This window comes from Oryx dammah, unplaced genomic scaffold (assembly GCF_014754425.2).
Source record: "Oryx dammah isolate SB20612 unplaced genomic scaffold, SCBI_Odam_1.1 HiC_scaffold_14, whole genome shotgun sequence".
NCBI classification, from domain to species: domain Eukaryota; kingdom Metazoa; phylum Chordata; class Mammalia; order Artiodactyla; family Bovidae; genus Oryx; species Oryx dammah.
In genome coordinates, this window is record NW_024070198.1 from 32,881,652 (window position 1) to 32,998,457 (window position 116,806).

Genomic DNA, 116,806 nt, shown 5'->3' on the forward strand with positions numbered 1-116,806 from the left:
CAGCAGATTCAGGAGACATGGTTCAATCCGTGGGTCAGGAAGATCACCTGGAGTAGGAAATGGCAGCCCACTCCAGTTTTCTTGCCTGGAAATCTCATGGGCAAAGGAGCCTAGTGGACTTTGGCCCAATAGGATCAGGGTCGGACACAAGTGAGTGAGCAAGCAAGAAAGATTGGGGATGAATAGGGGAAGATTAGAGATCTTTCCCAGGAAACTGTGCTTGTCTTATAGGGATTCGATGAATGTTGACCAGGAATGAATTGCTGTCTGCCTAAAACAGAGTGGAGAAATAATAAGTGAGCAGAAGACAAATTATGGTTTGTCTTTTTTTTTGTAATTTGCTCGTTTTTGATGGTTTGCTCTTTTTCGATGGTTTGTTCTTCAAGGACCATCTTTCTCATGATTGGGGCACTGACTTTGGTCTTCTTCTGGGATACTACCTGTGGGGCCCTGTATGACCAGCAACCTGGCTTCTGAAGGTAGAAGCAGCCACACAGGAGTCTAAGTGCATGCCCAAGTAGGGATGGCAGATGGGTGAACAGGTGAGCCAGGTGAGCCAGATGAGCACCTGCCTTGGTCATCAGCAGGATTTTAGACCCTGGATTTAGGACTCAGATGAGAGGATTCCTGGAGCCCTTGCATAGATTATTGTGGGCAGCTAGGTGTTTACAGAAGCTCACAATGATGCCTATTAAAGAGATCAATTGTATCCAAGAGCACCCATGCTTCATAGGCAACTGTTGCTTTATGGTGCTACCTGCAATCAGTGTAGGTGAAAAAGGAGTGTAAGAAACAATTGGCCCCAGATATGAGCACCATGGGTACTTTTTCCCCTCTCTTGATCAAAGAAAAGACTCTAATGAAATGGAAAAAAAAATAATTAAAAAGTTAAAGCCTTATGTAATGAAATTTAAAAGAAAACTTTGAAGCCAACAAGCAATCGTGGGCAATGCTTCAAAGGGCCTAGAATCAATGTTTGTCAATAGCAGTTTTGCATCCTTTAATTTATCTTTCATGAATATAAAGCGTGATGTTATTAAGAGCCTATCCATGCCTTAATTCTGTTTGCGATTTGATGAATCAGATCTCTATTAACATTCTGCTCGAGTCAGCAGTGTCAGAGGCCTGTGGCAGGAGCCTCATTCTGGCCAGGCTTTTATCCTGCACCCGAGATGCTAGTGAACTGTGGGGCCTTCTGAACCCTTGGCAATCCCGCCCCCACCCCCAGGAGCCAGGGGCACTTTATCTCTGCTGCTTTCTTTGGAGACTTTCTCTCCAGAAAAGAAACCAACCCCATGACTCAGCCCAGCCCCAAAGTTACCATTTGTTTAATCAAGATAGTTGGTTTGCAAAACATTAAACATTAAACAGTATTTGATGCCTAGTTAATAATTTGCATCCTCTTCATTTGTTCCTGAATCCTGGGAGACTGACATTCCCCCCTCCCCCCCAAAGGCAGAGACAACAAAAGAAATTGTATTTAGAGCAAAACAAGAGTCCTTAAACTACAAAGATGTTTGCCAGAATGTCTGATCTCCGTGTTCTGCTGTTAATGGTTCTGGCGGGAAAGACAGCCTTCGGGGTAAGTGTTCTTTTCAAATATCTGGTGTTGAGAGGCTCTGAGGTTATTAGGAAGACCAAACCAGCTGGGCCAGGAGCAATGAGAAACTTCAGCTGTGAAAGACTGCTGTTCCCAGGTCGAATATGTCCTGATTTCAAGCGCTAATGCAGGTCTTCTGTGTTGGTTGCTATTAAGTGGCCAGTTCCATGAAGCCATGCAATTGACTTGAGCCATCTTGGAGCAGTCTCCATGAACACCTTCCGACTAAGGGAATCGGAGCCAAAAAACCCACTAAGGTAGCATGTTTTGTCTGATATGAACCCAGAGATCCCTTTGGGAAGCCACTGAAAGCTACCAACTCTCTGTACATGCTGACACGCATACGCAGTTCTCCAGCTTCTTTGGGGGACATTAGGGTAAGAATCCCTCTACTTTGACCCTAGAGGAGAATCCTGCTGGCAACAGCTTTACTTAGATGGATCGAATTTGGAGAGAAGCTTTGCAAACAGGACTTTTTCTCGCATCAACCTGTGACCGTGTCTGTAGTTAACAGGGCATAGAGGTGAGCAGGGGCCCAGGAGGTCGTGATGAGTGGAGAAGGAAAGTGACATCAGGGGGTCTCACATGGGGGACTTAAGACGTTGGGGAGCATGTGAGGTGTGGTGGTGTCTGCTCCTGTTTCGTGCCCTTGTAGTGCAAGAGTGTCAGCTGGGTCTCTGTGGGCATATGAGAGGGGTCCTCACCAGACCTCACACCTCTCAAGTTCCATGCTGGAGGCGGTCTGAGGTGGGAGTGTGGGCTTGGAAGCCAGGGTTTGAATCTCAGCTTTGCCACATTCTGGGTGTGGAACCTTGTGCAAATAACATCATCTCTGTGAACCTCAGTTTTCTCTACTGCAAACCAACTGATAATCTCCCCCAGATTTGGGGAGGGTCGTGACTGATTAAGCTGGGCAATGCATGTGGCTTTCAATAAATGTGAGCTCTTTTCCCTTGAAATTTCCAAAGTGAACACGAGTTCTTTATAAAAATCAAAGAAGGCTCACCTTTGTTAGGGTGGAGGGGGGTGGTGAGTAACGTATAAGAAAGGGATGAGAACTGAAATAACAGTCATCATATTAAATACCTTTGCATTTTATTTCCAGTTTCACTCCATAGAGCTTTTCCTGCAGGAAGCAGATTAGATTCTAGGCTTTCTGATTAGCATGCCTTAAAAACAGCAGCTTCCCCTCCCCTTTTCATAAATTGTACACGGACACCTACCTTGGTACCATATAAGCTGCCAATGACTCATCTCGGAAAGAATTTTCTTTTCCACTGATAACTTGTGTATGTGTGTGTGTGTGTGTGTGTGTGGTGTGGCTGGAGTGATCAGTCGTTATCAAACCCTCTACATCACTGATTGTTATTGAATGTCTGAGGCTCAGACCCTATAGAAATAGCACAGGTCTAGAGAAAAGCGATGGAAATTATCAGAGACTCACAAAGGGTCCAGGGAAAGTACTACTCAGAAGAAATTAAATCCAAAAATTTGCACGCAAGGAAGAGAGTGGATGTAGTCTGTTTGAAGTTCAGCAAAAGATAACAGTTTCCCCAAATTCTTATTTTGCAAGCCCTAGTAAATTTTTAGATTTAGCAATGAAATTGTAAGTCAATAATGGATAAAAGAGAAAATATGAGAACTAGCCCTTTAGGCAACGAGCTTAGTCAATTCCAAAGAGAGGATTCAGAGCTTTGGAATGTTTTCTTACTCCAGATGCCTGCCAGACAGGTGACTGGGAGAGTGGCTTGCATTCCATAGGCCAATACAGAGATACTGGGGAAAGTGGCCAACTCACTCAGATGTTGAGAGAGTCTGAGACATCACCAGGAAGAAAGGAACCACATAGCCAGATGGACGGGGTGGCTTCTCCTGCCCCAGTGTAGGTAAAGTAATAATAAACTGCCATTTAATGAGAAATCCTGTGTGCCGAGCACTGTACTTTTGAGGGATTGGTCCTTGAGTTCTCCAGAAGAAAGAACGAAATAATGCCATTTGCAGCAACATGGATAGACCTAGAGATTGTTATACTGCATGAAATAAGTCAAACAGAGAAGGATAAATAGCATATTGCATCTTTTATACATGGAATCTAAAAAGAAATGATACAAATAAATTTTTTACAAAATAGCAATAGGCTCACAGACTTAGAGGATGAACTTATGGTTGCCAGGGGGAAGAATGGGGAGAAGGGATAGTTAGGGAGTTTGGGATGGACATGTACACACTGCTATATTTTAAATGGATAACCAAGTCCCTACTGTATAGCACCGGGAACTCTGCTCAGTGGTATGTGGCAGACTGGATGGCAAGGGAATTTGGGGGGGAATGGGTGAGTGTACATGTTTGGCTGAGTCTCTTGGCTGCCCACCTGGAACTATCACAGCATTGTTAATCAGCTATACTCCAACACAAAATAAAAAGTTTAAAAAGAAAAGAAAGAAGTACTGTTATTGCTCCCACTTTGCAGATCAGGAAACTGAGGAACGTGTTCTCAAACTAGGAGGTGGCAGAGCTGAGTCTTAGACTATGGCTCGTTTCCATCTGTCTGGATAAGGTCTCTTGCCTGGGGCCCTGGCTAAGGATGAGATTTCTTTGGTCCATACAGCCTCCAGTATTCTTGCCTGGAGAATTCCTTGGACAGAGGAGACTGGTGGGCTATAGTCCATGAGGTCACAAAGAGTCAGACACAACTGAGTAACTAATTTTAGGGGGGTTTCCGTGGTGATTCAGATGGTAAAGAATCTGCCTGCAATGCAGGAGACCCGAGTTTGTTCCCTGGGTCAGGAAGATCCCCTGGAGAAAGGAATAGCAATCCACTCCGGAATTCTTGCATGGGAAATCCCAAAGACAGAGGAACACGATGAGGCTACAGTCCGTGAGGTCGTAAAAGAGTCAGACACGACTTGGTGACTAAACAACCACATATAGCCTTAGGGATATGATCCTTCCTATAGGGATGGGGGGCTTTTAGACCAGGGGCCCGTTGCTGGGTAAAGCTTCAGGCACAGATTCTATGTGCCTCTGAAAGTTTAAACAAAAGCAGTTACAGGTCTCTCATCGCTGCCCACTGGAGAGATGCCCCGAAACCCGCCTATGCATTCAGATCATACCACAAATATTATGATGACTTCTCTGTGGGCTCATCTGTAACGTAGGTTTATATTCAGGTATCATGATCCAGAAAAAGTGTGGTCAAATATTGCCATAGATTCCAGGGAATCCTTCATAGTGCCTTCCTGGTCTGGTCTAGATTTGTTTTCCCTTGCCTGTCAGTGTTGAACACCTGTCCCAGCAAAGGGGCTGCGCTGGTGGCTCTGTGGTACAGAATGCCTGCCAATGCAAGAGAATCAGGTTCAATCCCTGGGTTGGGAAGATTCCCTGGAGTAGGAAATGGCAACCCACTCCAGTATTCTTGCCTGGGAAATTCCACAGACAGAGAAGCCTGTTGGGCTATAGTCCATGGGGGTGCAAAAGAATTGGACACAACTTAGCGACTAAACGACAACAACAAAATCCCCAGGACATCTCGCATTGTTATTCCCATTTTCTGAAGGAGAAACAAGCCCAGAGAAGGTGACCTAACTTCCCAGCCAGAACTGAAACGCAGCTCTCTCCGACTCCTCGCCCATCACAGGAGGTTTGCTCGACTATGTGCATTGTCCCTAGGCTTTGACTTCTTTTCCTGCTGCGGTTTTCAGGGTGACTTGGGGTGCTCCTGGGCTCAGCTGTAATGCAGTTTGACTTCTTCCAGGGTCAGAAGCTAGAGGATAAGGCTTATCAGGCTTGCCCTGTTTATCTCAGCTCATCCTCAACAGGGGGCTTTGCAATTAAAATGCATGTTTGCTCCCATTTATTAGCTTTTTAAACCCCAGAATTTAAGCTCAAGAACTCTAGGGCTCCAGAATCCTCTTAGGTGGAGAGTCACAAAAATATCTGCACAGACAAGAGGTTGCAAATTTGTGGCTTGGGATACATGTTGCTCACAGCCCATGTTTTATTTGGCAGGTAAAAGTTCAACCTGAAGAGTGTTTTCATTTCCTTTCGATTGCTGGTGACATTTGAGAATCAGGACACTTCATATAATAATACAGACCCCAGCTCTTCCTGAAAATCAGACATTCTAGTAACACAGGCTTCCATTCTTATATGATACCAAGGGGACAAGGAAATACTGCTTTTGGTATTAGAAACTGAAGACCCCAGGTCCCCCAGGTTCCAGCATGCTCTACTTTTGACACTGTCTCTGTTCGATGGTTGTACATTTCCTGTCCAATTCTACCTTGGAAAGAGAGAGACAAACAAGGAAAGAAACACAGAGAACAGGCTTGTCTGATTATTGTTCAGAAACACTGTGGATGCTGAAATATTAGAGTCAGTTTGGGGTGGTCAAGTAACAAGGCTCCTTGTCTGATTAATTCAAGAATCCATAACCGCATGGCCCCCAGGACCAAGCAAAGGCTTTGACAAGAAGACACAAACCGCCCTTTTCAAAGCCTCAATGCTCCAGAATGTCAGTCTCTTTCAGGCATAGGAGACATCCCTCCTTCATGCTGTAACCCATTCAAAGTCTTATGGAAAAGATAAGTACTGTTTTGCCCTGCATGTACTTATAGATATATATTTTAAAAAAAAACCTGATCTTAAGCACAAGTCCAACTCATTAGCTTTGGTAGTGTATGCTGTTATTTAGGGAAATCAGGTCGCAGGAAATTGTATGTGTGTGTAGACACAGATATATTTATATTTTCAATTCATTAGAGTTTCCTAAATGCAAAAGCAATTCTGCTGTCACAGAGAAACAGCATGGCAGAGTATTTGGCAGCCGGGATTTTAAATAAAACATGCTTTTTCTTCATAATTAATATAACAAGGTTTCCTGGCTTAGGACTTGGCAAAGATCCCAGGAAAAATGGGGGGAGGGGGCTGGTGTGACGTGCTTGTGACCCAACGAACAAATTCCAGGAAGAGTTTGTGCTGAGCAAGCTCTCCTCAATCACTTCATAATTTGAAAAAAAAAAAAACTTTAACATATTGATAACAATGGCTAATAATCACTGTAGCAAGTATTTATTAAGCTTCTTAAGTCTTTGCTCTATGTCAGACATTGTGTGATTTATATTTATTACCTTATGTATAGCTTCCCCACAGCCCCATGGGGTAAGCACTGCTGTCATCCTCATTTTACAGATAACAAACTAAGCTTTAAAGAAATTAAATAGTCTGCACAGATGGCTGCCCTGAGAGGTTACAGAGCTGGGATTCAAACCCAGGACGGCTTGATGCTGGTCCCAAATTCATAACCTCTGTGTTAGAGGTTGCTGCGACAGGCACTACCCTGAAACAGCTGAGACTTTCAATGTGGAATGAGACGTGTCCAGAGGGACAGTGGCCTCAGATTGCAGCTTCAGGCAGGAGGAAAAGTCACTCCCATCTGGAAGCTTCTCCAATAATCTCTGAAGCCTTTCTTTCCAACATGAGAGGGATCAAGTCTTCCTAGATGGTTAGCCCGTTAGCTCAGGGCTTTCAAAACTTTAGTCATGAATGAATCCATCTTCAGAAATTTTGCCAAAGCCCAGACTAGTTTCTTAATACTTTCTGTCAACCTGAATAGATTTATTTTGAAAGGAAACTGTCACTACTATAAATTGGAAAATCAAAGAAAAGGAAACAATGATATTGAATTCCAACTGCCTGCAGCTGTCATTCTAAAACTCCGGGCGGAACTCTGCTTTCTTCTTGGTAGGAGGGAAGATTAGGAAGAGTGGCTCAGATGGTAAAGAATCTGCTCACAATGAGATAGACCTGGGTTCGATCCCTGGGTTGGGAAGATCCCCTGGAGAAGGGAATGGCAACCCACTCCAGTATTATTGCCTGGAGAATCCCATGGACAGAGGAGCCTGGTGGGCTACAGTCCATGATCTCACAAAGAGGCAGACATGACTGAGCAACTAACACTCACTTCAGAGGAGAAGGACTTACAGCACCACCCCAGTCTGTCTTTGTTATGGGATTGGGAGAGTTTACGGTAAAACTGAGAAGGAAATGGCTTTCTCACGCTATGTTTTGACGTGATGTCTCTCCCTGGCCAGGCACCACCCGAATCAACTTGGATACTAGCAGCCGTTCACATGCCACACCAGAGAAAACACAGACGTAAAGACAGCTTCGGGGATGGAATTGGTTCCGATTTGTGGGAAGTTAGTTTCCTGGGAAAGTGAAAAAAGTGAAAGAGATAGTTGCCCAGTTGCAGCTGACTCTTTATGACCCTGTGGACTATAGCCTGCCTGCCAGGTTCCTCTGTCCTTGGAATTCTCCAGGCAAGATTACTGGAGAGGGTGGCCATTCCCTTCTCCAGGGGATCTTCCCAACCCAGGGATCAAACCCAGTTCTCCTGCATTGCAGGTGGATTCTTTACCATCTGAGTCACCAGGGAAGTCCACCTCCCTGGGAAGCCCTAGGCTTTTCCTGAGAACTGAATGGCAGAGGAGGGGAATATCGGGGCTCGTGCCCATGTGGTGCCTCAGACACAAGGCCAACCCACTCTTTTGTTCATTCATTTGCCATTTCAATGGGCTCCCAAGAGCACGATCGCATCCAGAAATGAGTGTTTTTCTCCAACCTCCTTATACTGGATGGTCTCATGCCCAATCCTTCGGCCCCCTCCCTGCAAGCTCCTGCGATAACCCATTTGCACCAGTATCTCTCACCAAGTGCTTAGCAGTTGTGTCCGACTCTTTGCGACCCCATGGACTGTAGCCTATCAGGTTGCTCCGTCCATGGGATTTTCCAGGCAAGAGTGCTGAAGTGGGTTGCCATTTCCTTCTCCAGGGGATCTTCCAGACCCAGGAATTGAACCCAGGTCTCCCGCATTGCAGGCAGACACTTTACCATCTGAGCCACCAGGGAATCCCATGTGAAGAGCAACCGACTGCAAATGCGGTGCAGTCCAGTCCACAGCTAACTGAGCAGAGGTGCTGTAGGTGGCTCTGGGTCGGGCACAGGTGACTGCCTCACAGTGAAGGGATCCAGCCTTGACTTCCTCCCTGGCTCAACCCACTCGTGTCCTTTCAGGAGTGCATCATCCCACTGGGCCTGAGCTTCCTCCTTTGCATGTAAAGGGTCTGGGCCAGCTCCTCTTCACCTCCTGGCTCATCACTGCGGTCCTATAAACAGCTTTGCCCAGTCTCCCACGAAGGAGACCACCCAGAGGGACCACTGGCTGCTGCTTCTCCTTTGGCCCCAAATTTTCCCATTAGAACCTCCCCTCCTTACCTCCAGCTCCAGATGAGAGCAAAGCCACAGTGAAGCCACTGCTAGGACAGCGTTGCGCATGTGCAATGGATAGATAGTTCATGTGCTAAAGCAAGGATGAGATTTCCTTTGACCACAAAGGACGGAGTGGCACCACTTCACACCTATCAGGATGCCTGGGACCCTTTAAAAAATAGTATGGAGTATATATTTTACAATTTTTAAAAATGAAAAATAGCAAATATTGGTGAGGATGTGAAAAAATCAGAGCTCTCATTTATTGCTGGTGGAAATGTTAAATGGTGCAGCCACTGTGGAAGAGCATGGTGGTTTCTTAAAAAGTTAAACATAGAATTACAACGTGATCTAGCAATTCTACTTCTAATATCAACCCCAAAGAATGGAAATTAGGGACTCAAAAGGTATGTGTACACCAATGTCCATAGCAGCCTTATTCATATAGGCAAAGGATATCACAACCCAAGCATCCATCAGCAGATGAGTGGATAAACAAACTGTGATATGCCGTGGAATACTATTTAGCTATAAAAAGGAACAAAATTTTGATGTATGCTACAATATGGATGAACCTTGAAAACATGAATAGTGGTGACATAAAGCCAGTCATAGAAGGACACATATTGTATGGTTCTACTTACATGAGGTACCTAGAACAGGTAAATTCATAGTGATGAAGTACAATAAAGGTTACTGAGAGCTTGGAGGAGGAAGGAAGAGAGTTATTTTTTCATTTTTAATTAATTTCTTTCTTCTTGGCTGTGCTGGGTCTTCGTGGCTGTGCACGGAGCTTCTCTAGTTGTGGGGACTGGGGTCTTCTCTGGCTGCAGTGCTTGGGTTTCTCATTGCGGTAGCTTCTCCTGTTGCAGAACAGAGACTATAGCTGCAAAGGCTTCAGCAGTGGTGGCTCCTGGGCTCATTTACGCCAAAGCATGTGGAATCTTTCCAGACCAGGGCTGGAACTGGTGTTCCCTGTATTGCAAGGTGGATTCTTCACCACTGGACCACCAGGGAAGCTCAAGAGTTATTATTTAATGGATACAGAGTTTATATGTTGGGAATGATGAAATAAGTTTTGGCTATAGATAGTGGTGATGGTTACATAATACTGTGAATATAATTAATGCCACTTAATGGTATACTTAAAAATGGTTAAAATGAAAAAATAGCATGGTGTATATATTTTACAATTTTTTAAAAAGGGCCGAGGCTTTGCATAATTGTTCATCTCAGGACATAGCTTATGTTTGCGGCAGGGGCCAGAGCAGTTGGAATGGTGACTGGAATACTGGCAACCCCTGTCCTCTGTCACCTCCACCTTGTACCCCAACACTGAGCCCTTGCTCCAGCAGTGGGGACAGGCCCTGCTGAGCTGTGCACTCCTGCCCCTGGCTCGCTTTCCAGCCCTACAGCCTCACATGGCCACAATGCAGTTCTCTCCAGCTGCCTTTAGGAGCAATGCAAATCCTTCCCTGGTGTGTAGTGACATCTGGTCTACCACCAGGGCTTGGAAGAACATTCAAGGAGAAAGAGATGGCTGGCTCATCTTACCTACCAGGTGAAAGGTTGTTCTGCTATTGGCTCATTCTAAGCCAAGGTTCTAGCCCCAAAGGTCAGGTCTAGCCCCAGCTCTTTGCTCTACTGCTTCCCAGTCCTTTGAGAACATATTGCTGTTGTTCTTGCTCCTCAGTCGCCCAGTTGAGTCTGACTTTGTGACACCCCAGAGCAGCACACCAGGCTTCCTGTCCCTCACCATCTCCCAGAGTTTGCCCAAGTTCGTGTTCACTGCATGCTGTCCAGCCATCTCATCCTCTGACCCCCTCTTCTCCTTCTGCCCTTGATCTTTCCCTGCATCAGGGTCTTCTCAGTGAGTCGGCTCTTTGCATCAGATGACCAAAATATTGGAGCTTCAGCTTCAGCATCAGTCCTTCCAGTGAATATTCAGGGTTGATCTCCCTTAAGACTGACTGGTTTGATCTTCTTGCTATCTAAGGAACTCTCAGGAATCTTCTCCAGCAGCATAGTTCAAAAACATCAATTCTTTGGCATTCTGCCTTCTGAGAAAATGTCCTAATAGTTAATTCCTGGAGACCATCAACACAGACTTTTAGTGTCTGCTTTTTGTTTTGTTTTCTAGAAGGTTTAGAATTGTAAAAGGTAGAGGAAGAGCCTGTGTTGAAATAATCACTAGATTAAAGATAGCACAGAAGAGATTAGACCACAATGCCCTCCACCCTCAAGAAGATTATGCTGTAAGTCATAGGATCCCTCTCTCTGCGGCCCCTTCCCCCTGCCACCTTCCGCCCACAACCATCCTTAACCTAGAAGACACCATATTATGCTCACTGGTGACTGGGTTAGAGGGTAAGATGTTAACATTGCTAGGAATTTGCTTCTAACTCAGTTTAGTTCAGTTCAGTTCAGTCGCTCAGTCGTGTCTCTTTGTGGCCCAGTGGACTGCAGCACGCCAGGTTTCCCTGTCCATCACCAACTCCTGGAGCTTGCTCAAATTCATGTCCATTGAGTCAGTGATGCCATTCAAACATCTCATCCTCTGTCATCCCCTTCTCCTCCTGCCTTCAATCTTTCCCAGCATCTGGGTCTTTCCCAGTGACTCAGTTCTTCACATTAGGTGGCCAAAATATTGGAGTTTCAGCTTCAGGATCAGTCCTTCCAACTGGGGAAGGCCAAAGTCCTGAGGGATGGATCCATTGTGAAAGCCTGATTAGAGATGGACCAGTAGTTGGATTTCAAGGGGTCTCACTGAATCTACTGCAAAACGTCTACCTTTCCATGTGCCAGAAGTAGCCATTCCTAGCCCTCCCAGAGAAGCTGGGGCAGTTGTGACCACTCAGCCATGGTGAGACTGGGAATACACATGATGGAAGAAGCAGGCAGTAGCTTGTGTGCCTTTCGATCTGGGTGGAGATGTTTGCTGAGATGTGTTTGTCACAGTGAACTGGCTGAGGCTCCAGCTGACTTTTGTCCTGGATGTCCCTGGAGCCTAGCGGCCCTTTCTGTGTCTGCTGGGCCTGAGCTAGTCTGGGTAGGACCTGCAAAAACTTTCCAAAGACGGGCCCAATCTCTTCACCAGACTGAGTGCCCTGCCTCTCTTAGGATTAGGTGGCTCTTCTACTTTCTTCATTATCATGTTTGCATGCGGTGGGTCCCTCATCCCTCACACAATGGCTCTGGCATAAGACTGGCTCCATTCTACTCTGGCTCCAGCATTTACTAGCTGAGTTACTATCGGTAACTTAACGTCTACAACGGACATAATTATAGTACCCCAATTATCAAAGAGTATGTGCAATAAAAGAGACAAAATGCACATAAAACATTTAGCACAGTCCTTGGCAACTGTCAGGTCTTAATAAATGTGAACTGAGATCATAGTTGTCCCCTCCTTCTCCCCATTCTCCTTGTTTTGCACCAGTGATCTTCCTCTTTGGATTTACAAGTCCCGGGAATAAGAATTCTTATCCTTTCCCTGTCCCTCTGTAGAAACAGAATGGATTATTGGGATGAAAGTAGGTAGATGCTGTCTATTCACAATCCCCATGCCCTGCCATCACCCAGGTGAGTTACAGGATCCAGGTGTATGGCACAAACAACTGGCGATTCTTGTGGCCTTTCTGGTTTGGTCCAGCCTGGTGTTGTGACTGCCAGTATCCACATTTCCACCACAGCCTCTTTTCTGCGGGTGGATCCAGTGATTTACGAAATAAGTGGGCCTGCTTCGGACCCCTGGGACCCCTTGACATCAGTCCAGGGTGCACAGCTGGGAGGCAGCTGCTTCAGACTTAGAGCCTGTGGGATCTGAAGGGCCCCCAGCTTGGGAAGGTCCTCCTTTCTTTTTGTTTAGTTTCCATTTGAGCTCCAGTTCCGGTTCCAACTCCTGGGAAGGGCAAGTCTGCCACCTGCTGGCCATGAGCAGTGCAGCACCCAGCTGTCCCTCGGGCTCCAGTTTCCAGTTAAAATGTGGGACTCTGGCCTGGCATAAGTCCTGCAGGTCTGGATGAAGGCAGGTAGAGAGGGACAGGCTTTGGCCTCCAGACAGCTTCATGGAGGGATGAAGAGACAGACAAAGGACTGGATCAAGGCTGAGCTGACTGGCTGTGACGAGGATAAGATTGAAGGAGGGGGTAACATTTGTTCCAGGGTCCCCTCATTCCTCTTCTCTGGCACCTACCTGGCACCAAGCCTGGAGGTATCAACGTCAGGCACTCCCCAGGGCCAGAAACACCCTGAGCCCTGAACCTGTCATTCCTCTGCCGACCTGCCCTCCCCTCTCCAAAACAGGCACACTCCAGGCAGCAAATGACCTCTGTCTCTGCATCCTTTCTCCTCCCCAACTTTTTATTTTATCGTTTGTCAAACCTCCAGAAAAATGGAAAGAATAATACAGTAAATATTGTTCACCCAGACAGATGCAACACTGAGCACTTGTCATAGCTGCTTTCTGCCCTGATTTTATGTACATACATTTGCTTTGGCTGGTTGGTTGTCTAGTTGGTTGGTTTGCTGAATCCTTCACAACTAAATTGTAGCCATCCCACTCCCTGCTTCAGGACCTTCTTAGAACAAAGACATTTTCCTATAAAACCACACTTCCATTATCACACTCAAGAAATTCAACATTGACACAATAATACTGTCTACCCTAGGTCTATATTCAAATTTCCCGATAGTTCCAATGATATCCTTCAGGGCTTTTTTAAAAAGAAATTTAGGATCTAATCAAGGATCCTTCACTGCATTTAGTTGTCAGGTCTCTCTAGTCTCATTTAATAAGGAACAATCTTCCCATCTTTTTCATCTTTTATGACATCGACAGGCTCGCAGAGTTGAGGCTAGCTGTTTTGCAGAAAGCCCATGGTTTGTGTCTGTCATGTTCTTCATGGGATTCAGGATAAGCATCTTTGTCTAGACTATTGTGCCCTTCATACACCATGTCAGAATGCATTCTTTCTTCTTATCATTTTACCCCAAAATGACTAAAGGGGCTACAGTGAAACAGAAAACTAAAGCTTCTGCTGGAGGTGGAGGTAACAAATATACAAAACTGCCTAGACTGGGTACCAGGAAAATGCCTCATACTGACAGCAGTTTCCTGGCCACTGAGAACCAAAGGGAAGCCTGTCAGAAGACGGAACTCCTGTTTTCTAAGTCAGAGGTCAGCAAACCTTGCCTGTAAAGTTCCAGACAGGAAATATTTGGGACTATACTGTCTCTGTCACAACTGTCTTATCATTATAGCATGGAAAGAGTTAAAGTCAGTATATAAGCAGGTGGGAGGGGCCATGTTCCAATAAAACTTTATTGGCAAAAACACAATCTGGCTTCAGCCTCAGGGCTTTTTTTTTTTTTGCTGATCTCTGATTTAACTGAAAGAAAATTTTCCACCTATTAATAAATAAAACTTTCTCTTTTTTTCTGGTGTACTGCATTTTAAAAACAATGGGGACAGCAGAGGATGAGATGGTTGGATGGCATCACTGACTCAACGGACATGAGTCTGAGCAAGCTCTGGGAGCTGGTGATGGACAGGGAGGCCTAGCATACTGCAGTCCATGGGGTCGCAAGGAGACACGACTGACCAACTGAACTGACTGACTGCATTTTAAAAACAAAGCAAACACTATTCCTACCATTATCTATTTTTTCAGCAAAACTATGTTGAGGCATGCCATATGCCAAACACTGCTGGGTAATGGCTAAATACATCAGTGGTGAAACAGAAAGAGCCTTGATTTTCTAGAGAATCAGAGTTTGGTGTGAGCAACAGATAACATGCAAATAAACACATATAAAATTATAAGCTTTAATGGGGACCATGGAGGAAATGAATGGGTGCAGAGACAAAACTATTGGGGTGTGCCATACTGATAGGGGAGGTGGGGAAGATGCAGGGAAGACGCAGAGAAATGACATTAAAGCTGACATGGCGGCAAGGAAGGAATGGTGGGGCAAGCTGTCTAGGCGGAAGGAACAAGTGCAAAAGCCCCAAGGAGGGAAGAGCTCGGCTGGTGCCATTTTGAAGCCAGGTCTGGTTGGAGCATCAGGAGAGAAACAACATTTGGAGAAAAGGGTCTGGGATGAGGTTCATAGCTCATGGCAGGTGTTTCTATTTTGTTCCAAGAACAATGAGGAACAACTGGAGAGTTTAAGCGTCTGTCCATCTCCAACATTAAAGAGCTGTTGCGTGTGAGTCGCTCAGCTGTGTCCAGCTCTTTACAACCCCGTGGACTGTAGCCCACCAGGCTCCTCTGTCCTTGGGATTTCCCAGGCAGGAATACTGGAATGGGTTGCCATTCCCTTCTCCAGGGGATCTTCCCAACCCAGGGACTGAACCTAGGTCTGCTGCGTTGCAGGCAGATTCTTTAGCCTCTGAGCCACCAGGGAAGTCTAAGGCAGTCACCTAGCCATGGGCATGAATGTGGATCCTCTCACAGCTGTGTGAGCTCTGAAACTCAATTTCCTCATCTGTGAACAGGCTAATAAAAGCCTCTTCATGGGGTTGTTGTAAGAGCAAAATGCAGCAATGTGTAGTCAGGCAGAGGAGACACATAATACCTGGTGGTCGGTGTAACTAAGATGGTCAGTACCTGGGCAGCCAGGTTTCACCATGGGAACAGGTAAGTGCAAGCACTCTGCATCCATCCTGGGGAGAAGAGTGATGTTTCGGATGCTCAACCAGCACAGGAAGGGTGGGGAACATGGTCAAATAGGCCCTACCACTCTCTCCAATCCACACCCCCAACCCCTCAGCCATCGGAAAGTAACTAGTGCTGCTATGCCCTGGCTATGACCCCAAAACAGCCCCTTTCGGCTCACAGGAGCTCAGGAAAGAGCCCAACCAGCTGAGAACTCAACCTTGCTCCTCTCTGTGTCATTTTCTCTTTCAGTTCTCCCTGCTGTCTTTTCTCACAGACCCGGACCCAGGTGAGTGTGCAGACTGCCCTGGGGCTGCCCACCCCACAGGCTGGTTCTGGGATGAAGAAAAGGGGTGTGAGTGTGGGTGTGCCCCCAGGGTTCCAATGTTTCGGAAGTGGCTTGGACCCCTTTGAGGATTTCCCCAAAGAAACATACTCCTGGGTGTATATATCCACACAGTGCTTCACACAGTTTTGAGTTGACTGATGTTCAGTCCCAGGACTCCAAGAGAAAAACTGCAGAAGTAGTTAAACCCCTTCATTTTACAGAGAAGGAAACAGGCTCAGAGAGGGGAAGCAACCTGCCCCAGGTCACACAGCCTACTAACGGCTGAGATGAGACACTTTGCCTTGGCAAAGGGAGGGTGTCTTGAGCAATGGCTCCAGGCAGGCCAGCCCTGTGCTACCTTACTCTCTCCGCTCCATCAGTGGGAGGCCGGCATCTCTCTGTGGAGACGGTGGTATCATGTAGGCAGGCTCCAGGCTGGCCCATCCCTGCTGATGGCCTCCCACCAGCAGCCCCCCTGGGATGCTCCTCCACCAGCTTTGTTTCCTCAGTGTTCTTTCACACAAGCTCTTCTCTCACAGATGCACCTGCCACCTCTCACCTTCTCCGCATCCTGTCTCCTCTGTCTGGTACCCTGGGCTGAGCAGAGCTGCTCCTTCCTGCCATCTGGTCTTCTCTGGGTCTCTGTCTCCGGGTCTGAGTCTCTTTTTGCTGCTCTGAGACCCAAGGGAGTTAACTCCACTCACTACTTCACTGGGGGGGAGAACGCATCCCCCAATATGTGTAGTGCCCATATTGGTCACCCACAGAGGATACGAGCCAGGCACAAGGAGACCACAGTCACGTCTCAGCTTTGGATCAAGGGTCTCTTTAGAGCAAAGATGGCACCGGGTCAAATTCAGCTTGACAGTCAATATTCTCTGGCAGCAAATCCCCACATGGGCGGACAGACTTGTGTCGGCTCAAGGCAAGCGACCTTATCCCACCCCATGTGCTTAGGGAATGTTTGTGAAATTGGTAAGAAATATACATGAGTGTGGCATGCGGGGGGTTTGAAAGGATCGGGGTCTTTGCTCAAAGTACAAGAGAGAGTTGAATTCAACAACATGTAATTCCTTGGAAGGATCATATTTCAGGGAGGGCTCCCTCGGATGGCCAGACCAGCAGCGTCCACATGTGGAATCCAGGAAAGGTCCAAAGTCCAGAGACGGGACGAGCTGCCCTCACCCCAGCCTTCTGCACAAAACTGCTCAGGCACCACTGAAGGGGGGCGCTGTAGTCTGGGTGCCCAAGAGACAGAGCTGCAGAACTGTGTGGTCACACAGAGGAAGAAACGGGACATTGAAGACTCAAGGGACCTCACTCGCCATGTATTTGAAAAGCAGCCCCACTCTTAGTCCATGAGGTAGCCTTTGTGGGAATTAAGAGGGGTATTTACCTCAACACACTTTACTGCCACCTGCCAGAAAGTTGCAAAAGACATCTACAATGACCAAGTTTATGACGCCCTGGATCGTGCAGTGAACAGCGTAAAGAACACAGACTGTGTGCAGTGGTTCTGCTGAACAGACGTCACAGAAAAGGGACTGGATACATTCTACGTGTCCACAAAGCTCTCAGTTTTAATTAAACAGATTGGAAACTATAGTGTCAGATTTGATCTGTGAATAGTAGATCATCAGCGTCCTCAAAAAAAAAATCTCAATGGGCTTTGGGGCTCTTGGAAAATAGTGCGTTCTCCATCCCTGATGGTATTCAAGCACAGGCTGAAAAACCACTTAATGGACATGAATTTGAGCAAACTCCAGGACACAGGGACGGACAGGGAAGCCTGGCGTGCTGCAGTCCACGGGGTCTCAAAGAGTCGGCCACGACTTAGTGACTAAACAACAACAATAGGAAGTGGAAAGAGTCGAATTTAACACGCTGAGTTTCTGGGCTTTATAAGAACTCTGCCGATGGCTTCTGAGAGTTCAGTGAGTAGAAGAAGGGACCTTGGAGCAGGCCACCCACAGGTTCCCGAGTCCCTCTCAAGGTGTTCGGTCAGCCTGTGGCTGTGGAATGGGGTGAGATGTCGTGACTGGGTCTTTCTGCAAAGAACAGGTTAGGTTCTAAAGACTCCTCTGTTTGCGTCTGATTTAATTTCATCTGAGGGTTATACTTTGATGGAATTTTGTCAGATTCCCTGCTGTCTTTAGACAATGGTGGGGCCAGAGATACACTGTGCTCATGTCCACGGGCAAGCTGCTGCTGTGGTTGATCCTGCTGGAGTCAGTGCGTGGTGAGGGCCTGGCTGGCACAGACAGGGCCAGGACACAGTCCTCAACGGGTGGCAGAGGAGGTGGCCATCAAACAACACCGACTCTGCCCATCTCCCCAAAGCAGGTGACACGACAGCCCACAAGCCTATGGAAATGCCTCTTCAAAGGCGGCTAGACTGGGCCCAGCAACACAGGCTGAGCGCATCCATCAGCTGTCCTGCCGCCTGCCAGCACGGGTCTCTGCTGGGCTTGCCCTGTCAGCCGGATTGGAAGCGTCAAATGCAGGCCGACAGGGCTGGGGTTTGGGGGCGGCTCTCGGAGGAACGGTTTGTGCCACAGTGATGGATGGTGCCAACAGGGACGGCATTCCAGGGATTTCTACTCCGTTCCACACATCTGGCGAGCTCTTTAACCCAAACAGCTGCAGAGCCCCATCCCAGGAACTCTGGAGTTTTTCTGTGGGGACCACGATAATCCCAGTCCAGGGACCTGGAGCCTGTGCCAAAGGAGATTCCCAACGCATGTTACTTCCTAGAAGCTAAAACCCATAGACTTTCAGGAAAAACAAACCCACAAGAGGCTCCCAGGCTCATAAAAAAGCAAACTAGACTTGCAGTCAGGTAGACTGGGGTTCTGATATCATCTCCTTCTTCCCTAACTTTTCCTTTTCTGTAAAATAGAAATAAGAAGACCTATGGCATAGGGTTTTGTTTTGTTTTGTTAAGGTTAAACAGATTGTGTGAAATCACATTTATTTAGTATAGTCAGCAATACATAGAAAATAGTGACTGTATAATAACCTCTTATTTGGATTATTGGAGTTAAGATACTCTTAACATTCTTCCTGATAAATTCTAAAAGCAGACTCTGATAATTAGACAAATCCACAAGAGTTTCTTTTTATACCTGATGTGAAATGCTTCTGACAGCTGCCCCATTCTTCCTCCAAAGCTTTCTCCTTTTCTGTAGACTAGAGAAAGTTTCTGATAATCTGTATTTGAACCTGGAGTGATTTTTCAAAATCTACCAATGGAACCAAATTTCATGTCGGGCTGCATGCAATCCCTCTCTCCCCAGGTAAGCCCTTGGACAATTTTCTCTACTCCTGTCAAGCTCATCAGGCACTGTCTTCACCAAATATCTATGACCCAAATCTTACAGTTTGTCTCCTGAATTCTGTTTACTCTAAACCAGACAGACACCATCTTTGCTGGCAGAGCCGTGTGCCCACTGTGTGTTGGCTGATCAGAAGGAAGGGAGGCTTGGCCACCAAGGGAAAGCTTGATCTATGAAGTACACATGTCAGGGGCTAATAGGGCTCTGTGTTGGGCACTGTGTTGTGAAAAAGAGGAACGGACATGGCTCTTACTCTTAAGAAGACAACTATGTAGTTGGAGGAAACAAATCAGATAGACCATGTTAAATACGAAATACAAGAGCTATGCCCTCTGAGACTGAGCCATGCAACCTAAAATTCTGCAACCAGCTGAGCCATTGAGGAGTTCTAGTATCTAAAAGTTGTATCCCACCAGCAATTGAATATTAATCAAGCTATGTGGGTCTGTTTGTTATTACTACATGATATAGTCGGCCTTTGAACAATTTGAGGGTCAGGGATGCTGACCCCAATGTAGTAAAAAATCTACTTTGTGCACCCCCCGCCCCCAGCTTAACTTCCCTGGTGGCTCAGCAGTAAAGAATCTGCCTGCAATACTGGAGATGTGGGCTTGATCCCTGGGTCATAAAGACCCCCTGGAGAAGGAAATGGCAACCCACTCCAGTATTCTTGCTTGAGAAATCCCGTGGACAGAGGAGCCTGGCTGCTACAGTCCCTGGGGTCGCAAAGAATCGGATACGAGTGAGCACACACACACACACACACACACACTGCCTTGCTTAGCAGAACTATAATTCAACATCTACATGTTTCATTCCCTCCTTAGCTTCACTGAGGGGTGAGCAGGCCTTGTAAATAGAGCTGGATTCAAGTCAAAACCCTCCAACAGACATTTCATCCATCCCTCGTCATCTGGAAAAATCACACCATTCCATCTATCTATAAAAACCTCCCCTCATTTCCAAATATCTGCAACGGTCTAACCAAGATCAGCCAGTCTGCCCCTCAACTTGTGGGAGTGATGGGAGAAATTACAGGAGCAATTCGAAGGCGCTTATCTATAAACACCTGTTGGAAAAACAAAAATCAATTCTCCAAAGAAGAAAGAAAGAAAGAAATGGGGCCATCATCTCATTACCAAACCCACTGTCTCTGCAAAATGTCAGTTTGAAATCCTTCATGTCAAATTCAGAAAAACATTTTTTTCCCTTCACTCTCTCCCTCTCTTTACTTTATCAAGCTAGCTGGAAAGAAACTTGATTTGCTCCAGGAAGACAATGGCCTTATCTTCAACCTAGATCCTCATGCCTGGGAAGGTGGCCTCCTCTGGGAGCATTTTCATAGTGGGGAAAAGCGGCTCGAGCGAAATAATGAGGAAGCAAAGGGAGTCTTGACTTGACACTGTGATAAATGAGGTGAAACTTTGGCAAGGAACCAGAGTTGGCGTATTCAAAAAGGAAATAAAAAGATAGTTCTATTTTAATGGGAAATATAAAACAGCCATTGTGCAAAAGTCGATTTTTCAAAGGCCAGAGAGATAAAGACTATCAGGGAATGGCCAGTAAGATAATGTGATTGATAATCAGCCTTGGGTAAAGTGGCATCCTCCGAGCCATCAGCTGGCTCTGTGGGAGTGCCTTTTCAAGTCGGCTATCTGCATTTGCCCCTACGTCATTATCATATGCATCTCTGGAGGGCTTTCTTGCAGTTTCAGCTTGCCGACTTGCCACACTCCTGCCAGCTGGCGAGAGCAAAGTCAACCCTACTTCTCTTAAATCCCAAACTTCTCTCTGTCAGCCGCAGAGCTACCAACATCTTCCAAGCCCGAGACAACAAAGAGCTTGGGTCCAGCCTTACACACACCTGCTTTCCCCAGTGGACTGGTCTAGTGTGAGATTTACCACCACGGCCAAGCCCATACATTGTCCTTTCTCTCAGTGGGCAAGGTCTGTGAACCTTCTCAAGGTTGTTCTTGCGTGATTCCTAATTAACAGGCTGGATGTGCAGTGGGAATGACTGGACCCCTTTGACAAGGGCAAGTGTGAATTCTCTGAGGCAGTGTGAGAGGCCTGCTGAAGATGTTGAGAGTGTGCACTTTAGGGGTTATGCAGAGATAAGCTGCCTTAGTTCATAAGCTACCATCTATTAGCGTGTGACCTTGGGACAAGTTACTGAACCTCTTTTTGACTCGGATTTCTGAGTTTAAAGTAGAGATAATAATACACTTCCTAGATTTTCAGGAAAATGAAACGGGGTGGTTCATGTAAAATGCTTAGCGCAGAGCCTTGCACATAGTAAAGACTCAGTAAATATTAACAGTTATGATGACTATAGAAATAACTTGGGAGAAGTTTGATGCTGTGTCCGAAAGGGAGGTGGCAAATTTCTTTTACTTGATTGAGCTGAAGTGACTGCTGAAGTCCCACTGAGAAATTTCATTTATAGAACCACCCAACAAGGCACCCCAGTGCCCCTGGATCTGACCCTGGGCAGATCTTGTATAGCAATTTGGAGGATTCCTGGACCCCAGTCATCTTCCTGTTACAGGTGAGGAAACTGAGGCCCCGAGAACACAGTTGGCTTGTGTCCCAGGTCATGGTTAGCAAAGAGCCAGGGACTGACATCTGCCCATTTCCAGTTACGTGCTCTTGACCTTGCCAAATGCTAGTACCGGATCACTGGGTCATAACAACCCCCTCAAGTGAAAACTCACAATGCTTGACCCCTTCTATACACCCTATCAGTGTCAGGAGCTGCAAAGACACCGGAAGCCTCTTTCAGGATCTAGAAATCTTCGGAAAAATGGGGGTTTCAGTGAAATAAAATGGTGGCTTCTTTAAGTCTAACAATTAGGGTTTCTTCTGTCTTGTTCCCACGTCTGTAGATTGGACTCCTGACCAGTATGAGTATAGCCAAGAGTATTATAACCAGGAAGAGAATGCCAGCAGTACCCCTGCCTATTCTGACAACCCTGACTGGTACTACGAAGAGGATGGTGGGTACCAAAGCTGTTTGGGGGCCCTCCCGAAAGGAGAGCAGCCCACCTAGGGGGGAGTTTACATATGACCACATGCGAGGGCTCGCCCCCTCCTCTCTGAATGGCATCATAAAATAAGTTTTGAATAAAGTTATTTAGAGAGGCTTTTTTTTTTTTTTTCAGTTAGAATCATATACTGTGGAAACTGGGGAGGTTGTTAGAGACCATCTCTTCCACCCTCAAATGACAGGGGAAGCAAGTGAGGCCAAGAGAGGAGCTGACTTGGCCAAGATTACACAGCAAGTTAGTGCATCGTCATTCAGGTCTCCCGACCCTGTGGGTTAGAGTCATGTTCAAAGTCATCCCAGAGCTTTCATGACACGCAGGTCCTAATTATGCAGAATTTCACTCAGCATCAGGCATCAGACTGTAGCTAACGCGCAGCTGGTTCTGGGACTGCCCTTTCAGCTGCGCTGTTTTCCTTTCTCTTTTCACTCTTTGGAAGCCTTGCACAGTTGTTAGGTTGTGTGTGTGTGCATGTGTGTATTCACACATGTGCTTTGGCCACCTTTGTTTTTGTTTCTGTGGCTTCTTAACCCACGCAAAGGGACAGAAAGGAAAATGAGAAGCTGGGCCTGAGCACAGGCACGTGACTAAAACCAGGAGAAGGAATGGAAAGCACTTAGCAGCTGGAATAAAAGCTGTGTAACTGCGAAGTGGCCTGGAAGGCAGGGCCAAGATCCGGGGCATCAGGGGAACATCAGAAGGGACCATCAAAACAAGAGCCAGGCCCAGGGATCCTAGTTCCTGAACCAAAGAACAATGTGTGTGAACAGAAGGATAAAGAATTCCCCAAGGGAAGATCCATTCAGACAACCATGAAAAGCCAAAGGCACAGATGAAATATGACAAAATCTAACTGAACAAGTAGTTGAAGAAAGATGAAGGCCACTGGGTCATTTCCTCCTCGCCGTCAATTCTTCTGTCCCCCTCTTGCCTTTGGTCTTCTTTCCTGATGTTCAGAAGGCTGGTGTTTCATTAGGGGTGGGTTTTCGTTCCCCACTCCTGACCTCCACCCCTGGGCACTGGGAGTAGGGGAGGTCTTCAGGCTTGTGAAATGCCTTCAGCATCAGAGACAGACCCCGTGGCACTCCCAGCGAGACTGGGAGGAGAGAGACAGTGATGACGGGAAAGGGGAGTTACTCCAGGAGAAAGGCCCCATCCAAAGCCAGGCCGAGGGAGACAGGCATGATTCCTTCTCGCCTCTTCTCTTACTAACCCGAAACCCTCCCTCTGCCCTTGTGATGGCTGTGTTCCTGGCTCTTTAAGGGCAAAGCGTGTTTCCCCCTTTCCCTGATCACTGGCTCTGTAGTTCCTCTCTTATTTGGGGGCAGGAGGCAGAAATCCCATGAGCAAAGGGGGGTGTCTCGCCTGCCTTTCATTGCAAACCTTGACTTCTGCCCGTGTGCTTTAGACCCATGCCTGTCCAACCCCTGTACACATGGTGGGGACTGCCTCATCAGTGGGGCCACCTTCACGTGCCGCTGTCGGGACCCTTTCTCTGGAAACAGATGTCAGAATGGTGAGTGTACCTTCACCAGACCCACTCTTTCCTCCAAGTTGAATAACAGGCACTTTTCCCTGCAATTCTAAGGGGGTAATGAAGGCTCTTAGAAATTCCATGGAATGGCTGAAAACCACACATATTATATTATGCATAAAGGATTCCTCAGCCTGGTCAAGGCGACATCTCCCTGAGTCCTCATCGCCACGTGTTAGATTGGACTAACACGTCCATTCCACAGATGAGAACGCTGAGGAGATAAGAACTGGATCCTGACCAGGGCTTATTAGTACTGTTGTTTAGAGTGTTCAGACCAATGTCAACAGAAAAGTGTTCTCAAATAGGGGAGCAGGAAGGTGCTCAGGGCACACAAGGCCCAATCCTGTTAGAGAAAGTGGGGCCAGAGTACGCAGGGGACTTGCACGTGGCCACACATCTAGCTGGGAGAAGAGCAGGAATTAGAGATCCAGGGCCTGATTCCAGCTGGAGGCTCTCTCTTCCTGCCATCCTCACTCATGAAGACTCTGATAAAAGCTGTGTCTGCCTTTAGTGACCTCTTGTGGGCATAGCATGAGGTGATAAAGTATTGGGAATAGAATTCTTATGGGCCAATTATACCCTTAGAGAGAAGCTGGATTCTGTCCTATCTAGTGACCATATAACTGAGGAGGGCGGGGGGAGACAGTGAGGGTTTTGAGGTTGACTTCTTTTCTCTGTGCCCTTTTCAATCATTCCTACCATTAAAAAAAAATTCATTCATTTATTTGGCTGTGCTGGGTCTTAGTTGGGGCATGTGAGATCTTCAGTCGTGGCATTCGAACTCTTAGTTGTAGCACGTGGGATCTAGTTCCCCACCCAGGAATCGAACCCAGGCCCCCTGTACTGGAAGCATGGAATCTTAGCCTCTAGGCCACCAGGGAAGTCTGTCCTATCATTTTCCACCCTACAAAGTCTAAATAAATCCTTCAGGATGGTTTGGGATATCAGGCACAAGCACAGCATCTGAGTTTATCCCTCCACTTCTTGGAAGAGTGACCAAATTGTACATGGAACATAAAATCAGCTCTAAAGTGGAGAAACTCAAATTGCAGATCCATTTGGAATTTTTGAAGTTTTAAAATGATCAAAGTGCTTATAAAGATAGTATAATAAAGGCTATGAGCACTAGGAACTCATAAAGGAACTGGGAAACAATCATCCATGACCCAAGGATAAGGGAAATTTTCTGGGGGGGTGGGGGGGGTGTGAGGGATGGGGGGCGGGGGTAGCATAGTGTTTCAGAACCATGGACAAGGGCACATGCTCTACCAGTCACCATCACTACCACCCCCAGGACCACCTCCTAAATATTGTACTGTGCAGGTACCTCTCAATGTAAAATGTGCCCCAAATAACATCCTGTACTTTGACGAAACTTCTCTATTGATCTCCCACAGTGCAAAACAAGTGCAAAAACAACCCATGTGGCCGGGGAGACTGTCTCATTACTCAGAGTCCTCCTTACCACCGCTGTGCCTGCAAACACCCTTACAGGGGTTCAGACTGCTCCAGAGGTAAGTACTGGAAGCTTCTTCTATGCTAAGCTCTCTCTCCCCTGACTTATGCCTGGGATGTCAGTATCCTACTGTGTGAAGTCCAGATACCAACCCAAAGTTTTGGTGGCATTCAAGATGGCCCTTTTAACTAAGACTTTTTAATATTCATTATCCCTGGAGAGTCCAGTGGGAATTGACCAGTCTGTGTGCCTTCCCATAAAAAAAATCATCTCGAAACTCACTTCTAGGAAGTAAGCCCCAGTCTATTCCTAGAATGGATCATGTATATCTTTTCACTGCTGTGAGTCGGGCATTGTCCCAGGAGATTTACATTCTCTCTCACATTCTCCCAAAAACACTACAAGAAAGTTTTACAGATGAAGAAATTGAAGTTCAGAGAGGTTAGCTCACTTGCTCATGGTTACACAGCTATCAAGGGGCAGAGCTAAGTTTCAATCTAGCTCAGACTGGCCCCAAATTCCTGCTCAGTCCATGCATCTTGCTGTTCCTTACTGAACCCATCTACTTATATACTCATTTTTGCTGGCCTCCGTCATACTGTTTCACCCATGTCTGTTTAAATTCTTAAGGTGTGTGTGTATGTTTACTAGCAAGTCAGTGGGTCTCTCTTTCCCCTTTGGTGACCCATCTTCTGTGAAAGGCTGGACACCAGAAAAGTGCCTCCAACATCTCCTCATCAGCTCAGATGTAGCTGCAAGTCCTCCTAAAGAGCCTTCCTGGACCCACTCCCTGTGTTTACAGTGGTTCCTGTGTGCAGGCCAAATCCCTGCCAAAATGGTGGCACCTGCTCCCGGCAGAGGCGGAGGTCCAAGTTCACCTGCGCCTGTCCTGACCAGTTCAAGGGGAAGCTCTGTGAAATAGGTACGGGTCTCTACCACCACCTCTCCAGAATCTCAGAGCCACACAGGAGGCCTCTGGAATCCTTTGTCTGTTGGGGACTTGGCAGAACAGGATTCAAGTCAAGATTCCCAAGTGTTGCTATTGCCTCAGCTTTCCAACCAAAGGGCATAGCATGTGTCTTGCTCCGTGTAAAGGATGTAATAAACGGGGATATATGTAGGCAAGTCAAATACATCTGGGCATCCTTGGTCCTCAATGCACCTCAGTGTACCAGTTCTTGTTTGAGCCAAAATTAAAGAATTCGGTTGCCAACACCCACCCCCATGAGATTTTGTGTTTTTAAGCTGGGTTGAAGGTGGAACATTCTCAAGCCACCTTCTTTCTGGGACCTGTGGTGAAATCTCAGGGTTATCAGTATTTAGGCCAGTCCTCTCATGCCTGACAAGTCCTCTCTGGGCGCGGCACGCCAGTTCGTCTCAGTGCTCTCATTCTTGCCTGCTCTCTCCGAGGTCCTGATGACTGCTACATTGATGACGGCTACTCTTACCGAGGGAAAGTGAGTAAGACAGTCAACCAGCACTCGTGCCTTTACTGGAACTCCCACCTCCTCTTGCAGGAGAAGTACAACGTGTTTATGGAGGACTCTGAGGCCTATGGGATTGGGGAGCACAATTTCTGCAGGTAAAGCTCACCTTCCTCTCTGCTCAGCCTCGGCTACTTGTCAGGGTGAGGATTTGTTTGTCCCTTCCCCTCGCTCCTTCCCTGGTGGCTCAGACAGTAAAACGTCTGCCTACAATGTGGGAGACCCAGGTTCAATCCCTGGGTTGGGAAGATCTCCTGCAGAAGGAAATGGCAACCCACTCCAGTATTCTTGCCTGGAAAACCCCAAGGATGGAAGAGCCTGGCAGGCTACAGTCCATGGGGTCACAAAGAGTCAGATACAACTGAGCGACTTCACTCACTCACTCCCCTTGCTCCTAGTTTTCCTGAGTCAGCTTAGAGATTTTGAAATGGAACACTGAAACTCATCAGCTTACTATCAATAGGAAGATTTTCCAACTCAGTATAGGTTAGGTTATGCTTCTGTTAACAAACGACCCCAAACCCCAGTGGCTTGAAAACATCAGTATTTATTTCTCGCTCACACTGCACGTGTCATGTCGGTTGGGTAACTCCACAAAGTTACTCAAATATCCAGGGAGGGCAAGGAGAGCCTGGAACATGGAGGATGAGATTCTTACTACCTCAGCCTAGAAGTGACATGTCATTTCACCACACACACTTCATTGGCCAGAAATAGTCACATGGTCCCACATAAACTTCAAGGGAGAAATGGAACATCAAAGGAGAAAATTTGGTGAGCCTTACAGTCTCTGCCACAAGGATGTGCAGGCTTTCTCAGATAAGAATAATGTTATTTCCATCCCTGGTGATGACTAGTTACCTTCTTCCCCATCTGCTGCCTCCAGACCATTCTGTTGCCTTCCTCCCTCTGCTCATTGTCTGACCAAGGCCAAGGACATTCTATATGGTCTCCATATAGAAACAGGGATTTTGTGTATGGCTTTCAACTGGTTCCATTAAGCAGAAGGGTTTCCCTTGCACAACACACAAGTTCCCTTCCACTTTCATTGACCTTGAGCTGTTCCTTCCATGGGATTGTCTGCAGGGTAGCCTCTCTCAGAGAATTCTCAAGCTCAATATTTGAAACTTTGGGCAAAGGAGCCCTTCTCTCACCCTGTTTCTGTAGTTATTTCATGTTCTTAACAAAGAAGGATCTTCAATAGGGATCTCATTTATTTTCCTGCAAAACAATTTGTGTCTTGTGCATCTGGCATAAAGTTTGTGAACTACTTTCTGGTTATTGAGATTCCCCTCCAGAAGTTAAGACTTGGTCCCAGAGCTATAACCACGCTTATATGCCAAGCTTTGCTAACCTGTTGGAGGAATGGAATGGAAGTTAGCTCTGGGTACGGGGAGGCAGAGGGTGCAAGAACTTGATATTCTTTTACCCAAAGGTCCTTTAATGAAGTCCAGTGGGTTCACTAAGCCTCAACCCCAGCTTACTTTGTTGTTTGTTTTTTTCAGAAACCCAGATGGAGACAAAAAGCCCTGGTGTTTCTTTAAAGTAAACAATGAGAAGGTGAAGTGGGAGTACTGTGATGTCCCCGCCTGCTCTGCCCCAGGTAAGACCATGGCTATCTGGAGGTCTGGTAGTGGGGAGGTGGTAGATCCACAAATATTCCTGGAACTCTCTCTCTCTCCCACCCTTACCCTCCCTCCACAGCTGCTTCACCATTTGCCATCCTAGTGGCAACCCACCTCCTGACCCTCTGCTCCCAGGCCGAGCAGACCTGGGCAGCTTTGCAGACTCAGGCCTCCTGGCTCCCAGTCAGTGCATTCAGCAAATACTGGTCGCTTGCGTGCCATATGCCAGGCACTGTGCCAGGCCTTCAGTGCACAGTGGGGATCAAACATTGGCTGGGCCTCCACAGCCTCTCAGGATGCAACACGGACTGAGTTCCAGCTTCAAGGTTTTTCTAAAAGTCTGCCTTAGTCCACTTCTCTGCCCACATCTGAAGCTATGCACCCTCCTGCCCTGATCAGTGGGATTGCTTCCCTGAACAGTTACATTTTTGTGCCTTTGCTCTGTCCCATGTTTGCTCTTGTCCATATCTAACCATTCTTTGAGAATCACCCCAAGTAATCACTCCTCCTGGCTCAAATGGTAAAGAATCCACCTGCAGTGCAGGAGATCTGGGTTCAGTCCCTTGGTCAGGAAGATCCCCTGGAGAAGGGAGTGGGTATCCACTCTAGAATTCTTGCCTGGAGAATTCCAGGGACCGAGGATCTTGGTTGGCTATAGTCTGCGGGGTCACAAAGAGTCAGACATGGCTGAGGAACTGTCACTTTCAATCACTCCTCCAGAAAGTCCTACCAAGTGATCTAGTGAAGCGTTACCTTTCACTCCTTACAAACCTCATGAAATAGATCGGGCACCACCCATATATCTCTTGTTGCTCTTTCCTTTGATTGACAATTATCTGTGCAAATGTCTCACCTACCCACCTCTGTCATCTGGGTATCTTCCCCTAGGCACCAAAAAAGCCTTCAAAAACCTATGTGTACATTAACATAGCTAAATACATACCTCGAGGTCAGTGAAGAATCCGCCTGCAATGCATGAGACCTGTGTTTGATCCCTGGGTCTAGAAGATCCCCTGGAGGAGGAACTGGCAACCCACTCCAGTATTCTTACCTGGAAAATCCCATGGACAGAGGAACTTGGTGGGCTACAGTCCATAGAGTTGGACACAGCAACTAAACTACCAGAGATGGATTTCTATATTGATACTCATTTGCACATGTTTTATTGAAATACTCTTGCTATACAGTGTTAATGTAAGTTACAGGTATATACTAGAAGGATTCACAATTTTCAAATGTTGAACTATATTTATAGTTATTATAAAATATGGACTATATTCTCCCTGTTGTACAACAAAATAAACCCCCTGTAGTTTATTTTGTACCTAATAGTTTGTACCTTTTAATCCCTTACCCCTGTCTTGCCTCTCCTCCCTCTGTCTCCCCACTGCTAAGCACTAGTTCATACTCTATATCCGAGTCTGCTTCTTCTTGTTTTAGTCTCTAATTCGTTGTATTTTTTAGATTCCATATATAAATCATACACACTGTTATGTGTTTGTATGCACATCAAAATAAGAAGGAAAAAGCAATATCTTCATCATTAATTCTATAGGCTTGCTTTGTATTAATCAATGTGCTCAACAATTTTTTAAGGGTTTGTATAAGCATGTAGGTTTTTTGTTTTATTTTTTTTTCACTATACCGAGTCAACTTGTGGGATCTTCCATCCTCGACCAGGGATTGAATCTGGGCCTTTAGCAGTGAGAGCACGAAGTCTTAACCACTGGACCATCAGGGAATTCTGCCAACAAATGTTAATTGCACCTGTGCCCATCCTGTATGCACCAGTACAGTCTCTTAGCCCTGGACACTAGCTCAGCTTCTAAGGCAGAGTCATACCTCTGATAAGGTCCTTCTGAGAACCTAGAGGGAGGGTGGAAGTGTGATTTATTTCTCTTGTGTTTCACAGACGTTGCCAACCCAGAGGGAAGACCCGTGGAACCCTTGACCAAGTTTCCTGAGTCTGGGTCCTGCGGGAAGACTGAGATAGCAGAGAAGAAGGTCAAGAGGATCTTTGGAGGCTTTAAGAGCACGGCGGGCAAGCACCCGTGGCAGGCGTCCCTGCAGACCTCACTACAACTGACCGTCTCCATGCCCCAGGGCCATTACTGTGGGGGGGCGCTGATCCACCCGTGCTGGGTGCTGACTGCTGCCCACTGCACTGAGTAAGTGCCTGCTGGGAGCAGAGGCCAGGGAGGCCAGAATCCCCAGGGGGTGCTGGCCTCTTCCCATCTGATCAGCATCTTGACAGCTCTGGCAGGACTAGGGGGTCTGATCTAGCTCCAAGGGCAAAAGCATGTCTCCTTAAAACCAGACAACAGAAGAAAGCTCCTGTGTGCAGAATGCTTACCACATGCATTACATGTGTTATGACAATCAAGCCTCAAAACTGCTGAATGACCAGCAGGAGAGCTCTGTGAGCAAGACCATGATTACATGGTCTTGAGGATGCCACCAAGTGAGAAGTCAGGTCATCTGTCAAAGGTCACACAACTCACGGGTGTGGCTCCAGCCTCTCAAATTCCAGGACTAGTTCCTGATCATCACACTTTCCCCTTACAGGATAAAAACCAAATATCTAAAAGTGGTACTTGGAGACCAGGACCTGACGAAGACAGAATTCCATGAGCAGAGCTTTGGGGTGCAGAAGATTTTCAAGTACAGCCACTATGTTGAAATAGACGACATTCCCTACAACGATATTGGCAAGTCTCTTCTCTTCTATCGTGGCTTTCCCATTTCTCTTGTCCTGGGTGGATTTCTCTACTGACAGAAAGTTGAGGCTTGGTTCTGGAAGGTGCTCTAAGCAGGTCTTTCATAGGCCCTGTTAGGTAGAGCATTTCTTCCAGGGCGTTTTAGTTCTGAAAAGTCTGTGTTAATGTTGCAGATAAATGTGCACAAACTTTTCAACTGAGGGGAAGGAACATCCGACACGAAGAACGGTGTGCTGTGCAGAGCTGTCTTGAATCCCTACTCCCCGACTCCCTAACCAGTTTCACCCTTCTAAGTCTCAATTCCCTCTTCTGTGAAACAGGGACACTGACGTCTAGCTGTTCACTGCCTGTGTGCCAAGTGACATGATGTACGTGGGTCCCATGTACATCTGGCACCCGGTAGGCAAGGATGTACTTAAGCTTCTTGCTCCTTGGTTCTGTATCTTATTTCTTCATTCACACACTTCTCACTCTCCCTCCTCAACACTGTGCACGCGTGCTAAGATGCTTCATTCATGTCCAGCTCTTTGCGATCCTTTGGACGGCAGGCGACTAGGCTCTTCTGTCCTCAACATCTTCCCCCCCCCCGCCCTTAAAGCCTGTTTTCCCAAAATGGTATTCGAAATGATTTCAAACTCAGTTATTATTTCTTAGTATTACTCTCAGCCTGAAGTATTATGACTCCCCCCCAGGTGAAGGTTAAAAGCATGAAATGATAACAGAAGAATTTGGGGTATTGGGAGTGGGGTTTTCCTACAACCACCTTCCAATCAAGCTGAAGCTGATGCTTCTTTGACAGAGAGGGTTTTGTCACCCATTTCCCCTCTCTCTACCTAGCCTTGCTCAAGCTAAAGCCAGTGGATGGTCATTGTGCCCTGGAATCCAAATACGTGAAAACTGTCTGTTTGCCCGATGGTCCCTTTCCCTCTGGGACTGAGTGCCATATCTCCGGCTGGGGTGTCACAGAAACAGGTGAGTCTGGCCATGCATTCTCCTGACATTCAGGTTACTTACATCCACCAGACAAGAAGGCTGCCCTCCTGGACTAGAAATCAGAGTTATATTCAAAATGACTTATCAAAAGAAAGAGACTGCCCCAGCTTTCTGTGTGTGGGGGTCAGTCATGTCCAACTCTTTGCAACCCCATGGACGGTAGCCTGCCAGGCTTCTCTGTCTGTGGGACTTTCCAGCCAAGAACACTGTAGTGAGTTGCCATTTCCTACTCCAGGGTATCTTCCTGACCATCTCTCTAGCTCTAGTTAAATCTCATCACCTTCGCAGTCTCCTCTGATCTCCATATCTGTCCTTGGCCCTAGCCCCTAGCTCCTTGACTTTCACCAAGCATTGATCTTGCACCCATGGAGAATTTCCTCCTTTCCTAGGTAGATATAGTACTGACAAGATTATGTTGTTATTGCTTAGTCCCTAAGTCGTGTCCAGCTCTTTGCAACCCCATGGACTGCAGCATGCCAGGCTTCCCAGTCCTTCACTATCTCCCAGAGTTTGTTCAAATTCATGTCGGTTGAGTCGGTGATGCATCCAGCTATCTCATTCTCTGCTGCCCTCTTCTCCTTTTGCCTTCCTTCTTTCCCAGCATCAGAGTCTTTTCCAATGAGTTGGCTGTTCCCATCAGGTGGCCAAAGTATTGGAACTTCAGCTTCAGCATCAGTCCTTCCAATGCATGTACTCTGTAATACGGAAATTCAGAAGTAGTATCTTAAGTGTCTCTCAAATACTCAAAATAGATTTCTCTCCCTTCCAATCTTGTTCTTAATGATGGAAAGCAAGGATCATCTCAAGTAGGCTTCTCTCCCTGTCTCCTAGAAAATCCCCTACTGCCTGAACTTGGGGCAGGTGGCTGACTTCTGGTGGGGCAGGTTCCACCCTGGTCTCTACAGGGGCAACGTCTTTTCTCTGGCCCTCAGGAGAAGGGTCCCGCCAGCTCCTGGACGCTAAGGTCAAGCTGATCAGCAACAGGATGTGCAACTCCCGCCAACTCTATGACCACTCGATTGATGACAGCATGATTTGTGCAGGAAACCTCCAGAAGCCTGGACAAGACTCCTGCCAGGTCGGAGACTTCACATGGAATTTGGAGAAAGCAGGGCCTTACACAGGGGCAGGCTTCCCTGGTGGCTCAGAGGTTAAAGCGTCTGCCTGGAATGCAGGAGACCCGGGTTTGATCCCTGGGTTGGGAAGATCCCCTGGAGAAGGAAATGGCAACCCACTCCAGTACTCTTGCCTGGAGAATTCCATGGACAGAGGAGCCTGGTAGGCTACAGTCCATGGGGTCGCAAAGAGTCGGACACGACTGAGCAACTTCACTACACAGGGGCACAGAAGGCCCTTAGAGCCCCGGGCAGGGAGGAGGGGCAGAGACCCACTTGCCATTCGGTCAAGGTGGGCACATCTGTCCTCTGGCAAACCTGAATCCACACCAGATCAGGAGGACTCAGCATCAATACTGTAGCAGTCACTTTGCTCGCTGTTGTTGGATTTGATTCTGACCAGTCTGGTGAAGGATATCACTGTTACCATTGTACTGATGCTTAGAGAAATTATTTTGGTCCACAGCCCCTGGGTCGAAAGTGCAGAGCAAGAACTTGCTCCTCTCTGTTAAAATGTGAAGAGGGTGTTTCTGCCCTCAGCGCTGGGCAGCTTGTCTGCAAATCCCAATAAGCAGGGGACATTTGCAAAGACCAGTGGTTAGAAAGAGAAAGATGAGGGGCCAGAGAATTCATAATATTGAGTCATCATTAGGATTTAAATGTGTGTGTGTGAAGGGGGAAGGAGATTTAGCCCAAATACACTAATTGGCTGAGTGGCTCCTCTGTGGCCAGAGCTCATTTAGATCCTGCCGGACACTCACCCCTAGACAGGACTTTGGGGGACAAGCATGGGCACACTCAAACCTGAGCTCCTCCCTACAAAGAAACTCAACTGTGATCTGCAGCTTCGAGCCTGCTTTGGGATGGGAAATCATGGTCTCTCTCAGGGTCTGTGGCTCTCCTGTGACCCTCTGTCCTTTCCCAAGGAGCCACGGGTATCTACCTACTTAAAGGAAGGGTGTGAGCAGATGGGAGTGATTTTCCCTGAGTCCCTACAAGATGGATAAGGAAACAGATTGCAGGATTTTAAAAAGACAGTCAAAGGTTTGAAACCTGCTTCTGTCCTTTACTTTGTGACCTTTATCAGTCACTGAATGGCTTAGTCAGCTTGGGCTTCTATATAAGTGACCGTAGACTGGGTAGCTAAACAACAGACATTCATTTCTCACAGTCCTGGAGGCTGGGAGACTGAGGTCAGGGTGCCAGCATGGTTCCAGTGGGACCCTCTCTGACTGCCAACTTCTCATCGTGTCCTCGTGTAGCAGAAAGAGAGAGAGCTCTCTAGGTCCCTTCTGCTTGTGTGCTGAGTCACTCAGTTGTGTCTGACTCTTTGCAACCCCAAGGACTGTAGCCCACCAGGCTCTTCTGTCCATGGGATGTCTCAAGCAAGAATACTGGAGTCGGTTGCCATTTCCTTCTCCAGGGGATCTTCCTGACCCAGGGATCAAATCTGGGTTTCCTGCATTGCAAGTGAACTCTACACCAACTGAGCCACAAGGTTTCAACAAGGGCACTAATCCCGTGCATGGTCCCCACCCTCCCAACCTAATTACCTCCCCAAAGCCCCACCTTCTAATAAAACATTAGGCTTTCACACAGGAATTTGAGCAGGGCAGGGAGGACACAAACATTCAATCTGCCGCCCTTAAGTAATTAGCCAACCTCAGGTGTCTAATCTATAAAATGGAACTAGGGTATCCATAAAATTGGGAGATTGTGGCTAAGATTGAAAGAAATAATTCATTAAATATCCTACCAGGTGTGTAAGCAGGAGCAGATATGTGTGTGTGTGTATGTGAGCTGTCTTTCTCATTCTGCCTTCCCCACCATCCTCCTCCTTTCCACTCTAACTGGGGGTTTAATGTAAACCACGCACTGTCCCATAAGCCTTACAAGCCTTAGTCCTCACAAGAACCCTCGGGTGGGTTCTGTTGCCACCTATGGTTTATAGTGTGAGAAATGGAGGCCCCATAGGCCAGCAGATGGACAGCCTGGTTTGGAGCCCAGTAAATCTAACCCCATAGACCATGCTGAGCATCATGGCCATGCTGCCTCTGAACCCCATCCTTCCTGACCAGTGTGTGCCCTGCAGGCCCTGGAAGGTGCTCTATCCAAACAGGGCATCCCTCCATCCCCTGCTACATCCCAGGATGGAATGAGAAGTCGAGAGCCCCTCAGTAATACCTGCATCACTGAGTCACGGTGGGTTAGGAAGTCAGGGTGTGACCTGGGCCTGGCCCCATGGCTTCTCTGCCAAGCCCTCTCTGACTTAGGACACAGGTTGTTATCTGCTTCTCTCCCTTCAGAGCACTGCATTGTATGAGGCATAGGAAGAACCTTGTTTGTTACCACTTTCCCCAGGGCTGGCCAACAATCCCACCCCTCACCCCCCAGCAACCCTTCATGAAGGCGGGGGTGTCTCAGTGTATGCTGAACCACAGAGTGGACTCTTGCATCTTTTCCCATAGGGCGACTCTGGAGGCCCTCTGACCTGTGAGAAGGACGGCACCTCCTACATCTATGGGATCGTGAGCTGGGGCCTGGAGTGTGGGAAGAAGCCAGGGGTCTACACTCAAGTAACCAAATTCCTAACGTGGATAAAAGCCACCATGGCGAAGGAGGCTAGCTTCTGAGATGTCTTGTGAGGCTCACAGCCCGTTCTGTGAACACCCAGACAAGGCGAGGCCCTCTGGGCAGCAATGGACACCCCCTGGAGCCTCTGAGTACACAGGCTCTAAGCAGAGACCACTGCTGCCCAGCCCAGGGCACCTGGGACCAGCATGGCCCCCGCTTTCTCAGGCTCCCTCGTGGGAAACCCACAAATGAGAGAATCAAGCTGAAGTGCATGATGTTTGCTTCCCTTCCAACAATCGTAGCTTCTAGAAAATCAGTGTTCATAGCCTGCCTTCACCTGGGACATTGGCAAGTGTAAGCTTTCAGACGGCTCAGCATTGGTGGGGGTCACCTTTACGTCTTTATTCCTCAGACACTCAGGGTGCACAACAGGGCCAGCCCCCCACCGCTGGGTGTTAAACAGAGGACCAAACACAACATTCTCCACCTATTTCCAGGGAGCGGTTGCTTTAATAAAGGAGGACTAGGGCAGGGGCGCCATTTTCAGTTGGCTCTGACTGAAGCCATGTCTCTGGCGTGCAAATTTCCTCTCCAGCTTCTCTCCCAAGGACCAAGGGTGGACGCCGCCCACTCAGAACAGTGGGGCCTTCCTCCTTTTGACGTGCAGAATCTCGGTGGCATCTGGGTTTACAAACCCCCTCTGATCATCTCTGGGCTCCACAGCCTCTGGCACCCCCTGCAGAAACCAAACACACCTCCCTGAGTGAAGCGGAAGCTCCCACAAGACAAGCTGTCTAAAAAGCTCACCCTCTCCTTCCTTTCCCCCTTCTCTATCCTCCCCAAGAAAAAGGAACCTCACAGCAAGAAAGAAAGAAGCAGAGCCCATCTCTCATTTAGATGGGGCGCCTTTCTTCTGAACAAAGTAGGGTTCAAAACCCGGACTGTGGTAGACAGCGCGGCTCTGACCCCATCCGCGCATGTAATGAGCAAGCAGTCGGCGCAGCCTGGCCTGCGTGGCCAGGATTGATGTAGCCCCGGCACGCTCGCCTCCGAAGAACTAATGGCTGTGACTTCAGAGAAAACCCCGCAGGAAGTTTAACCCAGGTGTCATCCGCCTGGTCATCTCAGACCCATGAAATTAGGCGCCTTGCCTGAGCCGCATTGCATGCGTCTTTAGAGCCAGCTAACCTTTGGCCAAAAATAAAGTTTGAAAAGAAACAATTGAGTTCGCCTTTCCCCCCGTGGCCTTGCCTGCCAGCTCACTACTTACGTAAGCCCCTTGGAGACCCAGGCCCCTCGCGTTGGCCAGTTCTGCAGCCCGCCGAGCCATTTCCACTTTGTAGGAGCCAGGAGGTGTCCAGCCAATACCTCTGGTCAGGTTCAAGTCTGATTTGTACTTGACCTTGGGGGAACGAGGGAGGCAAGAGGAATAGGTCAGGAGGGCATAGAGTGAAGAGGCTTAAAAAGGCTGCCCTGGGGACTATGTTGTTAGTGAAACCAGGACATGGGAGCCAAGCAGTCTTACGCAGGAGCTCCCTGGCACTGAGGATGCACTGTGCTGGGAGTCAGGCCAACACGGCGGTGTCCCCTGCATCTCCTACTCAAGGGGGCTGCAGTGAGGGTGGAGGGTCAGAGATCTGGTTCAAGGCCAAGCTACTATCTAGACCTGCTCTGTAACCTTAAGGAAGTCATCTCCCATTTAGGGGCTTCAGAGATAAAGGGCTCAGGCTGCTGATTACAAAGATCCCTTGGAAACAGTGTGTACATGCTAAGCCGCTTCAGTTGTGTCTGACTCTGCCGGACTGTAGCCCATCAGGCTTCTCTGTCCACGGGATTTCCCAGGCAAGAATACTAGAGTGGGTTGCCATGCCCTTCTCCAGGGAATCTTCCTGACCCAAGGATCGAACCCGTGTCTCTCACATCTCCTGTACAGGCAAGCAGGTTCTTTACCACTAGCGCCACCTGGAAAGCCCCGGAAAGACTAAGGCACAGCAGTCAAGACCTTGGGCTCTCACATTAAGCCATATGGGGCTCAGATTCCAGACCTGCTACTGATTGCCATGGGATTCTGAGTAAGTGACTTCACCGCTCTAAGCCTCCAGTTCCCCATCTGTAAACCGGCTGGCTGTGAGAGCCACAGGGCACAGCATGGAGAGCACTTGGCATGGAGCCTGGCCCACAGGAAGGACTCGATACACTGGGATTCTTGTCATTTCTTCTGTGCTATCATGTTAGGTCTCCTAGGTTCTATCTCAGCCCGGCTCCTCCCTGAGGGTAACACGGGACGTGGGATTATGGACACCTCCGGTGAAGAGAACCAGAGGCAGGGCCTAGGCCCGAGGGGAGGGCAGCTCACATCACTCTGCAGCCGGTGGGCCTTCTGCGCGTGTTTCAGGCCCAGCTGCTCCGGGTCGGAGGTGGGCTGGGGCAGGGGCTGCCTGTAGTGCACGTCGCTGGCCAGCTGCTGGCTCCTCTTGGCCTGGAGGAAGCCGGGCTGGTCTGGGCGGCTGTGGAACTGGGACCGACTCTTGGCAAAGTCCTTCTTGTACTCGTTGTCACTCTGGAGTCTGCCGACGCTGAGGAAGTGCTTCATCCTCGGGTCATCGTGGATGCTGCGGTACCCAATCTGCAGGCCCCGGTCCCGTAGGAAGGCCTCTTTGTACCGGAACTGCAGGGCAGAGGAGCAGAGAGGTGGTCACGGGTGCCCCCCTTCCCTCCAGGGCCGGCCCTCGGGATTCTCAGCAGGAAGCTCAGCAGTGGGTCAAGGGCACTGCTTTGGATTCAACTAGGCCTGGGATCTGGGTTTCCCTGTTTCCTTTAGCTGTGTGGCCTCGGGTCAGTTACTGAGTCTCTCTGAGCTTTGGTTTCCCCACTTGGTAAACGGGTGTGTGAACCTCCACCCCACAGGATCTTGAGAGGATTCAGCGAGATGGGGCTGAGCTTCAAGTCCGGCACAGGCTCACGTCCACCCAGTGGTAGGTGACGGTACTGCTACGGTAACAGTTAATCCAGCAGCTAAGGAGCGCACCCATTCTATGAGCACCCACTCATCCTCTGATTCTTTCCAGCTTTCAGGGACCCAACTCAGTGCTCCTCAAACCATGTATAGTGAAAACCGGGATTGATTCACTTTGTTTTGCTTTTTAAAATTTCCAATCCATCGAAGTCCAGTATGTGGTCCTTCTGCCTGTGATTGCATGTGTGTGAAATCACTTCGGTCGTGTCTGACTCTGTGTGACCCCATGGACTGTAGCTGCCAGGCTCCTCTGTCCATGGGATTCCCCAGGCAAAAATACTGGAGTGGGTTGCCGTGCCCTCCTCCAGGGGACCTTCCCCACCCAGGGATCGAACCGCATCTCATATCTCCTGCATCAGCACTCGGGTTCTTTACCACTAGCACCACCTGGGAAGCCTGTGATTGGTTAAAAAGTACCAGGTGCATTTGATAAACCCAAACTGGCCTCTATTCTGCTCAGCCAGAGGAGTCCACCCATCTCAGGCTTGGAGGTCAGAATATCTCATTGCTAAAAGTGTGGCTAAATGCTTGGTTTCTATACTTGTTTCACTTTGAACCAGTGACAAGTTGTTCATGAATGACCATGTATCTAGTTAGTAATGTCTTCCTATCTAGTTAGTGATGTCTTCCCCTTCAATAATAACAGCTGCCATGTTTTGTCCCCCTGCTCTGTACGTGACACTGTGAACCATTTTGGTTACATTCCTACATCAATCCCAGGCTTCCCAGTGGCTCAGCTGGTAGAGAATCTGCCTGCAATGCATGAGACCACGGTTCTATCCCTGGGTTGGAAGATCCCCTGGAAAAGGGAAAGGCTACCCACTCCAGTATTCTGGCCTGGAGAATTTCACGGACTGTATAGTTCATGGGGTGGCAAAGAGTTGGATACGACTGAGCAACTGTCACTCTCTCCACATCAATCCTGTCACCAATAGAGACAAGTATTAGATCTCTATTTCATAGGAGAAATTTTAGTCCAGAGGATTTAAGCAACTTGCTCAAGACCACAGAGCCAACTCCTAAGCAACTGAGACAGGATCTGAACTCAAGTCAATCTAGGCGGGGAAACCCAATCTATTTCTATCCCACAGTGCACTTCAGCTTTGAGAAACAAGGTCCCTTTATTGAAGGTCAACAAATCAGTCCTCTGCTAACTGATTTCTAGCTTCTGTCCATATGCATCAACGTTTAAGAATGCCTCTCTTGAAGGAGAGGAAGTAGGAATAAAACCTTCCTTAATTCCAAATTTCTGGCTGAGATGCTAGAAAATAAGGCCAACTTTTATTCGTTTCACTTGAAATACTTTTTCAGCTTTGGTTCCCAGTGGTCTGCCTTTCAACAGAACTGGGGAAACCAGAGTGACACCTATCAGCGACAGAGGCAGGGAGAGAACGTGAGGTCTTACATCACTGGCGATCTCCCTTGACGCCCGTGCCGTCTGGAATGGGATGGCATCCAGCCTGAAGTCGTAGCCGCCAGCCCGGGTCTGCTCCCAGGAGCGTCTGTAGACTTTCTAGTTGGGGAAACAAAGAAATGAGTGACAGGCGAATGGGCAGCTCCATGCCTCCATGTCCGCTAGTTCTCAGAGGGAGTCATTCCCATACAGGTACCCTTTGTCTTGCTGGCGCCCAGATGGCAGAGCCCATGGCCCCACGGCCACCCTGAGGACCTCCCCAGCTCTGGCCATGAAGGGCTTTGGCTCTAATCGCCCAGCCTGAGCATCAGGCCCTGCTCTTGTGGGTCTCAGGGTCTGGCTGATTTGCTACATCCTGTGGGCACCAGATGCCCCTGGCCCCCTTCCTCCTGTCTTTGCTTTCATTCCAGCACCTCAAGTTTGCAGCTTCTAGCTGCCAGAATGCAAAGTTAAAGAACCCTGTTTCTCCCCACACGCTGCCGGTTCTATTCCTTGGGTCCTGGCACCCTTATGTTCACGGGCTCCACTCACTTCCTGGGGGCCCCTGGGCCACCTTGACACCACGTCACAGCATCCCTGTGAAGCGTGCTGCAGCCCCCTTGCCCTCCTGGTGTCTGCACCGAGAGGAGAGCCTTCACCTGAATTAAATTGATCGTCAGGAACCTGACCGAGTTCCTGACCCCTGCATTTCACATCGTCCTCTTTTATTTCTCCGCCTTTCAAGTTGTTCTTGCACACCCTCCGGGAGTCTGTAATCACATCCTCTTAGTCCTCAGGTAGACCCACATCACCTACGGAGGCATCAAAACCGCCCGCGCCTTCATGTAGCTCACATATTTTTTTTTCAAGATAAGGGAATGGCTCCATGAAAGGAGTCATCTGGAGATCCCAGCAGAAGGCTGTCCTTTATTCTGTCACAGAGAAGGGAGACAGCAGGCGAGGCGCATCGCCAGCAGATGACAAAGTGACAGCCCCAGACCGTTTCGGTCACTCACGCATCTCAGAGCCACGGCAGGTCAGGGGGCCCTTAAGAACCTTACTTTTGTCACTTGGAAATAGAGGTCAAGTCTGAGACTCTGTTTTACAGGGGATTGGGGCGATTAAGCGGAGGAAGAGTGGCAGAGAAAAAGGCAGAGTGCCCTCATGCCACCCCACAACCGAGCCTGGAACTAGAGGGGACCATGGAAAGCTTGAGCCAAGCGTGGTGGAGCTCACTGTTTGTTAAGTCCTGCTGCTCATCATCTCCTTTACCTTCATCACTTCTTCCAGTCCCAACATTACAAACCAGAAGCCAAATGCCTACTCTGTTGATGCACCTAGAAATACAGAACTAATCATCACTAAGGTCATCACCTCACTGGCAGATCACAAAGGGGCCCAAAAGATTCGATTTCCTGGGTCGTCGTTGAGTTTAGCGGGCAGGACTGAGAGGTATGTAGAAGGCGAGGCGGAATTCAGATCATGACAGACAACCAGCCCCTCTAGCATTGCGTTTCCTTGTTTCGATGGTCCTACAAATATTAGACTAGGAAGGAGAGTCAAAACCCAGATCGTTCCCTGGAAAGGGTTCTGTCAGTGCCTTCCTAATAAGATTCTCCACCAGATCTGGGCTAGGAAACGACACCAATCTCTTCACAGCATCAAACTCCAAGGTCACCCTGCTTTGGTGTCAAGGCACCCCGGCCTCCGAGTCTCTGTAACTGGGGGTCAACTCAAGTGTAAGTATGGTGCTCAGTCCTGGCTGCCTCTTTGCCACCCAGTGGACTGCAGCCCCCCAGGCTCCTCTGTCCATGGGATTCTCCAGGCAAGAATACTGGAGCGGGTTGCCATTTCCTCCTCCAGGGGATCGCCCCAACCCACGGATTGAACCCACCCGCGTCTCTTATGCCTCCTGCATTGGCAGGCGGATTCTTTACCACTGCGCCACATGGGAGTCAACTCAAGGGCAGGCCCAAATTGGGGTTCTGCCCGAGGCCCTGGCTCCCCGTCTTCCCACCCCACCTCCCCCTGTATACTATTTGCTTGATTGTCATCGCTTCCTCCCTGAGGTTTTTTTTTTTTTTTTTTTTTAATTCTGTTGAGGTTTTTGCCTTGCCACTGGGAGTCTTTAGATTCCGCAGGCTCTTTGATTTGGAACCCTGGGCGTTCCTCTTCTTTATCACAGTGGGCACAGCTTTGCCCTCATCCTCACACATTAGAGCCATTTGATTTTTAGTTATTTCGGCTGCCTTGCACATCTCAATGGCTTTCTTTGCCCAGGAAGGTCACTTTCCCTCCACATCTTCCTCACAGAGCACTTGATCCAATTGTACGTATCCTCCACGCCCCCGAAGAAGTGCTCTTTCAAAAGAGGTTCGTGAGTCCTCCATACCCGCATGCCCTGGTGGCTAATTTCGGCTCCGGGACTCTGCAGACTGGCACCCCTTGTGGAAGGAAGGATGCCTCTGTTGCCAGCCCGGGGTGGCTGTCCTCCTTAAGTCAGGCCCCCGAAGGACTGGCACTTCTATCCCAGTGTCCAGGGCAATGGGCCTCCAGGAGTTCCTCACATGGAGGCCTAGCCTTCCCCCATCCTTGAAGCATTAATGAGATGGATGTTTTGTCCAAGCTCCGCTGAGGGGGAGGTCCCGCTTCCCCAGATGGAGGTCAACCCACCAGAGCTGCTGTTCTAAAATTATCGCCTGCGCATCCCTCAAAAGCATCAAATGGTCATAATAACTCATATTTACAAAGCACCAGCACATTCACCGCGTGGGATCCCACAGGGCTTTACAAACGCAACAAACTAATACACACGCTAACTAGAAGGCGCCTCTTGCCGACCCCTGCGAGGCGGCTACCTCTGGGGTGAGCAGCAGCAGCTGTTGATCTGCACGGAGCCCCAGGACACAATGGCCAGGCCAGGGTGGGAAGAATGGCTGGACTCTGGGAGGCCCCGCGCGGCCCCAGGCCAACACACTCAGCCTGTGTTATTCTGATCTGACAGCGTCTTTTGATTCTGCCGCCTCGGTACCTGTTATCCCAGGATCACAGCTTTGCCGGCAGAGCGGCCGCCTATTCTATTACGACCAGGGGCCTCCGACCCCTGCCAACAACAAGCCCGGGCTGAGGAAACAGCATCTTGGAGATGCATGCAAAGGGCACACATCCAAGGGAACAGACGTGTCGGGGGCCACAGCCTCAGGCACAAAGGAGCAGATTGTGTTTGGATCCCATGGACTACAATTGCAGCGTCTTTCTAACCTGCAGAAAGCAGAGAAAGCGCCACTCGGTCTCCAAACTTACGAGGCTCTGAATGGCTAAGGAGAGGAGTCCTGGGAACAAACAGAGCAGGTGTCTACACCCGCGGGGCCAGGGCACCGCTCCTCTGACTGGAGCCCAGCACCCGACTGAGGTCTTTGGAGTCATGCCCAGCACTGGGATGCTAGAGCTGGCAGGACCACAGGAGTGGGCTAGCACAGCTCCATCCCCATTTTGCAGCTGGGGAGACTGAGGCCCAGTGAGAAAAGTGGCTCAAAGTTATACATGCCATTTATCCTACTCTCAGTCTAGAGTGCTTTCTGTTCCCAGCTCCCTTCCTAGGAATTCTTTCTAAAAAAAAAAAAAAAATCCCATCTGGGCACAGATCATATTACAGAAATGGGCAACACCACATGAATGGCCGGTTCACTTACATCGCTCAGATGCAGGGCGTTGAGGCGGGCTCTGGTGAAATCGGGGTGGTCGGGCACCAGGGTGTACCTGTGTCGGGATTCAGCATCCCCTGACCTGTACAGGCGCTGCAGGGAAGAAGGCTCACAGTAAATGGGAAGCCACACTTGCTGTAGTCAAAGGTGAAGAGGGGGCTGCTGCCCTTTCCTGCCCCCCCCACCCCAGGGTGCAGAAGCTATCCTGGACTTGGAGAGCATCCCTCCAGACGCCACCCAGGAAGGGAGGTGCCCGAGTGGCCAGGGTCAGGTGATGAGCTGGTTTTAAGTATTTAAAATATTCATCAAGTTTTGTTCCAAAAGGGTCACAAACCATCATCCTGGGTCACTGTACCTGTGTTTCACAAACAGTAAAAGATGGGTGGATATTTCAGAGGATCTTTGCAATCAGGCATTTGCTCAAGCTTTTTACTAGTAACAAGATGCCTCAATGCCTTTGTTACTAAACATTAATAAAAATAATTAAAAGACATAACAGCTAAAAAACCTTAAGTGCCTTAATATCTCTTAAATTTAAAGTCTTCATAGTCCACACTGTGTCCCAAGAAGACACAATTTTAGAACTCAAGCTTTCTCTTAATGGCTATTTTTAGGGCAGTGATCTAAGGACTGCAAATAATTTTAGGAGGTGGTTGAGTCTCATCCAGTTTTAAAGAGGAAATATAATATTTAACATTCCAACCCTTTCCCAAATTCAGTTTGTGTTTTGCAAACATGAACTGGTCAGTATCGCACTTGGACTCTGTGAGCATGGGGCAGCTTTGTCAGTGTGCAAAAATCCAATCCCTGGAGGATTTCAGAGAAGAAAATATGTAACTTCCTATTCTTCAAAATTAATACAGGAGAGAGGAAATAGGGCTAAATTATACAGTAGAAAGAAGTTCTTTATATAGCTGCTTTTTTTTTTCCTAATTGGCTTATGTTAAGATTTAATTCCATTATCATCTATGGACAATTAGGATATATATGATCTACATTTGGTAAGGGTCCATCAATAATACTTGTATTAATTACTATTGTGATGGTTATGAGTCAAACTAGGGACATTTACTGAGGACTTACTATGTTCTAAATACTTGCTAAAAGCTTCATGAAGTTTTATTTACTTCATCCTCATTTAATTCACTCCATCTTATGAAATGGTTGCTATCATTATCTTTCTTTCAAATAAGGGAACCATGGCCAGAAGACATTAGAAAACTGACCCAAGGTAAGGGACAGAAGGTTTGCACTTACATCTTAAGCACTGACCACTGTGCAGCCCTACCCACCGTTAAGCCTGGGATGAGTGAGCAGAAAACACCCACCTCGTTGCAATGCATGTAGCTGTTCTTGGCATGAACTAGGTCCGGGGAGTCAACCACTGTGGTAAACTTGATGGTGTCCGGTTTTTTACGGTATTTGGTCTGTAAGAGAAAGACCAAGATTCTCAAGAAACAATCAAACACCATGCATTTTTCTGGGTGCAGCTTCACCCTGCCTACTCAGTGCCAGATGTACCAATGACATGCTTGGGAAAGAAATCTCTCTTCTTTGTGGCCACCTCACCAGTATACAGAAGAGATTCAAGCTGCCTCTGTGATAAGGACCATTTTACAGGTATTTCCATTCTTGAAAAGAGAGGCTGCAAAATGCCAAAGCTCATCACAAGAAAAGGAATTCAAGAGATGGAAGGATTCAGCCTTAAGTCGGCCCTGCCCAGACCCTATTCAAGTAGGTTCTGTTATTAAGGAACTAAAGAAGGCAGTGCCGTGTTCTCAAGGAGTTCCCAGGGCAAGAATCTCTGGGTCATCAACATGGTGGGAGTTCAGTTAATGTAACCATCTCTGGGCAACTTTTAACACCCTCTGAAGTCAGGTAACCCTAGGACACTGAACTGAGTAAACTCAGGAGACGGGTGGCAAACCCTCTCCTTACCTCTGTGAAAATAATGGGTCAGGTTAGATCATAATTGTGCATAAAACATTTGTTGGTCATCATCTAATGCATCACCCCTCTTTCACTGCCTGATTGGAACAAGCCTTTAACTCCCCAGCAAGTGAATTCACTGGGAGCCAAATCTTGTTCTGTCTTGGGATTTGGTTGCAAATCGCCCCAGAAAGAAATCGGGAGTCCAGTGCCATGGGGCCCTCCCAGGCTCTCCAGTCCCTCTGCAAGTTTCCTCATCAAGAGGAGATAAACGCCAGGTTGCGTTTGTGGTAGAGTCAGGTTAATGATACCTCACTGATGAGTTCTCCGGCTTTCTTTGCACTTTCTATCTGTGGGGAACTCAGCGCCAGCCATCCTGTCCCCTTCATGCCCATCAGGTCTGACTTGTAGCGCAACTGAGGGAAGAAAAAAACACTGGCTTTTATCAGGAAAGGGTTGCAAACCATTGGGGCATCCATAAAAATGCTTCATCACAACGTTCAATATCTTCATTTGGGTGAGTTCTGCATGTCACCAAGGCAAATTATTTGAGTTTGTGCATTCCGCCCAGAATTAAGTAATGGATCATGTGTAAAATACAAGCAGGTCCTACATGTAAACTGGCTGGATTCCAAGCAGAAGGTTGTGACCTATGGGAATGATCCCTTAAGAAAGATCTGAGATATACACCCCAGCCCACACATCAGCCTTGATTATCTGGTTTCATTCTGGCAGTGAGGCGACTGACTGCCTGCCTAAACAGAAACGTTTTACACACTTTCAGTGGATCAAAGGGCTTTGAGCTCTGGATCAAACCTGCTGTGACGCAGGGCAAATCACTGTACCAAAATGTGACTCAGTTTCTCTCTGTGATACCCGAAGGTCATGACAATCCCTCTGTTCTCATGAAAACGCCTGAGAGTCCTGAGGGGTAAAAGACACTCTGCGTGTTAGATTTGTTTTTTTTCTTTGCGGTGGTAGGGGAGGGGCAGTTCTTTGCAGGATTCTCAAAACTGCAACAAACCTGGCTACAACTGGGGAATGGTGTGTAAACCGCCTTAATATTTCCCTGCCTCAGTTTACCCCTCCTCCTATGGTTACTCAGGATTTGCCTACATTGCACAATAGGCTTAAACTTTACCCATTTTTCTCCTCTTAACGACTCGGAAGATCAGAACTATAGCATCAATTCCAGGAAGAAAATAGTAAGTGGGGTTTTAAGACAATGGGCCTGATGAGGAATCTCCTGAAATGTTTAATCTTATTACCATTCCTTGATCTGCCCACCATTACCTACATCGAGACAGTCTCTGAAAAAGCTTTTCTTCTCTCCATATGGAAATTTTAGGCATTTTTAAAGGAAGAAAAAGGACTCTCTAAGCAAATGTGAAATTTGGAACTAAACGAAGTTGCTGGCATTTCTCTAATTTAGATACAAGCTCTGTGGTAACGCAAAATACCCACTCCTGAAATCAGCCTTTCGGCCTTTTTAGTTTTCTTTCATTTCAGGAATCACAGTGCTCCTCACAGCTGGCCTCAAAGAGGGTCCGTTTCTGATCTACTGTCTGCTGGTTAAGGCCCCTGTGCAAATTCCACTCTGCTTTCCAACTGGTGAAGGGGGACATCACTCGGGTTTGGGAGCACGTTTCAAAACCCCATGTCAGTGAAATTGCTTTTTATACCGCGATCTTTCAGTCTACACCAGCAAAGCTTTTGCTTTCCACTCTGATAAAGAACAGAGAAAATTGGATAAATTTCTAAGTTAGAGAGAATAATCCTACAGGGCCTCTTCACAGCCGGGCCTTGCTCCTTTCATAAGTGAGATGAAGTGGGGGCGCATGCTTTCAACTTGCCTTTTGTTGAGCTGAACAGTGTGAGCGCAGGTGAGTCAGAAGGCAAGACGCAGGTTCCCCAAAGATCTGACTGCGCCTCCGACTCGCTTATAAATGGATTGTCTATTGATATTTCTGCTCCCAGCCCCGCTTTGACTATTCACGCAGACCCTAAAAACAACATGCCTACCCCAGACCTCACCATAAAAGAGGGGGGGAGGAGCAAGGAGGGTAGTTGAGGAGAATTGGCCCAAAGAAGGTTTCCATGAAGGATTCTAAGATAATAAGAGATCTTCTCAGGCTGCCCAGCTGTATCTCGCTTCTCCAGGTGGCAGCCTCACTACTTGCCCTTGTATATATGAAGGCCTGGATGCCACTTTCAGAGTCACACGTGAGATTCCTGGCGCCCCCCCATTCTGGAGACGCACAAGCTGTAGCTTTCAACCCTTGAACTCTAACAGGAATTACATAACCAGGAGGTGTGACCAGGAGGTGGCCTGGGGAAGAGGTATATTTGTCATATTAATAATGAGAATCACTATAACAACTATCTTGCAAAGGGTGTGGTTTGCTTCAGACTCATTTGGGGCTTCCCTGGTAGCTCAGATAGTAAAACGTCTGCCTGCAATGTGGGAGACCTGGGTTCGATCCCTGGGTTGGGAAGATCCCCTGGAGAAGGAAATGGCAACCCACTCCAGTACTGTTGCCTGGAAAACTCCATGGATGGAGGAGCCTGGTAGGTTACAGTCCATGGGTCGGACACCACTGAGCAACTTCGCTTTCACTTTCATTAGCTCATTCAGTCCTTGTGCCATTCTCAAAAGACGAGCTCTCATTCCCAACTATAGAACAATCTGGGGGGTTAAATGCTTGCTCAGATTCTCAGACGAGTCACCAGCTGCTGTCCTCTGGGATCCTGCGCAGGTGGTCCTTAAGAGAACCCTCAAGAGCCAGAGCGCCTGGGTTCCTAATCTAGCCACCGGGGGGAGCAAGAGAGCGCTAACCCCAGAGTCAGGAGCCCAGAGCTGGGCTTTGCCTCTTAACTAGCCATACGGTCTTAAGCAAGTCATTTCCCTGGCAGCTTATGACCCTGAGCAAGTTCCTGAAGATTTATAGGTGCGTTAGTTACCGCAACTGTAAAGATGGAAGTACTTACAGTACCTACCTAGATACTACATGAGATCGTTCGTGCAAAATCTTTAAATAAATGCCTAGCCCAGGATAAGCATTCCGTACTTCTTAGGTATTGTTACTGTCATTGCTGTTATTTCTGATGGGGAAACGGAAGCCGGGGAAGCTTAAGGAGTCTCCTGAGGCCTGGCAGCCATAAATGCTGGGGCCAAGACTGTCCTCTTGACTGTCCATGTGCTTTGCAGGATGCCTGCAGCCCTTATGTGAGATCACGGAGAGGAGCGTGGAGTGGCAGATTTGGAAAGGACCAAGAGATGACTGAACTAGCACCCCCTGGTGGTGGAGCACAGCCTGGGTGGAGCATGTGTCTCAGATGCATCCCTGAGGTAAGCACGACTTTCCCAAGACTTCAGCAGTCACAGCCTTGAGGACCCTCCTGCCAAGGGTGAGCATGGAGACCCACAGCTTGCTTTCCAGCCTGGATGGGAGAGGTCAGGAGAATGACTGATGGCTACAGGAGCTACTGTTCCTGCCCAGAACTCTGCTGAACTGCATTAGCTCACAACAAGCCTTTGTTTCCTTTTCGCTAGAACATAATGGCAACCCACTCCAGTACTCTTGCCTGGAAAGTCCCATGGACGGAGGAGCCTGGTGGACTGCAGTCCATGGGGTCGCTGAGGGTCGGACATGACCGAGCGACTTCACTTTCACTTTTCACTTTCATGCACTGGAGAAGGAAATGGCAACCCACTCCAGTGTTCTTGCCTGGAGAATCCCAGGGATGGGGGAGCCTGGTGGGCTGCCATCTATGGGGTTGCATAGAGTCGGACACGACTGAAGCGACTTAGCAGCAGCAACAGAACATAACCACATGGAATTGGGTTTTCAGTGATGACTGCAAGAAAACAAGCCTCCAGACCAGATAGGCATTCTGGGGGTCTGCTGTTCACAGGATCTTGGGGCCCAAGACCACCCAGTTTAACAACCTGAAGTTTCAAAACAACGCATGAAGCCCAACATGGTCATTCTCAAATCAGGCAATAAATTCTCAGCACAAAACATATCGCATTTGGTAAAGTGTAAGTCTATGATTGCCAACAAGTGTTTCTTGGGAAGGACCCTCTTTTTTTCTTGTTGTTCTTATTTGTGTGTGTGTGTGTGTGTTAAAATATCCTTTCTTTTCAGAAGTAACGGTAATATAAATGGTAGCTTGAGGTAAGAGTTGGTTTTTGGTCTTTTTCCTTACTTAGTAAAATAGCCTGATACTATGATGATGTCAGCATTAAAAAAAACATTTATCTATGAATCCTGAAATCTGAGATCACCAATAAATCAAACATCTTTGCTTTTCTAGTAGAAACATGAAGGCCTAGAAAGCCAAGTGGCTGCTGAAGGACGAAGCTGGGCTTCTAGCCGGGCCCCCAATCTCCCCACAGTGGCCTGTCCTGTCCCAGGAGGTTTATTTTCTCCCTGGAAGAGGCCACCGATAGAAGGGTCCTGGGCTGCACTCTGAGTCAAACTAAGAGCCTCTTCTTAGGGACCTCAGGGTGGCCTGCTAGTAAGTAGAAGGCTTTCTAAGTGGGTCCTGGGCTGTGTTTCAGCAAATGCATGCCCTGCTCCACTCTCCCCTGGCTGGTGCCCACTCAGTACTACAGTCCCAGCAAATCTTGATTCATAATTAGACGATCGTGGCATTCATTAAATCATTGCATCATTGTTATCATAATTAATCATCAACTGGGTGTTTTCAACACTCTGCCTGTGCCATATAACTAAACTTGGAGCAGTCACTGCCCTGAAGGCCCCCAGAATCAGAAGGCTTGTGTGGAAAAACCATAATCCTAACAGCTCACACCCTCTGGCATATTCCTATGGCCCATGCACTGTCTGTGCTCAGCACAGTGCGTCGTATAGACAGTCCTCAACTGAGAACAGAGTTCTCAGTCGGGTACAGTTTTGTCCCCCCAGGTGCATTTGGCAATATATGGAGACGTTTCTGATTGTCACATTGAGGGGGGTGCTAATGGCATCTCGAGGGTAGAGGCCAGGGATGCGGCAATGCACAGAACAGGCCCACACAACAAAGCATCCAGCCCCAAGTGTCAAAGGTGCCCAAGTTTGGAAACCCCGATATGGATGACAAGGCTTCATGTGACTACGGTCTCATGAGACCTGCTCTAAAATCTCACGAGAGCACCTTCCTCCCAGGGGAGCTGTGGGGCTGGGGGAGATGATACACATAGGCAAACATGGTGCAGAACCTGCCATGGGCATGGGGCCCGGAAGTGCTGACCTCGACCACATTTTCATCACTACCCTGGCCCTCCTGAGGGAGCCAAGACTTGGAGTGGCCTGGAACTGACTTCAGAGGCACTGAGTCTGGAGATGTCCACTAAGGGTGGGACTCAATGCCCCTGCATGGGCCAGGACGTCCCCTCTCTGGGCCTAAGCATCCACACCTGCATCAGAGGAAGCATGACTCCCCTGATCCAGGAGGGTGGCATAGTTGGGAGTGTGGGTTCTGGAGCCAGGCCTGCCTCAGCCCCTCCCATGTGACCTCATCTGTGCAACAGGAGGAGCAAGGCCCTCACCCCGAAGTGCTGGAGCAAGGGTGCCATACTGGTGAGCAGTCAGGGAACGGCAGCTCTGGGCACAACTCTCCACCTCGCCTCAGGGACACCCCCAGTGCACACAGTCGGGCCCTGGGTCTCTTTCTCGGACCCCCATCCCATCGCCTGGGACATACTGACTCACGCACTCAGGCACTCGCTTCAGTCCAGTCCCAGATATGCTGAGGCTGCTGCCGCCCAGGTTCTTTGCTCAAAAGTCACCTCTGCAGCGAGAGTGATCCTGTTTTTGCTGTTGTTCAGGTGCTAAGTCGAGTCCGACTCTTTGCGATCCCACGGACTGCAGCACGCCCATGCTGTCCTTGATCCTGTCCCTGTACGTCACTATCCCCCAGAGTTTGCTCAGAAATCACATCCATTGAATCGGCGATGCTACTAACCATCTCATCCTCCTTGGACTGCAAGGAGATCAAGTCAGTCAATCCTAAAGGAAAACAGCCCTGAATATTCATTAGAAGGACTGATGCTGAAGGTGAAGCTCCAATACTTAGGCCACCTGATGGGAAGAGCTGACTCATTGGAAAAGACCCTGATGCTGGGAAAGACTGAAGGCAGGAGGAGAAGCGGGTGACAGAGGATAAGAATGACCCTGTCCCTCATTTTTTTACGTTGCACACATACGCTTACCTGGCCTTCCCTGCTGGCTCAGATGGTAAAAGATCTGCCTGCAACAGGGGAGACCCAGGTTTGATCCCTGGGTCGAGAAGATGCCCTGGAGAAGGGCATGGCAACCCACTCCAGTATTCTCGCCTGGAGACTTCCCATGGACAGAGGAGCCTGGTGGGCCACAGTCCATGGGATCGCAAAGAGTCAGACGTGACCGAGCTAACACTTTCACACTTTGACACACACACCCCGCTTCCCTGCTCTGTCTCCATCTGATGCACCACACAGCTCACTCCTGATGCATCTCCTCCCCACAGACTGGAAGCTCCCTGACACCAGGAACTTTGGGCTCTTTTGCTGACTGCTATATTCTCAGGGCCTTGAGGGATGCCTGTGGCATGGCAGGTGCTCTGTAAATATCTGTTGACTGAATAATCCCAACCTAGATGATACCGATCAAGCAAGTCACTGATGAGGGGCGGGGGCTGATGAAGGGATCTGAAGAGCTAAGGAAGAGGCAGAGATGTGCACCCAGGCCTGGTGGGAGGAAGAAGGTCGGGGACTGGCGTGTGATCCACAGACCCCCTACCTCACTCTGCAGGGCATGAGCCTTCTTGGCCCAGGCCATCTTCAGGTCCTCGGGCAGCACCGTGAACGCGTGGCACCGTGTCCTGTAGTCAAGGTCGCTGGCCAGGGCCTGGGCCTTCCTGGCGTGGACCAGCGGCATCATGTCCATGGGCAGGTGGCACTGCGCTCTGCTGCCCGCCGCCTGCCTCCTGTACTGAAGCTCGCTCTGCAGCTGGCCCATCCGCTGACAGTGCCGGAGCCGGGGGTCGTCACTCACGCTCTGGGCCCCGATCAGCCGTCCTCGCTCCTTCACAAAGTCATGTCTGTAGAGAAACTGGAAGGGGAACCAGGCAGTCAGGGGCCGGCATTTGGCCCACTGATGTTCTGTCTGTGCCTTTTCCTCGCGGTCACTAAGAAAATCACCTGTTCTTACACGAGACGGGGATGATTATAAGAAATGGCACGGTGAGGCTGGCCGGAGAGCCTGCTTCCCCCGCCCTGGGGGAGGAACAATTAAAACAGTGCTCCCTTTCTCCCATCTAATTAAAACCAGATCCTTAGAACCAAAGCGAGGGCCCGCTCCCCTTACGAGTTCTATGGCCAAAAGGAATTGATCAAAAAGGGTGAAAGAGAAACTTGTGCTTTATCCTCTCACACTTGGCAAAACATCAAACCCAAAAGACAGGATCCATTTATTTGAAGTCTACATTTTCTGCGATTTGTTTGTGGGAAAGAGAAAGTCACCTTCATGTCCCAAAGCTACGGACGCTATGAGTCGAGTGGCTGAAACACAGCTGCAAACCCTACCTCCGATGCGGGAAGCTACAGAGCCAAGAGGGGACTGTGCTACAGCCACATTACAATTTCTACTGCAAATTCTCTTTCTAATTCTGGGTGGAGTTAGAAAACAGTTCACACATTACAGGGGGATGGTTGCCTAGATGCTACAATTAGAAATAAATTGTAATCTCCTTTCTGCTGGAGATCTTTGCCTGCATTTAGCCTCTGATTACCAGGGCCTTTCTTTCCCTCTCTCCATCAAAGAATCTCATTCATAACTAATATATTCCGCGGATGACATCCTGTTTCACATGGCAAAAGATCTGCTTTAATTCAGGGAAATCAGCCGTAGACATTGTTTTACATGAAGTTAACAGAAATTAGGCAGAATGGAAGGTCGTATCATTCAACTCACATCACTGGCTATGTCTCCAGAGACTCGAGCCGCCTGGAAGGGCAGAGCATCTATTGTCAGCTTGTAGCCTTGAGCATGGAGATTCCTCCAAGACTCCTTGTACTTTGCCTACGGTAGGAACACATGTAGATTTTCTTAAGAAAACAAAACAAAACAAATTACATGACTCCATGAACAAAGTCCACCCACTTCATTTGTAGTGTGTGTTGCAGAACGGATTTCTGATAAGCAAAAGCTTTCGATTTGGCAAAGAAAATCTCATTAGCACCCTCCCAGGAGTGGGCTCTGCCACATACGTATCAACACATCTGGGAAAAGGTATGTTTAACATGCTTGTCGACCAGATACATGGTTGAAAGTTTCTGCGAATGCCGGCAGGGTCACGGTTATGTCCCATCACAGACAGAGACTTGGCCTTGGAGATCATCTCAACCTCAGCGGTGGGAAAGGCTTACGTCACTCAGATTGGCCGCGTTTGCTTTCGCTCGGACAAACTCGGGCAGGCCCAGGGTCATTGTGTACTGATGTCTCGCATCTTCTCCTGCTGCTTTATAGAGGCGCTGGGCAGAAGGGGGAAAAAAAAAAAAAACAAGAAGGTAAATGCTGTGCATTTCTGCAGGACTGGAGGTCCCTCCTTTGCCACTGGGAAATATGTTTGTAAAAGGCTGTTCGCTGTGTCATGGACACACCCTCAGCTTAGGGAAGATATTTCTTTCAATAAAGGTAATCTTTCATGGGATTTCCCTGGAGGTCCAGTGTTTAAGACTTCGCCTTCCAATGCAGAGGGTGTGGGTTCAATCCTTGGTTGGGGAGCTAGGATCCCACATGCCTCACAGCCAAAAAACCAAAAACATAATTAAAAAAAAAAAAAGCAAGCAATATTGTAAGAAATTCAATAAAGATTTTAAATGGTCCACATCAAAATTTTTTAAAAACTTGAAGGAAAGATAGTCCTTCATCAGTCAAATTGAGTGCTATGAAAGGAATGTGTAAAAAAATTGCAAGTTGCTTGTGACGAGGTTCAGGACATGTTACCCCCAAATAGGGTACCTTAGCGTAGTGCATATTTTAAGCAGAAAGAGTCTGGAAGTAGCAGGAGATGGAAGCCCTCTCTCTGACCTTCCCCCCTGAAGCAGGTCACAGGCCTCCTGGGAGAGCTGCCCGCCCTCTGGTGGAGGGAGAAAGGAGCATCTGATACCTGAACCCCGAGGAACCCGAGAGTCATCTGAACAAACAGACCTCGCTCAGTGTCCCCCAGCTTCCCACCCTCAGCTCACCCCCTTTTGTTCTGTTACACCTGCCCACGATCTTACATTCCTCATCAAACCTGGGGTAAAAACGCTCAGGTTTAACGGTTCCTCCTGATCTCCATTTCCTTACGAAGACTCCTACGGCCCCTAAAGCTCATCCTAAATAAATGTGTATGCTTTTATCTTGCTCATCTGTCTTTTGTTACAGAGCCCCAGCCGAGAACCCAAGCCGAGAACCCAAGGTGAGTCAAAGAAAAGATATTTTTCCCCTGCCCTCTACTTTGCTTAATAATAGTGGGTTGGGGGGTGGGGGGCAGAAACACCATTAGGAATACTGTTATGGTTCTTTCCATTGTATATATATATTTTTTTGCTGAGGACACAGTGTAAAGACAATATTAATATCTGGGAAATTTAGGAGCCGTTCTGCTGGTTGGAAAGGAGGTTCCCAAACCCTGGTCTGCGTCCTTCACTAAAGTCCCAGGATCCTCCCACGGGCAAACACACCAGTGCTCCCATGCAGGGCCTCAGCCGGCATGAAAACACATGCTCTTGTAATTAGAAATGGCCTGCGGTTGCTGAGTTCTCTGAGGCCAGAGGCCACTGAAGGAGGCATTACTATCCCACAGTACCCTGATCACAAAGCAGGCAAGATAGGTTCAGTGGGAATCTTAAATCGATAACGTTGCTACACAGCCCTTTGGGTCTTCTTAACCCAATCTTGGGGTAAGCGTGGAAACTAATATATAAATACCCAAATCTCAACTGACTTTCAAAAGCTAGGGTCAGAAGGGAGAATCTGAAAAACTCATTTCATTCTCTGCCAAGCTCACTTGCTATTTCAAACATGTCAGAGAGCCACTCCAAAGAGGTAGAGCTGGAACGATGATTTGACGGAGTTAGTCTCTCCCCTGGGCCCCCTCTGCTCGAATATTACAGTGAGAATTGGGTAAGTGGTGAGCGAGAAGATGGGAAGGCAGAGAACCAAGAAGCCTGGCAGACTTCACACTGTATCAATCACCGTCCCAGGACAACCACAAATCCTCCCCAACACCATCGTCGGAATGATGATGGAAGAAGGGTGAGCCAATATCTGCCCAGCCAAGACAGAAAAATGACAGACCAGCATCTTCCCAAACTTTCATGTGCAAAGCAAACCCGTGAGGGTCTTAAATGACCTTGTGGATTCGATGGCTCTCGGGTGGGGCCTGAGGTTCGGCATTTCTAACAAGCTCCCAGGGGATACTGATGCTGTCAATCAGTAAATGCATTTGGGGTTGGGGTGGGGCAGGGGGCAAGACCATAGACTTTCTACTGGGCCTTTTTTCCTTCTGGAAACCATTTAGGTTTCATCTAATGATATTCCTTTCTTTCCATGCAAACATGCATGCTTTCCCCCGCTCCCCACCTCCCCCGTCCCACAAATATTCATACTTTTTTAAAAAAAAAATCTAGTTTTAAAAGCCCATCCCGAAGTCATCTGAAGGTTTTACCTCGTTTGTAATCTGGTTGCTGAGTTTTGCATGAGTGAGGCTGGGTGTGTCTGTCACGGCTGTGTACTCGAGCGACTGGGGATGCTGACGATATTTACTCTGAAGTCACACACAGGAGGGAATAAGAGGACAAGGTGAGATGCAAAACCAGAGGGAGAATCGGCTCTTTAAGCACTAGTGATAAACCCTCGTTTTGCGAAGGTTGCCAGTCTGTGACCCAGAATCCAGTCCATCACCCGCTCTTGTGACCTCAGAACTCAGTGAGATGAACAGACAGAGAGGAGGAGGACAGACGGAATCAGAGGCTTATTAACAAGAAAGGGAGAGCTAGTCCTTTGCCACGAATACGAACATGACTACTGAAATTCATGTTTTGCTCCCCAATTTCCTTTGCTCACTGAAGACCCTGGATTCCTCAGCTTTGGGGGTACATGGGAAACCATCATTCAGCTTACAATAACCCACATGCCTGCACACCACCCCAGGAAATGGGATTCAATAAATCGGCAGTAGCCTCAGACCTCTGTAATTTTTTTTAAGTTTCCAAAAGGGGATTCTGACGCACCGTGAAGTTTAAAAACCACTTGCTTTAGAGATTTCATTGGAAAAGCAAAGCACAAAGTTAAATCTCGACTCCCACATTGAGGCCCATTCTGCTTGCTCAGAGCTTCTAATCAATCAATGCATAAGCCATTCTGAGGCACCCAGGCTGGACGCTGACCGTCTTTCACTTCCAGTGCCTTCCATTATGCCAGTCTACTGGGAACGGAAGTACCAGAGCCCTCCCAGGGGGAGGCAAGATTCCTCAGGAGTTCAAAAAGCTTAGAATTCCAGACTTCTATCTTTTTACCAAGAAATTACCACCAAGCTCACAGCAACGATTTCATATACAGCCAACAAAGAAGCACAGTGCTTAGATGACTGTTGATCCTCTCAAAAACTAAATGAGACAGGTCTCAGTATTCCCATGTGACTGATTAAGCTATTGAGGCTCAGAGAGGGCAGGTGACTGGCTTGAGGTCACACAGCAAATGAATCACCATCTGTGTCTCCAAAGCCTGCTCTCTTTTCACAAGGCACTCTTCAAAGGGATTCTGGGAAAGTACATCTTGCGAACCAGTGAATAATTCTTGTATGGTATTAATACAGGACCTGACCCGGAATCTGCAAAGTTGTCTTATGTGGCACCCTGTCTAAACGGAGAACGGAGTAAGGGGAGAGGCCAGGTGAGTCACCACAGCTAACACTGTAGCATCTAATCGGCTATAGTAAGACAACTGATGGTTGTTTAATCTCTACTGTGGAATATAGTTGACACCCCCACCCCACCCTGGGCCCCCAGTTACCTCACTGATGAGTTCAGATGCTCTCTTCCTCCCTTCAATCTCTAACGTGCCTGGAATGACACAGGCAACACCTCGCATAAAGTTCAGGTCCGACCGGTACAAATTCTACAAGGAATCAGAAAAAGCAAGCTTGTGGAGCAAGGAAGGACCCACAACGGACAGCATCGCAATTAGAACTCAAGGCCAAACCAGCCTCTCCAGACACATAATACTCAGCGAACGCACACTCAGCGAATGCACACAGGCTTCTGAGTAAATGCTCATTAGGGAAACAAAAATGTAGGTCAGAAGAAAATAATTCTTCTGTCACTCGTCTCTGTAGCTGTTAGAGGGGTGCTCAGCGGATTTTTATTTTCATGTGGGCTATCAAAAAATAATCGCTGGAGCGGATTGTGGTTAGAAAGTCAGCTGTCTTGGGGCAAATGTGGAAATGATTTAATAGGTCTTCAAAACAAACCCTAGCAGCAGAGGGTGGCATGAATTAATCATGGGTTAAGAAAGAACTAATAAGTGAATCCAAATAATCTGACAAAGCCCCGAGTCTGTTGGGGTCGGGGCAGGGGTGGGGGTGTGAACCTGAAGGGTCTGGGCTGACAGTTTAAAGAGGGCCTCAAATTCACTCCCCTTCAGCCACCAAGGCACCCCCCTGGGCATGCCTCCTTCCAATTGCTAAGGCAATGAGAGGCAGGGACAGTCAGGGCTCTGCTCAAGTGACAAACGGGCCCCTTAGCTGAGCGCGGCGGCTCGCTAGCTCCTCCAGCTGCTCCTGGGTTCCTGACAGTTTATGTCACTCAGTAAATGCCGCACACGGGCAGAAAATTCCAACAGACGACAGCAACCCAGATTGGGCGCCACTCAGCTCTCAGGCTCTGCCAAACCAGAAAGCAGGGTTTTTTTTTTGCGGGGGTGGGGGTGGTGGGGGAGAGCTTGTTTTATTTCCAACTCAGGCCCATTACTTGCAAATCTCCCAGCAATGGAAATGTAGCAAGCTTGGGGATAAGATGAGCACCAAAAAGGATGCTGCTGCCTGCTGGGAAGATACATCCGGTAAGTGAGGAAATTCTTCAACACTTCTCAATGTTCCCAGGCCTGTCTGCTTAAGAAAGTGGGCAGCATGAGCTAGAAACGCACTTGGGGGGAGTGTGAAGGCCTCGGGAGATTCTTTGGGAGGGCCCAGGGATGGTCTCTGGGGCCCTGATTTCCCTGCCCTCTGTCTCACTGGCTCAATGGACATGAGTTGGAGCAAACTCTGGGAGACGGTGAAGGACAGGGAAGCCTGGCGTGCTGCAGTCCATGGGGTCGCGAAGAGTCGGACACGGCTGAGCGACTAAACGACGACCACCTGATACTCTCCTCTGCCTGAGTTGGGTTAGTTCCCAAGGGGCTCTGAGCACCTCTCCTGGCAGACCTCAGGCCTCTTCAGAAGACGGGTGACCCAGGAACATATGAGGCCCCTAGAGGAACCCCCAGCCCAAACTGGGCCAGAGGCAACACCACTGACAAGTCCTGAACATGCTAAACCGTGAGCCTCGAATCTCAGCACCCCCTTTCTCATTTATAGTTCTGTGATCTCGCATGAGCTATTTAACTTCTTTGAGACTCACTATAGTTTCTCTGTAAAATGGCGATAAAAACTATCGGGTTATTTTGAGTATTAAAAGAGACAGTGCTTGTAAATGCAATGCCTAGAATTCAGCAGAAATACTCAGTAAATTGGAGAAGGAAATGACAACCCACTCCAGTATTCCTGCCTGGAGAATTCCATGGATAGAGGAGCCTGGCGGACTCCATAGTGGAAAGTTAAGTCCATGGGGTGGCAAAAGTCAGACACGACTGAGCGACTAAACACACACTTAACACACTCAATAAATTGTTACTATTATTAATAGATTTATGTCACTGTGCTTATGAAGAGCAAGGCAGGAACAACAGGGGAAGTGCTTCAAAATAAACCCGAGGTATAGGATTCTTCATCTCTAGAGCCCCCACCCAGCCAACAGGAGCTTGTGGGTCACTGCCTCATGGTCAAATTTAAGAGGAAGAGAGCTCGAAGAGAGAGGCAGGTCCCCTTACCTCACTCTGCAACTTGTGAGCTCTCTTGGCGCAGCTGAGCCTCAGGTCCTCAGCCAAGGACGTGTACTGGGGGAGGGGGTGTCTGTAGTCCTGGTCGCTGGCCAGGGTCTGAGCCTTCTTGGCATGCACCAGGGTTACCATGTCCAACGGCAGATGGAACTGCGCCTTTGAGTGTTCAAAGTCTTTCTTGTAATTCACCTAGATGGGCAGACAGATCGACAGTTATTTCAAAGCCGCCGTTTGCATCAGGGCCATGAGGGAGAACGATGTGCAGCAACTGTCCCAGGTGAGCCCCGAGGGGTGTTCTTGGCAGGGCCGGTTCTCCGTTCTTATGGGGACTGGCTTAATAAGCAGGACTCATCTCTAGGTCCTGCCACTCACCACTCTCAGCTCTTGGCGGTCATTGATTGGAATCACCCAGGCTCAGGGTTCCCCGACTTGGGGAAAATACAGAAGTTCAGGGGGCAGATAAAACATCAGTGGTTCCCTAGTTCACGTCGAGACTGTCTTGCTTTCGAAAAGCAAGAGGAGGCATGGCTGAGCTGCCTCCTGCTCCCCAGCAATTCTTATCACCCTCTCAAGTTCAGACTGAGACACCGGGGTTTCTCCTCGTGTGCTAGCTGATGGAGAGCGTCTTCAAACATTAAACAATGACATCCTAGTAAATCTGGGAACCGGGAGCAGTGGGTGGATGCTTGAAAACCCAGTTCTGAGGGATGAGTTCCCAGAAGCCCAACATGCATCCTGCAGCAGGAAGGGGGAGGCCTGGTTGTAGACCTCAAGCTCCACCCCAGTCCTCAGAGGAGCTGTTTGAAGATCCTCGCAGCTCATTCTGGGCTTTCTGGGGAGTCAGATGCATAATCGCCATCTCTTCTCCCTCCAGCCTTCTCACTGCCCTCCAAGCTCCCCCCACTCCTCCCTAACCACCCACCCCCACTTCTGCTCATCCTCCCCCAACCCCTAGAATACAGCCATGGACAATTCATGTCCAATCTCACTCTAGTATGGAAAGTGGAAAGAAATATTAAAAACAGGGAAACTGAGGCAGAGAACATGTAAAGCTGTGGAGAGAGCATGTGATGGAGAGCTGGCTCCATGTGCTGCTCTGCCCCTTTCCAGCCAACCTTGGGCAAGGGACTGAGACACTCAGGGTCTAGCTTTCCTTATCAGTAACCAGGATGAACAAATGATGTTCCTAGAAATAGGTTGATGATTAAATGAGACACTGCGTGTTACAGTGTTTGTCCTCTACTACATGTCGGACACGTATTAGATTTCATCCTGGCCATTAGCCAACACACATATGTGCAAGGAGATACCATACACACGTGTGCCAGCACCCAGAGGATCAAAGTCAAGGGGTGCAAACTCAGATGTCACCAGGAGTCAGTCAGGTAGCATAACTGAGTGAAGGAGGAAGTGGGTGAGCAGGGCTTGGCTGCATGACCAGGAGGGCACAGATCCCTTCTAAACAGTGCTCTCAGTAATCAACTTCAATGGTAGCCTTGAAGAATCCAGGCCTGGCTTCTGCACAGAACTTTAAAACTTTCATGCCAAGTTTCCCATTTTGAAAAGTCTGCAATTAATCTTCTCTGTAGACCCAACAAAATACCTCTGCAGTCTAAAATCCAACCCACAGGCCCTCCATTTGTGGCTGCTGGTCAAAATCATAGAATGAGAGAATCAAAGAATGCTCAATCTCTCACTTGACCGAGGAAAAAGCTGAAGCCCAGAGGGGCCAAGGGTCCTGACCATGCCACCCAGCTAGCCGGGACAGAGCCAACCTCCATAACCAGAAGGACACAGGACATCTGTGGGCTGTGCGTCATCATTAGCTTTGGGGGTCCAGGCTGCACTGAGTTCTCTCCCACTTACTTGGCTCTGCAGAGAGCTCGCGTACACTGAATGCGCAAGGCTGATATCATCTTCCAAGCTCCGGGAGCCGAGCATCTGCCCTTTCATTTTCTCAAATGCCTCTTTGTATTTGTACTAAAGGGAAAGAGAGCGGGAGAGAGTAACAGCTCAGGGACAAGGGACACAGAATGGAAGAGGTGGGTATTGGGCAAAAAAATGTTTTGTTCTTTTGACAGTAACTGGGTGAGTTAAAAGAAAAGGCGCGGGAGTCGTCAAAAGGCCTCTTCTTTCATATGCAAGCCTCCCAATGACTAAAGGGCTGGGATATGAAATGGCAGGACATGAGAGCGCTTGGGCGGCCCAGGCTGGGAGGAAGGTGGGTGCATTGTTAACAGTCTCTTCACATGGACTGGCTTTAGGAAAGCGCTTGGCGGAGGGTGCGTTTCATCTGCCCGGGGTCCATATTTACAGTCCAGCATCAGCTTTGTACCCTGGCTAGGGGATTTTTTTTGTTGTTGTAAGGCATGTTCTTTCTCACCGGTCGTTATCTGATTGCCCTGACACAGTCAGTTGGGGATAGGAGAGGATATTAGCCACAGGCAAAAGAAGGCAGGGGTTAGGGGCAAAAGGAATACAAATGGGTGAGTATTACACGTTGTCACAGGACTGTGGGTGGAAGCTCACATCACTTATGATTTCGCCAGAAGCCTTTGCTGCCTGGAATGGAATGGCATCCAGTCTCAGTTTATAGCCACCGTCTCGAAGTTTGCTCCAGGATTCCTTATAACGTGTCTGTTGAGAAGATGGGCACCAATAAAGACCTTTTCTAAATTCCCATGATCAAAACAAGAATCTGGTTTCTTGCGGAGTGCTGCCCCCAACTAAGAAATCACTGTGGTCCAGCAAAAATCAACCGAGAGCTGGAACCTGTCTCATGTCCAGTCTTGGAGGGGAGTGCCGTGGGGCTGGGGGTGAGATTTAAAAGGCAAGAGCTCTGGAGTCAGAATTAGACTGTTCGAGCAGCAAGTTGATTGGAAGAAGGAGGCATGAGGCTGTAGGTGCACAGCTCCTGACAGAATCAAGAGGATTCGACCGTCTCCGCTGAAGAAGAGGGAACGGGGGTGCTGACAGGGACGAGGGAAGGAAAGAGCTCAGTCTCCCAAGTCTCTCTTTGGCTGGATGTCTTCACCTATATTCTGAGGCTATAGAATATAGCTTCTATATAGAAAACAGGGCTTCACCTAATATTCCAGCCCCTCAGTGCAAATGCCCTTTGTATGAAGGAAGTTTTCCTAGTCTCATCCTTATCAATGTGCTTGGCTCTTCTGCACGACCGGCCACATAGTGTGCAGGGTCCAGTGGAAAGGAAAACATGGGGCCCCTTGTTCAGGAAACTTGCATATTTCGGTGGCAGCAGAGCATTAAACCAAGAGCGGGAGCGCAGGATGCTTCCAAGCACAGGCGCGGTGCCACTGTGCAGGTCCGCGATCTCCCACAATTGAAACCAACGCCCCCCTCCATCAGGGCTTCCCTGTTTGCTCACATGGTAAAGAATCTGCCTGTAATGCAGGAGACCCAAGTTCGATCCTTGGGTTGGAAAGATTTCTTGGAGAAAGGAATGGTTACCCACTCCAGTATTCTTGCCTAGAGAATTCCATGCACAGAGAAGCCTCGTGGGCTACACAATCCGTGGGGTCGCAAAGGGTCGGACACAACTGAAAGACTAACACTCTCCCTTTCCCCTCCATCAGCCTCACCTCGCTGATATTCATGGCGTTCAGCTTGGCCAGCAGGACTTCAGGGAGGTCAGCAGTCTGCGTGTAGCGATGCTTTAGGTTTTCTCCTTGTTCTCGGTACAACCTCTGTGGATGCAGAGAGATTTTGTGTTAAACCCAGAAGCCTCCCCCCACGCAGCCATCAGCCAGGTTACCCTCCAGGAGACAAAGGCGCTGCCACTGTTCCCCCCACCCCACCCGGGGAGACAGGATCTTGGGTGTCCTGCCTCCTCCCGGACAGCACAGTGATCCTCCACCCGGTGACATGCACGTCACTCCCTCTCGAGTTCTTCCCAGCCCAGAACATGACAGGTTGAAACCTGCCCTCTCAGTGAACACTCCCCTTGGAGCACACTGCTGAGATTGGTGTCAAATGAGAGAATGAGGTCTGGTTAATCTCTAGGAATTTCATTATTCACTATAAGCTAGGAGAGGACATGCAGCTGAGGATGAGATGGTTGGATGACATCACAGACTCAATGGACATGAATCTGAGCAAACCCCAGAAGACAGGGCAAGACAGGGAAGCCTGGTGTGCAGCAGTCCATGGGGTGGCAAAGAGCTGACACGACCGAGTGACTGAACAATAACAAGGGGAGGACCTCAAAATACAGCAGGCACAAGAGAGAATGGTTCTTCCAGAGCTGAGATTTTCCCTGGACCTACCTCCATCCTCCCCCCATCCCTGCCACCGCAAGGATTCTTATGCTAATTAATGAGCCTCTTCCCGGTGGGCTGGGTGGGTCTGGGGCTCTGTCCATCCAGATCTTATGATAATTCTAGCAGTGAGCAGTGACACACAGAGTTGGCATCCACCACTGGAGAAAGTTTCTAAACCGGGCTTTTCCATCCCAAATCTTATTAGCCGTGTCCAAGTTTCTACGTATCACAGCAGTGCCCCCTAGAGTTGGTTAGGATAAGGAAAATGCAAGTATTTTTTTTTCTCTTCTGACACAAGTTCTTGTTTGACCATCTATGTTTCTCAGAATTAAATTTGCTTCTGACAGGCTGATTGTCAAGAAATAATAAATTTCTAAACCCATAAGTCTGTAAACCATCCTGTAACATATTCAGATAGGCACTTGAGCCATCTCAGAATGTCTACTGAATATGGCACAACAGGAGTAATTTCTTCAATTGAGAAGCAAGGGAGACATTTGGCAACTCCTCCCCACCAAGGTTTGTCAATTTCCCTCGTGGCAAGTTAAAAGGTTTGAAGATATTTTAAAGGCCTGTCTGTCCTGTGCAATGACCCAGGGGCCCCCTCTCAGAAGAATCAGCCAACCAGGGCTAATCCTGCCTTAACGTGAATTTTTAGAGGACCTCGTCATTCTTCCCAGTCTCCAAGGAACCCTGCGCTGAGAGGGCAAAAGGCCAGATCTTGGTTTCACTTTATAAAGGGAAGATGGGAAATGGCTTGAAAGTTAGTCTAATGTACATAAATCAGATCCAAATCACTTTCGAAGTCTTTAGGGGAATTCAGAAAGCCAGAATTCCTGCCCTGGGTCCCAAGAAACCCTACGCATTCCAATTCTTAAGTATTCCAATCATCAAGAATTTCGCCCCAAAGTCCAATTTCTGAAAACAATGTTTCAAAACAAAAGGAAGGGGAAAAGGCCTTGACCACAGACAAATCCTGGAGACATGCAAATGGGAAGGAATGAAAGCCGAGGGCACTGGGGTGGCGGAGCCCCACTTGGCAGCTAAGAGCAGCGGTAACGCCCCATTTGCATCCTGATGAAGAAGCATCCCCGCTAAGGTGAGTCTCAGCAAAGGATAAGAAGCTCCTTCATCCTTAGAACAACAGAAGGAGCAAGCCAAGAACCCCTGAGCTTCAATCGCAGGGTTGAAAGAAGAGCCCACTCTTAGAGTCATAATGTATATACATTATCACTTACATCCACTGCTTGGGTATAACTAATTCTGGCCTGGACCATCTCCGGAGTGTCTTTAATACTGGTAAACTTCAAAGCATCTGGATGCTGCCGGTACTTCTTCTGTTGAGCAGAAAAAGATCAAAGCTGTGAATTTTGTGCTGCTCTTTCATGCCATTTGAAAGAGAAAATCATAGGTTGCTTGAGATTAGAGTGAATTTGTGAACATAATTATTATTCGGCTTCCTCCATCTTTATATCCTAGGTGCCTTCAGGTTAATATTTGTTTCAATTTAAGAATAACCTCATGTCAATTAACATTAAAGTATTTCTACCTGGTGCAAATAAAACATCTCAAAATTAGGTTATACGGGTAAAATACTGTAGGACACACACTTAGGAAAGGATTCTTTATGTAGCCTTCAGATACTGTCTTGCGGTTGTTTACATACCTCAGTTTGGGTCTCCCAAGCAAGAAAGAACATTCATAGTTACATTTATTGTTGAAGCTTTCTAAGTTCCTTCCACAAAAGAACTTGGAAGAGATTACCACAGTCAAAACCGTTACTTTAACAGTCAGTGACCGTATAAACCGATTCAGTTAACATATGCAGTAATTCTATAAATGTTATAATAACAAGAAAAAGAGTGCTATTATTGAAAGGAATCATCAGACAGTTTGAAAGAGACTGAAACAAACAATAAGGGTTACAAGAAATACAAATGCTAACAAAGCCTGAGATACCCAATTTTGAAATATTCTGACAATCATGCTTAAATTAATTCCTGTTTTTTTTTTTTATCAAAGTACAGTTCCAGGAGAGTAAAACAGTTGCTTTCTTAATGGAATTATGAAGTATATCCTTTATCCAATCAAACAATTATTTTAGAAACACTTCCTTTAGGTTGGATATTTGTATACTGGGTTATCTTAAGAAGACAGTTAAATGTCCAGCTGAATTTGGGCCATCATTTGTTTTGTAAATAAAGTTTTATTAGAACACACTTGTGCTCATTCATTTACATGTTTATCTATGGCTGTATCTGGCTATAATGGTAGAGGTGAGTAGTTAGAACAGAAGCGGGGTGGCCCACAAAACCAAAAATATCTACCATCAGGTCCTTTACAAAAAAGTTTGCTAACTCCTGGTTTACACAACACGTGTGTGTGTATTTGTAGCTCTTTCACAGAGCCTGGCATTCCGTCTGAAAACTGAGAAATCAATTCAGTTTGACACTAAACTGGAAACATGCCTAACTGGAATGAGACGGTTGGAAAAAGTTGCTGAAAGATGTCCTTCCTGAAGTCTGAAGACCTGCATAAGGCATGGAGAGTCCCCTGGAATAGGAAACGGCAACATGCTCCATCTCCTACGCCATGGACAGAGGAGCCTGGTGGGTTACAGTCCATGGGGTCGCAAAGAGTCGGACACAACTGAGTGACTGAGAACACACAAAGCACGGAAGACAGGCAAGTTTGTTAAATAAGTTTGCAAAACGGGGTGGAAAATTAAGACCACTATAGGAAGGATGGTTCCAAAAAGGATCCCTTGTCTTCCAGGCTTAAATACATGAAGCAATCATCTGAAAGTCTAAATGATGTATACAACGGCCTTTATTTTTTATGAGTGGGTCCTCTATGGAGAGTTTGGGAGCATGAATCTTCAACTATAAATGTGTTAATTTCTCATGTTCACTCTCCTAAGGGAGCTTCTCCTTAATAAGACTGAACTATTTAATACTTAGAGCAGTACAATCTCTACAGAACTCCCAGGGTCTTCTGAGCCTTGAATGTCCACTAACATTTCTAAAAATTAGGTCAATCAGAGCAAGGCCATTTTTGAAATCAGCTCTGTGACACATTGGGCTTCCCAGATGGTGCTGGTAGTAAAGAACTCGGCTGCCAATGCAGGAGACATAAGAGACGCTGGTTTGATCCCTGGGTGGGAAAGATCCCGTGCAGGAGGGCACAGCTACCCACTCTGGTCTTCTTGCCTGGAGAATCCCATGGACAGAGGAATCTGGCCAGCTACGACCCATAGGGTCGCAAAGAGTTGGACACAACTGAAGCGACTTATCATGCATGCACTGTGACATGTCAGGCAACGAATGCTCGCCCATGGGGGAAATATCAATGCTTGGCAGGTGTGCGTACACTACAGGTGTCTTTCTGCTTTAACTTTACATTTAGGAGGACCTGGGCCCAAACACTGTCCCAGGCTGCTCACTGTCAAGGTTGAAGTCTCCTGGGGCTATAGTCATTATGTCTCCTCCTCCCCCAGGAACATCCAGAAAGACCAGGCTGCTGAGCAAGTGCCTCCCGAAGCAGACATTACAGAATGGATTTGGCTCATCGAGGGTGTGCAGCCTCTCTGTGAATGTGAGACAAAGATGACTCTGATGTGTCCAGCCCAGGGGCAATCATTTCACCTTGCAACAGTGTCCGGAGGCATATTTGGTTGTCACGACTGGGAAAGACTGCCGTGAGCGTCTAATGCTTAGAAGCCAGCAATGCTGCCAAACACCCTGCAAGGCCCAGGAGAGCCCCACAACAAAGAATCATCAAATGTCCACAGGGCCAAGGTCAAGAAACGCTGACCTAGTCTTTAAAAGATCTGCTCAAGGATACTGTCCTAAAAAGGGAGGAAAGGGGCTCCTTTCAGAAGCCTGTGAGTCCAGCCAGGGTGGCTACAAGTAGTCAGCAGTGAGATTCAAACAGAAATGAGACCCTCCAACAAAAAAAGAACCGTGTCACATGTTTGACACCACGTGAATATTCAAAAACTGTTTACACTGCCTGCCTCGGAAAGAAAGAAGAAGAAAATGTGCGTGAAGTCACCAAAGGGCTTTCTGGGTGCGATAAATGTGTCTTTTTATCATCTCTCCCGTGTTGCTTCATTAAAAAGGTAAGTTGGTGGGTAGCAATTGAGCTCTGTTTGATTGTCATTATTATTCATAATATCATTTGTCACCCACTTTGTTTTTGCCAGGGCTCTCTGGGCCCCTACTGGGGTGTGTTTGGTATGTGGTTTTCCTCTAATTACCGGCCCTAGTCTGGGTTTGGAGGCCTTTCATGTAGCTTTTCCTTTTTCTTTGCCTTTTGAGTGGAAATTATTTTAATTTTATACAGAAATGCCGCACGCCTAATGCAGCCAGGCCCGCCGCACGCTGTCAGGGAATCTCACCTCGCTAATGAGTTCTCCTGCCTTCTTCGCCTGCTCCACATTTAATGACCCGGTGGCGACCCAGCCCGTCCCTTTCATCCACTTCACATCTGCCCTGTATTGGTTCTGACAAAGGAGAAAGGGGGGGAAAAAAAGGCAGGCCATTGTTGGTGTGCAGACATTTAAAGGGCTATTAATGGCTCCCCGATGCCACCTTGGTGCCAGCTGAGTCAAATTAGATGCCACTTTTGTCTTATCCATTTCTGCACAGTCACAGGTAGGGCTCCAAAATGTAAATTAATTTCTCCTTTAATTGGAGCCGACCCGCGGATGGCGGCTTTGGCCCCAGCCGACACTGCTGGGGGTGAAGCTGGATGGAGGGGGGCCCCCATCAGTCGCATCCCTCATTACAGGTCCACGGCAACCTCGGGGAGAAGCATGGTCTCATTGTCTGCCTTCCCCGGTTTCTTGTTTAAAATGACACGCAGGGGAGAAGAAAATGAGAATCCACAGCGGAACCGGGTGGGGAGCTATCTGAGGGAATTTCACAAGACATGCGAGACTTCCCACGGTGCCAGCTCCTTCTTAAGAACCTCAGCGCAGGGCAGCAGGGGAGGGGTTTCTTGTTTCTTTCTTTGCCATGGAAGGAGCGGTAGTTTTAATGGAAAATCATTTATATGGACATGTCTCTGAAACTAGCAGATCACCTCTCCATCCTAAACGAGCTCTACCTGGAAGGGTGTGTCTGCACTCCCCCCATCCCACCTCCAGGGGTGACAGTCTGTCTGTCGCTGACCTGTCCTTTCAGTTCGCCAGTCAACCGAAGATGAAAGAACATAACCGGGAAGGGAGAGAAGGCTTGTGGAGGACTAGCAAGCTGCGCTTTCTAAACATGGGACGACTGACCTTGGCCTGAGTACCAAGAATGCTCTCTCCACGGGCAGGTCACAGCTAAGAAAGTCACATATACATCCCCCCGCTAACCCAGCAATAAGGAGAAACATAGATAACCTATGTCCATCAGAATGCCAAGAAGAAAAAGGAAGCTTTATGTAATTTTCTGTTCGGTAGTACCGAATCTAAAATGGGCATAGTTCTGAGTAAAATTAAAGCACTAGGAAGCTTAAACGTTTCCACTGAGGGATCCAGAAACAGGTATCTCAAAGTACAGACTATGTCCTGAAGGGTTTGGGGAACACTAGTGTGCACACACACACGCGCACACACACACACACACACACACAAGGAGCTTACATCACTCTGTAAACTGTAAGCCTTCTTGGCCCACTCCACCTTCATGTCTGTGGGCAAAGCTGTAAAGTGATGGGATGCCGTCTTGTAGCCTATGTCTGTGGCTAAGTGCTGAGCCTTGCGGGCGTGCACGAGGTGGATCATGTCCAGGGGGACGTGGCACTGAGCCTTGGTGTCCTCGAAGCCCTTCTTGTATTCCAGTTCACTCTGGAGCTTGGACATTTGCAGCGAGTGGCTCATTTGCGAATCCCCCTGGGCACCCTGAGCTCCAATGAGCTTCCCTCTGGATTTTTCATAATCCTCTTTGTACTTCACCTAAATGAGAGAAAGAGAGCAGGGGTCCCTTAGCAGATATCTCCTAAAGGAATTAAGCGTCAAGTCACACAAGAAAGTTAAAGTCATACAACAGGACCTATCAGAATTAGTGTTATAAAAACTGTGCCTCCTTTGAACAACTGATATATATCCTTTCATCAAATATTGAAAAAAAAAATTACAACTCATTATTTCCCTTTACACCTATACTACCAGAACCTCAGAACTAAACTGAAAGCTCAGCTATCGAACAGTCTTCTCCCCATTTCCTGGTGAAATTCCACCTTGTCTCTGTATTATTTGAGATTACTCTTTCTGGGTTTATTTTTAAGTGGCCTGTTGCTTTCATGAAAGCCGTTTTGTAATTTTTTTTTGATAACAGCAAGAATAGTATGGAAAGTCATCATGAAATGAAAAAGACACAGAATACCTAAAATACAACTGCTATTTCAGAAAGAAGTTCAAACGAAAGACAACTGAGGTACATGTAAATATTTAGGAGTTACGGGGAGCAAAAGGGAACACACTGGCCTGAAAAAGAAACACTAGACCTAGATTTATAAGGATCCCAAGAAAGAATAAATATGGAAGTGTGCTTTGAAAACTGTAGCAGGATGCTGGTGTGTGGCATCATTTCAGCATCATCATTACTGAGGTCATCAGGAGACGCGGGCTCTACTCTCAAATCTGGCAACAAGAACAACAGGATCACTATCCGCCACAATTTATTGAACACTTGCAATGAGCCAGGGATGGTATAAATCTGTGCCACTCAAAAGTGCATCTATAGACAAGTGCTGGTTTGTGATGAGACAAAGGGCTTGTGTCATAATGTAAATCAACCACATTGCCAGGCCATTGTTTGTTCAGCTGATATCTATACACATTTATGGGTATATTTGTGTGTATATATATATAATTACATATACATACACAATAGATACAGAATGTGTACACACACATACACAAACACACACACATATATATCTGGGGGTTTTTTTGGAAGCAAGACTTTCTTGATGAAGGAAACAGTGAAAGCAAAAGCTGCTCCCCAGGTCTCCTGCATTGCAAGCAGATTCTTTATCGTCTGAGCCACCAATGTCAGACCTAAGCTCCTTATCTCATGTCGGACTCGTAATAGACAGCACTGGACTATAGAACACTTAACCCACATCAATGCATCTCATTTCCTCATAACCACTTTGCAATTACCAATTTACCCATGAGTTCATTGGGATTTTGAAAGGTGAGACAGCCTACCCCAAGTCACAAGCTATTTGGTGATGGAGCGGGGATTTTACCCCGAGTCATTCCAACACCCGAGCCTGTACTCTAACCTCAGCAGGCCTCCACATCCCTAAAAAGTCAAGGAATGTCTCTGGACATCAGTTTACCTGTAAAATGAGTGGTTTGGATTACTACTCATGCTACTACTAGTGAAAATACCAGTTACCACTTACCAAAAACAAGTGTGTGGCAGGCAGTGTTCTAGATACTTACACGATTATCTCACTTCAAGATGGTCATACTTATCTCCATTTTACAGATTAGAATCCTGAGGCTCAGAGAGACTAAAAACCTGCCAGGACACCTTCGGACTCTCCTAGACATAGATGTCAGAATTCATGATGCCGAGTACAAACTGGGGACTGACTTACCTCACTGGCCAGGTCCCTCTTGGCTTTGGCTGCCAGGAAGGCCAAGGAGTCAAGACGCAGATCAAACGCTTTCGCCTTCTGGTTTTCCCAGGTGCTCTTATACAGTTTCTAAGGGTAGGAGAAAAGAGATCATCCTGAAGTGAGAGGACTTCCCTTAGACTCTGAAACAACCTCTCCAGGAGGCAAATACCCATTACATCCTTCCATAGAAACCCTGAGAGCCAGAGAAACCTATAGCCTGAATATAACCAGGCCTTCTTGTTCCTACCTTAAGGCCTCTTGCCTTACAGGGCTTTGGCTGAAAGAAGCAGACACTGAACTCCAGAAGCCCTGGAAAATACTAAGAGTCTTCACGGAAGTCTGGTGACAGGTCATAGGTGGAATGACACCGCACAGTACATGGCGGCGCTTCTGAAGAGTCTGCTCCCCACCTCTGCACACCCCACCAGCCCAGCAGCTGCTCCTGGTGCGCCCCTTTCTCTTTCTGAGCCCAGCCTCTAGCGCATGTGGGTCTTTCCTTTGCTCCTCCCACTTCCTGTCCTGCCCCCACCTCCAGATTTCAAGTTCTTTCTTCTACAAAGTGAAAGTCGCTCAGTGGTGTCCGACTCTTTGCGACCCCATGGACTGTAGCCCACTAGGCTCCTCTGTCCATGAGGTTCTTCAGGCAAGAATACTGGAGTGGGTAGACATTTCCTTCTCCAAGACATCTTCCCAAACCAGAGGTTGAACCCAGGTCTCCTGCATTGCAGGTGGATTCTTTACCATCCAAGGCTCCCTCCATTTCTGTGTGTCAATCAATTTAGCTTCTGTTTCTCCATCCAGTTTTACCCCCTCTCCCAAATACTTGCATCAGGACCCCAAAGACCTGGGAGACCAGCAGAAGAGCCAAGAAAGACTCTTCCTTAGACGAAAGAGAAGAAAAGTTGGAACCCCACAAGCTTTCATGCCTAAGGAATAACTGCTCTGAGCATGCTCCTCCCTGTGCTTGCCTTATATCTGCTCACTGAGACTTCAGGGCAACCCAATGTAGAGGGAAATAAGAGTGCCCTCATTTGGCAGTGGGACTGCTGAGAGCAAAGAAATTGCCCACGGTTGCATACCTAGTAAGTGCTAAAAACCCAGACAGTTTGGAGCCAATTTTTGAACTCTTTTTCACTCCCTTCTCTATCACTATTCTTAGGTTGTTTCAACTCCAACCCCGGAATAACCACTGCCTCCTACTCCAGCATATAGCCGATGCTCACTCCTACCAAAGGTTGTCTGCATGCATGCCTGCGTGCGTGTGTGCATGCTCCATTGCTCAATGGCGTCTGACTCTTTTGTAACCTCAAAGACTGTAACCCACCAGGCTTCTCTGTCCCTGGGATTTTCCAGGCAAGAATACTAGAGTGGGTTGCCATTTCTTCCTCCAGGGAATCTTCCTGACCCAGGGACTGAACTGGCATCTCCTGTTTGGCAGGCAAATTCTTTACCACTGAGCCACCAAGGAAGCCCCTCCTGCCCACTAATAGTCGTGAGGAGTTTACAATGACCAGATGTACACAGGCAGCCTCACTGACACAGACACACTGATACAGCTGGTGGGCTTTACCGATCAGGTGCCTACATACAGGGAAGTAGAGCCCTCGGCCACCCCCTGCCCCCGACTGTACCTCGCTGAGATTGGCAGCGTTGGCTCGGGCCTGTAGGAAGAGAGGTTCGTCTTTGCTAATGGTGTACTGATGGACGGACTGCTCGTGCTCTGCCTTGTAGGCCACCTGTTGGGAGAGAACACTGGGTCAGGAGCAGAAGGCAAAGGAGGAGGTGGCTGGCTGCTCGGTTCTTCTGTGTCTTACATGGAAAATCCATTACAAGATCAATCAGGCCAGATGCTGGCTGGCAGCATGCAGGAAATGAGGCTTAAGGCAGAATAGATGGCTAGGGAATGAGCAGCAGCAGTGAGCCGCTGGGAGGAAAACGTGGTCAGGGGACCAATCTGAGAACCCCCTCTAAGGTTCTCATTTTCCCTTAAAGAAAGTGAAAATGTTAGTCGCTCAGTCGTGTCTGACTCTTTGTGACCCCACGGACTATAGCCTGCCAGACTCCTCCATCCATGGGATTCTCCAGGCAAGCATACTGGATTGGGTTGCCATTCCCTTCTCCAGGGGATCTTTCTGACCCTCGAACCTGGGTTTCCTGTATTGCAGGCAGATTCTTCACCATCTGAGCCATCAGGGGAGCCCCATTTTCCCAGGAGGCATCAACTTCCCCAAGCTGGTCCCATCCACAGTGTCCATGGCCACACAAATGACCCACTAGAGGGCTAAGATGAACATGGACTCCTCAAGTGGGAAAAATAAGAAGTATTTCCTGCCTCCTGCACCCCATGATCAAACCTAGCACATCCATAGGGAGCGACACCTGGAAAGCGAACAGTGACCAAAAAGGCAGCATGAGTGAACATCTTCTCCATGGAAACCGAATCACTCCTGCTGTTTTTCTCTTCCCTTCTCTCCCACTTCCCAGCCCGAGTTTCCATGCGGTGGATTTCTGCTGACTCTGAATTACGTTTATTGCGTCCTTTCTGGCAGATGTATCTGGAGCTTTAGAAAGGAAAGCTAGGAACGTCCTGGCCAGATGGCAGCAACTACACCTGCTCAGCTGTTGATCCCTAATGTGTAAATAACAAATGTGGTGTCTCATTGTTCTACCTTCTGCATTGGAATGCAAGTGGGCGTGAAGTGCACCATCTCACAAGCAAATGCTATCCTCCTCTAAGATAACGCTCTACAGGCTCCAGAATTCTGGAGTCCTTGATGAGGGAGAAAAGAAGGAGAAAGAAAGAAGAAGGAACTAGACAAGATTGAAAACTGAAAAGGAACAGTGTCAGTTGACATCTGTCTTTAACAACCAGAGGAGAAATATGGTGAGTGAGGTGGGGAGGCCTGGAAGCCCACGGAAAGCAGGGCCCAGCCTATTTAAAGGGAAGGCTCTTTGGCTCCTGGCTCGTGCCTGGGCAGCACCTGCTGTGGTCCCGGAGGTTCCCAGGCCCATGACACAGCAGCTCGGAGGAGAAAGGGCAGCCCAGGACTCACCCCGCTCTGCAGTTCCTGGCTCTTCTTGGCATGCTCCATCTGGGAGCTGTCGGCCACACTGGTGAACTTCAGTTCATCAACCCTCTGCCTGTAGTTTTTCTGTTTCCAAAGAAAAGAGACTCGGTAGCATTAGATAGGGCTGTCCCCACCATCACATACATGCAAACACCCACATACTTTCTGTGACCCAAGAATTTTCCCAAGGGGGATGGTCCAGCTATTCCTTAGCTTAAAGAGGACCACTCAGACCTGAGACTTTCAGCCTGGCGAGCTTGTTTTAGTCGCTTCTGCTGAATGGGGACTTGAATCTTCCCTTCAGTGAACCCTGTGTGTCACCGTGAGCCCTGGGATGGATCCATTTTGTAAACTTAGATCTGACATAGGAGAGCTCTGTGGAGGGAACTTGGACTTGATAGCCAGGAATCCTGAGGTCCAAATCTCCTCCAACCTCTTTCTGGTTTCACGGCCTTGGACAGATCATTGGATCCCCTGAGCTGCTCAGGCTTGGACTGTACAATGTGGGAAACAATAGAAGCTGCTTTACTGCGGGTGGTGCAGAGGCTTCAAAGCCTCCCTTCCCACGAGGGGAGTCCTTGGGCAGAGTAAGTGATCACTGTGCTCGCAGTCACTGTTATTCACAGTGCTGTCAGGACGTTCCAGGAAGTACTGTGACAGGAAAGGCCAGGAGCCACATCCAGAAGGCAGGTGGCCAGGTGGGTTCTGCCCTCACAGCTCTCCGTGTTCCAGATTACTGAGGGCTTGTCTTCCTCATGTCCCCATCTCACAGCCGCAAAGCCACTGGCAAAAATTACACGTGCTAATTCTGTTCCCCAACGGGGACTTCTTGTCCTTCCCAGAGGTTTAGTTCCTCTGGCTTTTCCATTGGAGTTGCCAAAGCTGATGGGAAGGGAAGCCGCTGAGAATGGCTTATTGAACAAAAACTTGTGGGGAGATCACAGGTGAGCAGGGCCCCCAGTGCCGTCAGCAAGAGGATTGCTGATACCAAATGAAGCACAAATAAGGATTGGAATAGTGAAAGCTTCGAGCTTCCTCCCACGAGGAAGAAAAGAAATTCTCCAAAAATATTCCAAAGAGACTGTACTTTCCCTTTCTCATTAGAGCATGCTCAATGGGAAGACTCCTTCACCACATAATCAAAAGAAATCACATTGCCTTTCCACAGTTGGAAATCCCTGGGTGTCCCAACCTCTGCATTGGTCAAATCAGAAGTGCTGAGTGAGGAGCGAAGAACCCACCCTGCCCAGGGCAGAGCAGGGCTATGAAAAAGGTAAAGGAAAGGGTATCTTCCTGGCCCTGGAGGAGCTTAACAATGACTCAGCACAGGAGTGAGATGGGATCAGGCATGCCTAAGGCAGAAGGTCCCCTTACCACACCCCTGTCCAAGACAAATGGGGCTCGGCTTGTTCCACTTGGATTTCAATTGGTCTCAAAGAAGTTAAGTGATGGGAACCCTCAAGGGTATTCTCTTCTCTCTACCTTCCTTATTCAAACACCCTAACCTTGAATGTGTCTGTGTCTGAGAGAAGGATGAGTGCAGTGGATAAATAAGAATAAATTAGAAAAGGTGCTTTGGGAATCCAATATTGCTTAACTATCCAGAGCTGGTGCATTGGACCAAAACATTACATACAGACCCAGCTCTGCCACTTCTGGAAATGTAACTCTGTCTTACCTTCCACCTATGTAAACGGGGATGTGAATATAATAATACTAGTGTCTACTCACAGAGGAGTAATAAATGAGTGATAAATGAACCATGGGTGTGTAATACACTCACAGTCATCAATGAACGACAGCACTGGTTGCATAATTATTATCAGCCTATAAATGGCAGCTGTTATCAGCACTATGATTACCATATGCAAGAAAAATGCCGACTCAGCCTTCCTGGCACCAAAATAAGAACCCCCTTTGAAGATCTCAAACGGGGTTCCTGAAATAGTCACATTTGCAAATGAAATGTCCTTCAAAAGTCCTCCTCTGCCTGCTGCCAACACCAGCTGTACACGGAGTAAAGAGAAGCACAGGCTTGGAGCCACAGGGATTTGGGGAGGATCCTAGCCAACCTTCTCATTGTTATAAGAGAGAAGGAGGATTGGAAAGGTTGAACGACTTGCTAAAGTCTATGGTGAGTTTACGGCACACAGATGGTGAGAACCGTTGTCCAGTCGCTTATTCCGACTCTGCGACCCCATTGGTTGGCTTCTTACAAATACCTCCCAGGAAGCGTAAGGGTGTAGAAAGCTAGTTCAGGGTGAGCTACACGTGCAAAATGAAGAAGTACTCCCCTGTCTCACTCAAAAGCTAAGCCTGGGGGTTGAGGAGAATTCAGAGGAAAAGATGGCTCTCTGGGGTCACTGAGAAGGACGAGAAGCCAGGGGCTTGGGCTCAGGTTACCTCGCTGACCAGCTGTCCGGCCTTCTTGGCGTGTTCCAAATTGAGACTGCCCTCGGTCAGCCACCCGACCCCTTTCATCCATGCCAGGTCAGCCTTGTACTGCAGCTGCAAGAGGAAGACCAAGCTTAATCAAGACACATGGATGCGGACTGGGAGAAGTTAACGGAGACTTAGGAAAGCGCTCACTCCTGCGTTTTCTCGGCCCTTCATCTTATAGCCAGGCAGAACTCTGCTCGGGGGTGAAGCCACTACCCACCCTGTAAGCAGACAAGGCTAATTCTACCTTAGTTCTGAAACACCACCACCTTCACCAAAAAGGAGGGCTTTTCAGACTTTTTGCCTAAGGACTTTATCTGCCAACCTGGTGTACTTCCTAGATATACTTTACAACATTTATCAGCGTTACCACTTTCAGCACTTGCTTTTCTCTTTGCTCATCCCATTACCAACACACCTTGACTTTCACAATAGCTCTGAGACCCAACCCTCCACCCTCTGGTCTCCACTGTCTTGATTCTAACTCCATCTCTATCTCTACCTCCCCGTCCATCCTCCCTGAGCCTGGCACATCTCCAGCAGTTCTTCCTGGTCTGGAGTCACCTAACAGACTCATGGATAAGTTCTAAATCACTCTGAAAGTGTCACCATATCCAGCTGCAAGAGCTGCATGGGGAGAGCGGGCTAAGAGTCAGAGCTCACCTCGCTCTGGAGCCCGTAGGCTTTCTTGGCCCAGAGAGTCTTCATATCTTCGGGCAGCACAGTGTATCTGTGCAGTTTTTTCCTGTAGTCCAGGTCACTGGCCAGAGCTTGGGCCTTCTTAGCATGCCTGATGTTGACCATGTCCATGGGCAGGTGAAAGTGGGTCTTACTCTTTTCAAAGCCTTTCTTGTATTCAACCTTGAAGGCACCAAAACACACTGTATTACTGGAAGGCTGCCTTGGCGGGAGTGATGTGAAAACAAATGCAGCAAAGAAGCCCAGGCTTCCATGAGGAACTGGCACTCTGGGCAATGCCACCTGTCTGTCCAGAGCGTGAGACCCGAGTCCTGGCTCTGCCAGGTGGTGGCACCTGGGAACTGAGGTTTCACACTACTTTGACTCTGCGAGAAATGCCTCCTAACTCTTTTCACCCAGCTGCTCTAGGAAGAAAACACTCGATCCATGGCTTCTGTGGAAGCTTTGAGAGGCAAATATAGCAAAGTGTGAGCTCCAGGGTCAGCCAAGCTTGAGTTCAAATCTGATCTGAACTTTGCCAGCTAGATGGCCTCTGGGAAGTCACATCACCTCTCTAAAGGCTCATTTTCCTTGGAGGGCTATTGTGAAAAGTAAACAAAACAGGAGCCGAAACCCACTTAGTGCAGGGATGGTATACAGCAAACACCTGAAAAATGTTGGCAACGAGGGGGTCAATGCGGATGGATGGTGGTGATGATGGTGTGATGGTGTGATGATGGTGTGATGGTGTGATGGTGAGGAAGTGCGGTACAGTAGAAAAAGTCTAGGAGTAAGTTAGGACTGAGTTAAGAGTTCTTAACTTCTAGGCTCTAATTCTCTATTCTTCAGCCACTGCCACTGACTGCATTATGACTTAGGGCAAGGCCACCTGTTATAACCCCATCTGCTCCAACTACAAGTATGCAAAATCAGTTTTGTTCTCTGTCTAGACTGAAGCCAAATGCTCAGCGTCTCTGTATGCTTCATGACTGAGGACATGAGAGGGCTTGTTCCATAGGGCACATCCAAAATGGTTATAAGATGCCAATTCTCTTTTTCTACTCAAGCCCTGGTTCCTCCATGACTCACCAGGTAATCATAACTGACTGTACCACCAAAGCAGCATAAGCCAGCCTCACCATCATAAAGCAGAATTGACGACCATGCCTCCTTTTTGCCTATTTGGCGTTGACAGGGAAGTCTTAACTGGAAACCAAGTCTGACCCTTTTGGCACACCACTCCTTTCCCAAAGGTTTCTGCTAAGGGATACGTACCCAGATCAACCCCCCGCCACTATAGTTGTTTACAAGCACTGCCATTTTGAGTGGCTGGAACCTGCTGCTGCTGCTAAGTCGCTTCAGTCATGTCCAACTCTATGCGACCCCAGAGACAGCAGCCCACCAGGCTTCCCCATCCCTGGGATTCTCCAGGCAAGAACACTGGAGTGGGTTGCCATTTCCTTCTCCAATGCATGAAAGTGAAAAGTGAAAGTGAAGTCGCTCAGTCGTGTCTGACTCTTTGCAACCCCCTGGACTGCAGCCCACCAGGCTCCTCCGTCCATGGGAGTTTCCAGGCAAGAGTATTGAAGTGGGGTGCCATTGCCTTCTCGTGGCTGGAACCTAGATGCCCCAATTGTTGGCTAAACAAACATCTTGAACACCACTTGTGTTTGGACGAGAGGATTCATCCAGGACACCACCTCAATAAACAGAATGCTTCCTGTCTAATGCTCCCAACATAATTAAACTCCATTAGACAGACACCAGGTATGTGTTGTTTCCTCTTACAGCCCCGGTGTCTCACACAGTATCTTGCGCAGAGCAGTTGTTTAGTGAACATTTCAGAGTGAATAGATGTGGCCTTGCATCATCCTGTACCATGAATAGCAGATGCTGGTCACCCTTAGAGACCACATACTTCTCATCTGCTTTGAAAGAACAGTAGTCTTTGCCAATCTAAAGGAAGAAAACACTTCCCACATAAGCCAGGAAAGAAATTACAAGCGGAAGTGGAAAAATAACAGTCTCAGGTGAAGCAGGCTGGGAAAACCTTTCACAGCAACACAGCCCTAAGTGAGGGGGTTGAGGAGTGGAAAAGATTTTACCTCACTGCTCATCTTGGCAACTTGAAGGGAGTGCAGCAGCCTCGAGTCCGTAGTTCCTAGGACTTTGCCTTTTGCTTTTTCATACTCCTCTTTGTATTTAATCTGGAGAGATAGAGGAAAGTCAACTGTGAGAGAGAAACTTTGCCATGGGAAGGACGGTGGTTAGTGCAAGGGGGACCATATCTAAGTGACAAGTGCAAGGGGAACTATTCTGAAAAAAACACCTCCCAGTCTTTCTCAAAGCCAGTAGAAGATTAAAGCGTAGCAATGTCTACAATGTTAACAGTCATTATTCTTTTCTGCGAGACCACTGATGTTTTACTGGAACCATTTTTTATGCATTTCTGAGTTAATGAGAGAAACCTACATTGCTTGCAAGCTCTCCGGAAGCTTTGGCAGCCAGCAGAGACATGGCATCCAGCTTCATCTCAAATCCTTTCCCCTTTGTCTTCTCCCAGCCTTCTCTGTACTTAACCTGACAAACAGAATCACAGGTGAATGGGAATCACTGTCCAGTCTTGCCAAAAGTTGAACAGAAGTTTTTTAAATTACAAAGTTGGCACCTTCATCTGTTTTCAGAGCAGAATCTTGGCTGTTACTACCGAAGTGATAATAACAATTATTAACACTGTTGATTCCCTCACTGTAGAGCCATGTGGGGCAATGATGGGACAGGACGATGAGAAGACCCATGGGTTCATCCTAGCACTGTTGCTGCCTGACCATGTGACCTTGGACAAATTACTTCACTTTTTTGGTCCTCAGTTTACCATTTGCAAAAATAATATCATATATCTGTCTAAGGGGCTTTCCATGTGGTGCCAGTGGTAAAGAATCCACCTGCCAATGCAGGAGACATAAGAGATGTGGGTTCGACTCCTGGGTGGGAAAGATCCCCTGGAGAAGGGCATGGCAACCTACTCCAGTATTCTTGCTTGGAGAATCCCATGGACAGAGGAGCCTGGTGGGCTACAGTCCATAGGGTTGCAAAGAGTCAAACACAGCTGAAGTGACTTAACACAAGGGTGGCAGTAAGAATATACCGTATACATGAGAACAGATACCCTAAGTGCATAAAGTGCAAACAGATACAGGGTATTGTTGTTGCCATGATAGTAACACCTGGCTCTCTGATACCAAAGCCCATGCCACCAACTGTGTCTCTGCAATAAATAACTCCAAGGGGTTATATGAATATAATATATATGAGTAATTCCATATATAATGCCTATCCCAGTGTCCAGCACAGAATAAGCATACAAAAAAGATTATTTTCCCCATTTTAAATTTTTTATTAAAGTATAATTTCTAATAGTATGCCAGTTTCAAGTGTAAAGCAAAGTGATTCAGATATATGTATAGATAGATATATATACGTAAACATTATACATATATATCCCTTTCAGTTCTTTTACATTATAGGTTATTACAAGATATTTGGTATAGTTCCCTGTGCTATATAGTTCAGTTTAGTACAGTCACTCAGTCGTGTCCAACTCTTTGCGATTCCATGGACTGCAGCACATCAGGCTTCCCTGCTATATTGTAGGTCCCTATAAATCACTGCAGATGGTGATTGCAGCCATGAAATTAAAAGACGCTTACTCCTTGGAAGGAAAGTTATGACCAACCTAGATAGCATATTCAAAAGCAGAGACATTACTTTGCCAACAAAGGTCTGTCTAGTCAAGGCTATGGTTTTCCCAGTGGTCATGTACGGATGTGAGAGTTGGACTGGGAAGAAGGCTGAGCACCAAAGAATTGATGCTTTTGAACTGTGGTGTTGGAGAAGACTCTTGAGAGTCCCTTGGACTGCAAGGGGATCCAACCAGTCCATTCTGAGGGAGATCAGTCCTGGGATTTCTTTGGAAGGAATGATGCTAAAGCTGAAACTCCAGTACTTTGGCCACCTCATGAGAAGAGTTGACTCACTGGAAAAGACTCTGATGCTGGGAGGGATTGGGGCAGGGGGAAAAGGGGACGACAGAGGATGAGATGGCTGGATGGCATCACCGACTCGATGGACATGAGTTTGAGTGAACTCCGGGAGTTGGTGATGGACAGGGAGGCCTGGCGTGCTACAGTTCATGGGTTCGCAAAGAGTCGGACATGACTGAGTGACTGAACTGAACTGAACTGATTATTCACCTATCCCATAGATGGTAGTGTGCATATGTTAATCCCAAACTCTTAACTGGGCTTCCCTGGTAGCTCAGACGGTAAAGAACCTGCCTGTAATGCCAGAGACCTGGGTTCGATGTCCGGGTCGGGAAGATCGCCTGGAGAAGGACATGGCAAGCCAGTCCAGTATTCTTGCCTGGAGAATCCCATGGGCAGAGAAGCCTGGTGGGTTACAGTCCACGGGGTCCCAAGAGTGGGACACAACTTAGCAACTAAACCACCACCTCCCAGGTTAGTTCCTCTTTCCTTTCTCCTGCCCTACAATTCCCATTTAGAATAAGAAACCTAGTCATAGCCTCATTGTGACTCCTGGGAGAATCTGGTGATTAAGTTTTGTCTTCTTCAAACTTAAACTTTTTATTCACACAGCAAAGCACCAGCTAGGAGTCATCAGAATGATGGTGGTGATGATGATGAGTGTGTATGAGTGTGTGTATGTGTGTTCCATACACCATACACATGCACGAACACTGAGAATTCAATTGCTGTGATCAATTTATTCTCATGAACTGCCACATGAGCAGCAACATTCAAAATTATAACCTGATGGGTGCCTCTGACGAACCTCTCCATGAACAGAGGATTGCCTGGGCCCTGTTTGCTGGACCGCTCTCGTCGCTTCATTTTCACATCTGTTTATAGCCCCCACCGTGTTCTCACCCATGCTCCTTGCTCACCTCGCTAAATAATTCTGCATTGGTTCTGGCCTTCACCAGCTGAGGGACGTCCTGGGGCAACGTGTAATTCAACTTGTTTTTCTCATAGTCAGCACGGTAATTCACCTGTTAGATTTAAAATAAACCCGCAGGGTAAGCACACGGTTTTGACATGGCAGAAGGAGAACTTTGGAGAGAATGCGCTCTTTTTCACTCTCTTTTTGTAGGCCCGTAGCCGAAAAGGAATTTCTGGAAAAGGCATTTCACAAGGAAGCCTGTAATTTTATGAATGTTTTACATTAACAGACGGAAGATGCCAAATGAAAAGTCAAACAACTCAAAGGCATGCTCACAGTTACAAGTTTGCAAAAGACTTCCCTGTGGCTACCTCACCCGCTGGTAGCACTTGAGGCTATGAAACTTGTTTTTTTAAACTTCCTGCAACGCCAAACCTCTCGCTATGTGCAGTTAGATACTCAAAGAGTAATTATCAAATGTCTGCCCACATTGGAAACAGACCATCTTAAACCACACACAAAAACAGCCAACCAGACATTTTATGATTCCCGATGGAAGAACACGGCATCATATGAGAAGCAGTCTTGCCCCCAAATTAAACCTGAGCCTGACCAAACCTAGAGATCTAACTATTATTTTGTAGGCACTGGAGGCCAGAAGAACACATGTGCAATCCTCACTGGGATACAGTCAGCAAAGCTCAGATGTGGGAGACTTTATAAGATAAACAGTTCAGTTTCTTCCACAAACAACTTGCAAGAAAAGAGATAAAGAGGAAAACTTAAAGATGAAAAGAGTCTTGAAGACATATCAACCAATCACAAAGTGTGAACCTTATCTGGAACTTGATTCAGACAAACTGTAAAAAAAAAAACCAATAACCCTCTGAGACAACTGGAATGCTGAATGTCACCTGGACATTGGTGATGTTAAGAATTTTTGTTCGTTTTTTGGTGTGATATATCAAAATTGTATAAATATGTTTAAAATTATTTTTATATTTTAGAGATTCATACTAAAATATCTGTAGATTAAATTATACAATACCTAGGATTTCCTTCAAAATAATATGGAAGGGGGCAGTGGATGGGCATACAGAAGCAAGACTTGCTACGAGTTAATTCATTGAAGCTGAGTGACGGCTGCCTGGGGGTTCATTATGCTGTCCTTTCTACTTCTGAATGTATTTGAAATTTTATAAAACAAAGTTTAAATCAAAGAGAGTGATTTCTGGACTCTCCTAAGGGTCCAGTGATTAAGAATCTGCCTGTCAAAGCAGCAGACATGGGTTTGATCCCTGGTCTTGGAGGATCCCACATGCTGCGGAGCAACTAAGCTGGCACATCACAACTACTCTAGGGTCCATGCTCCGAAACTAGAAAAGCTACCGCAATGAGAAGCCCAAGCACCACGCTAGAGAGTAGCCCCTGACTGCCGCAGCTATAGAAAGGCTGCACGCACAGCGCAAGGAAGACCCAGCGCAGCCAGACATAAATAAATATTAAAAATAGTAACTTTTAAAAAGAGCCATCTCATGGTTTTAACAGGACATATGACACCATCAGTGGAAGTCAAATCTTTGGGGAACCAGATATCCAGAACACTGCAAAGCAACTGCAAGTCCCCCACATCTAGCCAGGTGGAGAAGGTATCACTTACATGACTCAGTTGCTGGGCATTGATTTTGGCTTGAACAATCTGAGGAGTGTTGGTCACAGAGCTGTACTTCAGCTTGTCGATGCTTTGCCTGTAGTTGACCTGGATGCAGAGAGGCACAAGGTGTCACCTGAACTTTGCTCTAAGATTTCCTTAGCTCCCTCTCCCTCAGCCCTATAGAGCCGTGATTCTCAAATGACCAAAGAAAAACCCGAAGATTCCAATTGGAGACCAACGGACACTCCAAGCTCACTCCAAGATGGAAAAACAGTCCACTGAAGAGTGAGTGGCTGAACAGGTGGCTCATCAAAAGAGTTCAATTGAATGGCCAGAGAATGGAAGAAAGGGTGATCATCCACATCGCTAATCAGAGAAAGGAATTTTAAAACCTACCATCTCCAGGCTAGGCCTTTTAGCCAACTAGGTTCTGGATCTGTTAGTAGCAGTCAGATCACCATCAAACTTCTCACACATGGTCTTCATGCTTCTGTTTAGTTGCCCAAAGCCCAGGGCCCCACCCAATATCCTGCACAGTATGGCAGCTTCTTTAGGCCTCCACACTCCACTTTCCAGCATCCCACTAGCTCTTACTTCTCTGTCCACACTCCACCTACTCCCTCTGACCATGATCTCATAGCAGGGGCTGTGCCCTCACAGGGGGCAATCTTGCACTTTTCTACTATATCCTGTTTGTCTAAACCAGAGTCTGATGTCTCTGTCATCCTACCCACTTGCTGTCACCTCCTGTTGCCACCTCCCTGGGTGACAGCTCAACCCTGTGAGTCACAGATCACTAGCTGGATGGCACTCGTCTTGGCTCAATGTTTGGCCTCATTGTGGGGGAGTAATGAGGAGTGGTGGGGACTGTGGCAAAGGGAAGAGCTACTGCTCAGCTCTGGGAGATAGTGATCTTGATTAAATGGGACTCATAGTGGCCAGACAGTCCAGTTATCCCAAAGAAACCAGAAATCCATATTATTATATAAATTCTTACCATTTTAAATGCTGAGAAACAGTTCAGTATTTTAAAACCCACTGACCCAGGGGAAACAGACCCAGTGAAAAGCTTGAGACGGCATCTCTTCCTTGGACTGACTACATTCTTGCCTGTTCCAACAGGAGCTAAACAATAATTACGACTGAAAAATAGCACTTACTATGTGCCTATCACTACTGCAAGTGCTTTACATTTATTTACACATTGAATCTTCGCAACCACCCTGTGGGGAGCACTGTTATTCCCACCTCACAACATGTAAACTGAGGCACAGAGCCCTAAAGTGACTTGCTCAAGGTCACCAGCTGGTGTCAGAAAGTGAGTGTTAGTCACTCAGTCATGTCCAACTCTTTGAGACACCATGGACTGTAGCCCACCAGGCTCCTCTGTTCATGGAATTCTCCAGGCAAAAATACTAGAGCGGATAGCTATTCCCTTCTCCAGGGAATCTTCCCCACCCAGGGGTTGAATCCCGGTCTCCAGCATTGCAGGAAGATTCTTTACTGTCTGAGCCACCAGGAAAGTCCCTGGTATCAGAGCCAGGGTTCAAATCCCAGAAGTTGGCCTCCCAAAGTGGCTCCCAGACTGCAGACTATAACTGTGGTTTTGCCAATGCTGGTGTGCTTGGAACTGTTACCTGTTATCTTACAGGTGAGCCAGGGGTTCCCTATAACCAGAGCTCTCTCTGCTTAGAGAAGGAAATGTAGTATGATGACAAATTAGAAAACAAATAAAACAAAAAAAAGACTTATAAATTAGCTTCTAGAACAAGATCTAAGAAGAACAGAGTGTTCCAGATCCTAGACCACAGAATCTTTTGTTGGATTCGGAGAAAGGGGACAGCATTGCTTCATGCTATTTAGTTAACAATTCAAGGAGAAAAGTTTTTGCACATTCTGAGTTTTGGACCTGGGTTATGTAGAAACACTGCTGCTGCTGCTGCTGCTAAGTCGCTTCAGTCGTGTCTGACTCTGCGTGACCCCATAGGAAATATGAAGTCATTTCAATGTCAAATATCAATGAGATTACACTATAGTAGCTTCCTAATGCCCTAAGTCAGAGGGAAAATTATCGTCTCATAATAGAGTCTAATAGAATTCAGAATTATGCATGATAAAATGTCACAAAACTGTTTTTCTTAATGGCAAATTCCTTCCTGATAATTCTGCATTAAGCATGTTGCAGAGCACAATTACTTTCCTCTGCAGGACATAATTAACACTCTCCATGATTAATTATATCTTTGCAACATCACAGATGCTTGGTCAATGCTACAGTCTACTTTCTGAAAGGTCCCTTTGCTGAGGGTAGAGTCTCATTTTAATGCTACTAGTGTTTTTAAAATCCATCTGAAAGGAATGTTCTCTAATTAAGGGCCCATGCTTGTTTATTTAATTTCAGGGCTACCTGACCAACTTTAAGACTACCAGACAGAAAGAGAGGCCACAAATATAAATGGGTTCCCAAACTTCCTGAAAACTAAAGTCCTACATTAAGGGCGGTAAAAATTTTCACATAGGAGCCAGGAAAATAAAAAAAGTAAAGCAGGTAGAGGTGATAGAAGAGGTGGCCACTCAGTCCCCACCAGCTGCTGCCATGCAGGAGCTAGGGCCACAGTGCCTATGTGAACTCACAATTTCTACATATCGTTTCAAAAACAATTTTTCTTAACACTGTGTGGCCACATCAAATACCGCTGCAACCTGGATCTGTCTCATAGGCTGCCAGTGCAGAATCTACCTCTGCTTCCAATTAATATTTCTAATCCAGTCTAGTTTAATTTATCTCTCAGACTTCTCCAGGTTGAGCTGACTCTGTTTCAGGTGCCTGGTTTGATCCACTGTCTTATATAGGCAAATGTAATAGCAAGACATGTTATAACAGGACTGCTGTTATAGGACCCTATATAAGAGTTGTAGGACCCTCTCTCATTTCACTTGTGTTACTATGCATTGTTTCTAGAATTCTACTGTGAAGGTGAAAGTGTTAGTTGCTCAGTCATGTCTGACTATGCAACCCCATGGACTGTAGCCCACCAGGCTCCTCTGTCCATGGGATTTTCCAAGCAAGAATACTGGAGTGGGTTGCCACTTCCTTCTCCAGGGGATCTTCCTGACCCAGGGATTGAACCCCGGCCTCCTGCATTGCAGGCATATTCTTTATTGACTGAGCTACTATGGAAGCCCACTCAAAGAAAGAACTCACTCAGAAGCCCACTGTGAAAAAACTCACTCAGATTTTATGAGATGCTCTTGATTCCTCAAGTTTCTCAGATAATGTATGCAGCCAAAAAAGAGAAACCTGGCTTTGGTAGCCAAGTTTAAACTTGAATTTCATTAGGGTGAAATGAGTGAGTCAATACAACTAAACTGTCTGGGAAAGGGAGAAGCAAAATGGGGCCTGTTTATATTCTACTTCCCATCCTCTGCTTTATCACACATTTGAAAAGTCCCTTTCATCCATCAAGCTGTCATTTGCCATTGACTGGCCTTTGCTGTCCTGTAACTATGTTAGATGCTGGAGATGCCCAGCTAAACTTGATACTGCTCCTACTTGGAGCAAAAGGGAAACAGCTGCAAAGACCTATCTACCAACAGCACAGACCAGGTCAACTGCTGGAGCTGTGCTGACTCCAGAAGAATGTGAAAGCAAGTAGCCCTGAGCACTCAATGGGCACAAGTTGAATGAGATACTAAATTATTTTTGTAAGATTTTTTTTTAAGTGGACCCTTTTTAAACTCTTTATTGAATTTGTTACAATATACTTCTGTGTTATGTTTTGGTTTTTCGGCCCTGAGGCATGTAGGATCTTAGCATCCTGACCAGGGATCCAACCCTCACCTCTTGCATTGGAAGGTGAAGTCTTAAACACTGGACCACCAGGGACGTCCTTACACTAAATGATTGACTGAAGATAACTCTCACTGACAAACATGAACTGTACAACTCAGTTCTAAACCACCTTATGTACTGTTTAAAACAGTAGATAACTTCTACTGTTTCCCTTGTACGTTTCTGTATTTTCTAAATTTTCTGTAATCAACATGTAGTAAAATTCTTGTAATTAGAAAACAGTGAAATTAATTAATTACACACATTTCATTGGCGACAAACCAAATCAAATCACTGCTGTAATATTAAATAATAAAATTATTTTCTTAATCTTAAATTATTTTATTTAATATTATATAAAATTAAATTTAAAAATTACACTCATATTTCTCCTGGGGAAAATAATTAAGTGCTCCTGGAGAAAATAATTAAGCCAATGCTGCCATTTCCTCTCAACTTATAGCTATTTCAGTTGACTTCCTCTGGTCCTCAAACATAAAACTTAAAAAAAAAAAATAAACCTCATCACTGCTAGCAAATAATTACTTTAAATGTGCCTAGCAGCAGATATAGTTCCCAAATTCTAAGAGATGAAATGGAACTTTAAGATATTTCCAAGATGATACCAGGGTTGTCTCTGTCTTATGTTGGAAATCCAAGAGTTTCCAGACATGCATATATGAACGTCCTGTTAGAAAAGAGTCACTTTTTCTCAGTCCCTTGTATCTCCTAGGAACTGCTGTATTCTGTTTCTTTCTGTCTCGCTGCCTAAGAATCACGCCATTGGAGGGAAGTGATGAGGAATAAAGGTCTATTGGGGAAGGACTCACATCTTTCAAGGGAACCAGTTTCATTGTTGTTTGATAGGAAGGGGTAAGAGTGGCCGGGTAGTTGTAGTCCACAACATCATGTTTATAATCAGCCTTGTAGGCGATCTGAAACATAAAGAAAAGAGCAAGAAAGAGAAATTAGCCCCCACTTTCTTGTGACCTTGTTTGAATGTCATAAAAATATTCTTTAAATAACCAGAAACAAAATTAATTCAGTTTCATCACCTCCAAGGAAAATTAAATTACATTCACACTTTTGCCTTTAATTAATTTAAATTCTTCTTCTTAATTAACCCAAAATTAGCTAACTTCATCTGTAGCACATTTATTTTATCTTTCTTATTAATCATGGAGTCCCTTGTAGATTTTTTTGTTAAAGAAAAAGCATTTGCATACAAGTATACAATAAAAGAGCTTCTTGGCTAATGCCCAGAAAATAAATGAAAATTCAAGAGTCTTCAGAGTACTTGAAATTTTTTTCTAAAGGACAAATTGACTTTCTCAGGCAGATGAAATTTCACATGTGTATGTTTTAATAACAAGATCAGCTTCTTCTTGGTGTCCTTTACTTCCAAGATGTACAATTTGGCATTTGCAAACGTGTAAACTGAATGAAGGAAAGTTATGACCAACCTAGACAGCATATTAAAAAGCAGAGATATTACTTTGCCAGCAAAGGTCCATTTAGTCAAGGCTGTGGTTTTTCCAGTGGTCATGTATGGATGTGAGAGTTGGACTGGGAAGAAAGCTGAGCGCCAAAGAATTGATGCTTTTGAACTCTGGTGCTGGAGAAGACTCTTGCGAGTCCCTTGGACTGTAAGGAGATCCAACCAGTCCATTCTAAAGGAGATCAGTCCTGGGTGTTCTTTGGAAGGACTGATGCTGAGGTTGAAACTCCAATACTTTGGCCACCTCATGCAAAGAGTTGACTCATTGGGAAAGACCCTGAAGTTGGGAGGGATTGGGGGCAGGAGGAGAAGGGGACGACAGAGGATGAGATGTCTGGATGGCATCACCGACTCGATGGACATGAGTTTGAGTGAACTCCGGGAGTTGGTGATGGACAGGGAGGCCTGGCGTGCTGTGGTTCATGGGGTCGCAAAGAGTTGGACACAACTGAGCAACCGAACTGAACTGAACTGAAACTTAAAGGACAAAGCCAGAGATTAATAGATCACATGCTTTAGCAAAAAGAGGGACCTGAGCTACCCTGTTATCCCACTGTCTTGAGCAGTGCCTGGACACAGGAAATCTACAATGAACACTAAGGTGGAACGAATGAATAAATCAGTCAACCAACCAACCAATTTCAAATAAATCACAAACGCTTTGGAAATCTGAAGCATTTCAAATGAGAATCACGCTCATCCATTTCTCTTTATCTCTCAGAAACTGAAAGTTTTTGTTACACTGGATCAATTACAATAGATCTAAGTACTCTTCAAAGCAGAGAAAGCTGAGATTAATACATGGAAGCTTTTGAAATTTTTCAAGGATTTTTTTACCTAGCGTTGGTTGTATTGATTAACATTTAGAAACTCTTTGAGGTCAGTCTTTACACAACAAAACACTGACTTTTTAAAAGGGGAGGTTGAGAAAGAATTGGCTGAATTCCTCTTGCCCTTTCTCCCTCCACCCCAATAGACCCCAGGACATGCAGGCCCTTCACAACAGGACTCACATTGCTTGCCAGGCTTCCAACTTTCAGAGCATGGAGCATCCGTTTGTCCATCCCGACTCCTTCATAGCGGCCTCTCATGCGGTTCTGGTAGTTTTCTTTATATTTATTCTACATGGGAACACAAAACCTTCAACAAAAGCATTCTCTCCCCAACTCATGGAAGACAAACGACTCATCTTAATGTGCTAAATTCAACATCTAAATGACTAAATAGAGCCTATTTATGTATTCAGTGGGTCAGCGAATTAAAAATAAGACAAACCTAAAAAAAAATTAGAATTCAGGAAGTTGGGGTAAAACAAGCTTACAAGCAAACATAGGAACTGATGCATAGACAGCACAAAACAGACCTGATTTTTTTTTTTAACATTGTCAGTTGTAAACATACCAGATTTTTCCAACGTGAAAACCTATCATATGAATGTGGAGCTTTCCAAAGACAAGCACTGATCATATAGGGGCTGCATGCAACCCCATGCCCCAAGCCCCTGTACTGCATGCTATTACCACTCTTTCTAAATATATGAAGAATAAAACCTGAGCTTTGCCAAATTCTGCACCTTTTACATGACACACTGGTTACTACCGCAACCATGTTAAGTAACTATATTATGTCCCAAATGCAGCTTACAAAGAACAAAACAAGAAGACAAGAAGTCATAAATTAAAAAATCTAGTAATTTCTAATAAAGCTACATTAAAATCACCTACCTTGGGAGGCCATTGAGTTTCCAGGCACTGAGAGTATTTTAACAGAATACTATTACTCTACATCAGATATAGTTCTACTTATCTCAGTTAATCTTCACAAACACTCTGTGAGGAGGAAGGATTTATTATCATCCCCATTTTACAGACAGGCAAAATGGCTCCATGAACTTAAACAACTTGCCCAAAGTCAGCCCCTTAGCCAGTTATGGAACCAGGCCCATCAGCTCCAAAGCTGGTGCGCTCAACTATGGCATGTATGCAAAAAAAAAAGAAAATTCTTTACTAAGCCTTACAAAGTCCCGCGTGATTTCAGATTTTACTACTATAAGCAACTAAGTAGAAGTATAATCATATAAACCAGTCTTTGATGTTCTCAAGGATACATCCCCAGACTTTGAGAATTTCCAAATTTGCAAATGCCACGCCAGCATACATCTGCTCAGCTGTAAGATGGGGAAATAACACCTGGCCCTCCAGGTGACCGTGCAGGATAACTGAGATTGTGTACTAATTTAAGAAGCACAAAGTCACATTGAGAGAGAACGCTGCATGCTCAGCCAGGCTTCCTCACCAGCATTTGCCACTACGATCTGGATACTGTTTTACATGAAGGAGGCAAGAGGGCAGATGCCGCCCTGAGGACTCAGGGTCAAGTGCATGCTGGGGATTTAACACTCCATGGACAGCCCCAGCAGGCAATCTCTATCAGCACTCATAGTATCTGTGCCTAAGAAGCCATGCTTCTCCAAGACATCCAGATGCATTCATGTTCGCAGTCTCTTAGGAGACCAAGAAATTCAGGTCATTAAAAAAAAAAAAAAAGGCCAAACAAAGGCTTAGACATTAAAAACTCACATCACTGGTGAATTTTGAAATCTTGCACACATTCCTGAATTGAGGCGTTTCACAGTAGTTGATACTATGACCTTTACTACTTTCCAGATCCTTCTTATACGCCACCTTGGAAACCAAAACACCAGATGCACAAGAGAACCAAACCCGAAGTCATTCTTGAAAATGTCACCAGGGCTCAACTTAGGATATTTTTAGAAAACTTTCAACCAAAGATTTTAAAATAGCAGGCATAGGCTACTGTAGGTCAACAATACATGTTTTCCTTTCAAATAGTTAATAAGCAAATAATCAGTTTGGTTCTGGATATTAAAAAATATATAGTCCCTTTCAAGAGTAAATACTTTAAGATTTTTATATAGCTCAAAAAAATGGCAAAATAGTTTTAGAAATCAGGAAAGTGGTCACTTCTGGGGACAGGTGTCTGGGGGGATGTCAGGACTTCTGGTCATGTTGTTTTTTGATCTGATTGCTTATTACAAAGATGAGTCCACTTGTGGAAATTCTTCCTATTGAACACTTATGATGTATGCACTTCTCTGTATATATACTTCAGTAGAATTTAACTGAAAAAGTTACTTTACAAAAGAGTATAATAAATGAGACCACACATAAACACAGAGTGCTTTCTAATTTTAAATGGCTAGTTGAGCTCCTCTGGGTAGTTGTATGTAAGATGTGAGGTCATTATTAAATAGACTCCAAGTTGTTCCAGGTAATTGGAGGAGGCGGCTGAAGGCTAGTTACCATTAATAGAGGCAGGGCTGGTTTGTCTTACTAGATAAGCACGAGGGCAAAAAGAAATGGAAGGTTCCCTTGTGATGCTTACCAAAGGAAACATAATTTATTATCATACCTTATAAAACACTTGGTGGGAATATGCCTCTTAAAGTTTGCAAGATGCATCATAATGCTTATAATATGATATAAAATGAAAAAGGCACATAAAACTGTACACACAGTTGAATTCTAACTCTATAAAAAATGTTTTTATATTCATATATTTGTTTATAGTATATTCACATAGAAAAGGGCTTCCCTGGTGGCTCAGATGGTAAAGAGTCTGCCTGTAATGTAAAAGACCTGGGTTCGACCCCCCCGGTCGAAAAGATCCCTGGAGAAGGAAATGGCAACCCACTCCAATATTTTTGCCTGGAAAATCCCATGAATGGGGGAGCCTGGTGAGCTACAGCCCATGGGGTCACAAAGAGTTGGACACAAATGAGCAATTAACACTTTCACTTTCTCGTAGAAAAAGGCCAAAATGGTAACAGTGTTATTCCTGGGTCTGGTTTTAGTTCTGCCCCTAGAAGTCTATCGGAACCAGAGCAAGACACTTGACTTTTCCAGGTCTATGACAAAGCCAGGGACAAAAGACTGCAAAGACCCCACCTAGATCTAATGTTCCGTGAGTCAAAACGCAAGATTCAGCAAATTTTATATAAATGAGCAGATAGTAAACATTTGAGTCTTGGTAGGACGTGTGTGTCTGTGTGTGCACGTGTGTGCACTGAGTCACTTCAGTCGTGTCCAACTCTTTGCGACCCTGTGAAGCCCTGGGAAGCCCTGCACGATGTATCATCTATCTATTCTGTCCATATCGTTCAAAGGCAGATACACGATGTATTTCAATAAGACTTCATTTCTAAAAACAGGCTGTGGGCCAGATTTGTTACTCAGGTCATAGTTTGCTGACCTCTGGCCTAGAGCATAAGAATCATATGGATAATCTGTTTAAAATGCAGGTTCTGTCCCATGGCTAAGCCTCCACGTTCCAGGCAAGGGGCCTGGGTTCAATCCCTGGTCAGGGAACCAGATCCTATGTACAGCAATTAAAACCTGGCACTGCCAAATATACAATTTTTTTAAAATGCAGGTTCCAAGAGCTTGGCACCTATCCACTATTTCTAAGTATCTGACGTTTCTGAAGATGCCCAGGAAATGTACACTTTTGTGATTCTGAGCAATCACAGGCTAAGGCACTTTTTGGGATAAACGACTGACTCTCAGGGAAGAGAAGAAAAATCTTTTGGGATTTTTGCATATCCTTTTTTGAGTTGCAGACAACTTGTTAGATGAGTCCTATGCATAGCCTGGCAAGAGGCTGACAACTCAAATGCCTTCAGGGTCCTGATAGGTGATACAAACAGAGAGAAGCTGCTATAAGAAACTCAAGAACAATAAAAAAAAGGATATGGGGAACTAGAGGGGATGCTCCCTTGCAAACAGCCCTGGCAATTCTAAAAATCCTAACCCCTTGGCAGGCCAAACAAAACACAACCTCTGGCAGCCAGGTCCGCCTCTAAGGCAAGGGGAATTCATACAGCACATAGAGCTTCTCGGAAACCTGACTACAAAAATAAGAGAATCAGGGAGGTTCCATGTTCAAAACACTCCTCATCTTTGATGTCCATTCTCTAAGAATGACATATGGTTATAAAGGTTGGTTCATCCAAATTCTGGCAACTAGAAATCTACTACCAGGAACTTTGGAATATCCACAGCCCTGTGAGAATTTCAGGAGGAAACTTCTGAACCATCAGAGAAAGATTTAATTAGTTTGGTTCCACGCTCTGTTAAGAATTGCTTTTGACTGTCTATTCATTCTTTGGCAACTGGTAACACGTGTGTAGTTCACGTGGCGTTAACACAGAATTTTTCATTCTGGGGTCACCCCTTCACTGTCTGTCGGAGTCAAAGGAAGTACACAGATGGGACCGTCCCCATCCCCGTACATACCTCACTCACGAGCTTGTTCACGCTCTGAGCCCGCTTCAGAACCAAGTTGTCCTGGGCTGGGAGGGAATGATAATGTGCAGCGCCCTTCATCTTACTGAAGTCCTGCCTGTATTTTATCTGAAAGAAGCACACAAAGAACAACCAGAGTTGTTGTTTTCACTCTCCAGGAGAGAAGTTTCTACTCCACCTTTCATGTCAACATTTATTTAATACAATTTTCTGGAGGAAAAAAAAAAATCACATGGGTTTTTCCTCCACTAAGTCCCTAAATCACTCCCTCCCTTTTAGATTAAAATATTACTGCCCCCTTTCACATTTTTTACACTTTACATTCTAGTTCTACATGAAGAAAGGTTTCAAAATGATCATACCTAGAAGTATCATCCAAAAACCCATTCTGCCTTTGGTTTTAACAACCATTTCTCATCCAGTCTCGAGTGATGAATGTGTTCTTTATTTCCCCTCTCAGGCCAAAGTGCACTTTTCTAGGGAAATGGGTAATAACTGAGTAGGAACAAAGTAAAGGAGAAGGGAAAAGAGGGTGTGAGATGAATGCTGGGCCTCTGATGACTGATCAAGTTCAAGTTGGTGAAAGATCTGCAGTGTGTGTGTTGCTTTACCAAGTGTAATGATAGCTTATCTTTCAAGGATGGCCAACTGGCTAACATTCTGCAAATTAAAATTATTTTATCAACTGGGTTACACCCAATTTGATAATCATACTATTTATTTGAATCAGCTGTTCCTCTTGAGTGCTCAATTTCTAAAGTGGGTTATTTTGCAAAGACTCTCCTAACTCCATCTTATCTGGCTAGACTGGTATCTGCACTTGCTTCAGCTGACCTCAAGTAAGTTATGTGGTTTGTCCATGTCAATCTCCTTTAAAGCAGACAAATGTGACCTAACAGTATGAACCCAAAAAGCAGATGTCAGAAATCTGGATAGGAATTGAAGGTTAACACTGTGCTTTGACTCAGCTCTGAAAAATTCAGCTGGGTGTAGGTTTCAGGAAGCACAGTCTCCAGAATCTCATGTTTCCTCTGCTTCTGTGGCTCCGTGGGTTGTCCCAATGAGGTACTTACATCACTAGCGAGTTCGTTGGCTTTCTTGGCGTTCTGATAAGCTGGGGTGATCATGGCTGGGAAGCTGCCCTTTCCTCTGTGCTCGCCATACTCTTCTGAGTAACCCTGCTGGGTCAATCGAAAATTTTAATCAGGGGACTTCCCTGGTGGTCCAGCAGTTAAGAATCTGGGGACACGGGTTCTATTCCTGGCCTGGGACCTAGGATCCCACATGTTTTGGGGGCAACTAAGCCTGCGTGTCACAACTACTGAGGCTGAGTGCAGCAACTACTGAACCCCAAGTGCCCTAGAGTCTGTGCTCTGCCACAAGAGAAACCACCACAATGAGAAGCTCATGCACAACAGCTAGAGAGTAGCCCCCGGCGCTCACTGCCAACAGAGAAAGCGCTTGAGCAGCAACAAAGACTCCGTGCAGCCAAATAATTGGTTAATTTTAAAAAACTTTAATCAGTAATGCTCTACCCCTGGAATGGGGAGGGGATTAGCAATGATCTCTCCTACATTTCTTGTTCTCACATCTCCTGTTCCCATGGAGGCCGGTCCACACTGAACCCTCCTGTGTTCACCCTAAGAGCAGCACATGTGGTTATTGAGCTGGTGGATTCTGGAGGCAGACCCACCTACTATTGTCCAGCACACTTACTGGGGTCAGCACTAAGTAAACGGAAGTGATTGTCATTGGCATCATCATTTCCATCAGATAAGTTAAGACACTGTATGAGTCTCCTAGGCCCGTGGAGTAATCATTTCTTAAAAGACACCAGGAAAGTCCCTCTGTCTTCCAGGGGTCTTGAATGCTACTGTTCTTGGACCTGTTGTCAAATCTATGCAGAGAGGCACTGATATCCCACAAACTGCCTCCCCCAGTGATGGATTCATTTCATTTACCAATAAAGGAAGGTTATATAACGATTTGAATTTTTGATATTGGGAGGAAAAGATTTCAAATTTCCATAAGATGATCTCAACTGGGACCAAATGTATATTTCAAACTAAGTATTACAATCTGAGTCTTGATTTCTTCCTTCCTCCCCACCACATCACCCAGCCACTCCCATAAAGGAGTACCTTCCTTCTCATGGAGCTGTCCTCATGTGCTAAGTCGCTTCAGTCACGTCCAACTCTTTGCGACCCTACCGACTTAGCCCACCAGGCTCCTCTGACCATGGGATTCTCCACGCAAGAGTACTGGAATGGGTTGCCATGCCCGCCTCCATGGGATCTTCCCGACCCAGGGATCGAATCCAAGGCTCTTTCGTCTCTTTCATTGGCAGGCAGGATCTTTACACTAGCGCCACCTGGGAAGCCCCACGTCACTGGTGTACACCTTTCCTGGCCAGCAGGAACAGGATGTACTTCAAAAGTCCATCAGATGCTACCTTCTCTCCAGGGAGCTCCTCCCTCATTCCCGGGCCTGCCCCAGGCAGAACCGACTGCTTCCTTATCTGTGCTCCCACAGATCTGAAACCCTTAGTGTGTTCCCTCGGGCTTATGACTCCATCTCACTCTGGCCTCCTCCGCGGTGGGGCTGCCCGGCTCCAGCAACACAGTTCAGAGTCTGGCACACTACTCTCTTATATGAAACAGTTGGGTCAAATTAGAATGCCCAGGGTTCCTTTCTACCCAGGAATGACAACTGCTTAGCCTAAGAGCTCCTTTTTGGTTGGTTGCCAGAAGGTTCTGGGCCACATGAAGTAAGTGAAAAAAGTTAAGCTAAAAATATAATAATAACAAAGACTCAAATTCTTTGGTAGCCTCCTTTTGCCCTTTCTGCTTTATGATTTGGAGTTGGTTTGCAGGTTTATTTTAACGTCTCTGTTTATATGAATATATGTTATGCATGTAAATTTTTTTTTTTTAGTATGTAAATCTTTTTGAGACACTTAATCCTATTGGGAAGATGACTGGTTACAAATAATAGATTACATGGTAAAGTCCATTAACCTAAAAAATATGCATTAAAAAGAGTGAATCACTTTGTCATTTAGGCATTACAGATATTTATAGTTCATCTGACTGCCTGTTTCTCTCTCACTGCCCCGTACTCTCACCCTGACACGTCACGTAAATCAGTGAAATACCACAGGGGATGGAGTCCTCTTGACTGACAGCTGCCGGTGGTGCTATCAAACCAGACCCACTTTGATTCTTATATCTGTTATTATCCCGATTCTGTGTGCTGTGTGCTCGGTTGCTCAGTCATACCCGACACTTTGCAGCCCCACGGACTGTAACCCACCAGGCTCCCCTGCCCATGGAATTTTCCAGGCAAGTTCACTGGACTGGGGTGCCATTTCCTATTCCAAGGGATCTTCCCAACCCAGGGATTGAACCTGTGTCTCTTATATCTCCTGCATTGGCAGATGAATTCTTTACCAGCAGCACCAGATTGGAAGCTTCAATCAAAATGCCCTAATAATCAAGGCTCCACTCTGGCACTAGGAAGTTACATTTCATCACTGTGTACAAAAAGGCCTAGATACACATAAGAAATTATATGTATGTAATAACAGTGGTAGACAGGACAGCCCAAATATAGAACAAAGTATTTTCTGCTGAATATGGAAGCCAAGTATTTTTAAAACTGACTTTGAAAAGTGGTCCAGAGCATCTGAGCAACATATTTACAACATAAAATCAATAAGAACATATTTTGGAGTTTCCCTGGGGGCTCAGTGGTAAGGAATCTGCCTGTCAATGCAGGAGACATGAGTTCAATCCCTGATTCAGAAACATCCCACATGCCGCAAAGCAAGTAAGCCCAGGCATTACAACCATTGAGCCTTTGCTCTAGAGTCCACGTGCCGCTGCTGCTGAAGCTGCATGCCCCAGAGCCCATTCTCTGCAACAAGGGAAACTGCTGCAGTGAGAAGCCTGCACATCGCAGCTAAAGAGTAGTGCCTGCTCGCCGCAACTAGAGAAGAGCCTGCACAGCAACAAAGACTCAGCACAGCCAAAAATAAATAAATAAATACAATTATTAAAAAAAAAGTCTTCATTGAGCTTTAAGCTCTAGAGACCATTTGACTAACAATTATTGTGGAATTTAATAAAATGGCCTTATAAATTCAAAATCAGACATTTGTGTTCAGATAGACATTTGCAAAGGGACCAAAACCTATCTTTATAGTCATTCAAAGTTTCACATGAATATACCCCCTAATAGTCAGGAAAGACTGAAGGCAGGAGGAGAAGGGGACAACAGAGGATGAGATGGTTAGACAGCATCACCAACTCAATGGACATGAGTTTGTGTAAACTCCGGGAGTTGGTGATGGACAGGGAGGCCTGGCGTGCTACGGTTTATGGGGTCGCAAACAGTCAGACACGACTGAGCAACTGAACTGAACTGAACTGATAAACAACTCGGTTTTCTGAAGAAGAGAAATCAGTTATTTGTTTCCTTTTGTAAATTATATATGTCAAATAAGTCACATGTGTTCTAAAGTCTACTCAGTGCCAAAATTTTAAACAACTGTCAAATTAAGAAAAAAAAAAACAACTAAGCCCAACTGAACCTACTCTTCCAGTACACATAACTTGGTCTTCCAACATTCTTTACTTACAACCATGAAAAAATAATGTTCCATTTCCCCCTTACAACAGCTGTCTAGTACCAGAAAATACAGAGGGATGTGCAAATGAAATTAGCTTGTGATTATCACTCAATCTTTTTACATCTTGTCAAGATATAGTTTATTGAAGAAATGAAATTGAGAAAAAAAGGCATAAAGCAATATGCTTTTTTTTTTTTACCTCTGGCATATTGCTTTATCTGCCAACCTAGATAAGAAATTCACTTTCTAAGAAAAAGAATCCTGTTACTCAGCAAAATATTCAAGACATGCATTGATCCCTTTGGTGCTACTATGCAGTGACAGGCTAAACACAGCCAGTCTGAGTCCTCGGGATTTTTCTTCAATGAATAGATGAGGATACTTTATTCCTAGTAAACGCACCATTCTGATATAGGTCCTTTAGGTTTTTTTTTAAAAAAGGAAAGATAAAGTACTTAGAATTTGTTCTCCTAAGTGAGTCAAGTTGAAACCTGTGTAAACTGAGAACTAGCCGTCCAAAAGGGTAGTCTCCCAGGAAGTCACTTTATCACATACCTGGCCATACTGGTCCATGTAATCCTTTGGCAATGGGCCCTCAGCTCCAGCAGCAGGGCCAGCCATTCCCTTCATTTCTCTTTGATATTGTTGATGGTATCTCACCTATTTGGAGGGGAGAGAAGGATACACCTGGTAAATTTAGCCTCTTATGCACACGAGTTAGAAGAGTCAAAACGAACATCTATGGAATGTTCTTTTTCTGCCCGAGTCTAGGGAGTGTGTCTTAGACATAAAAGGGCCTGATCATTGCTCTAGTAAAACTGACTGAAAACTCTGAAGGAAAGTTCCTTCTTGGATCCGCAGTGCACACAAAAGGCGGCAGGAAGCTGGACTTGCCAGGTCTGGGTAACTTTCTGACTCCTCCCCTCACGCGGCAGCATTGCCCGGGACACTTACATCACTTGCCAGCTCGTTGGCTCTTTTGGCTATCTGATAAGCAGGTGTGATCATAGCAGGAAAACTGCCTTTCCCTCTCTGCTGTTCATAGGCCTCTGTGTATCTCACCTGGAAAAAGAAATATTTTGAATCACATACCACAATCCCACCATCTACCAGGCAATCTGAGCGAGAAGTCCCGCTAAGGGCTCCCATAACACCTGCACATCTCCCATCAGATCTCTTAGGCAATGTAGTAGGTTTAGCGCCTGATGGACTCTTATTTACCATTTTATTCCCAACACCCAGCTCAGTGTCTGATACATGGAGATGCTCAAGGCAGAATTCAACACATACTTGTGAGCACCTGCTGCAGGCCAACCAAGGCAAGCGGAAGCCACTCATTAAGCTGAACCTGGATTCGTGCTTAAACTTCCCAATCAGAACAACACTAAGTTTTCCATCTTACTATGCTGTGGAGCAACTGGAATCGAAAAGGCAAATGGTACAAATTCTTTGGAAGTTCTAGTCTATAATTTGCAGTGACAAGGAAAGAAGTCTTTCAGGTTAATCAGAAATATCTGGTTTGTTACTCATACCGTGTAAACTTTTCTCTCTAAGGAAGAGTTTTCATGTGGTCTGTGCTAGCTGCTGAATCTGACCTGACCACCCTTCTCCATGTTAGGAAAGAGTGGGGAACGTTAAAGAAGAATCACAGTGTCTGGCCACCATTATTGCTTTCTTTTCTTTTTGGCCACTCCACATGTCATGGGACTCCACAGACTTCCCCGGTGGCTCAGACAGTAAAGAATCTGCCTGCAATGTGGGAGAGCTGGGTTTGATCCCTGAGTTGGGAAGATCCTCTGGAGAAGGGAATGGCAACCCACCCCAGTATTCTTGCCTGGGGAAATTCCATGGACAGAGGAGCCTGGTGGGCAGCAATCTGTGAGGTTGCAAAGAGTCAGACATGACTGAGAGACTAACCCACAAATGGTAAGGGAGATTCTAGTTCACAGACCAGGGATTGAACCCAAGCCCCCCTGCAGTGGAAGCATGGAGTCCCAACCACTAGACTGCCAGGGAAGTCCCTGGCTTCTATCATTTCTTACATCACTTTGAAGCTGTCCACCAGCCTTGGCCCGGAGCAGCTCTGGGGTATCCGCCACTGTGCTGAACCTGGAGATGCGCTCATCATGCCCTCTCTTGTACTCCACCTGGTGAAGAGACAGCACGGAGTCAAGGTCACACCCAGCAGCCTTTGTAGGACCTCTCCCTGCAGCTGTCCTGAAGCTACACCATTGGGCAACACTCAAGGCAAACCTATGGCAAGTCTTTCTGGCTTGCTTTATGGGCTCCTCTCCAAAAACACACACATGTGTTCAGTCCAAGAGAGTGCCAGGAACTGCTAAACTTGAACAAATATCCATTTGTCTCTGGAACAATCACATGAGGCAGGACTATGATTTTCCCCATTTTACAGATGAGCAGCTGGGGAAAAGAGAGGTTAAGTAATTCGTGCAGGGTCCCACAGTTACGAAGCAAGAGAGCCAGGATTCAAAACCCAATATAGCTGGCTCCAGAATCTGAGCTCTAAATCAACCAGCTATGCTGTTCTTCAGTAGGATCTGCCATCCTCTTAATATAAATCAGTGTTCTTGATGCTGAACCTCGAAAAATTATTTGGTTCAGTTTCAGGGTGAGTGATATGGTCTTCTCTCCGTTGATAGAGGAGGCACAAGCATAGAGAACGACTGATACAGAAAAGATAAGAACAAAGTCTTCTTTGTAATATCATACTCAGGGTACCTACTGCCCCCAAAGAGCTCTCCTGTTGGATTTTACCTGAACCCCAGGGATTCACTAATAACAAAAATTAGTGTAATCAACAGTGAGTAAGCACTAAGACACTCACTTGGCTGGCCAGCTGGTTGGCGATCTTGGCCCTTTGATAAGCAGGTGTGATCATGGCTGGAAAACTCCCTTTGCCTCTCTGTTGCTCATAGTCTTCTGGATACTCCTGTTGGTCAGACCAGTGTCAGCATGAGAACCAACAGGATCTCCAATGAGAATGAATAAAACTGCAATAGCAAGCATCATCAGAACCGATGCAACTGGATGTATATGATACTAGGAAAATATTTTGGTCTCCTGGAATAAATTTGAAAATTATTCACTTGGTGATTTAAATTAACACCTTCAAGGATAAAGAAATCATATTTCCCAGGTCAGTTTCCCCTTCAATGTTTATATTAAACTCTGTGGAACCTGGCACAACCCAAGGGAGGCTCCTTGACTCAAAGGCTTGTAAGATAACGCAGCAATTATTACGCAGGAGAGCTTTCCGCAACTCATCCACTAGACACAGTTCTGGGTTTCCCCGGTGGCTCAGTTGGTAAAGAATCTGCCTGCAGTGCAGGGCACCCGTGTTAGATCCCTGGGTCAGGAAGATCCCCTGGAGAAGGAAATGGCAACCCACTCCAGTATTCTTGCCTGGAAAGTCCTTATGGATTGAGGAGCCTGGCAGGCTCCTCAGTCCATGGGCCCGCAGTCCATGGCGGGCTCTACAGTCCACAGGGTTGCAGAGTTGGAAACGACTTAATGACTAAACCACCACCAGACACATTTCTACAGCACTGGGAGTGAAATATCTGTTCTTTTCTCCTCCTTACTTTTGAATATCTCTGCTAGTCTGCTCTCCTAACAAAACATAGCACCTTAGCAACCGTGCTTCAGTTGCTTTCTTTCCATGTGCTAAAGAAAAGTTACTCAAGACTAACAATATGTTCCAAAGTGGTTTCTTCAGAGGACAGGTGCCCTGGGTTTAGGGAGAGGACTAGAGGATACAGCATGCAATTCATTAAGGAATTCCATAACCTGGGGTAAAATTGTCTTTCCTATGATGAAAACCTACTAAGACCTCTCTTACGGTGCTACAGGTCCAAAATCTAAAATAGGGCATCAGGTCTGATTCTGAAGGCTCTGGCAGGAAATCCATTTCTTTGCCTTTTCCAGCTTCAAGGGGCTGTCCACAGTTCTGGGTTTACAGCCCCAAACAGCTTTGATCTCTGCTTCTGTTGTCACATCATCTTTTCTCTGACTCTGACTCTCCTGCCTCCCTCCTTATAAGCACCCTTGTGATCACATTTGGTCCACGTTAATCATCCAGGATAATCTTCCTATCAGGAGATCCTTACCTTAATCAGCAGCTTGAGTTTAGCAGATACAAACTACTACGCATAAAATAAACAAGGTCCCACTGGATAGCACAGGGAACTATATTCATTATCTTGTAATTAATTATAATGAAAAGAACATGAAAGAGAATATATGTGCATATGTACGTATACATATAACGGAATCACTCTGCTGCACGTCAGAAACTAACACAACACTGTAAATCAATTATATGTACGTTTGTTCAGTCGTGTCCAACTCTTTGCAACCCGATGGACTGCAGCCCACCAGGCTCCTCTGTCCATGGGATTTTCCAGGCCGGAAAACTGCAGTGGGTTGCCATTTCCTCCTCCAGGGGATCTTCCCAACCCAAGGATCAAATCCGTGTCTCCCTTGTCTCCAGCCTCTCCTGCATTGACAGGTGAATTCTTTACCACTGAGCTACCTGGGAAGCAAATCAGCTATACTTCAGTTAAAAAAATCCCTATCTTCATCATACCTTTGGCCATGCACAGTAGCATATTCATAGGTTCCAGGGACTAGGACGTGGGAATGTTTAGGGGAGGGCCAGTATTCTATCACAATCTTAATGAACATTCAAGCTAACTGCTAAAGTAATTTCCTAGGGCCCTTACCTCACCCAGTGACTTTCGTGCCTCCACCATCCTTACGATCTCAGGGTCTGGCAGAGCTCCTGGGCACCAGGCATCCCCTTCCCTGTATCCACTCCAATAGGCTCTCTGGAGAGAAGTACAAATGCATACAAACACACAGCCCACACACTTGCTTGGTAAGATCACCCTACCTACCTCACCCTCCCAGCAACGCTCACCCACATCGTCAACATAGGATAGAAAAGACAGAAATTCTCTAAAAACGATAAACTCCTCCTAATACATGGCAGGTCTCAGCTAACCAGAATGTTCATTTTTTCCAAACTAGAAAATAACCTAATCTCCTAAATAACCAAAAATTTCAGACATTGACTGATACCATAGCAGAGTTCCAAATGTAACTTAACATTTTTTGCACATTATTGCACCAAGATGGGGCAGTGGGGAGTTGATGTGAACAGGCCATCTATCTGAGCTTAATCAGCATTATTCAGCCAACCTTCAAAAATCTGCTACCTGTTGTGTGCCAAGCGCTAGATTAAGCAATTAACACTAGGAAAAGAAAATCAAAAAAGAAAAAGAAGAAGACAAAGTTCCTCTTTTAAGATATGTGTGGTTTATCTAGGGAGATAAAACTAACATATGAAACAGTTAGTGATTAGAAAATGTTTGGTGCTTATATGTACTGTATTGAAGATAAACACAGTGAGAGTTTTGGAAAACCAATCTCCATGTGAGGCCCCCTGATTTGGACAAGAATTTGAGCTCGACCTCCAGGGATGAGGTCGGTTACCAGATGATGCAGAGAGACAAGAAAAAGCATCTGCTCAAGGAGGTCTGTTCCATGAAGGCAGAGATTTTCGTCCGTTTTGTGCACTGATGTATTCCAGCAGCCTGGAATAGTGCTTGGCATATAATACTCCATAAACACATGCTGATTTTAAAAAGGAAAAAAAAAAACCACACACATGTTGAATAAATTCTAAGAGTGGGGACTGCCATGAGTGAAAGCATGAGGGCAATGATAGACTTCACGTGAAAGACTATGAGGAAATGGATTTGACTGGAACTGGGGGGAAGAGACAGGGAGCCAAGTGGGCTGGAGGTACGGCAAGTTGGACAGGTTGGGGAGAACCATCCTTTGGCGATCTGAAAAGTCAGATCATTCATATGTGAAAATATGCTCAACTATACTCGCAATCAGGAAAGTTTAGATAGAAAAAAACAAGATACAGGTCGTCAAAACTTTTGTCTGGTAATACCAAGTATCGTGAGAATGTGGGAAACAGACCATGGAGGTCTTCTGTAGACAGCTGGAATGACAAGATGGACAAAAGAAAGCTTAACCAATTCCCTCGCAAAGTAATGCTGACTACACATGTCATCTGCACAACGTGTCATTCTTTGCTCTGCTTCCAAACCTGTTTCTAACTCTTGCCTCACCTCGTCCACCAGTGGTTGCCTGTTAGGTGTGGCGGCCTCATCCTTGGATTTCATGTCCCAGTGAAAAACCGACTTAAACCGTTCACCATCCTCCTGGCCACCGATCTGCACAGTGAAGATGTCGTCAGTAATGTTTCCATCAGAAACGAGCAAGGTAACAATACAGAACTAAATTCGGGGTGGTGGGGGAGTGGATCCTATGTCTCAACTGCAGAGCATCTTAACTGTACGACAAGCCACACTGTGCCGTCAAGAGTCACCACCGGCTTCATCTGTACCACCAGCCAGGTGGCACGTGGATAGCACCTACTGTGTGCAAAGCTCTGCTGTGCAGCACAAATAAAAAGACAATGTCTCTACAAGCTTATCACACAGTACCAAGTATTCAGCTTAGAAAACACCAGACGTGAGAGCAGTGGTTCCTAACACTTGGGGAGCTTGTTCAGTGCTGGCTCCTCAAATTCATGTAGGTGTTCTCCTATGCTTTATGATTCCAGCTTTCACATCTTGGTCCATAACACACCTTGTGTTAGTGTTTATGTATAGGTATGAGGTAGGTGTCAAGGTCCATCTCTTCTACGTAAGTGTCCAGTCACTCGGGTACCATTTATTTAAAGATGATTCTTGCTGCACTGAATTGCAGCGGTGTCTTTGTTGTAAGTCAGGTGACCACATGTGTGCACCTCTACTTCTTGACCTGGTATTGTTTTCCACTGAGCTGTCAGTTCTACAGTAGTGCCAATACTACACTGAGTTAACAACCACAAGAGGCACCCTGGTGGCTCAGACGGTAAAGAATCCGCCTGCCACGTAGGAGACCTGGGTTCGATCCTTGGATGGGGAAGATCCTCTGGAAAAGGGAATGGCAACCCACTTCAGTATTCTTGCCTGGAAAATTTCACGGACAGAGGAGCCTAAAAACCGGGTAACCTAAGTCCTTTGATTTTGTTCTTCAAGATTTCTTGGCCATTCTAGAATCACTGTGTGTTCATATCGATTTTAGAATCAGTTTGTCTATTTTTATGAACACCACCAGAGTTTTGGCTGGGACTGCATTGACTGTGTCGATCAATTTGAAGAGAACTGACATCTAACTATATTTTCATGATTTAGGAAGAGGCAAAGATTTCTTAAGGAGAACATAAGAAGAACTAACCACAAAAGAAAATATCGGGGCTTAGGTTCAAACCCAGATATCATAATGCTTGAGATCCAAGATGGAGCCCAGAAATCTGCAACTTAAACAACTTGAAATCTAAATCATTAATTTTATAGATGAGGAAAGAAGCTCAGAGAAGAGAAGTGAACTTACTGAAGTCATTCAGCAGGTTAGCAAAGCCAGGTTTAGAACCCAGGAATTCTAATTCCCTGTCAAGGGCACTTTGTCTGGGCTTCCTTAATGCAGCACTAAAATGTGTATAAGTACATAAATTGAGAAATCTTTACATGCCTTTTCACTTGGCTATTGAGAAATTACCTTGAACACTACATAAACTCATGGCAAAGTTTCTTGTAAGCAGTTCCACTGACATTTGGGGCCAGTTCATTTCTTGTTGGGGGTGGCCTGTCTAGTTCATGGCAGGATGCTGAGCAGGATGGGTGGTCTCTCTCCACCAGATGTCACCAGTATTCTTACCTTCCCAGTTTTGACCAGAAAAAGTCCCTCAGACGTCACCAAATATCCTCTAGGGGGCAAAACTGCCCTCCTTTACAGCCACTGACTAAAGGAATCAGAATCATGTGACCAAAGTCCACAGGAATCTGTATTTTCTGCCCTTCTCCCACAGTATAGGCAGCGGGGGGGTGCCTGCCTCCCTAGAGACCTTTCACGGGGCTCATGACTATTCGGAGGAAATAGGAAGAGGAAAAAAGCCATAAATGTTATTTGTGGGATAAGGAAGCATTAAGGGCTAAAGTTCATTCTCTGAATAGGAGAGAATCCAGATGTTCTATTCTGCTAAAAGTTCCATTCACACCTACCAAACAGGAAAATCTGTCTTAGCAAATATTTATTTATGTATTTATTTTTCAAAGAGTCATATTTAAAAAAACAGAAAAATGTTGACCAGCTTCAAATGCCATATCACCTTCATCGCCATAACTGAAGAATCCCTTTCTTTGCTTTTTTAATTTTAGCACGTGCACTATGAATCTGTTTTTCATTCAGTTGGCAAAGTCTCCCAGAGAAGAAAAGGGAGTTAGAATGCAATATACGACATTCCCCAGGGTGGGTGTAAGATCTGGGGCCTAGAATGGACATGAATGTCCACTTGATTTTTCCCCTGGTGGGAAAGGAGGAGAAAGGGGTCTCAGCAGCCAGTTGTTCTGTACACAGGCACATGCACACATGCACACATATACACATATATGCATACATACACAGATGCACATGTGTGTGCACACGTATGCACACATATGCATGCACATACATATGCAAGTGTGTACACATGCATGTAAACACGCATCCACCATATATACACAGAGATAACACACATATACACATATACACAGACCACACACACACACAAATGTGCACACAGGCATGTATATACACATTCGTGTGTATACGCACATGTGTATACACCATATATACACACATGTATACACATACACACATATTCACACCTACATACACACATATATACACTCCCCATATGCAAACACACATATTTACACACATACGGACATATTCACACAGATGTGAACTAACACACACACACAGGCTTCCTGGGAAGTTCACGTCACTGCCTGTGGCTGGAAATAGAACCAGCGATAATCTCGCTCCAGGTCCGGCCTGTCATACAAGTTACAAAAAGTGAACTCACCACCACTTCAAAGGAAGGAAAGTACTGCCTGATCTGTTGTAAGATTTTGCCACACCCTAGGTACGTGGGAGTAGGCTGACTAAACAGTTTAGGATAGGGGTCCTAGAGCGATAGAGATCTGGATTTGTGTCCATTCCACTGGCTGGGTAAAACTGGGCAAGTTACTTAACTTCTGTGAGCCTCAGCCTCCCCAACTGTAATATAATACTGCAGAGGGTTTTTGTGAAGAATAAGTGAGATTATACAGAAAAAGGGCCTTGCAAAGTGTCTGGCACTCTGTCAAACTGAGAGTTAAATTCAGTGCTGTCAATTCTGTGTTAGACATTAAGAGACAAAAACAAACAACAAAACCCACACAAACAAGCAAAAACGGATGAAAGCAAAATCCTAAAAGAATCAGCCTTCTCAGTAATGGATGGCTCGTGAATTCTTCAGGCTTCTCAACTGTTAGAAGTCAATGATAGATATATGAACAACTCTCCAAGCCTCAGTTTCCTCACCAGTAGAATGGGATAATAATAGTATTTACTTTATTGGATTGTAATGTATTAAATTAGTTAAGCAATTACACAGTAAATGTTACCTAAACTTGTTAAAAAAATAATAAACTCACAATTGGAGCAAAGCACTTAGTGAAATAAGCTACTTGGCAATTATATGTAGAAAGCCATGATAAGGATAAGCTCAAGCTAAACCATCTTCTTGAGGAGGACGTGGCCTGGGCAGGCAGGAGAGTCAGGATAGGGTGAGGTAACATGAGGAAGGCAGATTACTGGAGAGCCTTCCACCTCCTGTGTCATTCTCTAATTTTAGAAAGCTGCTAGTTCCACCCCATAAAACAACTTGCTATGGGGCCTAGGGGAGGCAAGTGAAATGATTCATCATTTTAATAAATGCAAGCATTCAATCAATAGTTATCTGACAAAACTCTACTGTTAGTTTTTCAAAGCAGGTTGGTTAATCAATATGGCCTCCTGGCCTACCCAAACATTAGTTCCAGATCAAAATCTCTCTGACCTACCCCTACCCATGGGGAAAGAGATCTTAAATACTACCAAATGCAGAGAGATTTAAGAGTGTGGAACTAGAGCTTTCCATGTTTATACACAAATATAATGGGGAAAGAAAGGGCTTTGTAGTATTTTCCAATTACATATAATTTGTTTTATGGTGTATGTATGGCCTGCTGTATCAATGTGTACAGAGCTGACAGACACAAGGAGATTAAAATGGATACAAGATCCTCAGATATTCAAGCTGGATTATCCTGGATGGGCTTCTATGTTGTGGTAGGACAAATAGCAAAATTTGTTACTTAAACATGCCTAGGTGTAAACCTGCCCATTTTCTGCCTAGATGTAAAGCTGCCCATTTTCTCCATATTTACAGAGACACTTAAAAACCTAGGAGATGCCTGAGCTAAGAAATTTTCTTTAAACATTATTTTGAAATTCAAAATTAAGTAACTTACCCCACAAATGGCCTCTGGAGGTTTCCTCACATTTAGATTTAATGGAGTGTAATAGACACTTGTAAAAGTGTTGTTCTTGGGGTTATGGCTACAAAAAGTAGATATAAATCAGAATTAGAAATGTACTTTATCCAAGATGACTGAGTGACTATTCTTAAAGGAAGAGTCACTTTTTTAGATCAAAAAAACATAAGACATAATAATTAAATTCAAGAGTTTCCAGGCAATGAGTCGTAAAGAAAGAAAAGCAAATCAAATAAATTCAACCTATTTAACGTAAACACCAAATTTGACTGGAAATTATTTACCTGAAACTATTTAAAAGAAAACATTTTAAAGCTTTCTGCATATCCACAGAAATTATACTGTTCTGCACAATCTTTAATAATTTGACATGGGGTTATAGAGGATAGATTTTGTCTTTCACTTGTAAGAGATTTGAAATTTTCAACTTTCTGTCCATTGCATATAATCCTGTGTCAGATCTCTTTAATGACTGTATGTAAGTAAAAACTTTTGAGAAGACATTTCTTGGGTTCTTGGATTTAACCCTGGAGTGTGCGATTTGAACCTCTGGTTGGTTACTTATTAAAAAAATATATATATATAATTCAAGAGGTGGTGGGCAGGGGCATCAAACACTTACGCGTGACAGTATGGCTTTTTCTGGTGACTCACAAAGTTATTCACTGATAGCATCATCTTGCAAACTTCACAGTGAAAACAAGCTTTGTGCCATATCTAGAAACCAAATAGAAAAAACTGAGCAAAATTACCTTTTCTTTCACTCTCAGGAATTTTACATATTTCAGGGCAAAAAAAAAATGAGCTTTAGGGATAAAATGGTGATAAAACTCATACTTGGCTACAAATTTTTGAGACAACACAGGAGATGTAGCTAGAAATTGGTAGAACTGAAGAAAAGTGGGGAAAACATCATATCTTGGTGGCTCAAAAAAACCCACATGTCCATATGTAACAAGATACATTTCCCAAGTTTGTGACAATTTGCAAAGGCCAGGAAATGTCTACTAACCTGGTCTAGACAGTTGATCTTCTCAGCAGGGTACACTCCATACCCACACCTAGAGCAAGCCTGCACATTCATTGTGAAGTCTGAAGAGAGAAGACCAAGATGGGTAACAGGCAAGAAATCCAAAGAGAACCCGCTGTCTGGTCGTTCAAGTCTCCAAAATCCTGACTCCTATTAAATTCCTCTGGGCACCTTGACCGTTCAGTATCCAACTTCCACTCTCCTCTGCTGACCTTCTGGTTTGAAGTCGGCGGCTGGACGGTTTTTAAAGCTGCCACTTACTCAAAGGGCTATTTTGGAGACTTGCTCGGCACGCATGCGTCTGGGTAATAAGGTGGAGGTATTTCTAGCTGACATGTTTCTCTAAATAGAAAAGTGAACTCACAATAACATTATGTTTATGTGGATGACCAAATCCTTGTGTATGATCAGGCAGCGTGCAGTAGTTTAACAGTAGCTATGATCATAACCCAAGAAAAGAAGCCAAAGGCACACCCCACACCCTCATACGACTAGATGAGAAAAGCTCGCTCTGTGAGGCCTGTGACTAAAGCAGAAGGTCCAACTCACCCCTCCAAAGAAGATGAAAAAGGATTTACTCACTCCATAGAGGGTAAATACTCTATTTAAAATTGAGCCTTATCTCTTAAAAATGTTTACTATCACCCAACCATAAAAAAGAATGAAATAAGGCTATTTATAGCAACATGCATGGACCTAGAGATGCCCGAAAGTAAGTCAGACAGAGAAAGACAAATACCATATGATATTAATTATATGGGGAATCTAAAACATGACACAAATGAATGTACCTGAAACAAAAAAACGACTCACACACAGAGAACAGACTTGTGGTTGCCAAGGGAGAGCTGGATGGGGGTGGGAAGGCTTGAGAGTTTGGGATTAGCAGAGGCAAACTGTCATAGATAGGATGGATAAACAACAGGATCCTACAGTATGGCACAGGGAACTATATTCAATATCCTGTGGCAAACCATAATGGAAAAGAATACGAAAAAGAATATATGTATGTATAACTGAGTCGCTTTGCTGTACAGCAGAAATTAACACAATATTGTAAACCAACTGTACTTTGATGAAATGTTTCTAAATAGATTAAAATGTTTGTAAGAGTAGGACAGAAAATTTATTAAGATATCAATTCATGTTTAGCTTCTGCAAGGATGCAAAAATAAGGGCAGATGAGAACTCTTTGAGTGTTGACCTCTGTTATCTTAGGCGGTTCCAAAAAGTCCTTGCCATCCAGGTCTTGCTTAGTCCCTTGACTCCCAGGCTTGAAGGGAGCAGCGTGAAGATAACCTTTCTTTTCTTGGCTTTGTGAAGCCCCTCATTGCCTAAATGTCACTGAATACAGACCTTCCAGAAACAGCTTACAAAAAATGGCAGCACACTTTTCCCCACCCCTCAGCTCACTATCTTTCTTTGACAACCGTCTTCCTGCTTTACGTTCTTCACAGCAGTTACCACCACCTGACACCTTAAATGTTAGTATATCTGCTTTTAAAAATTATCTGTCTCCTCCATCAAGATATTTCATCAAAATAGGGTCCTTGGTCTATATCGTCCTTTCTGTATCCCCGATGCCGAGAACAAGGTCTGATACAGAAAATGTGCTCAACAAATATTTATCAAATTAAAGAAATCAACACTGATGCCAACATGCCTACAGGGACCGAGGTGAAGCCATAGGTCACAGGCCCCATCTGAACCACCTCTCCACCCCAGCCAACTTGTGATGAGTAGCCAGCAGGGACAAATATCCCGACTCTTCCAGAAAAGCCAGCTATCTGCATCTGCACCCAAAATTCCCTTTTTTGCAAAACCCTGGGAATAAAACAATAAAACAGTCATGGGCAGTACTTATTCAGCAGGCTACCGATTAGTGACTGTCCACCTCAAGAGAAGGCTCTGAGGAAACTGCAGGGGGGAACCTCGGGTAAGACAGAGAGAACTCAGTAGTGCTTCTGTGTTGTGACAGGAGAACCACAAGGAGGAGGAGGCCACAGAGCAGGTGAAGAACAGTGTCCCCATGACGCTTAGGAGAGGGTGCCATGAGGTTCCCCACAGAGAGAGAGCAGGCACAGAGCTGCCCTCTCAGCACCAGAAGGAGACTCTGAGTAGGGGCCCCAGACTCAGGAAGACTCAGGCTGAAATGTGATAAAACACGGCCTGAACAAAAGGAAACAGTAAAGGCAAAGAACTATGACCTTCAGGTTAGGGACTTCCCTCGTGGTCCAGTGGCTAAGACTCCACTCCCAATGCAGGGGGTCTGGGTTCAACCCCTGGTCGGGGAACTAGATCCCACATCCCACAACTAAGTGTCTGCATGCCGCAACTAAAGATGCTGCAACAAAGATTTCGTGTGCCACAACTAAGACCCGGACAAATAAAGACCTTTTACAAAAAGACCTACAGTTTCCCCAAATATTTTGCTCTGGGTGGGATTTCTCCAGCTATACCTGGACACGGGCTGGAAGCCTCAATGATCACTGAGAAAGAACTCTGCCCCAATCCAGAGGGATGCGGAATCGCAGCCAGATTTCCTTTAAAGAAAAATGACCTAACACTTCTCTAAGGCCGTGATTGCATCACTGCTATAAGTCGTGAAAACAAGGATGACCCAAACGCAAGATGCTAAATCTGACTTGTACCATCACTTCTGCTTTTGAAAGGTGCTTATTATGTATCAGAAACTGTGAGAAGAAATAACCCCGTAGAACTGGAAGTGGGACAGTATAAAGACCTAAAATGAACATGCATTGCTGGGGCCAGAGACACACAGCCTTCATCTGCTTTACAGATCTTGTGGATGGCCTTCCCTGTGTGCATCTTAACCCTCTCACATCAGGCAGAGCCCCTCCCTTTTCTGACAGCGATTACATCAGACCCTCCACATCTTAGCCAATGAACAAGGGTGCTCCTCTGGCCCCTGGGATGGGTTCAGACAACATGTGTTAGTCTGGATTCCCCACAAAATAGAACCTGGGGCAAAGGATTCCATGCGAGAACTTTATTCAGAAGTATGATCCAGGGAGCGGAAGTAAGAAGGCAAGAAGTGGAGGGGGAGAGTCAACATCCTTTCCCACAGAAGCTTTGGACATTGGATCTCTTGGTCTCTACCTTGCAAGAGGCCACATAAGCCACTGCTACTCAGGAATGTCTGCTAGAGGAAGGAAGCGGGAAGGAAGTACCTGCTGGTCCTGCCCACCACTGACTAATGTCTAGCCCCACTGGGTGTTAACTCTCTTATACATCCATGCTGTGTATGTGCCCAGGGAATCCCACAGCATCCTATGCCTCAATAGCAACAGGGAAAAAGGCAAGGGCAACAGCAGATCAAAGACACTGTTGGCTAAACCGACACAGAGCTAGCTGCCACTGCCAAGGCTGGACTGGCGTAAGGCTTAAGACAGGCGAGGCTAAGTGGATGGAAAGAGGCTCCTGAGAGGTGTGTGATATGTTGGCCAATCAGCAGAAAGTCCAGGACTTGGGCTTGGTGGTGGTGAGCCAGAGTCAGGTCAAGTAGAGGCTTGTTAACCTCTGACCTAGATGCTTCTGTCAACAGTGTCCCATATTGCTTCTTTTTTTTTTTCAAGTCTTGACTCACAGGGAGATTGTGATCAATGAAAAAGCCCACATTTCATTTCATATTAGGACTATCATGTTCAGTACATGAACAATCGATTTTTTTTCAACTTTACCATAGCGCTTGTTTCTTTTAAATGGCATCCTATTGATGGCAGCCCCATTGCTTCAGTCAGCCAAGATCTTTTTGAACCCTGGTTCTGTCATTGAGAATAGGAGGTAATTCCTCCTAGCTCTCAACCATTTCCAATGCCCTGCAGGGCCATGGATGTAAAATGGTTTTGAGAGTATGAAGAGATGACCAAAGAGAAGTAAAAAGAAAGCTATCAAGCCTCCAGTCTGTCATTGCCACTCTGGTTAGACTGGGCTTGTTCCTCCTGTGGTGGGGGTGTGTGCATGCCTACCTTACTTTAGCTTCTCCCAAAAGCAGAGCGTGAGGTGAGGACTTGGCTGCAGGTGGTATATTTGGGAGATGATCTCACAAGGTAAGAATGAGGGTCTGAGGTGAGTGAGCAGAGAAAGAAGAGTCAATAAAGGGCGCTTCCTGAGCTAATTACCACTGTGGGCAACTGAGGCTCAATATTGTTAGGGATCCTCTGAGGCATTGTGTAGAATGTTTCCCCAGACCATCCCACTGAAGGACAGAGGCTGGGATACTTATCCTCCCAACTCTCATCTGCCATTGGCTGCATCTCAGGGGCATTAACTCCCTCGACCTCTAGAGTACACCTATATGCACAAGCTGAACAGACTTCTGCAGCTTCAGAGAAAGCCCAGAGGCATAGAAGCAGGGGGATGATGCTGCAGGAACTTAAGGGGGTCCTGGTGCTACACTTGGAGTTATTGATGAGCCAAGGAGATGCGCATAGGGTACCGCAAGGTCACTCACTCAAAGAAACTAACTGTGAGAAGGGGGAAAGAAACCATTTACATGAAATACACCATGAACTCCCACAGCTGCTGTTGTCAATTCTGTTCCCTCCTTCCTCTTCTCTGCACTGTGCAGCGTGTGACCAACACTTGGGGTGGAGAATTCAAGAAGCAAGGGCTTGCCTCTAGCTGTCAAGCTTTCCCAGGTCAGAACTTCAATCCCACTCTCACCCTCATCCCTTGGTGTTTTCAGGTGCCTGGGGGTGATCACATGGGGTTAGACAGAGGCAGAGTTGATTTCAACCTATGAATTTGGAGGCAAGAAAAACAATTCATTCCATATAGCCCATCAGGCTCCTTTGTCCATGGAATTCTCTAGGCAAGAATACTGGAGTGGGTTGTAATGCCCTTCTCCAGGGGATCTTCCCGACCCCGGGATTGAACCCGGGTCTGAACTGCAGGCAGATTCTTTACCCTCTGAGCCACTAGGGAAGCCCAACAATATAACACAACATAACTTGCCATTAAGTCCCTTGGACTGCAAAGAGGTCAAATCAGTCAATCCTAAAGGAAATCAATCCTGAATATTCATTGGAAGGACTGAGTTTAAAGCTGAAGTTCCAATACTCTGGCCCCCTGATGCGAAGAGCCAATTCATTAGAAAAGACCCGGATGCTGGGAAATATTGAAGGCAGGAGAAGGGGACAACAGAGGACAAGTTGGTTGGATGGGATCACCGACTCAATGGGTATGAGTTTGAGCAAACACGAGTTTGACTCATGAGTTTGAGATGGTGAAGGACAGGGAAGCCTGGCATGCTGCAATCTGTGGGGTCACAAAGAGTCGGACACGACTGAGCGACTTTGAACGACAACAACTTGCCATTACCCCTAGAGGGCCTAAGGAAGAGCCCCCTGCACCTTTTTCCCACCCCAGGGCTGTGAT

General features: G+C 46.4%; 2 protein-coding genes and 1 non-coding gene across 7 annotated transcripts; 2 read left to right on the plus strand and 1 right to left on the minus strand.

Annotated features, from left to right (window-relative positions):
• Nucleotides 1–1,435: 1,435 nt before the first annotated feature.
• HABP2 (hyaluronan binding protein 2) lies at nt 1,436–36,957 on the plus strand. The gene is made up of 13 exons (XM_040255025.1): nt 1,436–1,582; nt 15,781–15,817; nt 22,077–22,187; nt 23,644–23,751; nt 25,170–25,286; nt 26,031–26,150; nt 26,639–26,810; nt 28,218–28,315; nt 30,250–30,505; nt 30,903–31,045; nt 31,892–32,026; nt 32,980–33,125; nt 35,631–36,957. The coding sequence occupies exons 1-13, from the start codon at nt 1,514–1,516 to the stop codon at nt 35,793–35,795; spliced, it is 1,677 nt and encodes a 558-aa protein (XP_040110959.1). The 5' UTR covers nt 1,436–1,513; the 3' UTR covers nt 35,796–36,957.
• On the plus strand, nt 33,181–33,252 carry TRNAS-GGA. The gene has a single exon. It is a non-coding gene; the product is annotated as a tRNA-Ser (tRNA).
• Nucleotides 36,118–111,635, minus strand: LOC120873904 (nebulin related anchoring protein). 5 transcript variants are annotated; one of them, XM_040255020.1, is made up of 42 exons: nt 111,389–111,635; nt 110,999–111,093; nt 110,353–110,440; nt 106,057–106,161; nt 104,635–104,739; nt 102,738–102,842; nt 101,935–102,039; nt 100,847–100,954; nt 100,448–100,552; nt 96,336–96,443; nt 95,254–95,370; nt 92,518–92,622; nt 90,952–91,059; nt 89,271–89,375; nt 84,615–84,713; nt 82,959–83,063; nt 80,468–80,575; nt 80,101–80,202; nt 77,981–78,178; nt 77,282–77,386; nt 74,864–74,962; nt 73,442–73,546; nt 71,790–71,897; nt 69,820–70,131; nt 68,587–68,691; nt 65,426–65,524; nt 63,510–63,614; nt 62,437–62,544; nt 61,774–61,887; nt 59,899–60,096; nt 57,826–57,930; nt 56,480–56,578; nt 54,192–54,296; nt 53,737–53,844; nt 52,564–52,875; nt 46,090–46,194; nt 45,178–45,276; nt 43,838–43,942; nt 40,158–40,265; nt 38,093–38,404; nt 37,007–37,138; nt 36,118–36,472 (listed from the first exon to the last, which is right to left on the minus strand). In XM_040255020.1, the coding sequence occupies exons 1-42, from the start codon at nt 111,458–111,460 to the stop codon at nt 36,368–36,370; spliced, it is 5,196 nt and encodes a 1,731-aa protein (XP_040110954.1). In that variant the 5' UTR covers nt 111,461–111,635; the 3' UTR covers nt 36,118–36,367. The 5 variants fall into 5 exon arrangements, with proteins under 5 accessions (XP_040110954.1, XP_040110955.1, XP_040110956.1 ...); XM_040255021.1 differs by having other exon boundaries at nt 96,336–96,440; nt 111,389–111,623; XM_040255022.1 differs by lacking the exon at nt 92,518–92,622.
• Nucleotides 111,636–116,806: the final 5,171 nt, after the last annotated feature.

Bases quoted from the DNA above. Each gene is read 5' to 3' on its own strand.
- HABP2 (XM_040255025.1), top strand. From the start codon at position 1,514: ATGTTTGCCAGAATGTCTGATCTCCGTGTTCTGCTGTTAATGGTTCTG. The intron at 1,583-15,780 runs GTAAGTGTTCTT...TTTCTCTTTCAG, and splicing joins CGGGAAAGACAGCCTTCGGG to TTCTCCCTGCTGTCTTTTCT. The intron at 23,752-25,169 runs GTGAGTGTACCT...GATCTCCCACAG, and splicing joins TGGAAACAGATGTCAGAATG to TGCAAAACAAGTGCAAAAAC.
- LOC120873904 (XM_040255020.1), bottom strand. From the start codon at position 111,460: ATGAATGTGCAGGCTTGCTCTAGGTGTGGGTATGGAGTGTACCCTGCT. The intron at 96,444-100,447 runs GTATGTGATAAA...CGATTGACCCAG, and splicing joins ACATGGACCAGTATGGCCAG to CAGGGTTACTCAGAAGAGTA. The intron at 70,132-71,789 runs GTAAGTCAGTCC...TCTCTCATTTAG, and splicing joins AGAGGGACCTGGCCAGTGAG to GTGAAGTACAAAGAGGATTA.